This window comes from Chenopodium album, chromosome 16 (genome assembly GCF_948465745.1).
Source record: "Chenopodium album chromosome 16, dcCheAlbu1.1, whole genome shotgun sequence".
NCBI classification, from domain to species: Eukaryota; Viridiplantae; Streptophyta; class Magnoliopsida; order Caryophyllales; family Amaranthaceae; genus Chenopodium; species Chenopodium album.
In genome coordinates, this window is record NC_137849.1 from 49,101,861 (window position 1) to 49,215,314 (window position 113,454).

Consider the following 113,454-nt stretch of genomic DNA (forward strand, 5'->3'; position numbering starts at 1 on the left):
AATTTATACATTTATACCCCATATGCAAGGCAGAAAATTTGGGCATTATTTCAAACCCAAAATAATAGTAATAATTTTTTTTTAAAAAAAAAAAAAACCATAAAAATAGAGCACAAAATGCCAAGTTATATCTGAGCCTTAAATCTCCACCCTTCCTTCCTTATCATACCCACCTCCTCTGTTTTCAATCTCCCATTTACAATTTTATTTAACTCCCCTGTTTTTCTGTCCCACCAATTTTTCTCCTCTCTTTCTCCCTCCTCTTTCTCTCTCTAAAAACTCAATGCTCAACTTCATTTTCAAATTTAGTTTTTCTGCTACTTCTTAAACTCCTATCTTATCCTACTTAAAACCTTTTTACTGAAATTTTGCTCTGTTTCACTATTCCCCTGTTTTTTGGGCTTTGGGATTTGTACTTGCTGGTAAGATTTACTGATTCTTTTGAAAAGACAGATTAAAATCTGTCAGAAACACTGAATTTAACAAAATTTTGAATCACCCATTTGCTTAATTTCCTTAATTTTGGATTAAAGTTGGTAATTTTGCATTTTAGAATTGAAATTAATTAATTAATTAATTTCATTTTTTTACAAAAAAAGTTTACAATTTAATTAGAAATGGCACCCAAAAATGGAAGAGGAAAGAGCAAAGGAGAGAAGAAGAAGAAAGAAGAGAAAAGTAAAGTTTTTTTTTTTTTTTTTTTTATTTGTACACATTTTTTTTTAATATAAAGAAGTATTTGATTAATTCTGTTTAATATACTAACAATTCTGTTGTTTGTGAATATTTTTCAGTTCTTCCAGTTGTTATGGATATCACAGTGAACCTTCCCGATGAAACCAGTGTAGTCTTAAAGGTTTATAATAATACTTACTCATTTTTTCATGTTTTAATAGTGTGTGTATTTTTTTTTTTGTGTCAATGAAAAACAGAGTTTCCACTGGTTTTTATTGTTTGGGGTGTGGTTGTGGGGTGCAACAAGTTTACCACAATCTCCTTTTTCACAAATAGGGGGATATCCACACCTTGTGGTACATCCCTCTTCGACAGTCGTATTAATTTGATATAGTTTCGTGACAATTTAATTCGAATGAAAGTAATATATATACGCTTCTAGTTAAAGTCTCCTTAATTTGGATGTTATATCGGTATAGTAAATATACTATTTAACGTAGAATATACATGGTTCAGTTTTATTATTTATTTATTTATTTTATTTGTGTTGAATATGCACTTATCTTCTTGAATGGAACGTAAGATTTTATAGGCCAAGACTCAATGGTAGGTGTCATTTTCTTTATTGGTGGGTATCAAATCTTGTGGGTGCTTTGGCATTTAAAATTTTGCACAATAGTAGATGTCTGGTCTAGTCATCCATTACTTATTTGATGCATGATGTTTATACTCTTGGATGAACTTACTAAATTAAAACCGCCCCCTTATGAAAAGTGAAAATAAACAATTTATTGGCTTCTACAATTAGTGTCATGTAAGTAAACATGAAAAATATAAGATTGCATGAAATTCACTTTACAACATGCATGATTATGTAAAAAAATTGATTTATGAGTAATTATTCAATCACACTCCTGAAATTAATTAATCATATTACATAAGAAAGGGACACTAGCGCTCAGTATGCACTTAATACAAAAACTATTGTACGTAATTTGTCAAAAGTCTTAATATCTTAAGCGTGAATGGTTCTTTTGAAATTAAACATGCCGTGTAAAACCAAGCATGTTATGTGCTCCACACAAGGTATACATTTTCAACAATTTAAGAGAGTAATTATACACAATCTTTTGTTCTATTTGTATTAGCTTTGTGACTATCCAATCTTTACATGTTTATTTACAACTAATAATTTACACTAACTTAAACTCTCATTAATTTTGCAGGGAATATCCACGGATAGGATTATTGATATCCGCAAGCTTCTCTCAGTCAATACAATGACTTGCAACATCACTAATTTTACCTTATCACATGAGGTTAATATCCAATCCTTTTAGTTTTCTTTATCCAATGACTCACCTTGCTAAAAAAAAAATCCCTAAAAAAAAAAAAAACTTTAAAAGTGGGGATGACAAATTCTTTTTGCCCTTTTAACTTTATTTCTATAAAAAGTAAAATAAAATTACGTAACATTATTTGTTTTTGGTATCCTATTAAAAATGTACAGATCAGGGGCCCACGTCTAAAAGACACGGTGGACGTTGCAGCTCTTAAACCCTGCACTCTCACACTCATTGAAGGTAACTTAAACCCTCACCCACTAACCGACGTCGTTTTATCTTATCAAAACGATTAAACGTCACCGTTTCACTCAGTCTAATCTTCTTAATTTCCGTCAATTTACAGAGGCGTACGATAAGGAAAGTGCAGCAGCGCACGTTAGAAGACTACTCGACATTGTAGCATGCACAACGAGCTTCGGACCTTCTGCGAGCGCCAAAGAAGGGGCGAAAACTGAGGATGCGAAAAATACGCGTGGTGCGCAGGATAAGTCTTCGTCGTCGGCGAAGAAGTCCGGCAATAAGTCGAACTCCGGCAAACAATCGCCGACGCCGGCGACAGCATCGGCAACGGAGGATTTCGCCGGAAAATCTGCGACGAAAGATGATGTTTCGATGATGATTGATGGTGAGGGAGAGACGAATAATTCGTGCCCTAAGCTTGGTAGCTTCTACGAGTTCTTCTCTCTTGCTCATCTCTCTCCTCCTCTTCAATGTATGTATTGAATTTGATTTGATTTATTTGTTTTTTGGATGAATTGTGAAGAAAATGGTGGAATTTGATTTTATGGATGGTTTTGTGATGATTTGTAGTTATACGAAGGGCTTCAAAGCAGACTGATGATCAGGTTTTGGAGGATGATCACCTTTTTTTCATAGATGTAAGTTGATTTTTCTTATTTTGTGTTTAATTATGCTCCTTTGATTTCTTTTGAAGTGTTTGTTTGGATTTCAAAAAGGATTGGTAGTTAATTTGATTTATCCACTGTTTCTGGATGTTTAGTGATATATTTTGTGTAATCTTGGATGATAATTTTTGTTTTCATTGATGTAGCTAGTTGATTACGCGAGATGATATATAATCCGTTTGCGTTATTGCTTCTAAATGTTGCATTAATGAAATAGTGTTTTTTTTTTTTTTTTTTTTTTTTTTTTTTTTTTTTTGAAGAAATAGAATTGATTGATTTAATTAGGAAAAGAAGTGACTTGTTTGAGGAGTGGATCATACTTTATGAAATATTAGTGATTGTTGATCTGTATTGTACAATATTATGTTTTGGATTAATTGTGGTCAATAATAAGGGTGACTGTTTCTCTTTGTTTATGTCTAATGTCAAATGAGAGACGTTTTTAGTCTGTCTCATTTTTGTCCTTAATTATAAGAGATTCATATTGATTTGGGCAGGTTAAGCTGTGCAATGGCAAGGTGGTTCTTGTTGAGGCTTGTAAGCGAGGTTTCATCAGTATTGGGAAGCATCGTGTTCTCAGTCACAACCTTGTTGATCTTCTAAGACAACTAAGTAGAGCTTTTGATAGTGTGAGTTACATGCTGTACTTTTAACAGCTGAATTTAGAATGTGTTTCAAATTAGGAGTAACATAATTTGCAAAAGACACGTCTTGTTGAAATGCTTTAAGTAGATTACTCCATTTTTATAATTACTTCATAGATTTTTTGAGACAGTGAGATAAGGTTGACATTTTAAGACACTTCTTGTCAGTCTTTGTAGTGCATGTGTACGATGTTAGAGCATCCTTTAGCCTTGTCATCCACCATAGATAATGTAGAAGCCCTTTCCTCTTTGGAGCAACTTGCAATTTTTGGGACCTAAATTTGGTCGAAGAGCAAATTCGTTATAAGGCTTATGACATTTTTATATTTTCTTGCATTACAGTGGCATATTAACTATTCTGTTTTACTCGTTAAACTTTAATTATATTCTTATGGTGTTCCAACTTGTAGGCTTATGATGAGCTCATGAAAGCTTTCTCAGAGCGCAACAAGGTACTTTTCTTTATCTTCTGTTGGTGTTTGCCTCCAAGAATGAAGTTCCGTTAAAAAAAAAATAAAAAATCCTGCTGTTTTCCTGGTTGTATTCCTTTAAATTTATTTTGTTTCTCTCAACTTTTGCAGTTTGGTAATCTGCCGTATGGCTTCAGAGCCAATACATGGCTCATTCCTCCGTCTGCAACACATTCACTTTCGACATTTCCCCCTCTTCCTGTAGAGGATGAAACTTGGGGTGGCAATGGTGGTGGTTGGGGAAGAGATGGAAAAAGTGATCTAATACCTTGGGCAAATGAATTCCGTTTTGTTGCATCAATGCCTTGTAAGACTCCTGAAGAGAGGCAATTACGGGATAGAAAGGCTTTTCTTATTCATAGCTTGTTCGTAGATGTAGCAATTTTTAGGGCAATTTCTACCTTGCAACATGTAATGGAGAAAATGAGGGTGACTAACTCAACTGTAAATGACGAGATTATTCATGCTGAGAAGGTTGGCGATTTGAACATCACTGTTGTGAAGGATGTTGCTCTTGCTAGCAGTAAGCTGGACACTAAAATTGATGGGCTTCGTGCGACCGGTTTGGATCAGAGGGCGCTAACGGAGAAAAACCTGCTGAAAGGAATTACGGCAGATGAGAATACTGCTGCTCATGTAAGACATATTCACAGTTTTATGAGCTTGGATCTGTTGGCTGGCTGAGATAAGTGGCTAACTGAACTTTATGCTTTTGTTGCAGGATATCAGCAGTTTAGGCTCTGTAAATCTGAGATATGCTGGTTACATTGTCACGGTGAGGGTTGAAGTCAAAGAGGATGCAGCGGTGGATTCATTGTCACCTAGCATAGAAGCTTTTGATCAGCCAGAAGGCGGTGCAAATGCACTCAATATTAACAGGTCACCATCTCTGACTTACTCACTCGAAAAATTGAGGTCAGCTGCTGCGTGTGGGTGTTGGTGTTTGATGTGAATTCTAAGTTGCTTTATTTTTATCCAGTCTTGATTACTGTCTGGGTGGGATGGGTTGAAAAACTTGAAATTAACTCAAAAATATTCTAGCTCTCCTGTAAATGTCTCTCTGTTGCTGCTATGATAATTTACACTTTTTTGCCAATTATTCCTTGCAGTTTAAGACTGTTGCTTCATAAGGGAGCAGCTACAGACAATCACAAATGGGTAACTCAATCTGATCAGTCTGAGAGTCAAAGACTCAACACAGCTCAAGCTTTTGTGGAGAAACTATTGGATGACAGTCTTGCCAAGCTTCAGGTAGAGAACACAAAACAAGATAGTTACGTGAGATGGGAGCTAGGAGCGTGTTGGATTCAACATCTTCAGGATCAAAAAAGTTCAGAGAAAGACAAGAAACCTTCTGCTTCAAAGGCGAAGAATGAGATGAAGGTTGAGGGATTGGGAACACCCCTTAGATCTCTCAAGAACAAGAAATCAGAAGGGAATTCTCAAGTACATTCTGATAAAGCACCTTCAAATTCAAGCAGTGCTGCTTCTGTCTCCTCTACTGAAGCACAGTCCAACACCAGTCCAAGTGAGAGTGAGCTTGCTCTCAAAACTATCTTGTCAGATGCAGCTTTCAGTCGTTTAAAAGAATCAGATACAGGATTGCACCTGAAGGTAGTATTTCTAGGAACTCAGAGGAGGATACTTTATTTTATTGCTTGCTGAATACTTGCCGAATACTTGCTGATTTAATGCAAATGTTTTGGGTGCAGTCTTTGCAAGAACTAATTGACCTCTCCCAGAAATATTATGATGAAGTTGCTCTGCCTAAGCTGGTACTCTTGTTTTATCATATATGATAAATTTCTAATTTCTCTGCTCAAAATACAATTCCTGCAATTTCTTGTATAACCATTTATGATGCACAGGTAGCAGATTTTGGCTCATTAGAACTCTCACCTGTCGATGGACGAACACTAACTGATTTTATGCACACAAGAGGTCTCCGAATGAATTCGCTTGGATGTGTTGTAAGCTCTCTGATCTAATCTGCCATGGTTCTTGGATAATTTAGTAATAAAATGAACTAGGATGACCAAAAAGAATACGTTACTGTAAAATCTCATTTAAACTTTAGAAGTATGGCAATTTAATCTCAAGTCAAGAAAATGGGATAGTTGATAAGTAAATCTCTCAATGCAACTAATACAGAGTGTGGTATACATTTTTATTCTCTTTGACATTGACTATTAGCTTGGTGTAGGCAGTCAATCAGTGATGGGCGAACATTAAAAACTCCTGTAGTATCTACGATTTCTGAAATGTGTATGTCAGTGTATATACCTGTGCTAGCAATTGTGTCAGGGAAAAAAAGCAAGAATTTGCAATTTCCAGCAAGTTGCATGTCAGTGTAACCACAAATCCACAATACACCTATGTGATTGGTGTAAGTAAAAATAGCGCATAGAAGCTAAATGTTCACTGCACTAAACCAATATGATTATTTTTTTCTGAAAGTAGTAGTCAACCTCTGCATTCAGGTAAGCCTGGCTGATGCATTTTTTAAAATTTTGATCAGGTGAAGTTGTCGGAAAAGCTGTCTCATGTTCAGTCTCTCTGTATCCATGAGATGATTGTTCGAGCTTATAAGCACATCCTCCAAGCAGTGATTGCTTCTGTTGATACTGACGAAGTGGCTGTGACTGTTGCTTCAGCTTTAAATTTAATGCTGGGGGCTCCTGAAACTGTTAATTCAGAAAAATCACACAATGTCCACTCCCTGGTATGGAGATGGCTGGAAATATTCTTGATGAAGCGATATGACTGGGATGTCAATGGTTTTAATTTCAAAGATCTTAGGAAATTTGCCATTCTACGTGGACTTTGTCAAAAGGTAGGTGGTCATAATCTGAATTCAAATTTCGTTGTTTAAAGACATGGTTGTTACTGTACTTGTTTATATACCTATCAATATTAGGTCCAGGGGATTGGAAAATTATACACCAAATTTAGGAAAGGCCTTCCATGTTCTGGGAAGACTTTCTAAATGATAGTTTTTACTTAAGAAACTGAAGTGTTTATAGTTAGGAGACCAGGGGTAGCAAGTTTTGTTGGAATGGTTGGGAGATGTTGACTCAGTGCAAAAGAGAAATATGGATCTAATTCTAACGCAATTTGCCAATTTCCTCAAGAAAAGCAATTTTTTTTTGAGAAACCTTGGAATCCATGTTTGAATAGTTATTAGGATTGGGCTTGTACTGGCTGTTTTTATTGACCGAATTTATTGGTGTATTTTCTTTATTATGTTCCTTTTACTTTAAGTGTACTCAATACATTTTTGCTTATATTATGCTCCATCCCACAACAACAATAGGATCTGGTGTTTATCTATCCCGTAGGTAGGCTGGAAACCTTTCTGCCGATACAGTAGTTTCTTCGAATCCCGAAAACTGGAACAAGGTGATTTCTGGGCGAGGTTGATGCTATTCAAAACTCTTACCGTATCAAACGAAAGTTCTAACAGAAAATCTACTAAATCTAGGCATTCATGACTTCAAATTTTCTTGATATTTGCCTAGTGATCATAGTGAACTGTAAAGGTTGGATTGATCACAGAGCGGAGTAATTATATCTTTACCATTTTCAGGTGGGTCTTGAATTAGTTCCAAGGGATTATGATATGAATTCTCCCAATCCTTTCCGTAAAACAGATATCGTTAGCCTGACACCTGTCCACAAGGTGAGAATTGAGATTTTCTTTTTGTGGATTTCAAGCAGAGTAGTAAGAAAAATCCCATTGTATGCTGTCTGAGGCTGACAATTAAGTTGTTTTATGTAATTTTACCTCCTGCAGCAAGCAGCATGTTCATCTGCTGATGGCAGACAGCTTTTGGAGTCCTCAAAAACAGCTTTAGATAAAGGAAAGCTTGAAGATGCAGTTAATTATGGGACAAAGGTTTTTGACTTTCGATGAGCTACCTTTTTTTTTTTTTTTTGACAATCTTCAAATAATACTATAAAAGTAACTGTTACATGGTGCTTAAGATGCTTGCAATTTGCTGTGGGGGCTTTACAGGCTTTAGCGAAGCTGGTAGCAGTTTGTGGTCCCTATCATCGAATGACTGCAGGTGCTTACAGTCTCCTTGCTGTGGTCTTGTATCATACTGGAGATTTTAACCAGGTTAGTGTCAAATTTCAGTTCCATGACCTGACAGAAATAATATAATGCATCTCTTATACGAAGTACATGTAAGGATTAAGGGTTCAAACTAATTGCAATCCACCCACAACAACAATGAACAAGCAAGTATAACAATCAAGAACAACCATGAATAATTAAAGCAAGTAAAGGTGAGACAAAGTTACCGTGGGAAAACCCGAGAACCGGGAGAAAAAACCCACCCTTGCACTATGGAGTATTATTGATGATGAATGAAATCAAGATTACAAGCATGAATTGTGTATAATTCAAATGCTCCTCACAAACCTTCCATAAACTCTCTCTCTAAGTGTTTATATTTGTGAATAATGAAATAAGAGATCTAAAAAACAATATATATAGTCTAGGTATTAGGAGATAATCAAAGGCTAAGATTAATCAAGAGGGAGGAGAAAGTTAATCATGACCATACAAAGAAAACCGAGCCCAAAAAACAGAGCAACCCCGTGAAACCCATTGGAGCGGACGCTCCAAAGAACATGAGCGACCGCTCAAACAAACTGGAAAAAATAGAAAACGAGCCTCGAATGGAGCGGGCGCTCCTCGGATAGGAGCGGGCGCTCCGAATTCCCCTGCTGGACAGCTTCTCGTAAAACAGCCATAACTTCCTCGTTTCTTGGCCAAATTTAGCTTATGACCAGTCGTTGGAAAGCTCTTGAGATAAGCTATCACATCCAACTTGAATCATCTCAAAATCCTTTCTAGATTGAGAGATATGCTCATTTGAAGTCAGCCCTTTTCTTAAAGTGGTCAAAATCTTCACCTCATTGATTTCACCTTATGCCTCCTTGATTTATCCATCTCCACACTAATCCTAACAATCTCCCACTTGGAGATAGGATCAATCATGCATGCACCATAGAAATCCATATATACACCTTCCTCAAGAGCACTCAACACAATCATCAAAAACAAATTTTTCACCATAGCGCAACACTCCATCAATTAATGATGGAGTCCAATTGAGGTCCTACACAACCTCAATTTGTCACTAGAAACAACCTTAGTGAGCATATCCGCCGGATTCTTAGAACCGGCAATCTTCCTCAAACACATCGTGCCGTCCTTCACTAAACTCCTAGTGTAGTGATAACGCCTCTTGATGTGTTTAGTGCGATAATGAAACATAGGATTCTTAGCCAATTGAACCGCACTTTGGCTATCACTATACAACGCACAAACGTCTTGTTTCATGCCCATTTCTTCAAGGAAACCCTTCAACCATTCCATCTCTTTTCCCGCTTCCGACATAGCAACATACTCGGCTTCCGTCGTAGACATAGAGACACACTTTTGGAGCTTGCTCATCCAACTAATGGCCGTACCACCAATAGTATACACATACCCCGAAGTGCTTTTGCTTGAATCATAACATCCTCCAAAATCGGCATCGACAAAACCTTCCAAAACAACTCCATTTCTTCCAAAGCAAAGAGCCATACTTGAAGTACCCAACAAATACCTCAATAGCCACTTCACGGCTTCCCAATGTCTCTCACCCGGATTTGACATGAACCTACTCACAACTCCCACTGCGTGAGCAATATCGGGCCTAGTGCAAATCATAGCATACATCATGCTACCAACGGCCGAAGCATAAGGGACAATGGCCATTTTGTCCTTCTCTTCCCTTGTCTTTGGGCAATCCTCCTTGGTCAACTTGAGTTCACTTGAAAGAGGTGAGCTTCGAGGCTTTGCATCAATCATGTTAAATCTTTTGAGCACCTTCTTGACATACTCCTCTTGAGATAACTTCAACACACCCGTTGAGCTATCCCTAGAAATTCTCATGCCAAGTATTTGCTTGGCCTCACCCAAGTCTTTCATCTCAAATCTTCTTGACAACTTCTTTTTCAAGTCATTGACAATTTGCATACTAGTTCCCGCAATCAACATATCATCAACATACAAAAGTAAATAGATATAGCCATTGTCATACCTTTGAAAGTAGCAACAATGGTCACCTTCCGCTCTCACGAAACCATTGCCTAGCATGAAATTGTCAAACTTCTTGTACCATTGTCTCGGAGCTTGTTTCAACCCATATAGACTCCGTTTAAGCTTGCACACCAAGTTCTCTTGACCCGAAACTTGAAACCCTTCCGGTTGCTTCATGTAGATTTCCTCCTCCAAATCACCATGTAAAAACGCGGTTTTTACATCCATTTGCTCAAGAAATAAGTCCTCCGAAACCACTATAGCCAACAAGATCCTTATAGTGGTCAACTTCACAACCGGAGCAAAGATCTCGTGATAATCAATTCCCTCCTTTTGTGAAAAACCTTTCACCACAAGTCTTGCCTTGTACCGAATTGTACCATCTGGTTCTTCTTTCTTTCGAAATATCCACTTACACAAAAGTGCTCTCTTGCCCTTAGGCAACTCATCCAACACCCAAGTGTTGTTCTTCTCCAATGAAGACATCTCATCTTCCATTGCCTGCTCCCACTTCAACGAATCACCCATGCCCATTGCCTCTTGATAACATTCCGGCTCACCGGAATCCGTCAACAACAAATAATGCAAGGATGGAGAATATCGGTTTGGTGGCTTAATTGGTCTTGATGATCTCCTCACCGTTGGTGGTGTAGAAAGCTCTCCTTGAACCACAACGGGCTCACCCATAACTACTCGCTCATCCGTCTCTAAATGATCATCATCATCCGAATCACTAGAATCCGAATCCACGGGAATTTGAGCACCATGTTGAGGAGATGCTTGTTGGATTGGCACCTCAATTTCTACTTGTTCAACCTCCTTGCCACTTCTAACTTCACCATCTATCTCAACAAATTCCCACTCATCTTCTATTGATTCTTTCTCAACGGATTTCCCACCAAAGTTGTCCTTATACAAGGAGCTCTCATCAAAAGTGATGTCACAATGCCTAACAATCTTTCGATTCTTAGGATCCCACAATCTATAACCATATTTCTCACATCCATACCCGATGAAGTAACATTTGATGGCCTTTGGGTCTAGCTTGTCTCTCTTCTCGGATTGCAAATAGGCCACACAACCAAAGGTCTTCAAGTGAGTGTAGGACACCTCCTTACCACTCCACTCCTCCTCCGGTATCTTGAAATCCAAGGGAACCGAAGGTCCACGGTTTATCAAGTAAGCCGCGGTACTAACGGCATCCGCCCAAAAACATTTTGGGAGGCCCGCAAACAACCTCATACACCTTGCCCTCTCAAGTAAAGTCCTATTCATCCGCTCGGCTACCCCGTTTTGGCGAGGTTTACCGGGAATGGTCCTCTCCAAAACAATGCCATGCTCCTTACAAATATTCTTGTAAGCTTCCAACTCATACTCTCCTCCATTGTCGGACTTGATTGCCTTAATCTTCTTGCCCGAAACATTTTCAACCTCCGCCTTCCAAGTCTTGAACTTCTCATTCACTTCCGACTTGTTCTTCATGAAATATACCCATACTTTCCGTGTTGAATCATCAATGAAAGTAACAAAGTAGTGAGAACCACCAAGGGACTTGATGGGGTATGGGCCCCAAACATCCGTGTGCACAAGTTCTAGCTTTTCCTTCTTCAAGGACCGTTTGGTTTTTGTGAAAGACACCTTCTTTTGCTTGCCAAAAACACATGTCTCACAAAATTTCATGTCGATTGATTTCAACCCCGACAACTTACCCTTTGAAGCTAGCATTTTCATCCCTTTCTCACTCATGTGACCAAGCCGAGTATGCCAAAGCTTAGTCTCATCATTTGCGGTTGTAGCAATCATGCTTGTACACCCTAAGGTAGTGTACAAGGTACCGGTCTTCGTGCCCCGAGCCACCACCATAGCTCCCTTCGACACCTTCCAAGTACCCTCACCAAACATGGTTCTAAAACCGCTTGAGTCTAGTTGACCCACCGAAATCAAATTCTTCCTTAGCTTAGGTATGTACCTAACATCTTCAAGCTTCCATGAGCTCCCACTTAAAGTCTTGATCATAACATCTCCCTTCCCCACAATATCCAACGGTTCATCATCCGCAAGGTACACCTTTCCAAACTTGCCACTCTTGAAGTTTTGGAAAATCTCCTTACATGGAGAAGAATGAAATGAAGCTCCCGAATCAAGGATCCAAGACTCAATGGGACTATCAACGCTCAAGATCAATGCATCACCGATTTCATCGCTTGATGCCAAGCTAACCGATGAACTAGCATCATCGTGTTTCTTGTGGTTCGGACCACCCTTCTTCTTGGGATTAGGACAATCCCTCTTTGTATGCCCTTTCACACCACAACCCCAACACACAATGTTCACCTTCCCTTTCGACTTACTCCTCCCTCTAGACTTCGATCTTCCTCTTTGAGCACCCCTTTGTTGTCTTCCACGTCCCCTACCTTCACTAGAATATGCACCACCCGATGATTCACCCGAGTTCTTCCTTCTCAAGCTCTCACTCAAGATTAAGTCCCTCACATCATCACACTTCAACTTCGACTTCCCGGAAGAGTTGCTAATGGCGGCTACAACGGTATCCCAACTTCTAGGCAACGATGACAACAAAATCAAGGCCCTCACCTCATCATCAAACTTGATCTCAACCGAAGCTAGTTGAGAGATTATCGAATTGAATTCATTTATGTGTTCGGGGGCGGAACCACTATCATTCATCTCAATTTCAAACAAACGACGCATTAAGAACACTTTGTTCATAGCCGATGGCTTCTCATACATATTGGACAATGCTTTGATCACACCAACCGTCGTTGTCACATCTTTAACATTGTAAGCAACACTCTTTGCTAATGTCAACCTAATCACTCCAAGAGCTTGTCTATCCAATACTTTCCACTCTTCTTCCTTCATACCCGATGGTTTACTAGTAAGAGGCAAATATAGGTTCTTTTGATACAAATAGTCCTCTATTTGCATCTTCCAAAAACCAAAATCCTTCCCATCAAACTTCTCAATTCTCAACTTGCCTTCCTCCATTGCAAATCAAACACACAAAGTTCACAATAGGTTTTCAACAACAAAGAATGCAACTTGACACTCAAGATTCAAACTTTGAACACCTAAACACCCAAACTTTGTAATTCAATCACAAATTCAAGTTTAACACAAACCCTAAATCACTAAAACACCAAAGCTTCAAACCTGGCTCTGTTACCAATTGTAAGGATTAAGGGTTCAAACTAATTGCAATCCACCCACAACAACAATGAACAAGCAAGTATAACAATCAAGAACAACCATGAATAATTAAAGCAAGTAAAGGTGAGACAAAGTTACCGTGGGAAAACCCGAGAACCGGGAGAAAAAACCCACCCTTGCACTATGGAGTATTATTGATGATGAATGAAATCAAGATTACAAGCATGAATTGTGTATAATTCAAATGCTCCTCACAAACCTTCCATAAACTCTCTCTCTAAGTGTTTATATTTGTGAATAATGAAATAAGAGATCTAAAAAACAATATATATAGTCTAGGTATTAGGAGATAATCAAAGGCTAAGATTAATCAAGAGGGAGGAGAAAGTTAATCATGACCATACAAAGAAAACCGAGCCCAAAAAACAGAGCAACCCCGTGAAACCCATTGGAGCGGACGCTCCAAAGAACATGAGCGACCGCTCAAACAAACTGGAAAAAATAGAAAACGAGCCTCGAATGGAGCGGGCGCTCCTCGGATAGGAGCGGGCGCTCCGAATTCCCCTGCTGGACAGCTTCTCGTAAAACAGCCATAACTTCCTCGTTTCTTGGCCAAATTTAGCTTATGACCAGTCGTTGGAAAGCTCTTGAGATAAGCTATCACATCCAACTTGAATCATCTCAAAATCCTTTCTAGATTGAGAGATATGCTCATTTGAAGTCAGCCCTTTTCTTAAAGTGGTCAAAATCTTCACCTCATTGATTTCACCTTATGCCTCCTTGATTTATCCATCTCCACACTAATCCTAACAGTACATGTTTACCTTATCATGCTGCATCCAGCTCATGTCCATTACTTTAATGACTTATTAAGACAATTGTATTGCAGGCTACAATCTACCAGCAAAAAGCTTTGGACATCAATGAGAGGGAATTGGGTCTCGATCATCCTGACACAATGAAAAGCTATGGAGATTTAGCTGTTTTCTATTACCGCCTTCAGCATACGGAATTGGCTCTTAAGTATGTATTCTTTTAGCTAGTGTTGCTTTCGTAAAATGTTCTGATTGTCAATGCTCTTCTGATTCCTCCTTCCAGCCTACCAATTTTTTTTGCATGTCTTACCATTTCCGCATTTGCCTGCTGATTCTAAGAAGTTCATGTGATAATGATCATCTAATTCAGTGGTTATTGTGCATCTGGTTTGGCTTTTATGAGTCAATAGTTTTTTTTTTTTTTAAAAAAAAAAACTGTTTTTGTCAACATGTTGTATGTTGATTATTAGCACCCAGCTGCATACCCTGCATTAAATCTTTGAAAATCCTCTTCATACTCGATGAACATGTTAATGAAGAGAGTCAAGAGACCATATATATTTCTTGGGATTGACGTGTCACCAGTTCTTGTGTAATTGAAATAAAGGAATAAGTGCAAGATGCACTCTAAACATTGAATTTAAATGTATTCCCCAGGTATGTCAAGCGTGCATTGTATCTATTACATCTTACATGCGGTCCATCTCATCCTAACACCGCTGCCACATACATCAATGTGGCAATGATGGAGGAAGGCCTCGGAAATGTGCATGTTGCTCTTAGATACCTCCACAAGGCTCTGAAGTGTAACCAGAGGTTACTTGGACCAGATCACATTCAGGTTTTTTTCCTCTTTATCTTATTTTATATTTCATTTCTAGGTAAATTACGTTGGTATATTCTGGAATCTGGCTCCATGTTCTGATATCTTGTAATCTTTTGGACTATTGTTATTTTTTAGTATAACACATATCTCACAAGATGAGAGAGGTTGGGGGTCTTTGGTCTTAGCTTCAGTAGGTTTTGTTCTTTACATGCTCAGTCTTGCACAAATGATTCTAGCCTCTATTCGTTATTCCTTCATACCTTTGTTTTGCTTATGAGAAAATGTTCCTTCTTTAAAAATTGAAGCAGCTTCTTTTATTAAGTGCTTCTGTCATCTGTGGCAGACTAATAGACCATGATAGTTATTATTTGAGATAGCTTTGGGTCTGTTACTGTCTCATTGAAGGTGCTTTTTTGTGGAAGATTTGTTTGATTAAATCTAATCTAGGATTGATAAAGGGATAATTTTTTCCCCTCTTTTAAGTTTACTATGCTATGTTGCACAGACTTATATTTGGGTGTCGTGTCTGACACGGTAAGGCCACCATATATATGGCTGTCATATCGTGTCGAAGGATCCGACACCCGACACCGCGTACAGCAGAGTGTCGGAGGAACATAGTTACTATGCTATGATGGAGAATCTTAATAATATTACCTTAGGCATCCTTTTATCGGAACTACATAGCCAACTATTATGAGTAATTAATGTGATACGGATTATGCTATTGTCTCTTTCAAGGCTATTCTATTTTAATTTACTTGCAGATTCAGTTTCCTCCATCCATCCATCTTGCTCTTCCTTTATACTTCCAACAATTGGATTAACCAATATTTATATATTTTTTCTCATTTTCTCCAGACAGCAGCAAGTTATCATGCCATTGCTATTGCACTTTCATTAATGGAAGCATATCCTTTAAGTGTTCAGCATGAGCAGACTACCCTGCAAATTCTTCGGGCTAAGCTAGGGCCTGACGATTTACGCACACAGGTATTTTGGCTCTTTTTTTTCCTAATGAAAATGAGGCTTTGTAATGTTCACAGTTGCCATCATAAGGGCTGGAGACTCGCAAGTAAAAAATGGGCATTTAAAGTTCTTTGGGTTTTTTCTTTTCCTTCATAGTGATGCTTTTCCTAGAAGTAAAAAAAAAAAAATGGTTCATATGCACAAGACTTTGGTAGAAGCCTTCTTTGTGTGTGTGTGTGTGTGTGTGATTGTGGTTATTTTTTTAAGCATGAACTTTTCAATTTTGTCTTATTCTAGAATCATGTTTGCAATTTACTCTGCAGGATGCTGCTGCTTGGCTTGAGTATTTTGAATCCAAGGCTTTTGAACAGCAAGAGGCTGCCAGAAATGGGACAAGGAAACCTGATGCATCTATAGCAAGCAAAGGTCATCTTAGGTATATATATGAATAGATTTATGAAGCTACTCAGTACCTTGTACTGTATGTGACTTTTGTTCACTAATCTATTTGTTGATTTAAAGCGTTGCCTATACTATGTATCTCAGATTTTGTTTTTTAGTAGACCAGATGTACCGTGATAATATGTTCCAAACGTGGGTTTTCTGACGAACTGTTCATGAACATGGCTGTTAAAGCGTTAATTCAGATTTTAAGTGGGTCATTGTACTTCTGAGTGTGGGCTTTCTTGCCATATGAATGAATGCACGTGTTATGTAATATATGCTACCCTGTGACTTACACATAACCTTTGTTGCGTATTGTCAGTGTCTCAGACTTGCTTGATTACATAAATCCGAGTCCTGATTCGAAAGGGAGAAATTCAATGTCAGTCAAGAGAAAAAGCTATTTTGTGAAGGTAACTTAAGCTCTTTTTAGTCTTTTAGATATAATCCAGATTGCATTTTTTTTGATATGCAAATTAAAACAAGACTTGCCTCATAAGAATTTTGTTTGATGATCTATAACAGTCCCAGTTAGCTTTTTAGTGTTCTCTTTTTATTCTGAGACAAATGCAAAAAAGTAAAACTTCATTTCATCCATTGCAATCGGGATCTTAAACATGCAGTAGATAAGTAGATTATTCCTCTCATTTACGGTGGCACACATCTCTAGAAAGTCATTATGTTTGCTAATTAAATAATGGGAATGAGAGCAATGGTAACAGACTAGCAGGATATAGTAAATTTTTTTTTTTTTTTTTTGCATTTATTTTTCCACACGCATGGTAATTTTTTGTTGATAAATAATTAAATTTGTTTTGGGGATTTCCTTCCCATTTGAAATTTCTCACACCCAAGAAGCCATTATTGTTAACCAAAATAAGCTCATTTTTAGACTTTCTGATTTGAATTTAAGAGATGAATAGCTGCATGGAGTATAATTGCCTGTTTTCCATCTACCAAATATGAACATGTTCCTGGTTGCCATCCTTGCCAATCTGGTCTGTGCAAGGTGTCTAGACCATCTATGTGTCCTGTCATAAATCTGATTATTGGTTACGAGGGACTGGAAACATTGATTAAGAAATAAGTTTCACACCAGTGCTTGACTGTGCTTTTATATAATATTCAATTGTTTATAGGCTCTCTCTCATTTTTACTGTTTTTTTATATCTACAGGTCCAAGAGAAAGCTAACCAGGTTTCCAGCAAACCCACCCCCGAGATTTCTTCTCCAAAGGACATAGATCCCCTTGTTTCAGAGGGTGATAATGAACCTGAAAGCATTAATGGTGAAGCTGAGTCTGATGTTACTTCTGATGCAGAAAAATTGGCAGATGTTACTTTAGAGCCTGTTCAGCCTGTTGTGCCTGTGTCTGAACCTGCACAAGAGAAGCAGCATGTCTCTTCAAATAAAGTGTCACCTGAAACCAATATTGAAACCGAGGATGGGTGGCAGCCTGTCCAACGGCCAAGATCAGCTGGGGGACACGGTCGTCGTGTAAGACAGCGGCGTGCAACAATTGGCAAAGTATATGGTTATCAAAAGAAAGAAGTTGAAAGTGATCCAGCCAGACTTAATAATTCTCTCCAAAATACTAACTATTATGTGTTGAAGAAACGTGCATTGTCACCTGCTAGTTACATGGATCAGCATACTGCTAAAAATGCTTCCCAAGTCAGCAAATTTGGGAGAAGAATTGTCAAAGCTGTTACTTACAGGGTTAAGTCTGTGCCTTCCTCTGCCAAAGATGAATCTCGGGAGGTCTCTAGCAGAGAAAGTGAATCTGGACAAAGTCTTGAGAAGCCTACAATAGTTAGGCTGGGCAAATCTCCTTCCTATAAGGATGTTGCAGTTGCACCTCCAGGGACAATTTCTAAACTGCATGCTAGTGCTCCCCAAAATGATAGTCCAAATGAAGGTGAGGCTACTGTAGAGAAATGTGAAGATGCTGTAAGCAGCGATTTTAGAGAAATTGTTGCCTCTGAAAAGGCAGATGTCGAGGTAGACAAGGTTAAAGAGGTTAATGAATGTTCACTTTCAAATTCCAAGGATTCCTTACCAGGACATCAGGATATGGAAGAAAGTCGATCAGCTGGTGCCATGGTGCTTTCTACTGGTGACAAGGCTGAGAGTGATACCATTGACATCCATGAAGTGTTACCTGAGAATGAGTCTGTAAATAATGTGACGAAGAATTCAACGAGTGCTTCAAAAGATGTGAAGTTTGAGATGGACATAACTTGTGGCATTCAAACAGAACATAATGCTGTAACTCCTCCCTTGCAAGGAAAGGAGAATTTGGAGGACAAACCCATGGTTGCAAATTTAAGTGATGCACCAGATATCCCCAGCAAGAAGTTGTCTGCTTCTGCTGCACCATTTAACCCATCACCAGCTATTGCACGGTCTGCTCCCTTGCCTCTGAACATGAATCTTCCTTCTGGTCCAGGTGCTGTTCCAGCTGTAGGTCCTTGGCCTATGAACATGTCTCTCCACCCTGGACCTGCTCCCGTAATGCCAGCTGTTAATCCGTTGTGCTCCTCACCTCATCACCCATACCCATCTCCACCAACTACACCAAATATTATACAACAGGTGCCGTTCATGTATCCTCCTTACAGTCAAGCTCAGCCTGTACCACCCAACAGCTTTCCTCCAAGTGGAAATCATTTCCATCGCAATCATTATGTATGGCAATGCAACATGAATCCTGGCACCGTTTGGCCTGGTTGCCGCCCAGTTGAGTTCTCTGTAATTCCACCTGTGGCTGAACCAATATGTGAACCTGTATCAGAGCAAAAGGCTCAATCTCCAAGTTCTGAGAGCAGCCAAGGTTTGGCCCCTCTTCTGCCTGATGATATTGGTAGTGGGGAGGAGGCAAAGAAAGAAGTGGTGTTTTCCATGCCAGAGGTGGTACATGATGCAGATAAATTGGCTTGGATTGGTTTGGAGAATGAGAAGCAGAAAGAGGATCCAACTTCTTGTGTGGATATAAAGGGGACAACGCCAGTGTGTAATGAGTCTGATGACATTCCCAAGGAAAAGTCTGAAGATAGTGCTGAGGTTCCTAAATCTAATCATCGTGTGGAAGATGATGAAAGAACTTTCAGCATTTTAATTCGAGGAAAAAGAAACCGAAAGCAAACTCTAAGAGTGCCGTTAAGTTTGCTGAGAAGACCTCATTGTTCACAGTCATTCAAAATTGCATACAGCAGAGTTTTGAGAGACAGTGAAACTTCCAGGCCCTTGTCATCATGTGAAAGTAATGTAGCAACATGAGGGAATAGTTAGTTTTCGCTGCAGTTTCAAGAAAAGGGCTATGGGAAAAAATATATGTTCCAATATGCAGTGTAGCTGTATAGATGTATCAGATTACATCGAGCTTTACTGGTCCTTTCTGTGCTATCACTGCTATTGGGCTCGAAATGTCTTTTGAGAGGTTAAAAGGTTAGTTCAAAGTCTAAACTCATAATGTCATCCATTTACTTTCTTATTTTGCTGGTTCATGTAGCCGACCCCACTTATGGGTTTGGTTGAATGATTGATTTTGGAGAACCAGTTTATTGCTGATAAAGCATTGGCATTTACATACCCATTTTCAAATACAAGGAAAATCTCATCTTCGTCAAGTTCATCTGTTGTGTAACCAGTAGCTAGATATCCTTGTACTTCTTGTACATGCTGCGTATTGCTGTGCTCTGATCACTGGATTTTGTTTGACTGCAGATCTTTATTGGGAGACTTCTGTTTTGGTGTGAGGTGGCTTTTTTACCCTCAAAATGAAGAATGCTTGACAATGTGATGTATACTGAAGATAGGAATTCATAGATTTTGATTTGAAAAAAAAATTCAATTATGGTTATTGCAAGGATTTTGATAGTGATTGATACAATTTTGTTCACCTGTGTATACTGACTGCTTCAGCTTTGTATTGACAAGGTATTGACATTTTGCTCTTCTCCCAGTCAACGAACCGTTTTTTCTTCCCTTCCCCCCTTTGTGACATTATACCATGATATTAATGTTGCATTGCCTCATGAATAAAGTACAAGTATTTCTTCCTTCAGTTCATAATAGATGTTTGGTGTGCCTGTAAACACCCCTGTTTCATCTTTTGTTTTTTTTGAATTATACTATAACATATTAGTGAAAGAAGAAATAAAAAACAAAAAACTATGATATTTACACAACCACTTCCAGTGTATTTTTTTTTTCCTGTCATCCTAGTAACAAAATTCTGACAATTTAATCTTAAGAAAAAACAAAATTGTGAGCGTAGTCTAGCTAGAGGCTGATGCAAATGCTCAGGTGTGTAGCAAACGCCCCTTCAAAACTAAAATAGAAATCTTTTTGTGAAATTAACTCATTTGATAGGCAGAAATAGGTTGATCTGGCTTCTCTGAGCTTCTGAGCTTGGATAGAACCTGCAAAACAATTGCAGTAACCAAAATGATACCTAGTAGAAATCCATATCCTATCTTCCATTCAGAACCAGCACCCCCAACTTGGAACCCGAGAACAATATTTAGAGCCCCAAAGAAGAGTGTAATTACTCCAAACCATCGATGGTATGCAGCCCAAAGCCTACGTATCTTTGACTCCTTATCTGGCCTGATGAAAAATGCCAGCACCTGTGACAAGTCAAAAATAGAATAAGGCAAAAAATTTTATGGGTGATCCTACATGTTTTTTGGGATGAAAATTTAGTGTCTCACAATACATCAGTATGATGTCTGATCTAATTTTTGTTTACCTGGATAATGCTAAGTGTGAGAGCAAAATATCCAATGCCTCTGTGAGCAGCAACATCTGCATGTATTTGATTAGTAAGTGCTTGACCGACCACAACTCCCGCCAACACGATGAGAAACCCTACAATCTGAATAATAGTGTGCAGATAAAACCACAGAGGTTCTTTGTGCTTGAGAAACCTGGCAATCATAGCCCCACAAGGAAGAATAAGTCCCCAGCCAATAATCCCCAGAATCCCATGGCTTCTTTTCATCTTGTCGAGACCCCCGGCCCCACTTGTAGCAGCAGCAACACCTGATACTCAGCAAAAGATAATTGGTCTTACTTTTCGCTGTTTTCTTCTCTTCCCCAACTATATATTTGAGATTTCTATAGAACCCATGAGTAGTTGCAAAAACTATGATCATGGTTTCTTGACAGTGAGTTTTCAGTTCTTTTATTCTTTTTTATTTGTCTATCCTTTTTGCTAATCGGAATTAATTTTTATAACTACTGTATATTTGAGATGTTTAGATATATGCTATGTTAGACTGTTAGTTGGGACTTGTCATTTTACCCACCTCTATCCCCCACGTGGCTGTGTTTGATCCTTGACATTCCGACATGAGTATGTTCTTAAGGATACTTGACACTATTTGTCAAGTATGACTCAAGTGATATAATTTTTGACACTTGATAACCTCAAAAACTAAGAACAGAATATGAAAGGATTTCAGATTCTGATGCTTTCAACAGCATTGTAAATTAAGAGAACACTCACCAGTTGAGTAATCAATGTGTATGGTGGTCTTATCATCGTGCACCGTGAGTTTATGATTGAGGGGAATCCTGCTTCCATAAGCTAGCAGAGTTGGCTGCTGTTGGAGAGGAGCATTAAACTGAAGCTGGAAACCCATGTAAAGATTAGCTCCATCAAGTACCACAACAGGAGGAATGCTTGTCAGATTGAGATCCCCTTGTCCGGGGAGAACCTCATGAGGCTTTCTGCCTTTTAGGTAATACTGCTTGATCTTCGCGTGTCCACTTTTGCTGATCCACCCTACCATGGCACTGCCACCCACCATCAACCCGTCTTTCGAGAATCCAATTCCTACCCATCCTGTTGTGTATAGTGCTGATAATACTATAGTTACAGTGTGATCCTTGCTTTGGTAGTACTGCAATCAATTTTAAAGGTGCAAATTGAATGAGGCATAGATACCCGAGAAACAAAATTTCACAGGTTTAACCCACAGCACTAAGGGATTACAGGATGGTTGAATTCCCTTACAAACAAATTGACAAATAACAAATTAAAACCAGGATTAAGTCAAGTTAGGTACTATCTGATAGGAATCTTAAGATCTAACACATTTACTATGATATTGGTACGGAGCGAAAGAAGTGTAACAAGAGGTAACGGGAAATTTGCATACTTTAGGACGGAATGCATTTCTATGAATATTTTCATTACCATTATACCTGAAGGCAGTAACTTATTACCACCTACCAAATAGGCCGTAGAAAGAAACCTTAAAAAAAAATCGATTAAGGAGAAACAGAACTTACCCTCAAAACATAAGTTTCCCAAACAGGGTGACAGTTGCTATAGGAAAGATTCCCATATGGAGGAGGAAGAAAGTTTGCTAAATCAATGCTGCAAAATTGTGATCTTGCATCTTGAATGCCCACATTCGCTTGTTTAACACCGGCTTCAGGAGCAGCATTTACTAAACAAACAGTCTTTTGCTCAAATAAAATTAGACATAAAATCAACAATAAGTATGACATTATTAGGAAACTTTGAGATCTCAAATTGGTCATTTTTAATGGAAAATAACTAGCAGAAAGATTCATTTAAGTTGGAAGCAAGCACGATCATACTATGACACAGAGAATGATGAATATTGAGAAGATAAGGAAGTGAAAAGTTAGAGAGATGATCAAAGACAAGAAAGTTGGAATGTTTTAGTCTCGTGTAGTTTAAGTTACATCCCTTCTGTTATGATGTTGAAGTTGGTTGGTCGTTGCTGGTAAAATCATCATTTCCCGCCTTTTCTTGCTATTGCAACATCCTTTTTTTTTTTTTTTTTTTTTTTTTTTGGGAGCCTACCATTTGTTGGTTGCTTTCCCCCACTTTTACACTTCTTATTACTAGATGTATAACACAAGTACACAATCGTAATTATTTAAGTGAACATTTGTAGGTGCATATGGCCCGGGAGAGAGAGAGCAAGCGGGAAAACTTAGCAAAAGAGGTCTGAGAAGAGAAACCCCCGAATATTATAGCTAAAAAAATGATGTTAAGGTGAAACACGATATACTTCCCTTTATCTTATCTTTTGTATTCCGGTAGAAAAGTTGTTACCTGAAACACTACGTACAAATCGTAGAATGTTGTTACCATATACTCCGGTTATGATAACTTAACCAATTTACTATTGTAGATTTATAACTTGCTTTAGTTCCTCAAGGTTTAAAATAGCTCGTGTGCATTTAGGAATTACAAGAAACGCAATCAATCTATCACAAGACAGATGAACTTGTCTTAATTGGAGCACAACCACTACACAACTGCGCAACCTATTTTTGAGTATGTCGTAATTTATAAAGTCTTATACCCTTATTTATATGAACTTGTTTTATTTGAATCTTTGTGAACTTATTTTCTTATATCAACAAATAAGTATGATAGTTTATTAAAGCTAGAACTAAGACAAGCAGCAACTAGATCCAAAATTTTATAATGACATAACGTAAATAAACATGAGGCCCATCACATAATTAACATCGAGGAAATTAAGTTTGACATATCGACATGACACATCATCTCCATGAATGAAAAATAAAGAGCACTTTATATTAGGTTTACATTTATTGTACACATCCACATATTTAATTTGAGCAGTCTAATATCTACAAACAAGATTTGACTAGGGCTATCCACCGAAAAGAAAGTAACGTATATATACTTCTTCCGTTCACTTTTAACTGCAACAGTTTGACTTAAAAGGTGAGAACTTTTTGACTTAACTGTTGTAAATAAAAATAAACGAAGGAAGTATATTATATTCATATCATGCATCAATTCTTTATTTTGGGATATACTATAGGCAAAATTGGTATAAACCACCTTTTTTGTCCAACTTTTTTTGAAAAAGCCACCTTTTATGTTTTTTTTTTATTTTATATTTACTAAACCACCTTTTAAGTATCAAAATTCTTGATTGCACTACCCCTATTTCAAATTTTGACGAAAAATTTAACTGAGACGTCAAAGGGGCCCACAACTTGTGCCTTTCGCTCCTAAATCATGTATTTTTTCGCCCCAAAAAATATTTGACCCTTCCCTCTATATAAATGCATGACTAAATTGAGTAAAGTTATAAAAAAACCAAACCTAATTTTGCTACAAAAATTAAATTATAGTATTTGTTTATTCTCAAACCCTAAATTGAGGTAATTGAAGTGATGGTTGAGATGGATGGGAAAGTTTTGCTATGGTTGATGATTTGGAAGTGAATGGTTGAGATGCAATCTGTTAGATTTGAAATATGGGTGGTGCAATAAAAAATTTAGGTACTTAAAAGGTGGTTTAGTAAATAAAAAAAACATAAAAGGTGATTTTTTCAAAAAAGTTGGACAAAAAAGGTGGTTTATACCAATTTTACCTATACTATATTCCATTAAATTTATTTAGTGGAATAATATATAGGTATATATATACAACAAAAAAAGTCGCGGTGGTGGTGGTGGAGGAGGAGGTTGCAATGCAATGATGGGTGGTTGTTGATGGCGGAGATGGCACCGTCAATTGATAAGTACTTCCCAGCCGCGTGGAAGGCAACACACTCGGACCGTGACACTATGATTACAGTTGAGAAGGTGGACAACCTTGTGCCATCCCAGAGCCATCTTGTTTGACAAGACCTTGTGTTATAACAGCATCCTTGATTAGATTGAGAGATTCAGCAATGTCGTCGCACAATTGATGAGGATCCGGAACCGTGTATTCATCTACGGCTAGAACCACTGTCATCTTGTTACTATAACTTAGGAAGTTTATCATCACAGGCTGTAGAATATATTCATTAGTTAGTTTTTTTTTTTTTTTTTGAAACAATTCATTAGTTAGTTAACATCATATAAAAAGATGAAGATTGTTATTAGGAAGTATTTAACATGAGATATGAAGATTATTAGGAAGTATTTATAAGATTTTTTGCGATATAATCCCTCCGTCTAGTATTAATTACTTGTATTAATCATTTCAAGTAAAAAGATATGGCATTTTTTTTTTTTTTTGAACTAAACATGTTTTTGAACCTGATTAATAATTAATTTTGGACGTAAGGAGTAACATGTATAGTGCAATTAATTTAAATTTCTTAAGAAAAAAGAGTACGTATTACGTATAGGTTGCAAGTTGGAAACGTACATGTGGTTGACCGTAGGAAGTTGGAGCAAGAAAAGTTAATGGAAGTCCATAGAAGCCTATCTCCTACAAAGGTCCAGGTAGATTTGAGAAGGCGATAGTTGTGTGCGAGTTGATTCTATCAGATATTACACTTGCAACCTGCAAAATATAGTACGGAGTACAAATTATGATATTTTCAAACCCGTGGGTTAATATCTGAGATTAACATTTCAGTTTATCTCTTCTCACACCTTTATCCATTTATTTATGTGTCACTTTAATATTTCACTTTTTTTAAAAAGAAAATTAAATTTTTTTTATATATATTTATAGATTTATCAATCTCCGAGAGAAACTTGGATTTTCTCATTTTCAAGGGGGTAACATTGTTATGTGAATGATGTTTTTTTTTTTTTTTTTTTTTTTTTTGTGTGTTTAGAGAGCTACAAGGGCAGGGTGAGAATCGATCGTAGAACCTCCTAGAATCGGGAGGGAATCTTTAACCACTTGATCTATCCCTCACTCTCGTTACGTGAATGATGTGATGGTGTCGTAACCTAGAAAGAGCTTTTGTACTATGTATATGGAAATATACCTTAGAACCAAAAAATTTCATAACAACTTCAGCCATGAAAAAAGTGTAAATAGCTTCTAAGGAATGCTTCTTTTATCAACGGTGGTTTTGGCAGTTCGAATGTATTCTAAAGGATCATCATGCAATCCAAGGGCAAACGGAAGAAGCACGTAACCAACTGCATTTCCCCATTTAGCTTCTGCATCTTTCTCCATCATATCAGCCAAATCCTATCATTAATGTTTATTATTCTTACATGTTACAATCAGATTAATCAGATATATATACAATATTAACTACTACCTCCGTTAACTTTTAATTGCAATTTTGGAATATTTTATATCTCACAAATAATACCCCAAAGTTGTAACTAAAAGTTAATAGAGGTAATATACAAGTATACATATGAATTGTTTGACAGTACACTAAAAGAAACCGCGATTTTTTTGTTTACAGCTTTACCTGAATTCCTCCAGAGGTTCGAATATTGACTAGAAGAACCGATCTAAGACGAATGTTGTTGAGATATTTTTTTGTTTTCTCTCTTGTAGCTTCATGATTGTTTCCTTCACTTTCTGAAATAATAATGGGAATTAGTGCAGATATATGAAGGCTATTGTTGATTGATTGAGTACTAGATCAGATGAGTTTACGAGAAGGCAAAAAAGATTACCATATTTCCTACTAAGATAGCGAGATAAACCAGCTTGTGTGATTCCAAGTGCAACATCATTGATGGTCTGTACATTCCAATATAATATACATTTAATGTTCCGTCAAAAATAAAAAAAGAAGATAGATTTAATGTTACAAGGTTGATATAAACACATTAAATTTATATATATAATATATAAGTATTGAATTGGTTTTAATCACTAAAAATCAATCAAAATTGATCAATAAAATGATGGTTAATCAATTCAACATAATTTTTTTTTTTTTAAAAAAAAAAAAAAATAAAAATCCAGAAACTAATAAAGCTTAGTTAGGCTTACAAAATGGGCATCAATTCAATATAGTGATGTATTGTAAATTTAACATAAATACTATTATTTAAAATAAATAAATAAATAAACTTTGAACAATAATTAAAACAATTTGCATTGGTCCTTCAAAAAAAAAAAAAAAACAATTTGCATTAAATATTTATCAATTATGTATAACAAAAATTACTAGGAAATCATCATAAAATTTGAATTGTTAATCATTTAAATCAGGAAAATAAGTTTTACTATGTATAAACCAATTAATTCAATTAAAATGAATTATTGACTAGGTGAAGAGAAAAAGGTCTTATAGATAATAGAGAGAAAGTAAGAAGAAAAAAACTTACAGCACCAATTGCATTCTTGATGAATTTCATATCTTGAAGACTAAAACTCTTGTAAACAACACGCCTAGAGACATTTCCTCCATTTGGGGAACTCTTAAATGGAGAATTATCCTTCAAAAACAACGTAGTTGCTACAAACATCAATACATCCATCGAAGTGTTCCAAAACAACTTTAAGATCAACCATAAGGCCAAAATCCATCTCCAAAAACACCCTTTACGATCATCATCATCGCGCATAATCTTTGGAGCAGGAATGGTTGGCAAGGCCTCTGGATCGGAGGTCTTACGTGTGAGTGCCAACAACAAAGAGATTAAAGATGTGCCATCACCTAGTGAATGATGAATCCGAATTATTGTTGTGGCCTTGACTTCCTCTGAGAGTTTGAGATTGAGTACATGGATATCCCAAAGTGGCCTTGATTTGTCTAAGGTTGTTTTACTAAGGTTGTGTATGTAGTCTTCAACATATTTATCTGCTGACTTTATGTCTTCGGAGTTTATTTTTGGAGCTATAATGTGCTTGTCTAGGTTTATTTCTGTTCTTACCCATTTCAATTCTTCTCCTTTAGATGGATCTCCTTCCTGTATAACTTTGAACAAGCTAAAATTTTAGTAACAGTAGTTATTTATTCATTTATTCTACTGGTAGTAAATAAGATTTAATTTTAGTACGTAATATGTTTAATGTAATACTAATTAATACAATAATGACGACCAATGATACATATATTATTTAATTTTAGTACGTAATACATTTAATGTAATACTAATTAATTCAATAACGACGACCAATGATACGTATATTGGTACTCCCTCCGTTTCATAATGTTAGTCCCATATGGAATCAATCACATAAAATAAGAAAAGAAATATATTTAGAATCTAACATTAAAGTACAACAGATTTCATAATTAGTTTACCTTAATTAACTTTTTTTTTATTTTTCATTAGGAAAGCACAAGTCATAATTGCATAATTTAACGTAAAAATTTCCTTACTTAGAGTCATGTCATCAATCCACAATCAATTAATTAAAAAAAAAATCAAGTTATAAATGAAATATATTCAATACGGGTAGATCTTTTTAAAACGCCCAAAATAGTATATGGGACTAACATTATGAAACGGAGAGAGTACTTTATTATGTATATTATAGAAAAAAAAAATGAAGAACTTTAAATTTGCGTTGCTTTTAAGACTACCTCATAATTTTCATTGGAGGTGTCAAATCCATCTCACTCAATTTATTGATGCCTAACAATTAGTGTCTCAACTCTCAATATATATTGAAAAGTCATCTTAACCTAAACAAGTAGTTTGTATATAGTATTAACTTTCAATACAGAAATTAATATCAAGTCATTTTAATTAATTGTAATAATATACTCATGCCTAGGTTTTTGCTTTTGTGCTAATATATCTAGTTTCCCCTTGGAAAGAACTTGTCATCGATCTTCACCCTAATTAAGGTTTTCAATTATGATTTTAATTAAGGTATGGTCTGATCTAGTAAGACGGTATAGTATATGCTCGTCTTATTTAACTTAGATTGCATTTTTTTCCGCTAACATATACTTAATTAGTACGGAATCAATTAGTACTCATATATATATTAATACTAATATATATACAAAGGATAATATATACTCCCATAATAAAAATAAAGTCATTGTATGTAACAATATAAGTATCCTAAACACATACATGCATCGAGTGAAAATTAAAGTTTCAATCAATTCAAACACTGCAGTGAAATTGTGTTAAGTAAATAACCATACATATATATATCTCAATAAATTAAGTAATTAGGAAATTACGTAGTATTGCATGCATTAGTAATTAATTTAGTATGTAGTATAATTAACAAGGGGAAGAACATACCACAAGACTAGAAAAACGAGGGTGCTTGCAAAGGGAAGTTGGAAATTTAGCCTTCAAAAGCTGAATATCAACGGGAGTTTTGACGCCGAAAATAGCCATTACATGTATATTGAAGTCTGGCTTATGGAACGCGACTGATGCAGGACTAAGTAGCTCCATCCTCTCCCCCTCTAAACACCTTTAATCCTCCATTATTACAATCAATTTCTAAGGGTTTTAGTACCCCATTTTTGTTTATCTTTTTTGTTCTCTTCCTAATCACGTAGTCCATACCTACTAATCAAAATTAAATAAAAGATCGAAAAAAGATTTGAATTGATCAAAATACTACAATATTATGATGTATGAGAATACGAAAATCAAGTGTAGATGTGTATGTAACAGACTAACAACTTTGAGAATGTTACGATATACTACGATGCTCATAGCTACTATATTTGGGTGCTTTATATAGAGTGTTGACTAGTAACAAATGACAAGAGTAATAATAATGTAATTTTCAAGCATTTAAAAGGAAGTTGGGAAGCTAGCTATAAAATTTAATGTTTTGCAAGTTTATGTTTATCCGTTAATTTACAACCAATATGTCAATTTGTAACCAACATGTCAATTTGTAAATATGTTCATACGTTCATTTGTGATAATCTTACTATTAAACGACCTTTATTGTGTTTTCCATGTAACAACTGCAATCGCGGCGCAGCCACACGCCGCCAGCCGTAGCTAATGAGGCTAGATTTAGGCGAGAAATAAAATGTCCTGAAGAGTGACTTCTAGACATGCAATATTTGTGCATTCATTTTTTGGGGCCTTGTGAATTAATGTAGTACGTTACAACTTGATAATAACGAAAGAAAAGTCGTAGCATTGCCTCGATCAATTTAATTTGTTTCCATGTGATGATTTACTTATTAAAATCATTAAATCAAATGATATATACTTGTACTTTACTCATGTTACTGCATGCTATTACATTTACATGATATATTATCTAATTATCTATATATTTGGTGCTTACAGAAACACTATATATCACTCATAAATTCATGGGATTGAAAATAACTACGTAAATTAATTTGCACCAATAAAATAGGTGTGGATTGACATTTCACAAAGTACATCAAAGATTTGCGTAAATCATACTTCCTCTATCCCTATGTTTTATCCCCATTACAAAAATATGGGCTAAATTTTAAAATCTTTGACCATATGATACTCTTAAATCTTAATCTATAAGTGATTATATAGCTTAGTGGAATCTTGTTGAATTCGTCTCATCCTATATTTTATTACTATATCTAGTTTTTATAATTTTTACAACGTATGAAAGTTAAGATATTTTTTTTTAAGATATGTGTTGAAGACCATGAAAAGTCAAATAGGGCAAATTATTAGAATAATAGGGACGAAGGAAATGAAAAAAAAAAAAAAATATCTGAAGAGAGGTATGGAAAAAAAAGTGGAATGCTAAACGTCGTCCTCGAATATCTAACTAACGCCCGCAAAATAAACTAAAATTACAAATTTACCCTTTTTTAATCAAAAAAATTACCCCCTCAATTTACCCCCCTCTTCATACTACCCACCACTACCACCTCTTCATACTAACCACCACCACCACCACCACCTCCTCCTCCTCTTTTAACCACCAACTCCTAACCTCCGGTTTCACGATCTACACAACCGCGGTAATGACCAGTAAGGACAAAGGAAAGTCGGTCGTCGGCGGAGAAAATGTTTGTTTTTTTTTTTATTTTCTGAATTCGCGGCAAACGCCTAGATTTTTCGCACGTCCTAGGCTCAAACGCCTAGTTCGTGCGAACAACCGTGTGGTTGTATGAAAAATCTGGGCGTTTGAGGTGAAACGCCTAGTTTTTTAGAATACCTTAGGCTGAAACGCCTAGGTTTTTTCGAATAACCTAGGATGTTTCGAAAAAACTAGGCATTTCAGCCTAGGGTATTCGAAAAATCAAGGCGTTTCTTGGGTTTTGAATTTTTTTTAAAAAATTATCGCAACGTACCGATTCCGTATGGTTCGACGAGCCTTTGGCGAGCGTCTAAGGTTGTGTTTCTGGTATTTCGTCGTTATTCATAAGATCTAACGAATTTGATTTTGCAAAATTTAAAAAATTTGTTTGATTTTGAAACTCACAGTGATTGGGGTGGTTGTTCGATGAGCATTAGTGGCCGTTGACCACTAGAGAGAACGGTAAAAAAGTTTTGTGTACAACAAAATTGTAAAATTGAGGTAAAATTAATTATTTTTATAATCGTTATTATAAGGATAAATACGTAATTTTATTTTATTTTGCGGGCGTTAGTTAGATATTCGAGGGCGATATTTAACAACCCAAAAAAAATAAAAAAAAATAAAAATAAAAATAAAAAGGCCAAGTAATATAAGAAAATATTGAAAATTGTTAATTTATCATTAAGTCATTTCTAATATTAAATCATCAAGTCTATAAGGGCAATTCAATTATGAAATATATAATTGAAATGTTGTGTAAATTGAGAATTGGATCACATGCAAGCCTCCCCAAAAAAAAAAAAAAAAAAAAAAAAAGTGGAAGTTGTATGCTAGTTTAACTTCAATTTTATAAATTGATTAATAAATATGAAGTATATTTTTTTCAATATTAAAAAATTTACGTAAGTAATTTTATTTTTTAATGGAGTCTCAATTCAATGACGGTTTTTTTTTCTTGTTGAAAGGAGCTTCTTGTCAATAGTTAGATTATACAAAGTAACTAGACACTTGGCGAAAAGTTGAAAAGCCAAGTGTTACTGTCTCTTGACCTGGCTAAAAGTTTAGCTTTATATTTTAGTTTTATGATTAGTTACAATTAACTTACAAGCTTAGAGTGTACTATTATTCCAATTTGAAGTTGGCAATAGACAAATTATGTCGATAGTTATAAATGCTTCAACAGAATTCAAATCAAGTGTGCGTAACTTAATTAGTTGTAACTTGAAAGCATGACCTATTCCAACCTCCGAACCTTAATAAAGTAACTTATGTCACTGTTTGACTTGTTCATGAAATTACTTAAGAGAATGGCTAGACTTAGATGTTTTCCCACCATGCCGTCAATTCAAATAATAATGATAATTCTAGAGTTGACATGATAGACGCTGGAACAATTTATACCTCAATTTCATTAAAATATCACAACATGTTTACATAAAATTGCAAATGATTTAATTGTAATGAAATATCTACATTTACTACCTACATGCGTTAACGCATTTTAATTTTTTTTCTTCTTCTGAAAATAAGAGTTTTATCTTAACAAACACAAGAATTTGACTGTAACAAATTTATTTCCATGACTTTATCTTCGAGGGAGGGATTATTTGTTCATCCCCAGCAGATACAAAGGAGGATGATTGTGGTGGTATGTTCATTGTACGCATGTATATGGTTGTGGAAGTACGTACATAGGCTGATCGGACTAGATTTGTTCCAGTCTAGTCCGGTTTTGGACCAGTGCACAACCGCCAAGTCATTTTTAAAGAGCAAGGCTCGGCCAAAATAGTGCAATATAGTCTTCAGCCTACTACACCCTGGCCTAATTTTTATATTACAAAACTATTGAATTATTTCCGCTGACTAGTAATAATTCAAAATTTGTGATTGTTCAGATTATTTTACTAAATGTTCAAAATTTGTTATTGTTCATATTTTTTTTTACTAAATGTTCAAAAGTATAGGCGTGGTGCATTGCGATTGTTCAGATTTTTTTAACTAAATGTTCAAAATTTGCGATGTTCAGATTTTTTTACTAAATGTTCAAAATTCGCGATTGTTCATATTTTTTTACTAAATGTTCAAAAGTATAGGTGTGATGCATTGCAATTGTTCAGATTTTTTAATTAAATGTTCAAAATTTGCGATATTCAGATGTTTTTACTACATGTTCAAAATTTGCAATTGTTTGAATTTTTTTACTAAATGTTCAAAAGTATAGGCGTGGTGCACCTACTTCTAGTTGCACCATGGTGCATCTTAAAATTTGGGCCGATTTTATAAGAAGAGTATTGGGAGCTTTGGACTTCCATAGCTCATCAAGACCAATGATAGTTTTGTAACCCAATATTGCTAAAATATGTACATTAAAGCTTGGTTTATGAAATATAAATGGACTTAATGGCTCTTCTTTTTCATAATCTTCCAAATTCATTATTCCTTTATTAACTTTAATTGGCCTTTTTTTTATCAAAAAAAAAAAAAAAAAACTTTAATTGGCTTTATCATCCCTTTTTTCTTCTCCTAATCATTCCCACCCCCACCCCCCCACCCCCCCAATATTTTTTTTTCTATAAAAAAAAGTCTCTCTTTTTTGGAAGCAAAATAAGGATGAGAAAAGTGTAGAAAGTAATGGTAAGGTGCTACAAAGATTATGGCATATCTATTTTTATAGACTACAAATGAGTTGTATGTTTGTGTATCTTTCGACTTTACTTATAAGTTGTCATATTTGTAATTTTGTTAGTATTTAAAAAAGGGGGTGGGAAAGTTCATATTTAAAGCTTTGGTTTGATAGATGTTGTGCGTACTTGGAAAATGACACTAATTTATATGTTACGGTGACAAAATATAAATATTGTTAAACATTTTAAAAATAAAATATAAAAAGCAATTTTTTTTAAATAAATTGGAGGTGCGGGGAATTAAACCCCGTGCCTCTAAGCTACACCCCGACTAACGTCATCTCTTGATTTGTTTTTAATACTCAGTATATATATATTAAATCAGAGAGTGAGTAATAGATTAAGTGGTAAGAGCTTCCTCTCGATTTCAGGGGATCATGGGATTGATTCTCATCTCCGTTCTTGTGGCTCTCTAACACCAAAGTGTGTGTGTGTATATATGCCCTCGAAAGAAAGGGTTCCCTTCCTACTAGAGACGTCGCGCTACCGTATTTCCAGACCTTGCTCGTCGGATCTCCGGCGTTTGCTTGTGATTATGGCTGACGAACTAGTTTCCCGGTACTCGAAACTTAACCTGGACGATGATGGTGGTGGAGTTGTGGATTTAGGGGAAATTGTGAAAGATGAACCGCAAGAAAACCTTGAACTATTGCTAGTCGGAAAATTGCTCACTGAAAGGCCTTTCAATGTGGAGGCCTTCAAAAGAACGATGCTAAAAAATTTGGGCGCCATCCCAGAAATTGGTGATTAAGGTTTAAGGACCCAATTTGTTTGCCTTTCATTTTTTTCATTGGAGGGACAAGGAGAAGGTATACAAGGGTAGACCATGGTGCTTTGATAACATTCTTTTACTGCTGAAGGAGGTCGAGGAGGACGAGCAGCTGGAGCAAGTTGTTCTTCGTTCATCTCCGTTCTGGTTGCGTATTAAGGGGCTCCCCTTTAATTGCCGATCAGATGATCATGTCAAGGAAATAACCAGAGGCATGGGGGAATTAATGGAGTTAGAGGAGGATGTTCTGGGGCTAGATAGATACCGAAGAGTTCGATTGATGATTGATGTTACGAAACCATTGAGACGCTTTCAGAAAATCATTGACAAAAAAGGGAAAGAAGTTACCATTGAATTTGCATATGAACGACTCTCATTTTTTTGCTTTGCCTGCGGAGTTATGGGCCATTCTGAAAAGGATTGCTCTGCCATAACAGAGGAGGAGAAGAAAAAAGGATTAGGGTGGGGAACTTTGCTCAAAGCCTCACCATGGAAGGGTCGTTCAAAGGAGCTGGAAGAAATAATTAGTCACTTCTGTCCTGTAGGAAGGCTCTGTTTGTGACTAAAAAGAGTGACATCATTCACACTAATGATGGGGTGAATAATGATGAGCAGCAGCTTAGTCTCTCACATGTAAATGCTCCCGCTGTGCGAGTAACTGAGGAAGTTAGTACTGCAGTCCCGACTTCTTTAGTGGAGTCTTCTTCCGGAGATAAAAGCCTGGGAGGTTTTGGTGGGTTTGTTATTGGTAATATGCATCCGAGAGAGAAAAATAAACAGGGCAAAAAAGTGAGGAGGGAGGATAAGAAGATAGGATTGGGGAAGGGGAGTGAGGGTGCGACTCTGACAAATTTAAAAAGAAATTTGGAGGATAGCAGTATGGTGACAGATGATGGTGGTGGAGAGAACAAAAAATCAAAGTTGAACTATTTGGACTCTTCGGATTATATAATGTCGGCGAAGGTTGGTGATGACCAACCCAGCCACTCATCATGAGTCTATTATGTTGGAACCACTACTACAAAAAACCCCTATCGAGTCGCCTCTAAACCATCTTACACATCACTTCAAGGGCGACACTACAGGCACCGACACAATAGGTAACCCCTTACGTGTCGCCTATGACATGATGCGTTAGGTTGGTTTATGAGTCGCTTTTTTCATTACAGGTGATGCGTTAGGTTGGTTTATGAGTAGCCTTTTTCATTATAGGTGACGCGTTAGGTTGGTTAATGAGTCGCCTTTTTATTACAGGTGACGCGTTAGGTTGGTTTATGAGTCACCTTTTTCATTATAAGCGACGCGTTAGGTGTATTTTATGAGTCCCCTGCTTGTTATGAGGCGACGCGTAATGTATTTTTTTAAAAAGTAAAATTCTTCCTTAGCGATGCCCAAAATACAATTTTCTTTTTTTTTTCCTCATTAAATTTACACTTGCTACTATAATTACAACCTATGTAGGACTTGAACCTACATCTATGTGCAATAGCACATTGCTCTACCGTTTGAGCTAATAGGCTTTCAAAAACTTCAATGGGAATCTGCCATAAAAATATGAACAATCACCAATAAGCAAAATCAACAGAACTTTCATGTGTTCTTTCTTTTCTGTTAAAGATGATATAAAGTTAAGTATGCTTTTTGTTGTCTTATAGTGCATTTACATGTAACATTTGGAAGGGCCACTAGTGACATGGTAAGTCTGCTAGGGTATCGTCTTTTAAATGCACTATACCTTCAACTACAACAGCCCCCTAGGCTAAACCTCAAAAGTCATACTCCTATCAAAATATAACACACAAACACAATCCAATAGAGTGGAAAATTAAAGATGAATTACAGTTTTCACATCTTTTTATGAAGTGAGGTTAATGCATTAATGCTTAATACTAAAAGAGTGCATTGACTATTCCACGAATAGAATATTTAAATCTTTTATGAGAAAAGTTAGATACGTGACCAGATGATGCATTATGCACAGAGTTGAATTACCTTGCCAAATGCATGCAGATTTAGTTGCCACTGCTTTCACATCAGCCCATTTAGAAAAGCAATGACAGAGGTTCCCAAACCAGATCGCAGCAACACTTCCACTAGCAGCTAGAAGGATCCTGAGTCTCCTAGGTGTGTCATTAGCCTGTACAAGTGTACAGGTTCTGTGTGAGTAGTAACATGCTCTCCTTGTGCCATGACCAATGAACAAGCAAACTCTGTTCAAATATCTGAGATGTATCCATAGGCATAAAGTCACACATCAAAACAGTGTATATAATTCTGTTATATTTAATTCAAATAATAGAACTAACATATGCAATAAAATGAGAAGATTACAAGAAACGACATTTCAGAATCAGATTTCTTAAACCATCTATAACAAACCCTGCAGTTCTCTCCTCCACCATGTAAACTGTTAATCTTTTTCTGTTTTTAAAATTATTCCCTTAAATCATTAATTAGTATGAAATCTACAGTGTTCCCTGTCTAAGAGACCATATTTATGCGACACTGGCACACTACTACACTAGTACACTACTACTCAAACAACCTCAAAACTCTCGTGAAACATGATAATTTGAAAATTTTAAACCCTCCAAACTGAAATTTAATACAATTGTACATTTAGTGCAGTTGCCCTACCTTAAGGAATGAATATTAGCTCCCTGTAATACCCAAACATTAAGCCTTTCACCAAGAGGCCAAATCACATTTTCTTAAAATGAATAATATACTAGCTCCCTATAGGAATTCTAGCAACATAACAATAAGGGAATACGACCAAAGGAACTTAAAATGAATAATACACTACACATGACACCAAACAAATAAGCTAATATACTTCATTGCACCACTCATCGATAACCATCAACAATAAAGTGCGGCATTTCTAACCATAAAAGACGGCAGAGAAATGCTACACAACCATAAATAAACAACATCACTAGACTACTAATTAATCTCTTCAATACTATCACTTTGCCATTTCAGTATTGCAAGCTCAGTATAATCAATCAATTTCAATCACATAACACAATAAATAGTGACAAATACACGAAGACGACGAAAAATGTATACCTTATAGCTAGCCACCAAATCCATTACTCAGCTGCAAGATCTACCACGAAGTATTTACCTCAACTGCTACACAGAAAGCTAATGACCACACTAACGAGTAACGACTGCAGCTCATACTCAAGTAACCTAACTTTTCACCTAAATTAGAATAAACAATAAAAAATTGGAATAATCAGATTTGGGATCTTAACATTGAAAGTAATTAGGGCTTTCTGTATAATCAATCAATTTTGAATGGTATTACATTAAATTCGCAATTAGAAGCCAGATTAAAATCAATTCGCAATTTGCAATGGAAACCAGATGAAATCAATTCAATCAATTTGCAACTCCATCAATCCGCAATTCAATCAATTCAATCAATAATCAAATTTAACTCAATTCGCAATGTCAAACAAATTAAAAAAAAAATATATTGGACAAAAAACTAAATGATAACCCTAAAATTCGCAATTGGCAAAATGCAGTAAGAGAAAGATGGAATGGGCGGTAGGAAGGGGAAGAATGTGTAACTAACCGTAAAGGAGATATGGAGGCGCAGCGGCGGTAGATGAAGACGACGGCGACAAGTTCGATATGAAGTTCTGAAGTTGGCCTTTTTTTTTTAGGAAGAAGAATAGGAGTACGTACTGTATGTATAATGAATAAAGGAATTTGGAGTGATAGTTACTGATAGAAAGAGGAATGAGAGATGAGAAATTGATCGAAGACAAGTAGTTGTAGTCGTTGCCGGTGAGAGGCGATGTGAGGAAGGAACAAAAAGCCTGGGGGAATGAATGAGGGAGGCGAGGAGATGAAGCAAAAAAAAAAAACAAGACCAAGGGATTGAATAAATGAAGATTATTCTAGGGTGTTTGTTTTAAGCTGATTTTTAACTTGGCAAAGGTGTCGCGTGTAATAGTGCAGAACTAAAGGCGACTCGTAAAGTAATACTTTATGAGTCACACATAATGAAAGATGGGATGTGTATAGTTTACGTGTCGCCTATTATAGCGTAGGTGATGCCTATACCTTTCAATTCATTTTTAGGTATCTTTTTATCAAGCTTTATGTGTCACATGCTTTCTAGGAGGCGACTCTAAAACTTCACGCATCACGTATTAATTTGAAGCGACTCCAAAAGGGCGACTTCTTAGGGTGTTTTTGTAGTAGTGAACTGTCGGGGGATGGGCAACCCCAAGAAAGTTCGGCAACTCCGTAAGTAGGGGTGTTCAAAAATACCCGACCCGTTTGACCCGACCCGTTGACCCGCTAACCCGCAAAGTACCCGACGGGTTTTTTGGATTTATTTTCCATTTTCGCGGGTCGGGTAATGGGCCACCCTCTAACTGTAGCGGGTACCCGTTAAATACCCGAATTATTTTTTTATTTTTTTTTTCTTGGCTGCACTTTGCTCTCTTCCCTCTACTTCTTTAGGGTTACTTTACTCACTTACTGGGCTTAGTCAGTAGTCGCACCTGACCTCTCTTCTTTCTTCTCTCTTCTCTCTCCTCTCTCCTCTCTCCTCTCTCCTCTCAAATACTCATTTGATTTGTAATTAAATCCCATTTCCCCTCAATTCATTCCTCCAAATCTCCAATTCATTGTTCTATTAATTTTATGACGAAGTCGAGGATGACTTTACTCACTTACTGGGTAGATTTGATGGTTTCAGTGGTGGTTTGGGCGGACGAGGTGACGGTGGTGATGGGCGAGGAATGGGTGCGCGTGGTAAAATAATGAAGCCGAGAGGAGGTGGTCGTGGAAGAGGCGGAGGTGGTCATGGAAGAGGCGGAGGTGGCTTGGAGACATTGTAATTTTGTTGCTTGATGTAAACTTTCTAAACTCTCTGCTGTTGTAGTGCTCTCTAGACAAGTAGATAGTAGACACTTTGAAGTTTGAACTCTTAATTGTGGTTTGCATTCGATTTGCACTTTGAATCTTTTTATTTTTATTTTTATTTTTGAGGAAACACTTTGAATCTAAATTTGTTTTGAGCTATGTGAGACTGTGAGCATTTTGTACTTTAACAAGTATAAAAGAATTGCATCAGGTTTATTATTATTTTTTTAAATGATAACAACAGCTTTTCTGTAAAATAAACACATCAGGTTTTTTTTTTTTTTTTTTTTTTTTTTTTTTTTTGGTATAATTAAAAGTTTAAAACTAGTTGTGTTTTTTATATATAAAAGCAGTAGGTTTATTTTTTTTTTTTGAAAGGGAAAACAGTAGGTTTATAATGTCATATATATGAGATTTTTTTTTTTTAAAAAGCATACATATTAAAATTTCGGGTACCCGCTTTTACCGGGTCGGGTAATGGGCCGACCAAACAACTACCCGCACTTCCGGGTACCCGAAATCCCGGGTACCCGTTTATGAGCACCCCTATCCGTAAGTGGAGATTAAAACATGCCCCTGATCTTGTTTTTATTTCGGAAACAATGATAAGTAAAGAAGCGGTAGAGTTAGTCAAGGATAGGATTGGTTTCAATAATGCATTTGGTGTATCGAGTAGAGGTAAAGCGGGTGGCTTGTGTCTTTATTGGAGTACGGATGTTGTGACTTTTTCCTTGGTTTCCTATTCACAAAATCACATATGCGGAGATGTCAAGAAGAGTGAGGAATTATGGAGATTCGTGGGCATATATGGGTGGCCGGATGCTAGCAGTAAATGTCGAACTTGGTCACTTATCAAGCACTTATGTGAAGGGTCCCCTCATCCGATTCTAATTGGGGGTGATTTCAATGAAATCATCTCGTATGAAGAAAGAGAAGGAGGGTCAAATAGTGAGAGAAAAGAACTAGCAAATTTCCGTGAGACCCTTGATGTTTGTGAACTTCGAGATTTGGGTTTTGTGGGACAATGGTGGACATGGGCAAGGGGAAATTCTGCGTGTACGTGCATTAGGGAGAGGTTGGATCGATATGTGGCCTCCCCGAACTGGATGCAACTTTTCCCTCAAGCGAACGTTGAACATTTGCTTTGGATTCACTCTGACCACACACCTATTGTGCTGAGAACAAAGGAGATAGTGAAGGAAAAGAAGAAGAAGAAGTGTAGATTTCGGTTTGAAATAGCGTGGTTGCATGATGAGTCTTGTGAAGTGGAAATCCGTAGGGTGTGGGAATCGGTGTATGATCATGATATGTTGAGCAAGCTAAAAGTGATGGGGACTAGTCTCATGAAATGGAGCAAAAACAAGTTCGATGGTATTGGCAACAAAATTGAAGAGGTAGAAAAGGCTCTTAAGGAGGCTCAGCAGCTTGGTATTTCCCAAGAAAGCTGCGAGAGTATCTCGACTCTGGAAGCTGCATTGGCCGACCTTCATCGCAAGCACGAGGCCTATTGGTATTTGAGGTCGTGGGTTTTGGAAGTTCGGGATGGAGACAAAAATATATGCTACTTTCACCACAAAGCCTCGCAAAGGAAGAGTCGAAACACCATCTATGGCATTTATGATGCGAATGAGAATTGGCATGAAACTGAAAATTCTCTTAAGAAGGTGGTTTCTGAGTACTACTCATCACTCTTTACTTCTTCTGAGACCCCAAGTACGAATGTACAGAGTGTGCTTCAACATGTGAAACCCCTCATCACAAATGAACAAAATGCGGAGCTCTTGTGTCTTTATTCAAAGGAAAAGATATTTGCAGCCTTGCAACAAATGCACCCATGCAAAGCCCCGGGCCCGGATGGTATGCATGCTATTTTTTATCAGAGATTTTGGCATATTGTTGGGAATGATGTTGTGAATTTTGTTAGTGCTATTTTAAATGGTAATGCAATTCTGAATGTTGTCAATAGTACTAACATTGTGCTAATTCCGAAAATTAAAGAACCTACATTGATGTCGGAATTTAGACCTATTAGCCTCTGTAATGTATTGTATAAGCTTGTTTCCAAGGTGATTGTTATGAGGTTAAAAAACATTCTTTCGGGGGTGGTGACGGAAAATCAAAGTGCTTTTGTTCCGGGCAGACTCATTATAGATAATGCCCTCATTGCTTTAGAGTTGTTCCACACGATGAAACAGAGAAGCCGAGGTAGAAGAGGCACAATTGCATTGAAGCTTGATATGAGCAAAGCGTACGATTGTGTAGAATGGGGTTTTTTGAGGAAGTTACTTCTCACTATGGGCTTTGATGGTAGATGGGTGAACTTGATTATGGAATGTGTCACCTCTGTGAAGTATTCTTTCATTATTCATGGGAGAGTTTGTGGCTCGGTGACCCCCTTTAGGGGTCTTAGGCAAGGGGATCCTCTCTCCCCTTACCTTTTTTATTTTGGTTGCTGATGCTTTTTCTCATATGTTGAATAATAAAGTGTAGGAGAAGGAAATCCATGGTGCAAAAGCTAGTCGGAATGGTCCTTTGATCTCTTATATGTTGTTCGCCGATGACAGTTTATTATTTGATAAAGCCAACCGAAGGGAATGCGAAGTGTAGTTGATAAACTCAACCAGTATGAAGTAGCATCTGAGCAGAAAATTAATTTTGAAAAATCGGAGGTCTCTTTTAGCAAAGGTGTCAATGTCGAGCAAAAGAGTGAGTTAATGGGAATCTTAAAAATGCGTCATGTTGATAGGCATGGAAAATATCTCGGGATTCCGAAACTTGTAGGGCGATCGAAAAAGGCCACTTTTAGTGCACTTACAGATAGGGTATGGAAGAAGTTACAGGGTTGGAAGGAGAAATTATTATCCAGAGCTGGCAAAGAGGTTCTTCTCAAGGCGGTCATCCAAGCTATCCTGACGTATCTAATGGGTGTGTACAAACTTCCGGTTTCCATCACTCATGATATCAGATCGGCAATGTCGAGATTTTATTGGGGCCAAAAGGATCAAAAAAGGAAGATACATTGGAAGTCTTGGGACGTGATGTGCACTCCGAAATGTTTGGGTGGCATGGGTTTCAAGGATTTGGAAGTTTTCAATGATGCCCTTCTCGGGAAACAGGAATGGCGGCTAGTTCAATTCGAAAACTCTTTGCTTAGTAGAGTGTTGAAGGCAAAGTACTACTCTAAATGCTCTTTCTTGGATTCGTATTTGGGGTATAGAGGGAGCTACTCATGGAGAAGCATTTGGAGCACGAAAACACTAGTTAAAGAGGGCACCTTGTGGCGCATTGGAAATGGTTCGAAGGTCAACATTTGGAGAGACCCCTGGCTAGCTGATGCCGAGGGTCGTTTTGTGGCCAGTTCGAAGGTGGAAGGCTTAACACAGGTTAGTGACCTTATCAATCTGGATTCTATGGATTGAGATGTTGATCTTATTGCTGCTAACTTCAACGAACAAGATCAACGCTGCATTCTCTCTATTCCCTTAAGTGGGAGATCCCCGAATGATATCCTCACGTGGGCTTTCTCCAACAATGGAATGTATACAGTGAAGACTTCTTATATGGTGGAGAAGGGGTGCAACTTGGATGATTTTCATCGTGCCTGGGTGAGAATTTGGGGTTTGGATGCTTCTCCTAAGGTGAAGCACTGTTTATGGAGAATATGCACTCATACTCTGCCCACAAAAGGTCTTCTCAAGGCCCGTCATATAGTCGAATGTGCTGAGTGCCCTTGGTGTGGGGGAGATGATGAAACAAGCTCCCGTGTTTTATTTGACTGTGTGTGTGCTGCTGATCTTTGGGAGGAGAGTGGGTGCGCTGATTTGTTGAATGACAGAGAGGGTTCCATGTGTGATTTACTTGTTAAATGGCAAGAGACTTACAAAAGGAAGTTGCAAAGAGCAGCATACCTGCTATGGCTGCTATGGTCTGAGCGTAATAAGTGGGTTTTTGAAGGCAATGCTACCCCTAATTATGTTCTTATTGCACGTCTTGACAGGCTAGTCGAAGAGTATAACAAGGATAATACCTTAGTATACAAAAATTTCCCTGTAAGAGGGAGAAGGAGCCCGTCAAAATGGACTACCCTTCCTGCCAGCACCATTAAGTTCAATGCAGATGCGTGTTTGGCGAACGAGGGATAGGTGGGATTGGGGGTGGTGGCACGAGACCACTCTGGAAGAGTATTACTTGCGGCTTCCAAGAGGGTCAGGGCGCACTGCCCAGTAGAAATAGTTGAAGGAAAAGCTCTCCTCTTTGCTGTGCAGCTTGCCATAAGGTTTGGCTACGACAATGTCATTATCGAATCAGACTGCCAAGGCTTAATAAATCGACTCTCCACAGCTGCTCTGTACTTCTCGAATTTGGATTTGATTCTAGAAGACCTTCTATCTTTAAGTTGTAATTTTAGTTCTTTTGTTTGGTCTCATGTAAAGAGAGGTGGGAACCATGTAGCCCACCATCTTGCTAAGGTTGTCCCTTGTGGTGTCGAACAAGTGTGGGTAGAGAATTGTCCTAGGGAGATATTCCTATATGTACTCTCGGACACTTTGTCCCTTGATTAATGAATTTACTCGGCATCTTTCCTCAAAAAAAAATATATATATATATATATATATATATATACTAGTTGTTAGCCCCCCCCAACGTTTGGATATGTTGTGTGGTCGGTTTGTTTTTGGCTGCTACGTATCTAAGTTAAAGGAGTACTTGAAATTATGAAGTGATGTCGATTGTATGAATGTAGTATAGTTTAAGGTAGAGTGGTATGTGTGATGGAGTTATTAACTGAGTTTAGGATAATTTTTTTTCCTTTTAGTTCATTGTTGAGGGTACTATTTTGCTGTGATAGGTGTTAAATTGTTGAGAATTGTATTTAACAGGAAGTACCTTTGTTGGACATTGAGAAGGAGTTGTAAGTGTCATTGGTCAAAGATGTATTAAGTGATGGTTTTTGTGTATTTAATTGGAGGTTAGTGTTGAGCAATAGTAAGTATGAGTATTATTTTTTTTTTGTTGTTACTTTTTATTATAGTGTAATTGCCTTTGCTGTATATGTTTTGAGTATTTATTAGAGTTTTATGTAATGCTTGTTTATGTAGAATATGAATTATATTGTAGGTAGTAAATTGTTTTCTTGTTGAAAGCAACTAAAAGAAATGTACTGAATGTTGTAAGTAGGTTTATTTGCTGCTATGGGTGGCTTGGGTTTTGTATCTAAACTTTATAGTCTAATATTGTACTAATATCTTTTATGATATGTTATTTGTCCTGTGTAAAGTAGTGTTAATAATCAGAAGTAATACAATAAAACCTGCTAGTATAATGTTGTCTGAAGTTGTTTGAAGCATATAAGTAATAATGACAAAGTAATGAAAAAGCAAGTACCATAATAAACTTATTTTATATATCATTGTAGTCTGAAATAACGATTCAGTACAGGTTTTCAGATTTCATACTAAGGCAATATATGTCATTACTGCTATGTACATTAGATAGTTTCTAAGCTAGACTATCTTCTTACATTGTGCCCAAAATACTAATTTAGCTGCATTTAAGCTTAGCATTACATACTACCATGCATATGAGCATTGCTATATACAATATTGGTGTTTATAGGGAACAACTTTTATGGCCTATGTTCCTTTTAAACACCCAAAAGATTTATGCCTTTTAATAAGTAAAGCAATATTTATATTAGAAACTGCTGGATCATACTTACTACTGAGATCAGGTCATTAGGATATACTGCCTATGTACAATGTGGGCTTCCTTGGAGTTCATTCTTTGTCAAGAGTGCTAGTAGGTGGAACTTCTTCTCCAGTGGTTTCTTTCTTATCAGCTTGAATAGGAACATCTAGTTTTGCCTTCTTCCTAGGATCATGTTCCATAGGTGCAGCAGTTAGTTCTGAAGTAGTGTCAATGGATGCTTTGTCCTTGCTGATGCTTCGTTTACGGGAATGCTGTGCCCATGTTGGCAACATTCTCATTGAATCAGGTTGTTCAAAGCTTTCTAGTTCCTTAATTTGAAGGGGCTTGAACATCAGTTGTTGTGGTACTGGGTTGTTAGCAGTGTTGGTGTACTCTTCAACTTGAACAAGCTCAGCAAATGCGGCATCATCAATTGCATCAGGATCTTGGCTGAAACCAGGTGTTGTTTCATACTCACTAAGCAAAGGTTGCTTACCATGAGCTTTCACTTCTAGATTAAGTTCATGCTGAACTTTTTCCAGATTTTCAATTGAGGCTGCTTCTTCATTTGTGGAACGAACAGCAGATACTGTATGTGCAGTTGTTGGTTGTGCAGATTCATCTTCAACTTCAATTGCTTTCAAAATCCATATGAGCACATTGTTTGATGACAGTTCATTTGTCGGACCCACTTTAATGAAGAAAGGTTTTGTTGAAATAAGTGTTGCTATCTCTCTAAAAGCAATTAAGTTTTCCTGTATGTAATGGATTATAAAGGTATTTAAGTGCCAAAAGATTTTTAGTGAATTTATTTAGAATCTAAAATGAAAGTTAATGTAGTGAATTGAAAATAATTTATGGTAAAGGTAAATCAAATTGCAAAAGTAATTTTAGAATGTATCTAATTGATGAATTCTTACAGTGTTCTTAATGCTGCATATTTCAATTGCTGGCCTTCTGAAGAGTCTTTCTGTGTCGTTGTTGAAACAAGAGAATGCCATTGTACTAGTGTCATCTTTTGCTTCAAACTTGAAAGTTACTATGATTATGGTAGATAGCATTAGTGGATAAGCAAGTTAAAGACTACAATTAAAATGGATTAGAGGTTAGGCCTATTACCTATAAGCGGAATAACTATCTCCTTTCCTGCAAGAAGCACAAGGAAAAGGCGTGCCTATACGAAGATTAGTTCGTTTACCGCAATTGACACAACCAGCATATGCATAAACTTTGCTCAAGTCAGGTTCTGGAATAGTCACTTTGATCCAGAATGTTTCATCTTGTTCAACATTTTTGGGCTGTAAATGTGTTTAAGTATTAACCTTGGTTAGTAAGGTACAGTGATATTTGCAGCATGATATAAATGTTATATCAATATCAGTAGCTGATTATATAGTTTGAAGGAAAGTAACCTTTTTGTTCCTCAAATCTGCTATATGGATGATTATTTTCTCAGCACTTGGATATCTGATATTCAAGACACTTGCTTGCCTATCCTGCAATACTTGTGGGTATAACTTGACCCTGCATTGGAAGAAAAGAATGACTAATTATCTAGTGTGCATACAATTACTATTTAACAATGCAATGCGATAAGTGTAAAAGAACTACTACTCGCGAAGCATATCTGCTCTTGTTCCTTCTGGTTCGTGGATAATTCAAGTTGCATAGTAGTTGTCAAAGTAAATCCTGCATAATAGATTTGTATCCATAAATAAGCATATTATATGTTGTATACTTTGATTTGTAATTTAAAGTTATGATGATCAACCTCTTACAGTCAAGGCTTTTAGAGCAGTAAATCCAACAACATTGAATGTTGCAGCCCAATTATTTAGTTCATTGCAGGCATTGATGGTAAGATCATTCCATGTAGAAACTGTCACAGAACGATCTTGGCTGGTGCAAGGAGGAAGAAAAAGGTTAATGATATGATGTATCTATATATAATATAAAGAATCAAATACAATTGCAATGAAATTCATGAATAGGTGAACCTTGAGTCAGTGATGACTATTTCACGAACAGGACTTTCACGGCCCCGAGAATTGGGAATCATTTGTGCTTGTTCTTCAACAAAAAGGACTACTGCAACTACATCTAAATTATGGAGGAAGAGATTATATTAGAAAATTGTAAAAGCATTAATATATTGGAGATGAAATTATATATTGATGTTGTTTAAGATATTACCATATCTAGCATCAGGTTCGGGTGCCCTTGGAATACTTGCTAGGGGCTGATATTTAGGCAGTATAGGACCAGTTTCAATATCCAAGCGCTGCACAACAGTTTGATGTCCGATTGTCATTTGATATGGAAGTTCTTCCAAATTGATCTTGTATTGATCATCAATAGCAGAAATAGGTGCTTTAGAGATTTCATATTTTGCAGTTGTGTGGAAAACATCGTGGTAAGCTTATACTTGTTCTCCAAATAAAGCACAACGCATCTTATTTTTCTGTTAAATATGTAAATCGAAACAGATGATCATTAAAATCATAATGAATAAGTATTTTTCATCAAATACTAAAACTTGGTATGTGTTTTTTTTTCATTTATTGCTACTTATTAATTTTAATTATTGAGTTCATAATATTGTGAAATGGTGTGTAGATGATATGGTTAATTCTTCTTTACCTTTTTTTTTTCTTTTTCCTTTTTTATCTTTCGTTTTATAGATATAATTTAGAGTCCAACTTAGTAATACATGTTGTGTACATGGAATGTGTATGAACATGCAAGTATTTTTTGTGAGAAATATAGCCATAGAAATTATGCTACATATAATAATGCATCAAATCAAATATGTTTAAAATATCTAGACATATTGTGTAATAGCTAACAATTTTAAGGAAATATATCAAATAAGTTGGGGCTATCAATATTTCAATGGAATTTAAAATACAATAAACATATAAACTTGATTATAGTTGTAAGAAATTGATACCTTCTCATCTTCAAGGATCAATGTCTGATGTAGTGTCCCTGATTTTTTTGGAGAAGGTTGTGCTCTACCTTTTTCAACCATTGTAACTTTGACTCTATAATCTTTACTCTGAGGAGTTAGTTCATCCAAGTATACTGGTTCCAGCTTCATAGTGCACGAGGTTAAGGTCAACTTAGTTGGATATTTTTTGCAGAGCTACAAATAAACAATAGGTTAGATTATCAATTACTGAAGCGCCTAAGAATCTGTACATGCTTGATGATTTAGAAAGGGGAAAATATATTTGCATGTTACTAAGGTCTGATGGTGTAAGTGGTGAAGGTTTTTGAAAGGAAAAGTAAAGCTAAAAATACAGGAAATGATAAATTATCTTACAAAGTGATAGATTATTCATAAAAGTGCTAATATATATATATATATATATATATATATATATATATATATATATATATATATATATATATATATATATATATATATATATATATATATATATATATATATATATATATATATATATATATATCCAACACCTTCAAGGAGATAGTATTATATTGTTGTCATTAATTGCATTTTAATCGTTTCAAAAAAAAAATTGCATTTTAATTGTTTACTTCACATGGATAATGCAAATAGAGAAAGAATCATGTAAGGCAAAGATGTTCAAAATTGTGTAGACACTGAAGAAATATGTAGTGCATGTAGGAAGCAGGATCTGAACAACTGACAAACCAAACCTTAAAAAGAATATGGAGAGCATAGGATGAATGCAATTATGATACGTGTGTAATGGTTAGCTTAATGTGCAGCATGCAAATGAGAATAAAAACAGAAAGCAGGGAATTTAATAGCATGAGAATCTTACACTACTAGAAAAAATCCTAATACCGATGGCCAAAATCCATCGGTAAATATATAAAAAACCATCGGTATCACGTTTACCGATGGCTGCCATCGGTATTTTGGCCATCGGATAACAATTCGTCGGAAAATCTGAAAATACCGATGGAAAAGCCATCGGTAAAAATAATACCGATGGTTTTACCGATAGCCAAACTCCATCGGTGATTTTTAAAATAACGATGGCTTAAACCATCGGGTTGTTTTTACCGATGGCGGAAAACCATCAGTATATTAATATTGCCGATGGTTTTTAGCCATCGGTAATTATTTTTAAAAAATAAAAAAAAAATTAAAAACCCACCTACCCACCTTATTACTCCCTGCCCCTGCCCCAGCCCCATACCCCTACCCCCAGTCCCCCACCCCAATGGCCCAATCCCCTACTGGCTACTAGCCCCTACCCAAACGGCCAACCACCCCACACCACCTAAGTTCCAGCCACCGCAACCACCACCACCCTCATAAATTCAAGAAAAACAACCAATAATCCATGAAAATCAACCATAAAAACTAACGAAAATCAACAAAAATCAACCAAAAAAACCAATGAAAATCAACCACAATAATTCATCGAAAATCAACCACAATAATTCATCGAAAATCAACCAAAAACCAAGGAAAATCAAACACAACTCCCTCGAAAATCTACCAAATAAATCAGAAAAACCAACCACAAAAATCAGACAATCAACCACAAAACCCATGAAATTAACCACAAAACCCACGAACATCAACAACAAAACCCACGAAAAACAAAAAAAAACCAACGAATATTCAACCACAAATAACATACCTTTAGATTTTCTTTTCACTTCTCAAGGTTTAAATGGTCTAATTCGACCATCAAAACTCCAGATCTGGAGTTTTTATGGTCGAATTTGACCAAAAAAACCACATTGCCGCCGAAAAACCCACAAATAGCCCATGAACACCGTCGAACAAAGCCACAAACACCATGAGAAAGAACAAAACTTAGAGGGAGGGTAGAGAAGTGAGATGAGTGATGAGGAAAAGAAAAAAAGAAACAAGGGAATGGAAGAGTGAGAGGAGAACGAAAAGAGCAAAAGGGGGAAGGAGGAGAGAGAGAGGAGAGAGAAAAAGAGATGAGAGAGGCGTGAGAAAAAGAAGATGATAAGAAGATAGAAAAATAGAAAAGGGTTTTACTTCATTTTTTTTTAATTTTTTTTTAAAAATTACCGATGGCTTGTAACCATCGGTAAAATACCGATAGCTAAAAGCCATTGGTATTTATTTTATACCGATGGTTTTTAGCCATCGGTAAAAATTTTAAATTTTGTTTTAAAATATAATATTTTACCGATGGAAGAAAGCCATCGGAAAAAATATACCGATAGCCAGGCCATCGGTATTTCTCAAAATACCGATGGCTAAGTAAAACCATCGGTAAATTATTTTTTTACCGATGGATTTTTCTAGCCATCGGTAAATCCCATCGGTAAATGAGCGTTTTCTTGTAGTGTTAGCATGGAAAGTTGTATAGCAGACATGTATAAAGAATAATTTGACATAAATGAGGATATTAAATAACTAACAATGAAGCATATTCATGTCAAATAATTCAATTCAACGTGTAAAATATTCTATAAATAAAGAAAGAAATTAATGGTAATTGAAAGGTAGAAGACATACCTTTATCAAAGAAGATTTCTTAGCAGTTTAAGTGGTAGTTTGAAAGCAATAAGTACTTAAGTATTTATAGGCAAAAAGAAGCTATCATAGTCGGTGCTCTGTAGCAACAATTACTGTTAAGGACTGTAGCAGCCATACTTAGTATATCTAGCAAAAGTAGTGTAGTACATCTTACTAAAAATAAATAAAATAAAGTAGTGTAGTACATAAGAGGTAATTGCTTTGCTTGTTTGACTGGTATTTTGCTTTTCTCTTACATTTATAAAAATTTAATTGAAAAGTTACAGAGAGTAGGTAATCTTTTAAAATTGTGTTTATTTTTTGTGGCTGTAAAATAAATAAAGTACAAGATCTTAATTTTTAAGTAAGAAAATTAAAGTACTTATACTAAATACAAATTTTACAAGTGTTATATCTACAGTTAACTTGACCATTCTTTATGTTGCTTGTAAAATAAGATATCTACTATTGTACTTGTATAATTCAACTCTCTTATTTTTTTTTATCCTTTAACATAACATTTAGCCATCTAATTTGAAAACAATGTAGCCCAGCCCATTGGATATAGCATTTTATCATTGTGAGTTGCACGTAAATTGGGCCTAGGTCATACCCACATTGTAGCTATTAGCTGAGAAATAAATAAAATAAGAAGGAACTCATAAAATACATTTGTTATATAAATATATTCATATAAGCTACATTAACTTATCTGATTGAAACTGAAAATTTAAACTTCTAATCTGCACTAATACAAGCATGTGTTCCTATTTTACCTTATATAGCATTAATATTAGCTATTTAATCAAAAATAATAATAGCTACTTAATCAAATACTCTTAGTCTGTAGAATACTTATTAAAAGTACAATATGTTCTTACCATAGCAAGCTCCATACATTACAAGTTCAGACTGTTTTTATTTACCTTATTCATAACATTCTAACCTTCAGTTTGTGCAGAATCCAAAATCAGGAGACCCTGCAATGTAAACCAGTAATTGTCGGAATTAATGTGTAAAGCAACACGACTACACAATTTAATAAACTTGAAGATTTTGTAGTGCATGTAAGCATATGGCTTCTTTTAAATTTGTAGTACATGTTAGCATATGTTGGATGCCCTTCCTCAACCGATGTCTCTCATATGCAAGCATAAATTCTTTTTAAGATAACCAATTTGATAGAACATGGTTGGACACCAGAATATTCTGATTTTCAAATGGCACAAAGGTCAACAGAGCAAATTAGCCCATCCCATTGTACATCAATCTTCATACACCTAGCATATGTTTTATGTTCAGCAGAACAGGTGTGCTTACATAGTTTCCTTCTTAGTCTAGTCCAATAAACTTGCATATTAATGATTACAAGTAGAAGTATGTTTAATTTCATTACTTTTGGAATAATACGTATATAATATAGTCAAAAGATGTAACGTCATCAGACTAAATGTCCTAGTTCTTATGTCTAATTAAGCATCAATCAAGTGATGTACTTCAAAACTAACATATACAGACAACAAATGCCTCGTCTAACCCAAACCGTTATCAAAACTTAATCTCTAGAGCTTTAGGAAAGGACAATTGGAGTTCTGACACTATCAAAGTATGAAACTATTGGCGTGCTTAAAATCCCTCATTTAGAATAAAGAAAAGAAAAGGCTACTGCATCCTTGTTTGGTAGCCCCATAACATGGGCAGCAGATAGCACCTGAATTTTACTGCTAAATCAAGACAATCAATTATATATGACAATCAAATCAACCAACTATGACTCTTCAACTCTTGGTTAGTTACCAAATGAAGACAATCAAATCAACCAACTATGAATCTTCAACTCTTAGTTAATTCCAACTAAATATAGCATTCCAGCAATTTACAAACTACGAGATAATATGTACAGCCAAACTCCTATTAAGTTATCCAGTTCCTCACAACTCCCAAAGCTTACTTAGAGTAACCATCAATTAGTTCAAGACATGATTTTTACACATATAAATTCAACTACATTAATAACTAATTTTAAATTCATAAATTTGCAAAATTATAAATTAAGGGTAAAAAGTAAACCTGATTGCTGATGCAGTGGGTGAGGTATAAATCAAGAAAAAATTGAAGAAGAACCGCTTCAAAATATGGTGGAGAGCATAATGAAGTACCAGTTTCCATCACATATTAAATAATACCAGCTAATCGCAAAACTTCATATGACACTACATTTTTAACACCATTTTGTGGATATTGGTCTGGTGGTTTAGCAGAAAAGACCTGAACATCTTTTGCTTTCTTTGCACGAGAGAGTGCAACATACAATTGACCATGAGAGAAGCAAGAGCGAGGTAAGTATATTGACACTTGATTGAGAGTTTGTCCTCGAGACTTATTGATTGTCATTGCAAAACTCAACTTGATAGGGAACTGCTTCCGTTCAAACTGGAACGGATAATTAGTAGAACTTGAAGGCCTTAGATTAATTTTGTGAATGAACACATGCTCTCCTTTATAATGTCCAACTGCAATTACACATTCAATCACATTTGGAAAGAATCTTTTGCAAATGAGTCGAGTGCCATTACATAAGCCTGATGATGGTAAGATGTTCCTTAGCAATATCACTGGGCAATTCTCTTTCAGGACAAGTTCGTGTGGACTCATACCTCCTGGATAGAGTTTGTTCATAAACTCTGTGGGATATATACTGCATGTATCATTTAGCATAATATCAAAACTCTTGTACGTGACAATGTCACCGGGGAACTTGTCAATCATAAATGAATTGATAGAATCAACATCATCATTCATTGGAGTTAAAATTGCCCTTGTTATGAAAACATCATCTACAAAGCCACCTTGCATGATTTCGGGGAATGTCGTTTCTGTGAGATTAGCTATTAAGCTTGTGTCATCTTCGAAAGAATGTGCAACTTGAATTGGCAAATCAACGAATGAGATTTCAGTGGACTGTAATTGACCATTGCCTAAGGCAAGTAAGAAAGAGGAATATGCAGGATCATCTCGTGCTCGAATGTTATCTGTAAGTTTAAACTTTATGAATGTCTCCCATAGATGTGAAGTGACAATACTTGTGTCTACTGCCTCTTTCATTGTTTTTTGAGGAACAACTAGTAGAACTTGTCTGAAGTCACCTCCAAAGACAACTATCTTCCCACCAAAGGCAGTGGTTGTGTTACATATATCTTGTAATAAAAAATCAAGGGATTCAATATTTTGCTTTTTTTGCCATTGAAGCTTCATCCCATATAATTAATGTGGTTTCTCTTAGAAGTGCTGCTAAACTACTCTGTTTAGGAACAACACATGCTAAGGATATGTCACTGTCAAGAGGTATTTTAAACCTTGAATGAGCTGTACGACCAGAGGGAATATTTGCTGCAGCAATACCTGAGGTTGCTGTGGGCAATACAATTTTATTCATCAAGCGAATCTCTGCATACAAGGCATTATATAAGAAAGTTTTGCCTGTACCTCCAGGACCATCTATGAAAAAAGCACCTGATTTCCCTTTTGTGACAAATTCCATAATACATTTGAAAGCAGAATTTTGTGCAGAATTTAATCTGGATCGACATGTTAGGCACTCCTTTGGAATAGGCGCATCAAGAGCATCTATAATATCCTTTGTTCTTCTGAAACCATCATCAACTTGGCTATTTAAATGATCTAAGCCAAATGTAGATAATGATTTTCCCATTGCTTCAAGATGTTGTTCAAGAGACCTAACAGTCAGCTGATGGACTTTCTGCATATCGTTTGGAAATCTGTAATAAAAATCCTCAGATAAGGAAGGGAAAAATTTGTTCCATAAACCAGATGGATCACTCACTTGACAAAATATGAGCACTGTTGCAAACAAACGGCGTAAGGCTACTGGGTGTTGAACTTCAGAAGCTTCAGTCAAAGCTAAATCTGCTACATCATCTTCTTCTATCAAGCCTAGTTTAAGAGCAGCCTCTTGAAAAGTAGGACAGACATAACCATTTACAGTTCGTAAATTCTCAAAAGATGTAGGACTTCTAACGTTCAACAATAAAAGGTGCAAGAAAAAACGTTCACCTTCAGCGGGGTATACAAAAGCCAATCTTCCTACTGCATATCTGTTTGTAGCTCTGTCAGTCCATTCTTTAGCCTTTGCATCCCATTTGAAATGTTCACAGAATTCAATGTATAGATAACCAGTACCACCTTCTACTGCAGCATTCATTGCAAAGAATTTGGTTAGCTGAGTCCTTGAACGCTTAGAGTCAGAAATAACAGTGTTTAGCCTCTCATGTGGCCAAAGATGAACCGTATGCATATTGGGAAGATGAACTTGTAAAGGCAATACTGATGGAGACATCTCAAACAAATCAAAACCAAATATTCGCCAAGCAGCTTCACATGGAGAAACCCATCTTCCTGACTGATATTGTTCAATTTCATCTACAGAATCATCATCAGCAGGGCGAACATTATAAGAAATCCTGTCATGTCCCTTGTAAACATACTTGTAGAGATATTTTACTACCTTGATTGTAGAGCAAACTTCGACATTAATATGACAATCAAACAACATAGACAAATAAGGATTGTAAGGAATCACCCATTGGTTGTTTAGCTGTGCACCACGAATAGTGACATTTTCCCCCGTGTTTCTTCTTCGGTATATAGGATAACCATCCTTATTTGTACTTGTTTCAGATGCATATGGTTTAGGGAATTTATTCTTACAGCTTAGTTTTTGCCCTTCCTTCCGCATACATGGACAATGCGGATTTAATGAGCCACATGGACCATGCATCATGTGTGCTAGAACAATCTTGCGAAGAATAGGGTTAGAAGTATCTGGAATTTCAGCACATACAAATTTATCATAATCAGCAGGACACTTTAACTTGAATTCTGGTTTTAAGATTATCAAGAAATGAGCATGTGGAAGGCCTCGTTTCTGAAACTCTACGATATACACCATAGCTGCAACCGTACCAAATACCTTTTTCTCCATAATTTCTCTTTTCAATGCAAGTAATTTTATTCTGAAGATCCGTGCTACTAAATCAGGACAATCTTGTGCTGCTTCACCAGGTGCTAATTCAGACTTTATTTCTGGCCAGTTAGCGTTGCATGTCATCGTGACAAACAAATTAGGCTTACCAAATCTCTGCACCAAAGCCATGGCATTAAGATACCGTTTTTTCATATCCCGAGGACCTCCTATGAAACTTGGAGGCAGGATTACTCTTCGACCAACATTGTGTGCTTTAGTTTCTCCACTATCTAGAGAATCAAGGATTCCTTGATATAAATCAGCTCTAATGGTTGACTGGTTATTGCGCAGATAGTCGAGCCTTGTATTCTCTATCTTGACATACATGTCAACAATGTATTGTTGTAAACATCTACCGGCTCTGAGCAAGAAATTGTTAGGCCGTATTTGCAATCTATATGCATAATATTCTCTTGGAGAAATGAATTTATCAGCACGTGTATGCTTCTTCTTTGCCCCTGTAAATTATAAATGCATCTTATTAAGTAATAGAATATAATAATGCACTTGAACATAAATATAATCATGTACTTACGTATTTCTTCCTGACTCAACAAGTCTTCAACAGTGTGGACAGCACATGACATTATTGGATTAGGGTATAAACTTGCTTGTCTTCTGTCAGCATGAGATGTTTTCTTTAGCCCTTGCATCCAACCACATTCTCCACGAGAAAATAACAATGGATATTGTAATGGATCATAACACCCATAGTTGTGATAAATTCGATGAGATTCACAAGATTTACCATATACAAGTATGTGAGGGCTTAAAGTATCACTTGATGAAGCACTGTCTGGCCAAATAACAGCAACATCATCAACAGTTGGGGCATTGTACACACGTTGATCATATACTGTATTTTTATTTAATACAATATGTGTGTCTTCAGCTACATCTCTTTCTTTTAAAGAACGGAAAAATGCAGCATATGGATTCTGCTGAGAAACACTCATAAGAATATCAATTATATCTTGCCTTAATTCTAGAAAAGACCCAACCCTATTCTCAGCTTCACGTTGGCCATCATAGAAATACAGTTGCAAGTATTTAGGTGGCCCATCATCAGGTAATAAATCAGGTACAAAATGATATAGTTGGCCATGTAACTTGAACACATAAATGCCCTTGTATGTACTTGCATCAAAGTTTCCACCTATGGAACTAAATGCAAATAGATTATTATATAACCGAGCATACTTTTGAAAGTGTACAGCATCTTCTTCCAGTGATGTGAATAAGAGAATAAGTTCGGGAGGGTACTCATTTACAGCTAGTTGGATATCTCCATCACCGCAGCAGAAATGGGCGGTCTCACTTTCAAATTTTTTAGCATAGCATTTTAAACAATAATGAGGTGCACACAAAGTATGTGACTTTTTGGGTAGCGGTTGACCAATCATTGCAGCAGGTATACCTATGTACAATACAAGATATAAATGGATGTACATAAAAGCTTCTAAGATACAAAACAAGGCAGAGTAGCTGTAATTTTAAAACATACACTTTTCTTTCTGTTTAGGGGCTTTTTTGACCACCTTCTTAGCCACAGTAATACCTTTTCCACTGCAAGGTAATCAAAGACACTTAATATATAATTAATCTAATTATCATTAAATTTGATATTTATATACACATACCTCTTTGCATGTATGCTTCCATTTTTTTCAATGCATCGACTACGTTTAGTCAACTGCGTCTGAGATGTACTACCACTTTCTTGTTCACTGCATATTTACAAAGGCAATAATAACAATAAATTTTAAATTTTCTCTTCTTCTACTCTTCCTCCATCCCTCAGATGTCGAAAAGAAAGGATATTAAATGAAGTTGAAGGCTATGATTCTAATCAGTGCATAAAGTAGATGTAGTAAATTAGAAATGGACAATGCATGGCATGCAGAATTTGCATATGCAAAATAAACAACGTGCACAGTAATTTAGGTAAGTCTATAGGCAAATATTGACAAGTTTTGAATACAAGTACTTCTCTGAGTAATGATTAGCCTCTAAATTATAAGTAAATATGAGACAAAGAACTTATAACTAATAACAATAGTATACCTATATCTGAAAATTTCAGATGATTCTTCAAATGAACGTCTTCTTTTAGACACTCTTCGAATAAGCTGAGTTGAATCATGTACTGATGGACTATATGTAGAAGTTAAATTGCTGTAGTCAGTATGAAACATAGAACTAATTGTAATGTAAATACTAATCATTGTTTCAGTACCTAACAGATGATGATTTAGATGAGTGTTGTGCAGCCTGATTTAATCGTTGACAACTCTTACGAGATAACCGCGGTATTCCAGAATTACAATCTACCATACAAAAGGAATTTCCAATAAAAGGTTCACATTATTGATATCAGTATAGTCCATAAGTATAAAAAAATTTTGATATAATGAGTGCAAAACATGTAAAGAACAGAAGGAATTACCCATTATAATGTAATTCTGCAAAGTGATTACTGAAAAGGCAATTAAGCTATCTGCAGTAACCTAACAACCATAAATGATTTCAGGACTTTATCATCTACTTATATCAATGAATATAATTTCAAACAATAAACAAACACCATTAAACACCAAGGGCACAAGTACAAAACATAGTGAATAAGTACTTTTTCATATAATTAAGGAAATGATTACATGATTTCAGAGCATGCTCTGCGTACAACTTCCTAAGCAAAATAGGCTTCCCTTAGCAAAAGGTAACATTACATTAATAAGTACCCCAACCTTCCAAAAAAAGCAAAGTAAAACTAACAACCAAAGCTAAACTGGCTGTCTTCCAATACATCTAATTTCAAAAAGGAAGCTAATAAGACCTAAAGATTATTCTAAAGCCATTGAAATACAACAATGACATACTACAACAACATAAATCTAATCTAACTTAGGCTTCATAAAAAGTGTTTCTACTTCAGGAATATCAGCCTCAGCCACCAGGCCTTCAGATGTTCCAATTCTCAAGGCTGTTGGGCGATAAACATTTCCAACATTGGTTCGCTTAATTGGACAAGGAGGAGGTACTTCACTAACAAGGATCTTTGTTACATCATCTGTTGGAGTGACACACTCAGCATTAGCAGCAACGTCTAAAGGCTCAGATTGTCTAGATTGCTCTCTTAGACAATCAAGATGTTCTCTTAAAATGAAATACTTCTTTTGAACCAAAGAGCATTCTTCACTTACTTTTGCTGCAATACCATAGTTAGCATCAACTATCTCTAAATTATATTGGCAGGCAATGTAAAACACTGCTCTCTTTGCCACCTTCTGTTGAGCAATGGCTGCTGTTAGACAAGGTTCGCTGAAAATACACTCCTTCCTCATGTTAGTAGGTGGACAAGTCACCACAACCCAGGCTATGTAACCATGGCCATCAACCCAAGTATATTCAACAGCAGTTGCACAAGCACCAGTTTTCCTGACAACAACACCTAGAAATTGTGTACAGTCAAGTGAAACATCAGCATAGTCCAATGCTGAATGCGTTCCAGAGTCAACTCTCCCAGCAGGTCTACATGACCCCCTCCTCTCTTGTACTAATTCAGCACATTTGTGCTTGTAAAGCCTAGTACAGAGCTGATACATTTTAATTCTATCGTAAGTGAAATCAGCTACCCGAACTCCAAAGCTAGAAATCAGTCTATGCACAGCTTTATGAGTTGCCCTCTCACGAGATTCATCAGCTGAATCAGCCTCTCCACCGTAAAACAGAAACCCAAACCGACTATTTGGTCGATTCACTCGCACACACGCATTATGCTTCGCTACATCTATGAAGCCATAAACTGGTTTTGAAAATTTCAACCAAGCAATTATCTTTTCCAAAAGAGGCTGGAATGGAATGAAAACTTTGCGTGGTGCTACAGCCATAACCTGTAACGAGAATAACCACGTTAAGGACTATGAGTAAACGATGAATTGCCCTTTTCATCATGGCTTTTTCAAAAGCATAAACTACACAAACAAACTTATACAAAAGAAAATTAAAAACAAAATCTTAAAACCACCCCCTCCTCTAAAAAAAAAATTAAAAAAATTAACCACCAAAAAGTAGAAAACAAAATAAGCAAAAAAGAATGTTTATCAAAATTTCTATTCAAAACATTTGCTTGTATATACATAGATATACAAAATAGGTAGATGATAGGACCAGTAATTACATAATTCCAACCTTAGCATCATTCATGATAACAATCTAAGTGAATTTACCCATGGAACATAACATTAAACATACAACACAGTCTACTAAAACCAAAGGAAATGGGAATTTGTACAGGGAATAGACCAGTCATTAAATAAAAGAAACTCAAAATACTACACAAATGAAGCCTTTTAGAATTGTAAGAAGAACACATACCAAATAAGAATCACACTACAATGATAGAACAACAACTCCTACACAAATCCCTGCCATGTAAAGAAGAAATAATAATCAGCTACTTATTAATCAGGATTGCAACAACAGCACAATCTAACAGTATTTTTTGTTGAATGTATGGATTTTGTGTTATATTCAAGTGATTTGTACTTCCAGATTTGTCCAATTCGGATAATGCACTGGTCAAGATAATAAAAGTAGAGATTTTAAGTAAGCGATGTTTAATGTCTGAATTTGCAATCGTTGTCCAAGAAATCAAAGCATATGACATAGAACCAGCTTCTAGTTCGGTGCAAAAGTACAAGCACTTACAAATAGAACACTGTCTGAATTTAAATCCTGATCTACCAGCAACCACAATAGAAACATGCACAAGCTCATCCAACACCAGACATCTATATATATATAAAGAGTAAATTCCCAACCCTAGCTAACAACACCGCCTTAATTTTATTTTATTTTTTTTAAAAAAAAATAAATAAATAAAAATAATTAAGTCAAAGTAATCGTACAAAAGTGCTACTACCTAAGTCACCTACTCTGATAATAGGCAACACTAAAACAAAGCAAGAAAATATGGAATTTGTCAAAAAAAAAAAAAAAATTGGAATTTGCAACTTGGGACCACCGACAACAAACACAATGCTAGCTAAATTAACAAGACTAACAATGAAATATTGTTATTAATCTATAATTAAACCAAAACATGAACTATACCCAAATAAAAAATACAACAATGAAATCCATGTCCACAAACCTCGTAACTTACGCGGCTGCCTGAGCCTCCTCCACCATTCCTCTAGCAATTTCTGGCGACCATTGAGCAGTACCACCGCCATGGCAACGACTTCCATTCTTCTGAAGACACCTCCCTACCTAACCCAGACAATTGGTTGTGCAAAAAAAATAGTTGCGTAATAATAAATTTTTTTAAATTCATTCATCAGAAAAAGCAGCTAGCACTGACCAAAGATGCAACGTGGCCCATAGAAGCAGCTGGCAACACACAATCCACACATACTACTCGTATATTACTATCTCATTCACAAGAAAAGGGAAAAAAAAGGGCAAATTGGGTAATATATTATTGTTGGGGGCAGTAGAGTAATAACACCAAGAATCACTGTTCATAAGCACGGTAGAGAGCAAGTTGATGGAAGTTTTAATGTTTATATATATAAATAATAATATAATATATATATATATAATAATATAATATATATATATATATGTATATATATATACACACCCACACACACACACAATTACGTGAACAGTTACTGATCAAACCTTATTAGTGATACTTTGGGGATGGGGATTTCTTTACCCTTCAACCCCCCCTCCCCCCAAAGTGTCTTGTCTGTTAACCTAGCTGAGAAGGGCTTTTAATTCTTAATTATTATGTATCTCGATATTTAAAAAAATGGGTAAGACCTTTCCACAATAGGAAATTTTGTCCCCAATAATATCAAGTTTACCTCATTTGCTGAATATAATCTCATTGGTAATCAATCTTGTAGAGGTATTGAGTAGCCGGTAACTATGAGAAGTTCTGAATTTACTATGTCCCGATTACCGGCTACTCATAGTACAGACAATTCATATTAAATCTTTAGAAATTGGATGTTTTGAATTAATCACATTTTCTAAATGCAATCATCCTCCCTCTCATTAAAATTTTACCAAGAGCAAAAGTAAGCAAATGATGATTATAAAGACGTACGTAGCCACGTACTACGTGGAGGTATAGGGATAGGATGCTTGAAATTGTGATAAACGTACGTTATTGATTTGAAACCCACCCATAACAATTAATGAACTAACCCCACTCAATTTTTATCAAAACAAATTTGATCAGCACTAAGTTATAAAATAAGAACTCTTAAATTCGTGTTTTCAATATGCAACGAACAATAGTACATCCATAGCAATGAATACTAATTGGTTGCTGGTGTACTGGTGATTGATTGAATGGGGTTGTACTTGGTAAGAATTAGGGAGGATCGCGTGTTTGATTCCCTACAACAACAATTGAGAAGGAACTGAAACTTAGCCACCTAAAACTTAACCCCGAATCCAGATTAACCCAATTGAAATCCACTATCACAATTTTTCTTTAATGTTGGATAATTTACAAGTGGATAGATAAAGCAATCTGAGAAAGTTGTTATAGAAGCAAAATAAATAAATTGATTATTCTTAAACACAAGAAAGAAATTAAACAAGTAATTAAATTTAAATTTAATTAGGGAGGTTCAGCCCTAACAGATATATAGGATGATTGTGGTGGTACATTCGTTGTACGCACGTATATGGTTGTGGAAGTACATAGGCTTATCGCGGCTGATGGTGTATGACTAAATTCTGCATTTAGTTATCCAGGTTGGTTTGCACCGCGGTTGTATTAAGGTCATCGCTCTGTAGTTGCACAGCCATTTTGTGGTGCAGAGTTTTTGACTAGGCCTTTTGCTATAACAGCATCCTTCACTAATTTGAGGGAGTCAACAATATCATCACACAATTGATGAGGATCAGGTATTGCATCTTCATCAACAGCAAGAACTAATGTCATCTTGTTGATGTAACTTTGGAAGTTAATCATCACTTCCTGTAAAAATATAAATATCACCAATGTTATAAACTTATAATGGGTCTAATTTACAAATAAATACATGATCAATTCTTTACACAATTGTACTATATAAGCTAGAGTTTATCAGAACCAGCCCATCTTGAATCATTAATATAGGTCAGGTCCAATGGACCAAATTTATTCGTCTAGTCCGGTTTTGGACCAGTGCACTATAGTCTTCAGCCTGCTACACCCTGGCCCAATTTTTAAGACTTGGGCCAACATTAAGTTGTAACTTGGCTAGGTATGACCCATGATTAGCTTTAGTACAAAAATCAGAAAACATACATCTTTGCATATTTATTAGCATGCCATGGTTTAGTAATTTATTAACAAAGAGAATTTATAGGTTGTACAAATTGAGGTGTGCAACTTACATTTGGTTGCCCATATGAAGATGGGGCAAGAAAAGCCAAAGGATGGCCATAAAAGCCAATTTCCTCCGTAGGTCCAACTAAATTCGAGAAGGCGATTGTTGTATGAGAGTTGATTTTATCAGACAAGGCACTTGCAAATTTTGCACCAAACAACTTCTTAACTATTTCAGCAATGAAATATGTGTAAAAGACCTCTAGTGAATTCTTCTTTCTGTCTACTGTCACCTTGGCTTCTCGGATGTAATCTAAAGGATCATCGCGCAATCCAATGGTGAACGGAAGAAGCACGTAGCCAATTGAATTACCCCATTTTGCCTCTGTATCTTTCTCCATCATATCAGCTAATGCCTACAATTTTACATGACATACAAAAATTGACTCATTTATGGTATGTATTATTTTTACACAAAATGTTTGAATTGTAATGTGAAGAATGCCTCACTTGTATTCCTCCACTTGGTCGAATGTTGATAAGAAGAACAGATCTAAGACGAATATGATCATTTCCATTCGTTCCTGAACACAAAGCATGAAGATTGAAACATTGATCAAGCTAGCACATTAAATGTTCATGCTTGCTAGTATTGTCTAAATCGTTCCAATCCGACCCAAAGCCAAATTTGTGCAGCCTATATACGTCTAAAGTCTAAAATTGTGGCCTAGCTAGCTCAAATACAATTTTAAGACCATTTTGCATATAGCCCGTTAAGTAAGTTTAATCCAACTTAGCTTGAACTCTTGAACCATAGTTTTCGGGACTTACATTGGATGAATATGTAACCCTTTTTGGGCATAACATGACCCAACACATGACCAACTAGGCAAATATAGCAATTAATATGCTTTAGCTACAACTTTCTAGCTTTAAAAAATTGTTGTAAAAGCAAAAGGCTTACCATATTTTCTGTTAAGATAACGAGATAAACCAGCTTGTGTGATTCCTAGTGCAACATCATTGACAGTCTGTATATTTCAATGCAACAAAATTCATGTATATTAGTTGAATCTAATGAATCAAATTTGACAAAAAACGCGATTAATAAAAGATCAAATACGAAATACATGAACTTACTCCACCAATTGCGTTCTTCACGAATTTCATATCATCAAGGCTAAACGTCTTGTAAACAAAACGCCTAGAGGTATTCACTACACTTCCTCTAGAACTACTCTTAAGAGGAGATTTGTCCTTCAAAAAAATCGAAGTTGCTACAAACATCAACACATCAATCAAGGTGTTCCAAGACAACACTAACATCCACCACAAGGCCAAAATCCATCTCCAAATGAACAACTTTGGATGTTTGTTATCATCAACATACGTTTTTTGAGCAGGAATGGTAGGCAAGGCCGTTGGATCAGAGGTCTTACGCGTTAAGGCTAACATCAAAGAGATGAGGGAAGTTCCATCGCCAAGTGAATGATGAATACGGAATATTCCAATGCCCTTGACATCTTCGGAGAGCTTAAGATGAAGGATATGGATTTCCCAAAGTGGCCTAGACTTGTCTAATGTTGTTTTGCTAAGGTTGTAAACGTAGTCTTCAAGATATTTTTCAGGTGATTCTATGTTTTCAAGGTCTATTTTTGGCACTATAAAGTGCTTGTCTAAGTCCACTTCTGTTCTCACCCATTTCAACTCTTCTCCTCTACATAAATCTCCTACCTGTAGGAAATTAAAGCAAATTAAGGATAAGATTAATTCATTGATTATCAATTCAAGATATAACAATCAATAATGTAATAAATGGTTTTTTTATTATATATTTGAGATTCATTATCAATTCAAAACAGGATTATCAATATACTTGGTATGTGCTAAATGGTTGATTTGCTTTGTTAAGACAACACTTTTCATATTATATGTTGCTTGACTAACATTATCTATCATGTTGCTTGACTAAGGGCATGTTCACGTTTACTGAGCTGAACTTATTGGAGTTGAATTGAATTGAACTGAACTGAATAGAGATGAAATGAATATTTTATTAGAGAAGGATATTAGGAATTGAACTAAATTGATTGAAGCTGAACTGAAGTGAATTGAAATTAAACTAAAGTGAATAGGCCCTAACATCTATCATGTTGCTTGACTAACATTTATCAAAAAAAAAACATCTATCATGTGGTAAAATGACTAGCATCTATTAACACAATTGGTCAAATACATAGCATAATTAATCCTTCGGTGGATATTGGGGTTTACAACATCTATCATGTGATAAAATGAAGAAAAAGTAAACTTGGTTTATCTATTTATTTGACATTGGCAAAGAAAAGTTATTCAAGTAAACAAAACATCACTAAATACTACTTTATCATTAAAGCTACTTATTTCATGAGTCATTATTCTTGTGATACCGTACAAACTTATTCCTACTTCCAAATATTGGATTATTATTAAAAGGGGTTTTTTGGAGATACAACTTTTTATTTGTTTTTAAATCAAAAAAATCTCCCCCACTCAATCTAGTATCTAAATGATCTATTTAGAGAAAATATATATATATATATATATATATATATATATATATATATATATATATATATATATATATATATATATATATATATATATATATATATATATATATATATATATATATATATATATATATATATATATATATATATATATATATAATAACAAATAAAGAAAGAAACCCCTAAATCGGTACAATTATATTGCTCACATTTATGTAACCTTATATGTCACTTTATGGTTGGGTTGTTTACATTTATTTCACCCTATATTGGCTAAATGTCATTATTTGATTAATTTGCTCACATAAGCAACCACCCTTTGGTTAAATTTGTCATTTTATGCATGCATGATTATGTTGTCTTTTTTTTTTCTTTTTTTTCAACTAAGGATACTTATAAAGCATGGTTATATATAGTATATTATGTATGCATGTTTATGTTTATATTATTGTTAATGCACATTAAACAGATTCACATATAGTGATTGTATATAATTTGTTACTAATATGCATGCAACAAAAAAATATATATTACGTGATTGAAGATATAATTGGTCAAACATATATGTTAAAGACTGCACAAAATAGAAGTATATATTAAAAGGAATACATTAAAAAGAAAAAGCACATGTAAAAGGGAAGAAGTAAATAATTACCACAATGCTAGAGAAACGAGGATGCTTGAGAAGAGTACTGGGAGTTTTGGACTTACAAAGCTCAACATCAATGGTAGTTTTGCAACCCATCATTGCTAAAATATGTATATTAAAGTTTGGTTTATGAAATATGACCGATGATGGACTCAATGGCTCTTCTTTTTCATAATCTTCCAAATTAATTATACCTTTATTAACCTTAATTGGTTTTATCACCCCTTTTTTCCTCCTAAGAGCACCCTCCATAATCCTTTTTTTTTTTTTTTAATTATTAATCTCTCTTCTTTGGAAGCAAAACAAGGATAAGAAGAAAAGTGTAGAAAGTAATGGTAAGGTGCAACAAAGATTATGGCCTATTTTTATAGACTACAAATAAGTTGTGTGTTTGTCTGTATCTTGTGACTTACTAAAGTAAAAGTTGTCATATTTGTAATATTGTTAGCATTTATAAAAGGGGGGGTTGGGAAAGTTTATATTTAAAGCTTTGGCTTGATAGAAGTTGTATAATTGGAAAATGACACTAATTTATATGTTATGTTGACAAGTGTGTAGAGGAATATAAATATTGATAAAAATATAAAAAGAAATAAAAAACGAACAAAATTAAAAATTTTGGAGGTGCGGGGAATCGAACCCCGTACCTCTCGCATGCGAAGCGAGCGCTCTACCATATGAGCTACACCCCCAATCTTATTGATTATTGCTTTGTTTTAAAGTAATATTAATAAATTACTGTCATTTTCAATTCTATGAGCTACTCGTATTACATTTCTGTACATCCGCCGTATGATGGTTCAGTCATCCACTAGAGCATTTAAATTTTAATAATATCAATTTTCCAAAAAAAAAAAAGTTTTATTAACGTACTTTCCTCGAATCCTCAATCCTCCAAATTAACAAGTACATAACAAAGTTAATGTTTGTAGCAAACTTTTTCTAAGAGTTATTTTTTTCAATGATTAGGTATTTTCGATAAGTTCGTTATTAAATTTGAAAAACGATGGAAAATGATCGAAACAATTTTGAGTGGTCAGGGACATTATGATGTGATTGAGGTCTAATTCATTTTTTGATTTATTAAGAATTTTGATAAGATACGTTTATAGTCGTTGTACATAATTTAATTTAGATTTAGAATTTTGATAGAGAAATCCTCATAGTCGAAACAATTAATTATAGGAAATCTTTAGAAATTGGAATTTAGATAGAGAATAGTTGTTGTACATATATTTAATTTAGGCCCTGTTCTCATCAAATTATTTTCAGTTCAGTTCACTTCACTTCAGTTCAGCTCTAATAAGATAAGTTCAGTTCAGTTCAGCTCTAATAAGTTTAGTTCAGTTCAGTTCAGTTCAGCTCAGCTCCAATAAGTTCAGTTCAGTTCAGTTCAGCCAATGAGAACAGGCCCTTAGATTTGGATTATTTTGCAGTCCACGTATGCTCCGATTTTGCAATCGTTACCGGAGAAGGTTATGGTCTCTCATGATGTGAAGTCTAGTGTAGCGATGTCCTCTACCTTTACTTCACTACAGGTATCCTGTGATGAGGATCGGCAGACGGTGCCCAACAGAGTCTTAGTCGGTTCCCATTTTACAGCAGTCATTAGGTTCTCCAGTGGCGCAAAACAGTTCGGAGTGCATGACTGTCCTTTCTAATGTTGATAGTCCTATGGAAGGGATAAATTCACAAGAGTTGTGTTTCCAGTTTTCAGTTTGCCACTTTGCATTCCAGTGCCAAGCCTTCAAGTCAATCGTTTCGCCGTCACAGGTCTATTGTTCATCCTCGGTTTAGGAAAATGAGTTGTGTGGAGGACCGACCTAGATCAACTGCGGATTGCTAGGTGGTTCGTGTGGGTACAAAGCGTATTCGTGGGCCCAGTGTGAACTTCAAATACTGCAACTTGGCTCGAATAAAGTTTGCTCGCAAGTGTCTCTTTGGTGTTTTTGTGTAGTGTTTGTTGGTTGTCTTTGTTAAAGTTTTTCTTTATTAGTATTCTTTGTCAAAATAAATAAATAAATAAATAAATTAGATTTGGAAATTTGATAGAGAAACTCTCAGAGTCCAAACAATAAATCACAGGAAATCTTTAGAAATTGGAATTTTTAGATAGGGATCTCCTCATAGTACAGAAAATTCATATCAAATCTTTAGAAATTGTTAATTTGTAGATCAAGAAATCCTCATTAAACAGGGAATATAATTGGCTTGAAGACTGAATGAATCTACCCACATTATGATGTGGTTGAGGTTTATACACGCGTAACTATATGACATTATGTTAGATATAGTGACCCTAATTTTTATATAGTAACTTTTATAATTCATATTCAGTAGTATATAAAACATTTCATTTTAAAAAAAATAACCTCTTATAAACATAGTAATCTTTTATTTATTTTTTAATTAATAAAACAATCATAATTTCTCTAATATTAGTGGTCCGCAATTAAACACATTTTCTAAAAGCAATCCTACTCTATTTTCATCTTAATCTACTCGTAACTTAATGATATAGAACTAGTTTGTGGCCTGAGCGATGCCCCAGATTTCGTTTAAGTACAAATTAAAAAAATTATCTTAAGTTTGTATAATTTTTGTAAAGGAATGTTAATTAAGTAATAAAATAAAATGACATTGTTGTAGAATAAAAACAACAAATACAATAGATTAAAAGGAAATTTTATTTACGGTGAATCAATGTGAAATGGTTTTCCACTTAATAGGACAATAATGGTATTAAAAGATCGAAATTCCAAGGGGTGTAAGGTTTTAATGTGGTCCAAATAATTATATACATCGACATGTCATTATCCATGTGGCGCCATGTCATAAATCTCATGATGACTTAAGAGTGACACATGTCGTCAACATGTTGTCCCTTTGAGTTTTAATAATATTATAGATTTGTTAAAACCATCTTAATATTTAAGTTTCCGAATATCAACTTTTTTATAAGTCAGGATGGATTAGAAAAAACTGAGAGTATTTGTAATTAATCGGTGAACGCAAGCCCAATCCGAAAAATTCTACCACCTAATGAAATATTTACAGAACCTCAATACTACCTCCGTTACATATTATTTGCAACAATAAGACATTTTCCCTCTCTACTTTATATTTAATCGTTACAAATAATTTATAACGGAGGTAGTATTTGGCAAATGTGGTAGTCAAACCACAATAAATAAATCAATAACTTGTACAGCGGATAGATTGAGACGCTTGAATATTGTAGTTGTGTGACATCCCGACCTGTGTTATGTAGCAATTCGTATCATTATCTATCATCCCTTCCCTAACTTTTATCCCAACATTTTACACCTGTATATATATACAGAATTAAACTTTAAAAGCGACTATTTTTTTTTGTAATAAAACTTTAAAAGCGACTTAATTTATATTAATGACACATTTAAATCAAATGGGGCACACACAATATCTAGAAAAGGGGTTGGGGGTCGGATGGGGGTCAGTTAAGGTTTGACGTCGACAAAAAAGAGGCACCTCACTGCATAGAATTCTGTAGAAGTTCAAGCATCAAGGATGAATAAGACATTACAACCATCAGAGCATATACACATGCTAGTAGAAATAAAATTGGGTGTGACTCGTCGTCCCCTACAATGGCCTCAATCATGGATGAGAAAACCATGCTGTATATTTCTATATGAATCAAAGAATCACATTTTTGCTACAACTAGCAATTCGGGATGCACAAAGAAAACGATTCTGCTCAGATGTCTCCCTTACTTGGACCAGGCAATAGCATCAATCTCTGACTGCGCAGTCCTATACAACTCCAACCTCTTTCCTAAGTTGGTACGCCTCTGCATAATTGCTGGATCCTCATCCAACATCTTACCCAATACTTTTGCCTGCAGAGAGAAAGCAACATGAGGATGCTTAGATTGCCAAGAGAAAAATGCATTTCAAGGGTTTAATTTAGTGGGGAAGGGAGGGGAGGAAGGACTACAAGATAGGAAGAGATGTCAATTGGGGCTAGAACACCAACCTCTTTCCCACCCAACTCCGTAAAGAAAACATCAAGCAAGCTGCGCTTTGCATCACGTACTTGACAATAAACAATTGATTTAGGAATGGAATTTCTCAATGTAGCACAAACCAAGTTGACATATGACAAGACAGTTGATCCTGTAGGAAAAGCAGAAATGAAAGATTAGTATCGTCAGTATGTTAGGAAGCTACCAATGTAACATTGTTAAGAATCTAAATCTTAGCTAACTGAGACCAGTACCCTTGTTGCAAGACTCAGTAAAAAAAAAGAATGGCTTTCCACAAATCAACATCTTCACAGATGAATTGCATGCATCGTTAGAAACAAAGACAGTGTAATGTTGCTTACCAATCCGACGGAGATATGAATCATTGTACCGGTCAAAAATTGAATGTGTTGGGTTGCCACCCTTCTCAACATCTTGAGGAAGCTTCCGGAAAAAATCGACAGTGAGGTAACCACACTCCATATCAACAAGCTGTAAGGTCGCTCTCTTGCTTTCATCTCGCATCCTCTCTAATGACTCGGAAGCAGCATTTGCAACTTCTACTCGTAGGGAGGGGTATTGTCTTAGTTCCTAAAGTTCAAAAAGAGCGTTCGTTATACATTGCCTTCAGTCACAGCCCTTTTTTCTATAATAAATAGAGAATAGGACTAATCCAGATAGATAACACATGTTTTTATTAAAAATTTAAAAATAAAATCGAGGACAGATAAGACCTTGAATGCTCAGTACACATAGAACATATTCTACATTATGTCATTCCCTTATGGAGCTTCATAACCATATGCAACTAAAAATGTAACAGCTTACCGCAGTTTCACTGATAGCCTTGTGAACAAGCTCCTTCAATATTCCATGAACCTGGAGAGACAAAATGCATTCTGTCAACAATAAACATGGGAAGACAGAAACGATTAATTTGTACCCCAAAGAGAAGCAAAAACAACTTTTAGTTTATACCTCCTCCCCCCTCTCCCCGAAGGAGAGTAATTGTTATGATTAACCAGTTTATTTCACTTCTGGTCACATATTGAAAACACTAAACACAACAATTTTAAAAAAAGGCTTAAAGACTGTACCATAACAGAAAGTGAATAAAACTCCCTCCACTCAACTGTCATAGACTAAAATTGAGTTTCTTGCATCTCTGTTATATGTTTCAATTGCTATTTCAATTATTACACCAAGAACAACAGATGAATTACATAAAAAATAAGATAAAAAAAATAAAATAAAAAACCCCAAACTCCTATATCTAAATTACATAAACGCGTACTAACTTCTAAAAAAAATCCAGCTGCATGAAAAACTGGTGTTTTCAAGAAGACCCCGGTCAACCTAAAGAATTCTATCAATATATAATATTAAGAACATACCGCATCAACTGCAGCCTCAGCAGGACCTCTAATTGAACCCAAACAAGATTCAATCAGTCGCCGATAACCTTGTTCGGGAGCAATAAGATGAGGTTGATACCCATCAGCTTCTGTGATTAATTTCCTCACATTCTCCATGGAAAGTTGCTTGTCAAATTGCAACCTTTTCAAAGCAGCAGGAAGCTGATTATCAAACACACCATAGATTCTGTCACCACCTGGGCGTCTGCAAAACCACAGCAAATGCAGCTTAAAGACATTGATGGAGAAAAGGAGAAGAAAATGAATGACAAGCCAAACTGAAATCTATCTATCTAATGAGATGCCAAACATTCAATTGAAAGAGTTAACGGTAACATACACCCCATCAAGATGTTCTTTAAATATCTGGTCAAATCCTCGACATATTTCCATGATCATGTATAACTTGCCCTGCAAGAGCACAAGATAGTAGAAATAATGATCAATAAACTACTTTGACCCCTTATTTATTATGCATAAACAAACTCAAAACTCAGGTAAGGATTAGAATACAGTAAACTAGTCCTAGAAAGCCGGAAACAGAGAGATTTGGACATACAGGTGCTCCATATCTATATTAAAAAAAAAAAAAAAAAAATAAGGGCTTGTTTGGCATTGTTTTTTGTTTTCAGTTTTCTGTTTTTTTGAAAACAAAAAACCAAAAACGGAAAACAAGAAAAATGTGTTTCCACTTTTCTGTTGTCAGTTTTCAAATTTATCATGATTTTAATAAGTTTGTCTAATTTTTGTTTTATTATATGATATATATCATATGAGTTTGAAATCCAAAAAACCAAAAAACAGAAAACCACAGCGATGCCAAACGAACCCTAAAAGTTTCTTTTCAGCATTAGAGGAAAGTCTATTGTTTAGATGAAGTCAACATGCTACACAAGTCCCCTTGTCATGAATGCACCAATAAATGTTATGAGCATTCCTACTAATAGTAAAAAGGTAGTGCAGCAAGCAAAGAGAATCTAGAGACCCATCTTCCAGTCACACTCTACAGTGACTTTTGGTGTGTGTGTGTGCATGTAGGTGGGGTGAATATGATAACATTCTTTTCATCGCATTAAGTTTGAACACTAAAGAAACATAATATAATAAATAAGAATGCATTTATCTGTCTTAGTACGACGTATGCATGATATCGTGACACTTTATTTATCCAAATCTTTGACAATATCGAACATAAATTTTCATCACGTTGATTGGAGTACATAAAAGAAAGCCAAAGAATATGAGGCTTTAAAATACTTACTCCAGCATCAGTAGCAACAGGCTTCCCAAGACGGCTCAACTCTGATTCTAGTTCAACAATAGTTTTGTTGATAAGAGACTGAAGGCCAGGAATACGGGATTTGATGACAGTTTCTAAATGCTGGAAGATTTGAAAATTTTCAGATTAGGTACAACAGTGGATAATAATGAATATTAAAAGGTAACATCCATGAAATATCAACATACCTTGGACATCATCTTAGCTAAGAACTCTGAACCCATTCTATGAGCAAGATGCTTATACTCTGGGCTACTGGACCAGAATTCTCGCTCTTTACGTCGAGCAACAATCATATCGACATTTTTATTGATATCAGCCTGTGATCGATTTACAACACCCACCCATGGATACTGCAACTTGTATGATTTGCCTTCCAAAATCTAGAAAATCAAGGATATTGAGTAAGGAATAAAAATGCAGGCTTCAAGTCTCCAATTGTTTGTCTTCCTAAAAGAAGTATTATTAGTTTAGTGCCTTTATTAAACTCTATTCCAAAATAAGAACCATTAAATAGAACTTTACAACTAAACAGTCAGCCTAATATAGAAAGTACTTACATCAACCGCATCAGTTCCTTTGTCCATAAGATCAACCTTCGTCAAAACTCCAAAAGTCCTCTCTCCTAACATATGAGAACACATTATCAACAAGATAAAATGTATCTTAGTATACCATTTTTGTAGATGAAGATGTTCAGCTCAAAAAAATTACCCAAAATGTCAACTGCTGCCCACACAACTTGTGAAACTTGCAGTTGCAGACTTCTAGTAACCACTACCACCAACCCTCAAGTAAAAAAACAAAAAACTTTTACCCAAGGACCAATACTAAGACATTATTTCCTGGACAGGAACAATAATTTCCTCACTACCCAAAACTTCTCAACAAAACCCTATATACAACAGTGGCTTCAAAATCCGTATATGGAAATCAGGCAAGCAAGAGCTAACAATATGCTTCACAATCTATTATGAAACCACATCAAGATGGACAAAGAGCAGAAATATCTTACCTTTAGGATCCACTTCACGAGAAATTTTAATTGCGTCAGAAGTAGCAAGATCTTGATTAGCAGGAGAAATTGCCAAAATAATACAATTGGGCTGCAACAAAGACAATGTATCAGATATTTTGATAAACTCGCAATAAATAGGAAATGAAGAAACACCCAGTGGATTTTTTTTTTTTTTTGGGGGGGGGGGGGGGGGGAGTGGGGTTGAGGGGGAGGCAACTTATAAACACATTAATCAACAGATTGTTCAGCTTCTTTTTATATACCTTCTCAATAAAGGAGCGAACCATATTTTCAATATCTTGAACAATGCTTTCAGGTTGGCCATCTGAATCAATGAAACAACAAAAATATATACAAAGCTCATCCTCATATAATTAGCAACAAGATAATAAATAAGGATAAGTGCTTCAATGAGGACAACTCACCAATAGCCACTTTGGTAAGTCCGGGAAGATCAATCAGCGTAAGATTAACAACTGCCATAAGCCAAATTGTAATTAGTACAAACTGCCTTCAACAGGAAGTTCAAATAGGTAATTATTATAAATTATAACACAAATTAATCAACAATATGCAACAAGACGAGAAATGAAGCCCTCGGATATTCAGCACAATAATTAATTTAAAGCCAAAAACAAAAGAGAACAGTAACACAAATTAATTGGCAACTACTAAGGCGAAGATAGCATTTAGCAAAACTGGACCAAGACTTAGCCTGTCTGTGAACCAGGACGTCCAAAAATTAAAACTAGTGACTAGTTCGGCCGTTGATTATCCTCATTCCTTATTTCACAGTCAATTACATTGTACATGATTGCTCAGATCAGTCCTAAAAAAACCCAAAATCAAAGAGAACATTTAGGTTCATTAATACCCAAACCTTTTTAGAAAAAGGAGAAACAGAAAATTGGTGCTCTCAAGTTTCAAGGATTCAACCAAGCCACCTAAAAAGTTTCGTTATAATGGTTGTGTTTACTGCATGAGCTTCTTAACTTATACGTACAACTAAGCAAAGTAGTAGAATAACAAATTTTTCCTACATTTACGTTATGAAATTGCTCCATGATTTAAAATACATTCCTACTAGTGTTATTATTACCTTCATCTCAAAGAAATAAAAATAAAATAAAGGGCAATTCTATCTTCATATGCTTAAAAAACCTGCTTCCCAATTATCTCAAATTATTAGAGGATACCTTGCAGAGTATAACCAATGTGGCTTCGTCACTAATTTTGATTGTGGTCATCGTTTAAGGTAATTTCTTTTGATAAACTAGCAGATTAATATAAAGTCAACTTTTAATGGGCATACCATAAAGAGTATACATGCAAACTAAACGATAAACATAAAATAAGGTTCTTCATGCAAACAAAAAATTGTCAACAGCATTTTTAAAAAATAAAATAAAAAATCTTCTGGCACACGATTGACCTTACACGTGTAATTACTCCTTTATATGTGAAGGAAAAGGCCATTCAAGCGGCAAAAAAAAAAAGAGAGAGAGAGAGAGAGATGTCTTACCATTGGGGGAGTATATACTTAGATGAATAGGAACACTAGAGATTGCTTTACTACGCCCAGTCTCTCTATCAGTCTCATCCGCTATCTCCTTCCGCACAGCAGCTGAAGAGGCAATATCCAAGGTTTACATTGAAACTTTAAATAGAAAAGATAACATGAACAAAAAAAAAAAGAAACAAATCAGTGACCGTCTATGAAAATATAACATACCAAAATCCGTGATTCGTTTCCTTGGAAGGTGCATAAATTCTGCCCATTCTCTATTTTCTTCAACCCTGTGTAACTGTAGAACAAGAGGACGCCTAGTAACAATACCTGCATAAAATATTAGCATTAATTACAACCAAACAAATTAAAATATGAAATAATTAAGGAAAAATTAATTACAAAAAAACCAAAGTATCCAGAAAAAGATCTATACCAGATCCACGAGGCAAAAAGTCCTTGCCAACAATGCTTTCCAAAACTGACGACTTCCCCGAACTCTACAAATCATCAAAACATCCCAGGGGTAAGAACATACTGTACGATATGAAGAAGAGCAAGACAGTATGCTAAATTTCAACCTATGTGCATCATTCTCCGTCCATCACACTAAATTCTGTTAGAGATGATCAATACTTCATCATCACTCTAAAAGCTACCTATTCTTGAAATCAACAATAAAAACATACAATCTAAGCATATAATTCTCATACTATCCAGATTTCTCTTCCATTAATATCAAGCCCTATATCGAGCATCATCACCAACCAGATTGATACACACAAAGCACAGCCAAGAGAATCACTAAGTGATTATCAAGAAGAAAACAGCTCTTAAGACATAAACTTTACCAATAAGCTAAACTTCTGAAGCATCCAAAATAGAATACTCCCAGCATTTGTCTCATGATCACCATTCTCTTCGTTTTGGTCTGTCAACAGTTTAATTACCCTAATCTACGTATTTAAATCGAAAAACGCAATCACCGACTCCGCTTTAGTAGGAAACCACAATGATTCATGAAATACAAACTATTCTAATTGCTTTTCTTTCAAAAAAAAAAAAAAAAAAAACACTTCTTATACTTGGGGAATTTCATCAATATAAGGTACACAGAGCAAATTTCTGTAAAAATATTGAACCGCCAAGTGTCGGTGATGGATAAGCATCAATGCCATAGCTTAAAACACTAAATCTATAAAAATGGCATCAAACCAAATCACAAATCAATTTAAAAAGCTAACATCCTAGCATAATTCGAACACAGTGAGCTACTCCAAACTACAAATCGAAATTAAAAAAAGGGGAAAAAAATCCATCTCTAACAATCAAAGATTCAAAAAAAGATAACCCTAATTACGAAAACCAAATTAAAATGAAAGCAAATAAAAAGTGGGATCTGAGAAGAATCGAAGATCTGAGCAATACCTGACCTCCGACGACAGCGATGGCGGGAAGAGAATCCCAAAGAGTAGGAAGAGCGCTTTCATCACCATGATCGCCGAGAGCAGTACAAGCTCTCTGAATCTTGTTAACAAGAGAAATCAAGTTCTCCATTACTGTAAATCAAAGCACCGATTAAGATCGATGTGAGATTGAATTTTAGGGTAGGGTTTTTCGAAAATTGAGAGATCTGGGGATTTTTGAATTTGAATGAGAAAATGGGGAGAAAAGAAGAAATGAAGGAAGACGCTGAGAAAGATTATAAGAGAAGAGAGATAATAAAAATGAAAAATAGGAAAAATAAAAGGTGATTTAAAAAATGTTGCAAACAAAGTAAGATTGCGTTGGTTTGGCTGTTATTTTTCATTTTTGGTTTGTTTTTATAAATTTTATTTGTTGTTTTAATGGACCCACTTTTTAGTGTAAGAATGTTGGAACGGCTATATTTTGTGTGTTTCGGAACGTTTATACAGTAAGAAGGTTTGGATCATTTGAATGTGAATTGGTGTTCATGGGCCCATAAATTTGAATCTTGGCAGTTGGCACAACCTTCAATGTCAAATTAGCTATAGGCCGAGCAATGACCCGAGTTATTAAGTTTAATATAAAATTAAAAGGCTTTTAAGGTAATTAAATATACTACGTAGGTAAAAAATAATTTAACAAGTGATAATCTTATAAAAGTAAAGTATAATTGGTAATATAATGGGAAAATTTTGTTAGTGTGTAGACGTGAATTTTGTTTTCTTTGAGAAAAAAATTGTATTATAGGTTAGTATGATAAATTAAACAATAAATATACGCTATTTGTTGAGTTTTCCCTTGAGATAAAAGTGTATTATAGGATAGTATGATAAGTCCTTGTAAAAAAATAAAAAAAAAATTAAACAACATGCTTCATGCTTCTTTACTTTTCAAATATAGGATTACCCAATATAGGTTCGAATCTTTGTTTACAATTGAATTCTCATTTATTCCTACAACATTATCCTAATATTCTCATTGCTTTTCTACACAACTCAACTACCTAAAATTTGCCAAAAGCAAATGCAATTAGATAACACAATTTGTTACTCAAATAAGCTAATAGAAACTTCTATTTCGCAATAAGTAAGGCCAAAAAATTAAAATAAGACCATTACACCCACAAATATCTTGATATGGTTGAGGGACCAATTATTAAGTATGTATTGAGTACTTTTTTTTTTTATTTTTTTTTATTAATATGTATACATAAAACATTGGGACAATGATATGCCACATTTAAGGTGATATATGACAATTATATACGAAGCAAGTATCAAGATCCGAGTTTTTATTTAAAGCGTATTATGAATTGATTTTGACACAATTGATTCCATAATCCTCATTTCATTATTTAACTTATACAAACTCCAAAGAGTCAATTCTATCATTGAAACCTTTTTGCGTTCGCTTGTTTGATGACACTTGATTGAATCGGGTTGAACTTATTACGGGGCATGTTACTATTTTTTATAGCATTAGCCACATGTTACCATATTTGATATCATCATCGTCTTACTAACATGCTATTTTATTGAATTACCAATCAAATTGAAAGTAAGCTACTTGAGATAGACAAATTTCAAACTATTCTCGTACTCTAATTAATTTAGATTTCATTCATGTAGATAAAATTATTTCGACTGAATGCTTACAACATGTATTATAAATTTAAACATATGTTTAGTTAAAACTCGTGAGTTGGATAAGTGAAGCCCACCATTCGCCTTGGGCCAGTTTCAGCAAGGCAACAATTTTGCCAACTTACTTACAACTATTACAATTTACAAGGCCTTCTCTTTCAAAAATGTATTGAAAAATTGGCCTTTCCACATGTTTCCAAAAGACTCCAATTCAATCTAAGATTTGAGAAACGTGAAAAGTTTTTGGTGTAATCTAGCATATTCCTATAATCTTTATGGTGCAAAAAATGATCCCATGTTACACAAAACATGAGTACAAAAGTCCTAATAATTGCCCTTTTTATGGCTCAAGTTTCTCAAATCCTAAGCTTTTACAAACAAACAAATACCTTTAATTTCAGCTACCAATTACCTCAATTCTTCTCCTCACACCTGTTCTGTTTTTTTCCTCCCTCTCAATACCTCTCGTTTTCAGTTCTTTCTCGATGAACTCTGAAACTAAGTGAAACCCAGAAAATAGGATAAAAGATTGAAGCTTCTTTATTTGCAGTTTTTTCTCATGAAATCTACTGCGATAAAACCCTCTTTACCTTCATCTTTTAATCAAAAGCTTTTTAATCCCAAAAACAACCCATATCAAAGAGCAATTTCATTGTTTTCCTCATCAATATTCAGGGCAAAACCCCAAAAGAGAACAGTTTGTATATCATGTAAACTTCCAATTAATGACCCTCCTCATAATAGCTTCAATCATTCAACACCCTTAAACCCCTTTTCATTATTAGTTCCAATATTACAAAGTATAAAGAATTTCACAGCAAAAATAAACTGGGTTTCATACTTAAAAGACCCAGCAATTGATGAAATTACTAGGTTTAACAACAAAAAGACACAATTTTTGCACAATGGAGGAGTTGGGATGGCTCTATTAACCGTGCAATCGACTGCTAAGGACAGATTTAGCCCCTTTGTTGCGACACTAGCCGCGAATCCAACGTTTGTTAGTGGATTATTGGCATGGTTTTTGGCGCAATCTACTAAGGTATTGCTGAATTTTTATGTGGAAAGAAGATGGAATATGAGGATGTTTTGTGCTTCAGGTGGAATGCCGTCTTCTCACTCTGCTTTGTGTACTGCTATGACTACTTCTGTTGCGCTTTGTCATGGTGTTGCTGATGCTTTGTTTCCAGTTTGTTTGGGGTTTAGTCTTATTGTTATGTATGATGCTACTGGAGTTAGGAGACATGCTGGTATGCAAGCTCAGGTAATATGTTAAAAGTTAAAACCATTATCCATATTTGGTTTGTTCTACTTGTACCACTAGTAGTAGTTTCGTAGTTAATATGTTCCGGGGCTATTTAGGGCCTGTTCTGATTGACTGAATTGAATTGCACTTATTGAAGATGAACTGAACTGAAGTTATTAAAGTTGAACTGAAAATAATCTGAAGAGAACAAACCCTTATTTATTATACACGTGGATGTACCTGGAAATAAATAGGTATGTAACATTGTTGCACTATGTTATCAAATTTACATCCTATGACACAATGGTTTGCTATGGTTCTAGTCATAGACTCGTAGTTAATATGATAAATCTATCATATACTTATGTGTACCTATAAATGAATACTCGTAGGTGAGTTCACAATCAAATGCACATCAACACTGTAGAGCTGTTCACTAATTCCTGGCTGTTCTGTCTTCTGTGTATGACTGTTAGTTATACCTCGTTCTTGAATTAGTTGTCAAATTGCTCTAATCTCCCATAATTTCATGATAGGAATATGACATATCCTGAGTATCATTGATTTTTCATAATTAAGGAATATGACCTTGCTCTACCAAACTTGCATTTATTTCCTTTCTCATCGTACTCGTATTGTTATTGAATGTACAAGTAGTAATTACAAAGTATTTTTAAGCAGTGTACAGGACCACCGGTGTGCATATATTTTAGTTCTCACTCAAACTTGTTTTTCTTCTTATTATTATTTGACAACATACAAAATTTTGTTAGCTATCTTTGCTAGTTTGCTTTGAATTGTTTTCGTCATCCCATACTCCAGTTTAAATTCTCCGTATTTGCAATGACATACACTACCAGTTCCTTTATACACAAAACGATTGCATTATTAACGTCGTAACAAGTTGCACTTCTGTGCTCAATTGAGGCTAGCTAACAAATTAAGAAAATTTCAGTTGCCTCAACGGCGATTTGAGGCCAACTACTTGGAGTAATGTAAGGCCAAATGCTTTAGTTTAAAGTGATGAATTGGTTGTTTATGATGCATCTAGTTAACCTTTATGGTGTGCATGACAAACCCTACTGAAAGTAATAGATTAACTGAAAGGTGGGTATAAGCTTAAAAGATGTACTTTGTATTTAATATGCATGTGATTTGCTCTTTCTCAAGTCTTCAATTCGAACTGCAGTTTTAGTTTCTAATGATACATATCCTCTGTCAAAATTCTTGACCTATTTTGATACTCCGTAGTTTTTATTTTTAACCTATGCGGAATTGCTAATATATTGGTTCTATATGGGATTCATTCAACTAGGTTCTGAACAAGATCATTGAGGATTTATTCCAAGGGCATCCCATCAGCGAAAGGAAGCTCAAAGAGCTTCTTGGCCATACTCCATCACAGGTCTTTGCTGGAGCTCTTCTAGGTATTGTAGTGGCTTGTTTTTGTTGCCAGGGTTGTTTGGTTCCGATATGATAAACTTAAGTTGCTTCTGAATGAAATCTTCTTCGGTATAAATGTCTTGGTTTGCTAATGCTAAATAAGTCTTGGCAATTGGCATACAATTAATCACTTCAAGGTGATATCATAATAAGTACTGAAGAAGCTATGGATTCATTAGTTGCTAAGTTGCTTCCTTGAACATTTGTATCAGTATGCATTTTTTGTAAAAGTAGATCATCTCAATATAATTGTTGAGATGATGCTGCTGGTGTAATTTGATTGGTATTGTAATTTGAATAATAATGATTAAATGTATGAGAGCTGCAATTTTTGTTGCTAGTTTTCACAAAATTATCTAATCCAATCCTAATGCCAACGCTTGTGAGTTCCACCAGCCAATCAGCTATTTTACTCCAATCCATTTATTTTCTGGGCCAAACAGCTTGAAACCAACTGAGGCCATTACATTGTTGCTTGGTTTAATTTTTTTTTTTTTTTTTAAATTTCTTTTTGCTATTTAGAGTCGTAGGTAAGCTGGTTTTCTTATGTTTTTGAGTTTCAATAAAGCTACGTGTTCTAAGTATATTTTGGGTTTATTATCGTATTAAGTCTCACGCATGAGATTAATATTCTCAATATAGTCTGGATCTCCTCGAATTCGAATATATATATATATACAAGTATATATATTTGAAAAGAGACTACATATTCTAAATATGTACTCCCCATATTTTTTTAGGTAAGATAAACTGTCATATCGAATTGATGTCTCACATGTCAACTCGACCAAATTTACGAGCTCGACACTTTAATGTTTACCTAAGGGTCTGTTCATATTTACTGAGATGTGCTGAACTGAATTGAACAGAATTGATTGGAGCTGAAATGAACTGAATTGAATAGAGATGAGAGAAGATAATTAGGAGATAAACTGAACTGAAGTGAATGAAATTAAATTAAAGTGAACAGGCCCTAAGTTGTTTGTGTGTATAAGCGGGTGGGCACGCATGTGGATATATGAAAAATGGATAACAGGGGTAATAACACAACCTTAACAGGTCATGCATCTGTCAAGTAGTCAAGTGTTTTCTTGCAATAAACGCTCTCGACTTCTCATAAATTGCCCTTCATACAAATCAAGATTTCCAAGTGACAACTAAAAAGTCAACCTTTTCAGCTGCCAACATTTTTTTTTTTCCGACGGTCTCTATCAAAGTTCGTGTGAATAATCATATATGGCGCAATTTTATCGTCTCTTTCACTCCTTTTTATTTTCTCTACATTTTATACTTAAACTTCGCATTTAAAATTGAGCAGCTGTTTAATTTTTGTGTTCATAATTTTTCTTTTGAGTTTTGGATTTTATTCATAAGATCGTTGTTGTTTAAATTAAAAATCAAAAATGGGTTGTGGGAATTCAAAAGACGAAATGAAATTGTCTTCGTCTGATAATTTCTCTCTCCTTGCGGCAGATACTGTTTGTGAGTTTTCGATCTTTTTTCTCTTTCAATTTTTTGATTTGTAATTTTTGTTATGCTTTTTTTTAGGGGGGATTTTTGTTTATGGTTTTAATTGAATGTTTTATGAAAATATAAGATATGTCAAATGAATGTGTATGAGATTTGATTTTTTTTTTTTTTTTTTGAATGCTTGAACTTTGTTACCATAATTTCTTAATTTGGGATTGATTGGCATGATTGCATAGCTAGAATTTGTTTCTATGGTTTGGATGATACAATATAATGGGATGGCTAGTCCTCACTAGCCAAGTTTTCCAATCGTGCAACCGGTTGTACAATGTGCACGGTACAATCACAGGTTATTACTCGTATTTGAATGCTCAAATGAACCATGAAATAGCATTGGTTTGTACATTACAAATGGAACTTTTTATACTTACCATAATCAATGAAACAATAATTTTTTTTCTTAACTTCATTATATTCTAGTATGTTTAAACAAACGACCATGAAGGTGTGCGAGTGTGACTGAACAGAATATGATCTTATTACTCCATATTTTTTGAAAGGTTTTTCTTTTTCTTTCACAAAAGTAATGTTACATACTTCTTTTTCTTTTCTTTTTAAAAAAAAAAAATAAAGAAGGTATGCCCAAAATTACCTAAATATTCTAGGGAAAATAAATATTTATAATTTGATGATTTATTGATTGTTTTGTGTTGCAGTTACTGAGGATGAAGTGGATCTTTTATATGACTTATTCAATAAACTCAGCAACTCTGTTGTCAAAGATGGTTTTATTCAAAAGGTATATAATATTCTTGATGTATAAGTGATACTTAATCTGTTTTATATGGTAGCAAATTAACAGTTGTTATGCATTTTTTTGTTGTTATATTTAAGTTATTGTTGTTTCTTTATTCTGATACAATTATCAATTATGATAATCAGGAGGAATTTCAACTTGCATTATTCAAGAATAGTATGAAGAGAAGCCTTTTTCTTGACAGAGTATGTGTTTCCTTTTAGTTGTGTTCACTTGTTCATTTTTCCTTCAGTTTGCATAATAATGAAGTATTTTTTGCCTTACAAGATAAGTTGAGCGGTATTTATTAAGTATGAAGTATTACTTTAGGATTCAGAAAACTGGACAACCTTGTAGTAGCTATTTGAACTGTGGGAATATCAGTGTGTGATCTGATTCATTCACTGATTGCTAGGTGTCACGTGTCGTTTTGGCAGTGACTGATATATATGGTGGATTTATTACTATCTAGGACAAATTACTGATTCACTACTGTTTTTGTTATATGCACTTCCCAGGCCAGTTGTACTGACTGAAAATGTATCGCGGCCTTTTGCCCCAGCCTTACTAACTTGGTTGCATACTTGCAGATGTTTGATCTCTTTGATGTCAACCACAATGGCTGCATTGAGTTTGGAGAGCTTGTTCGATCACTGAGTGTCTTTCACCCTAGAACTCCTGACAAAGATAAAATGAAGTGTAAGCGATACCTTGACTTATATTTAAGTCCGAAGTTCCTAGATAGCTCAATAACTTGTTTTGCCAATTATTTCCTGCTAACTTATAGCTTTCTGGCAGATGCATTTCGGTTGTATGACCTACGAGGAACTGGCTATATTGAACGTGAAGAAGTAAGCGTATAATTCACTTCTATATATATCCAAATAATAAATACCATACTATCCTTGCATCAGATGTGCATTGCCTTACCCTGGCCTTGTGGTATCTGAGGGGTGGTATCCATTTCGCTTAGCACAAAGAATTAAAGTCATAACACCGTTAATCTTCCAGCTCGCATGAAAAGATTTCATATGCTCCCTTTTCAAAAATTTAGAAGGGATTAAAATCTGCCCTAATCCAAGGTGAAAGGCCATGTTCAATAAACCTGATGACTCAAAGCTACAATATGATTACATGTATTCACATTATTAGCTGCAGAACACTGTGAAATCATCAAAACAATTATGTGGCCTGTGAAAAATGAGGAAACGACTTATCAGAATGTCAACACGAACAAGAAACGGAATATGGTCTAGTCAGATGTATAGTTCAGGTTATTTTAACTTGTTTGAATTATAAATTAAAATTTCATGAGAAAGGGTCTGTAAGTTATATTGTTCAACTGTTCATTCATATATATAGCAATCTAAAGTAATGGTTGAGTATATATTTAGGTTTGAGTGAAGCTAATGTTGTTTATTAAGGTTTGTTCAAAGTTAACTGTTTTGTTTTGGGAGTAGTAATTTAATGCCCTTGATGCAGTGATTTTGCTTCGGAGATGATTTACAATAGAGCAAAAGTGCATAGTAGTAATTTTTGACTTTCATTTGTGCAGTTGAAAGAAATGGTGGTGGCTCTTTTGCAGGAATCAGACTTGCATCTCTCAAGTGATATCGTTGAAGCCATTGTTGACACGGTATGGACTTAAAAATTGGAATTGCTTGTTATTTTTCAATCTATGAATATTGATTGAGTTGGGCAAATATGGCTGCTTTCTTTGTTACCAGACATTCAAAGATACAGATTTAAAAGGTGACGGGAAAATTGACATGGAAGAGTGGGAAGAATATGTAGCGAAAAATCCCAAACTGCTAACTAACATGACTCTTCCCTATCTAATGTGAGGATTTGATTTGACTTGCTCTTTGAATTTCAATATCTTTTTTAGTATCTGTATTTTGTCAGTATTTCTGCACATTTGCACTTTTAAACTATTCTTTGTGCTTTCAGGGATGTTAATCTTGCTTTTCCGAGCTTTGTGGTGAACAAAGAAGCTGAATGCTTAGAGAGAAAGGGACCGGAGGAATAGACACAGGTTCTTTCTTTTGACATGAACAAAGAAGCTGTGTGTTTACTGTTTAGTTGAAGCTCAAAGGGGATAGAATCTCTGCATAAATGCAGGGGTTAGATGTACTGGTAAGATAGCTGTCATGACTGTATGAGCAATGTTGTTGATCCATTTGCGCACTGGACTGATGGCCAGATGGGTAGCAGTCTAGCAGATGATGTGCATATTGCACGGATGCGTTATATGCTATGAGGTGTGAAAATATACTCCATAACATGAACATACTGCTTCAATGTAAATGGAAGTTTTGTATCGTAACATTCACAAAATTTCATAAGCAATCTTGCAGTAATTAAGTTATCTGAGTACTCGTATTTTTCAAATCTTGACAGCACAAATACTAGTACATGATCGCAAATTTAGTCTGTCAGTCATCATTTGGTCTTATTGTACTTCTGTAGTTGTGGTTATTCCGTTATTTGTATCTCATACTGCACATCCTGAAATAAATTAATGAGTTTTGAGGCCCTGATCATTGAATGCTTCGAATCTTGAGCAAGGCGATTTCACTGCTGTACAACCTAATATGCTGTTACCATACCTTTTAAAGCTAAAATACATCGTTTTTCATTTCTGCAGCTAGCTAGTGTTATAGACAAAGTAAACTTGGATATACATACATAGATACGCTCCACCCGACTGTGACGTACACGTTCATCGCCTCGTGTACTGCAGGCTGTACGATATATATATAAGATATACCCAATTATGTGGTAGCGAAAACTTTGCCTAAGGCAACTTGTTAGAAGGGAGTTCTGTCATTAGTTGAGTACCTAAAATTGACGTTGAAAGCTGCTAGGAATTAGCTCAGGTCAGAAAGATTAGGGAGAGTTTAAGAAGATGATTAAGCAGAATATAAGCTAAGTAACGGATATTTGTATTGAAGATCAATGTAATCTAACAATACAATTACTCTTCATTCGAGAGGAAGAGTAGCTCTCCACAACTAAGCCAAGCTTAACAATATTTTCAGCCTGATCATTAACCCTCCTAATGAGTCCTATTTATAGAAAAAGTCTCATAACTAACTCTAACTTATTCCCCAAGACACTACTAATAGGCTATGACTAATGTGCCCCTCCCTCAAAAATTGATTCCTTGCAAAAGCTTGAAATGTTTATTAACAAAGGCATAGTCAATGAAATGAAATTTGACATTTGGACTGATGAACCAAGTTGGATCTCTTCATTTCTTGAGATTTAATCTGACTTAGATATTTTTTGTCCATTTCTTTGGTGTGCTACAAGTCTTCAACAAACGACACAACGTGCAATTAACCCATAATCTACGGTGAAGAACATTTCTTAATTATTTTTTAGGTAAAGATGATATTTTCTCTTTTGATTATTGTTCAACTACACTACAATTGTACTGCCTTTTATTTGACTATAGATTTTCTATTTTTCTTGGCTTTGATACATTGTTCAGCTTTCACATGAAGATACTTAGTACTTGTATGTGAAACTTGGTATACAAATTTAATTCAACCCTATTATACGCGGTTTGGAGTAATAGACGAACTAATTAAAGAGTTACTCCGTACATAAATATTGTAGATATCCATTTTCAACTAGCAATAAACTATAAAGAGAATCGGCCCAATTCAAAAGAATTCAATACCAAACATGACTCAACTCAAATGAATCGGACACAACTTAAGCCAAACAATCAATTAGCCACTTGTGTTAAAGTTAAAACCTAACGTCCTTTTGCTCACTAATTATCTTAATCAAGTACATGTACTACACAAAAGTATAATATCCTTTTCTTAAAAAATCCAAATTAATTACTTTGAAGTTAAATAATTAAAAAATAATCCGTATTAAAAGACGGTTGAATTAATTACAGAAAATCTCTCCTTTCCAGCATTTCTTATGGCCCAAGACAAAAATAAATGCAAATCCCCTTTATTTTTTCTTTTTAATAAAATAAAAATATAAAAAATGCGAAACAACCCAAAGAAAAAAAACTCACCGTTGCCAATAAAATGCCGTGGCTCCACAAGCTTTAACCAATCAGAGCTTCCCATTAACGTGTCATCCCATAATTTTCCCAAAAACAACCACTCATAAAATAATTAAAAATATTTAATTTTATTATTTTTTATTATAATAAAAAAAGTGTCAACGTTACGAATATTAGTTAGCTACGACTACGCGTATATATCATCCTTCTCATCACTGACGTATCCTTCCTACCCGTTGCATTTTCCCCATTTTCTATTTTCTTCTTTTTCGCAATTTCTTCGATTAATTCCTCTTTTTCATCGAAACTTCGTCGATTAATTGCGATTCCTTCCTCTTTCATTGATTGATTGATTGATCTTCCTGCTATTCAAATTTTCAATTTCTGATTTTGTTACTCCTTTTTTGGGATTCTGATTTCCCGATTTAGGGTTCTTAAAAGAACCTAATTTGCATTGATTTCTGCTGTACTGATGCTGGTTCTTTGATACGTTTGGGGGTTTTTGTAAGTCTGATTCTCTCCGTTTCTTTTTTTTTTTTTTTTTTCGTATCTATGTTCTTATAACACTGTAGATACAGAAAATTTGTTGGGGTTATGAATCTTTAGTGTTTAATTATTTTCGATTAGTTTTCTGTATATATATATAGTTTAGATTCTTGAAATTCGATTGAATTTCATAACTAGGAAGGAAAAATGTCGTCGGCTGGGATTGCAGTTAGTAGAATTAGGGCGGATGATCCTGTGATTTCGCCGCGATTTTTCCACAATGCTTTTGATTTGAATTTGGATGAATCTATAATGGTTTTCTTGAGTGTTTCTGGGAATATGATACCTTTGCGTGTGTTCGAATCGGATTCGATTGAGTCTGTGAAAATGAAGATTCAAAGCTTCAAAGGGTTTGTTGCCAAATCCCAGAAATTGGTTTGTGGAGGGAGGGAATTATCTCGGAGTAATTCGTTAGTTCGCGACTATGGAGTTGCTAATGGCAATGTTCTTCACTTAGTGCTTAGGCTTTCTGACCTTCAGACTGTTAAGGTTAAGACAGAATCCGGGAAGGAGTGGACTTTCGATGTCGGGCGATACCGGGATGTTGGGTATGTTAAGAAGCAGATAGCTAAGAGGGCGAAAGGATTAGTTGAAGAGGATGATCAGGAGATTGTTTATGAAGGAGAGCCACTTAAGGATCAGCAATTAGTTGATGACATTTGCAAGCAAAATGATGCTGTAATTCATTTGCTTGTAAGGAAGTCTGCTAAGATTAGGGCGAAGCGTGTTGCCAAGAACATTGATGAGCTTTCTGTGGAAGCAACAGGGTTGGGTAAGAGGCGAGCATACGAGGTTAAGCCGGTTGATTCTGTATTGGCATCGAGTTACCTCCGTGAAAAAGACTTTGTTTTCGAGCCAGTGGTTGTCAATCCAAAAGCTGAAATACCATCCGCAATAGTGGATGTTATGGAGATGACTTATGAGGGATTATATAGTGGGAATACTCCAATCAGGTCAGCTGAAGGTTCTGGAGGGGTTTATCTTATGCAGGATTCAACTGGATTAGAGTATGTATCTGTGTTCAAGCCTGTTGATGAGGAGCCTAAGGCGAGGAACAACCCTCATGGTATACCTGGGACCCTTGATGGTGAAGGGCTGAAAAGGGGTACTCAAGTCGGGAAAGGGGCGTTTAGGGAGGTAGCAGCTTACCTCTTGGATCATCCATTGAATGGGAGACGCGATTTCTCAGGAGAAGCAATGGGATTTGCTGGGGTTCCTCCTACAGGTTTGGTGAAATGCTTGCATAGTGGATTCCATAACCCTGATGGCTTAACTCCTAAGATGGGATCGTTACAGAAATTCGTTAAGAACGATGGAAGCTGTGAGGATATTGGTCCTGGTTCTTTTCCTGTGGGAGAGGTGCACAAAATTTCCGTGCTTGACATTAGGCTGGCTAATGCAGACAGACATGCTGGGAATATATTGTATAGCAAGGACAAGGAGACTGGTCAGACTGTCCTGATTCCCATCGATCACGGATACTGCTTGCCGGATTATGTAAGTGCCATCGCATTCTTCCTGTTAACACTTTATTTAGTACTATGTTTTAAATATGTGTTAGCTTCATTGCTTACTGTCATGAATGGTGCTTGATAGGGAATTCAAATGGTTTTAGGTCATTAGACTACATTTTTTTGATTGCCTGCACTTATACACTATAAGTTATAGTCGTGTTGGAGCTTATCATCATCTTCTAGGCATTCATTTTGTCTGAAGTGTTAAGTAGAGTTTTATTTATAGAAAGCAAATTTGATTGACTGTGAGTTCTGGCTTTGTGTTTTCTCTTGGTTGCTTGGATGATTGCTGTCCAGCAATGGCAGATATAAAGCCTCCTTGATTTGAAGCTGATAATCGTGTTTAGTTTAAGGATATTGGTGCCTTGCCAATGTGGCCAAAATTTGATCTGCTTGAAAGATGCATTAGCTGGAGCTCTGAATTTGGTCATAATTGCTTGAGTTTAGCAGATGATTTATCATATCATTTGGTTTCAACTTTTGAACAGACGTTTTGAATTGAAACAGGCTGGTTGTCTCATGTATGAACTCTGCTTTATGTATTATAGTTAGGGGTTTCTTCAGATTATTTGCTTGTTATCTGAGTTAATTGTGTTATTAGGATCCCTGTCATTTGCAGCATATCTTCTGTAGGATAAAATCATATCTAATACCAAATTTATCTCGGACTATTACAGTTTGAAGACTGCACATTTGAATGGCTCTACTGGCCACAAGCTAAGCAACCATTCTCTGCTGAGACTGTCGAGTACATTAGGTCTTTGGATGCCGAGGAAGACATTGCTCTCCTCAAGTATTATGGATGGGATCTACCTGTTGACAGTGCCCGCACTCTTTGCATCTCTACCATGCTGTTGAAGAAAGGGGTGGAGCTTGGGTTAACTCCATATGAAATTGGTAGCATCATGTGCCGGGTGAACATTAACAAGGAATCGGTGCTTGAGGAAATTGTCCAAGAAGCACTGGATTCAGCACTCCCCTGCACAAGTGAAGCAGGTTTCCTCGAAACTGTGTCCGACATAATGGATCGTCGTCTTGACGAGATTTCGGGGTAGTTGATAGTGGTACATACATGTGCATAATGTTAGGTACATAAAAAGTATGCACAGATTTAATAATAGGGGTTGATAGATAGCTTTTTCTTTTCTAGGCTACCCTCAGTTGAAGTACATTCTTTAATTCTCATCGAGTCAGTTCCGATTTCGCCGAAGCTTGGCAACCCTCTCAGCTAGTTTTGATGAAGGTTTTCATGCTAGGGGGTAATCTTTATCCTGTTCAGTGTTTCTCACACCATTTCTATCAGATTGTATTTCATCTCATACTGCTAGTTGCATTTAGATTAATCTAACAAGATTTGTGTATGAGTTTGTCTTTGAGTGTGTGGCTTGTGTGTACTCTCAGGTGGGAGTACTGCGTACTCGTTGGCAAAAATCTTGTCGCGATTTCCAGACATCAATTATTGTGTACTAGCTAGATGAATGAAGGCTAGTCTTGTTTTTGCAGTATAAGATGGGCCCATATTTTGACATAGTTGTTCGGGTTTTGAAGTCATATGTACAATACTCTGAATGAATTCAGAAGAGGATTAATCAGTATTAATCACTATTGATATAAAATAAGAGTTACAGTGAATTTAGTCTTAAAAATCCTTAAAATGCTCTGATTTGTGCCATACTTTTGGGTTACTCAAAGGCTTGTCTCTCTCCCTAACAATGCAAGGGACGTATCAGATATTTAGATGTAATAAGATATTTATGCTCGTAATTGCTGGTTTTTGTGAATCACGTATTGTCTGTTTGTCACAACTGATATGATCTAGTCTCAAACTGAGATGGATAAGTTTGTTGGGAGGCAGTTATGTACATATCTCTATCACTTCTCTATGCTTCGTCTCTCCCAAATTTTACCCCCCCTCCCCCTCCAAGCTTGTGTTAGTTTGGCAGTAATTGGTTAGGGGTCGGGCCTGTGAATTCAGTTAGACCCCCTTTGACTAGGAGCAATATGGTTAATCATGGAAAACTTAAAACGATGAACATGACAGGACTAGATATTGATTGGATTTATTTTAGAATAACTCGAAATTTGGACTTATACTTGAACATGAATGGACTTGACTCAAACCAAGCTAGAACAAGGCATTATTGCAACCTTTATTTGAACAAGTGACAATTCTCACAATTCACAAACGATCAAAGTGACTAACCCACTAGGCCACTATTGAGGTTCAAATTAAAATCAACCTACTATTCCAAAATAAAAAAAGTTTTCCTAAACAAAAATAGTAAAGGGAAAAGTAACATGGACATGTTTTCTAATTTCCATCAAGCAAATAGCAAGATGACACGTGTACACCATATTCATCATCCTCATCATTCACCATGTGGGCTCCATTTCTGACTCTAGCTACCTTGTTGTTAGCACTTAGCAAAAAACAAAGACACTAGTTTTAGCTAAAGAAATCAAATCACAAACTTCAACTTCAATTTCCTCCCTCTTTCTCCCCACTTTTCTCTCCTACTCTCACTCCCCCCCCCCCCCCCCCCCCACCAAATGTGCCCCCCACCATCTCACCCACGGCAACTTCCACAACAACCACGCCAACCTCCACCACCTCTGCCACGCCTACCACCACAACAACCACGCCAGCCACCACAAAAACCACCATCACCACGCCAACCTCCACAACAATCACCTTCGCCACGACAACCGCCACAACAATCACCACGGCAACTACCCCAACAGCAACCGAAGCCCCCAGCTGACCTACGCCAACCACCACCACCACAATACCAACCACCACCTCAGCAGCCACCACCATATCAACCGCCGCCGCAACAGCCACCACAATACCCACAACCGCCACCACAACAACCACCATCATACCAAGAACCACCACCACCGTACCCTTACCCCTACCACCATCATCCAAGGCCCAAAAAATCGAGCTCAACCTTAGCATCCTGCTTTTTAGCAACTTCTTTCTTGATCCTTCTTACAATCGCAGCTGTAATAACTTGCTTCATTCTCTTCCGCCCACAAAACCCACAAATCTCAGTTCACACCATGAAATTCCCATCTTTTACTCTCGTCAATGGCACTGCCAACTTCACCTTCTTCCAATACGTGGCGGTTCGGAACCCGAACCGCTACTCCTTCTCTCACTATGACAGCTCTCTGCAGCTTTTCTCCTCCTCTGCAGGACCCCTTGGATTCATGTACATCCCTGCAGGAAGTATAGCTGCTGGCAGAACTCAGTTCATGTCTGCTACATTTGATGTCAAGTCTTTCCAGCTCCCGGCCAATGTCGGAAACGCAGGAGCCGGGCCTGTTCCTGGTTCCGGGCCGATAATGGAGCTGGAGACGAGGATGAAGTTGGTGGGAAGTGTCAAAGTGTTGAAGGTGTTTGCACATCATGTTGAAAAAGGAGCTAGGTGCAGGGTTTCAATTCAGGTTTCAGATGGGTCTGTTCTTGGCTATAATTGCTGATCGATCCCAATTCCATTCCAATCTTTCTCCTTATTTTCGGCTTTTTTTCGAATTCAAGATTAGTAACAAGTGTAAAAAAGAAGGAATTTTGTGTGTTGTAATTGTAGGATGATGATTCAGTTTTTGTCTAGGAGATCAGCAAAATTATGTACTGTAGAATTTTTTTTTTTTTTCTCTGTTGGGGAACTAAGTTCTGCAATGAATGTGTTGTAATGTAAAATATGAAATTTTTAATGAGTTTATGTAGTTAATATGCAACAAGATTTGATCGGAATTTCCAAACTCGTATAATTGACAATGATTGCAAATTTGCAAGTTTATCTATACAAATAAGAAAAGAATATCCTCACATCATACAAGGGCAATACTTGAGCTGATTAATTTGGTGGGCAATCTGCATCCAAGCTGTTGTTTGAGACATTATGTTGTCTCCTGGTTGGCAGACTTCAATCTGATGCTTCTCGCTCTCATGATAGGCACCTGGTCGTTTACAGGTCAAACCGAGTAGTCGTAGTGAGACTGGTCTTGTATTTTTGCACCTGATGATTCTTTAGAACAACGGATGATGGTGTTATTCTGGAGGACTTTTACTTTACAAATAATGATGTATCTTCGATTCTCCATATTTAATTCAGAATGCTGACCCTGAGAATTTAAAAAGAAGAAAAAGAAAAAGGAAAAGGAAAGAGAGGTAAGTAAAGCCGAAAAGGAAATGCAATTGTGACAGTAGTAGTACTGGAAGGAACTGAATATTCAAGCTGATGATACCTGATTTAGAAATAATTAGCTGATGTCATTTAATACAAACTTTTGAAAGACTAGTGTTCATTTTTTGCTGGGTCTCTTCCGAGCTCGCTTCTTTCTTTTTCTGGATCATCAAGTCATTCAGTTAAATGAAATTGCAGCATGTAATTAGACTATTAAAGGAAATTTCGGGAATTTTCATAGTTGATCATCATACGAGCTGATAAAAGGAAATGTGAATGTTACCTCTTGGTGGGTGGACTAACTCCTAAGACACCCTTCATCAGCGAGCTTATGTCAACAGAGCGTTCTCGCATGATCTTATCATGGTACATTTTGCTTCCAATCTCAACAATCAATTCCTCGACCTCTTCAAGATGTTGATCCACATTGAGCTTTATTTCCCCTTTCCTAATTACAGTGACACCAAAGCCATTTCCTTTGGCTTGCCGAAAAACATCCTGTGAAGGTAGCAAAATTGACTACCAGTATTAAAATAAAGCTAATATAACAAGTGTGATTATACCCCACCCCCCTAAACACACACACACACACACACACAAACAGGTCAAACACACTATCAAAATGCTTATCCCTTGAATCCTAAGTCCCCAATGCACACAAATATACGACCTTAAGAGAGGTTGAAAAACATAAAAGCACCTGCAAAAGGGGTAAAGAAGACTCGAGGAAGAGATAAAAAAACACCAAGACAATTACCTTGGGAGGTTGTGGAACAATGAATGCTTTTCCCTTGCCAAGCATCTCCAAATGAGCTTGAATTATATAACAAAAATTCTTGCAATCACTAGGGTCTTCAAAGGCAATTACATGACGCGGCTTTGGTTCGAGCTCAAGATCCACACCCATTTCTAACGAGTAAAACCCAACCCTTTGGTCTTCACCTTCATAAGTGTACATTTCAATGCACTGCAAGCAGCAAAATAATTGATTTCTCAGTGGGGGTAAGCATACAGACTGTACGATTCCAGAGCACTTCTTAAAACATCAGCAAACAACAAATGCAATAAAACAAAGAATCACAAATATCACCATAGACAATAGCAAGGAATGGTTTAGATCCCAAAATTAAAGGGTGTGTAACGACTCCTTGAGAAACCAATTTTCTGATAAAGGAAAAGCAGGAGTAATTTTACAGGGAAAAAAAAAGAGGATTAAAGCTGTATACCAGCAAATGAGGAAGATCTAACCACCACAAATAATCTTCTTCCTTCTCTTCAGCATATTCACGATACTTGCTTACTACAGCTTGTGGTCCAAACATTTCCATTTCTCTCCTTAGTTTGCTTAATTTTTTCTCTATGATCTCCTTGCCTTTCTGAGGAATTTTATCCATCAAATCAGCTGCATCTTGAATTTCTTCCTTAGTAATCCACCTATCCAAATCCTTCCCTAAATCCTTCATGACAGATTTTACTTCTGGATCAGTTTCTGCATTATAGGATTCCACAAATCCACGAGACCATTTCTTTGTGTGCTTCCAATACTCTTTCCCAGACTTTTTGCCAGGTTTAACTGAGCCATCACTTGCCTCAATTACAGTCTTTGAAACTTTAGCACCTTTTTCTCTTGGTAATGACTTCGAGGGAGAAGCTTTCTGGGAAGCCTCAACAATGCGTTTAGATTCATTTTCCGTTTGAAGAGATGATGTCACCTGCTGTTGACTTCTGGTATTATTTAGAAAGTCAGAAATTGTATCCAGTGGTGGACCTTTCCATTTAGGTATAACCTTTTCCGGAGGATCATATAAGCTGATACCATCTGCAAAAAATTGTGAGAATGTGAGCTTGCATCCAAATTCAGAAACAAACTACCCAATATTGCAATTTAGATAACACGGCTAGTCAAAATGTGATTATTTGACCTAATTTCTAAGTGAAAATAAACCCAAGCTAGAATCATATCATTGAGTTAATAGACTACTGATAATAGTTACTACGTACTAGAATAGAAATAGTATTAATAAAGCTGTGGAAGTGGCTCCATGATAAATTGATAGCTAGGTTGAAAAATATATTACCTGCTCCATAGTCAATATTTTCAATATTTGAATGTAGCCAATCATGCAGAGCTGCTAACTTCTGATTCTCCTTTTCAACTTTACTTTCTAGGCCTGCATAAAACGCAATTTTATCTTCAGGATCCATAGAATGGAAGGGATCCCGTCCAGCCAACTCATTTTCTCGAACTTTGAAAACAATCTCTTTCAGTTTATCATCCTGCATCCACTCTAGTTCTGAGTCATCTGTTATAGACCCAAGTGTCATTAGGTCCAATTTTGTATCATCCTGGTTATTTTTCTCTCTAGCAACATTGTAATTTTCCCTGAATCCACTGCCTATTTTCTTCACAATGGGCTCAACTTCATGAAAATTCTTCTCTAACCAGTTCTCTTTATCAGCAAACAAAGCTTCCCCCCTGTCATCTACTGATTCTAAACCACTTCCGGAACCTGGTAACGTTTCAGCAGTCTCATGATTCTTCCTGTAATCATTTTCATTGTTTATCCCACCTGGTTGAACTTCTTCTTTCACAGAACCAGAACTAGAACCATTTAGATCATTTCCAACACCAGCAGGGACAATTATCTCACTCGGTTTAGAAGTATTCCGAGTGAGATAATTCTCATTAGACAAATTCACCTTTTCCTGCAGATTGGCATCATGAAGAACACTTGCTGCATCTGTAAATTTACTACCATTATGAGATGCATTTTGGCCAGAAGCAGGGTCTGAAATTTTACTTAAACCAGTAGGCTTAGGCGCTACACCTGTTTCTACTTTTTCCAAACTTTGTTCAGTTAAAAGGGGCTTATTTGCTTCCTGACTATCATCACAAATATCATTTTCACCAGGCATAAGGTCTAATCTTCCACATGAATCACTAATAGTGTCAGTACATGAGATTTTAACACTTGGTGGATCAGAAGCTTTGTTCTGATTCAATATACTTTCTGTCTCTAGCTTTACTCCATCAATAACAGTTGCAAAAACTTCATTTCCTTTTGCAGTGTCATACATAACTTTTGGAGCTGGGATGGGATCCAATTTCTTGTCTGCATCAAAAGACTTCAATGCCTCGCCATCCTCTTCCAGCCTCTTGCTGAAACTATTGTCCATTCCCTCGTCTTTAGAAGCAGCTGTAGTAGGAATAACACTAACTTCAGATCTTTTATCATTTTTCTGCAAGAGATATTCCCTAGCTTCTTTTACCGAGCGTATGATTTTTGGCTTCCTTCTCACAGGTATTTTTTTTGGTGGGTGAAGTTGGCTCCTAGAAATGAAAGACTGACTCCCTTCAGTTACGTTTGATAAATCAGAAATATCATGGCTCTGAGAAGGACTACTAATATGGCTTTTTGTGTAACCTATAATCCTTCCGTTTGAATTATTATGAGGCTCCACATCCTCAATACCCTCGTAAACATCTTCACTGGTGGATTTGGAATCATCGCTCTGCATCTTTTGGATGCCTAATATTCCCATCCCTGGAATGCCATTGATCATACTTATTTCGGCAGAATTTTTACTAAAAAGGTTATTCATGTCACCACCAGCGTGTTCTTCAAGAGTGTCTTCACCTACAGATGGCAGTACATTCGAAGCTTGTATCTCTGCTTCATCAGTCCAAATTGAATCCTCAGGCACTTCAACAGTGTCTTTCTCCACCAAGTGCTCCTCATTTGGTAATTGTTCATCCAATTCACTCCCTTCGCTTGCAAAACCTTCTCCTCTCTCAATCTCCCGTGCATGTCTTGCCATCATCTGTATCTCCTGAATCCTAAAATCCACATCAACAGAAGCCGTCTTTGGAGCACCGGTAACATCAAGGGCAACCAGACCGTTAGTTAACCCTTTTGCCTCCCTAATTCTATTCAACACCTCATCCTTGTCAAGACGAGGCCTTTCAGTGACCGCAGTAGGGGTGTCAGCTGGCCCTTCCAAGACTTCAACACTACCCTTCACATTCTCTTTCTCCATTCTCGACTTCATCTTTCTCCTCAACATTTCCTTCTCAAAACTCGAAATTTCCTCCTCCTTTCCTCCCAAAGTAAACAACCTTTTGATCATCCAAACAAAGACAAAACCACAAACCACAGCAATCCCAATCCTTGAAACCTTTGTTATCGACTTTGGTTGGACAATTACACTCCTAATTCTACTAACAAAACCTGATTCTTCACCAGAAACTACAAATTTAGCAACAGAACTATTCCTTGGGATTACATTCTTCCCACCCTCTACTTCTTTAGCTAAAAGTTTAGCATGTGAAATCTTTAATTTCACTTCATCAAAATCTTCTAACTCACTTTCCTTCCTAAAATACAATGGTTCTACTCCACTCCTCTTCAAAATCTCATCCTCATCAACCAAAACTCGCTCAACTTTACCATTACAATCTTGAAAAACAGTGAAAATTGGACTAGACCCAATTCCCCAAAACTCAATATCTTTCTTATACTGATCAACCCAACCCTCCAATTTATTCCACAAAACAGATTCCCCAAATTCCCTAGAATTCCCCGAATTACTAATTTCAGAATCAATTGTTCTTTCCAATCTATCACTACTTAATTTTAAATCAGAAACTTGACTATCAACTAAATTATGAGCTGGGTGAACAATTTTTTGAGGGTTTTGACGCACCTGAGAGTTGCCACCATCATCACCAGTGAGCTTCTTCCTCAGAGAGTTCCTGCGCTTCGTGGGTCTACCAAAACGAGCAGAAATGTGAGAATTTTTGGTGTTTTGGAGTGGTAAATTAGTCGAAAATGGTGAGTTTGGGAAAGATTTGATATGGGTTTTGCGAAATTTATAAGGGGTTTTCTTGGTGAGAGTCCTGAATGAAGATGAAGGAGAGAGAAGTGAGATTGAGGAAGAAAATTGGGGTTTGGATAGAAATGAGGAAGTAAGAATCTCCATTGAAAGAGAAGCTGAAGATTACATGGATAGACAGAGAAAGAGAGATAGTTGAAGAGAGGAATTTGGCTTAAACCCTGGCTTAAGTCCTACTGTAGAATGTTAAATTGAGTCGCAAATTGCTATGGATGCCCCACATTGGTCGTAGGGAGGGTTAATGTTGGGTTTTAGATAAATTGCTATGGATGCCCCACATTGGTCTTAGGGAGGGTTAATGTTGGGTTTTAGATAAGACAATGCGTTGCCCTCTCCTCGAGCTAGCTTTGGGGGATGGCTCTCTTGTTGTCCAATATAATGAAGGTGATGTCGGAATTGCAGTGTTCGCCCGGGGCTAGGGGTTCCTGCCTAGCGCAAAGCCTATGGTTGAAGAGGTGACGCTGGCATTGCAGTGTTCACCCGGGGCTAGGCAGCCTAGCGCATAGCCTATTACAATAAGAGGAGTTGAACATTGGACGTGAAGTTCTCAACCTTAATTCTTTAAATTCAGCAGTGCTATATTCAATAATTTATTAATCGACAATTTGTGTTTAATTTTAGAGTATACAAGAATTTTAGTGCTATATTGTATCAGAAAGAGTAGTAATAGCTTGGCTGAAAAGACAGCGTAATCATGGACATCCAAATAAAACAAGCTATAAGAATTTCATTTATGCAAAGCAAGAAGTTAGTTGGCGAGTCAGGCACAATCTTGGAAGCAGGAAGCTCTTGACAACATGATCCAACAAGTCACAAAGTGCAAGACAGACACAGTAAAATTATTAGCCATTTTCAATGGCAAAAGTGAATTGGTTAAAACAATCTTGCAAATCGGCTACATCTAGCATGCACTCATTCCACATCAGTAATTGTACAGCACATCTATATACTTGGTTAACCATATTACAATCCTGAAGAGAAGAGTAGATAGAAGGGGTCAGCAGGCAAGAGAGAAACCAACTATTAGCTACACAGATTGGGAATGCAGGCTCCACCATCAGGGTTCGGCTGCTCCTTCCATATGCGCCCAGTGACCCGCAACTTCAGTTCCTTGCGGTCTCCTCCAGAGAAGAAAAGTGCCATGTTTCTTTGTATTATAAGACCATCGTGGCTGTCCCTAACTTTTCTGTGGCTGTCTCTAACACTTCTAGGGGTTCCCTCCCATGTGAGTTTGCGGCCATAGCCCCCAACTTCAAGACTGTAGCTATAATTTCTAGCTTCCATCTCATCCCCCATGAACCGAAGAAAAGCCATATAAACAGGAGCCATGCCAAGTTGAAATGCTTCGAAATGGAGGCAGAAATACTGACCAAAACAGTGAAACACCTAGGAAGGGAAGAGGGAAATATGTTATTTACATTGTAGTCCAAGCAATACCTAATAAAAAGCTTATATGCATTTAAGGTGTGCCCTAAGTTCTCAACCTGGCTTCAAGAAATCAAACCAAAAGCAAACTCCACCATTAATATTTAGTGGGATGAGAGAGAGGGGTAGGAGGGAGAAGGTCATGGTGTTATGTTGATTATTGATAATGGAGATGCTGATGCATACATGAATATATACATGCTGACGGTGGCTAAATTAACTTACAGTTAGCATCCATGTAGCATTTTCCACCTCGCGTGGATTAGACTTCACATAACGATGATTGAATGTACATCCAGAATGCATGTCGACCTTGTGATCATCCCTCAAATGAGCCACCAGATAAGGTATATCCCCAGTAACAGAGCACTCTGATCCAGCATACGGACAATTGTATGGCCTGAAGTTACATATAGTTTCATGTTTAACTTTGCTGTAGTAGGGAAATATCTCCGGGCAACCAAGTGAAAAATATTTGCAAGGAAGCTCAAGCGATTCAGCAACTTTTTCCAATGCTAGACATCTTATATCCCCAAGTTCTTGTCGACAGGTTGGGCATCGATTTTGTACACGTGTTTTACAGGTGGAACAAAGCGTATGCCCATTTCGGCACTGTAGAAATCATAATGTTAAAATTTTCATAATCAATATCCTCACATGATAAAAATTCAGAAGAAAAACAATTATAACAAAGGCAAACACAGCAAACCTCCCTAACAATGTTAGAAAAAGAAGCAATGGGATAATTATTACAGTAATACAGTGTTTCTCAAACAGCTATATCACCAGGGAGGGGGCGGGGGCAATCACATATGGACTATGGAGAATAGCAAGCGAATAAAATGGATGTCATTTATTCCCTTGTGACAGGGTGGTGTCGAGGAAAAATGGACAAAGAACCCCATGAGATTAAGAGTATAATGCCAATTTCTAACACGACAAACCTACAACCACAGATCTCAAGTGTCCCAACTTCCCAGTTCCAACTCTACTTGATGAATTAGGACCACAATTAAGGCCAATTGAGATTGATAAACCTATAGAAAAGCCTAGGGCATGTATGATTAAACAATCGACAGTTTCATCCAGATGCCCATATTTTGACCAACTTGGTGACATATTACACACATCCATACTCCAGAACTGCACAATTGCAAGAACTAATACCAATGAAGGTGAGCCTATAGTAGCAGCTCATTTTGTCTTTCAGGAAACCTTTAGAGTACTAGTAAAGCGCTAGTGCTCCTATATGAGTGCATCTTGATGGACTTGATCAATTAAATCATTTCATTGTCGACTCCTATACCATAATTTGTGGATTTGTTCCGGGTATTCCTTTCAGTTTGCAGCATGGGTGTCTATGTACTCAACCATTTTCACTAAACGCCAGTGGATCTAAAACCTTCTGCAGATAAACAAACTCCAGAACTTCACAAGTAACATTCAGGTCCTTCTATACCAACTCGTCTCCATCCTACAGCCTACCCTCTCCAGGACATACTAGGCATCATGTAGTCTTTATAGGAAGCTACCACCTCAAAGAAATCATCTTGGACAAGAGGAACTAGTCAAGCAAGTAGCAACTATACACAACAAGACTTTTCTCTATTCTTACCACCTTTTTTCTTCATACAGTAGCACCACAAATTCTTCAAATGTCCCAAGATTAACTTCCCAAAATGCCACTTAAAAGCCAATAATCCAAAGTCTAAAAGTCTAGATCATGCTAATTTTTGCCATATTTTACACTGCACCAGGCACCAAAAACAGAAAGCAGTAATATAAGAAATATAATGATACAACTATATATCTAACTGTTCCAAGGATCTAGAGAGCAGCTTAACTCTAGGCTACAACCAGTCATTGCCAGAGGTAGAATTTTTCAGGAAAATAAGTACTTGTTTATAATAAGGCTAAATTCAATTCTTCAGATATTTAGGTTCAAAATTCAAGTAAAATAACATTAAAGGGTACCGACATTTTAGCAATTTCCTTAAACTTCATAATCCAACAAAAAATGTTATTAATTCCAATAATTAGATCCTCCAGAGTACACAGACTAGCCAAAACCCTACAAATCAATACATAAAAATTTAGGGCAAATTCAACACCCCAACAAAATTCACACAGTTCTACCAAACAACCGAAAAACCCCACAAAATCAAACAAACCCAGATAGGAAAACTCATGAAAAAAATGGACAAAAATTCCCTAAAATTAATTAATCAAGGAGAAAGAATAAAAGTAAAACCTGGTGGATTGGAGGGTACATAGAATTGGTACAAACAGGACATTCAAGAAGCTCATGAACACTGGTAGCAGGGTGAATGTTGGGATTAAGTACACCATTGTTGATGATATGAGGAGCTTTTGAAGATGAAAATTGGTGATGAGGTTGATGATGATGATGATGATGTTGCTGTATTATTTCATCTTCATCCATATCAATGGAAGATACACACTCTATGCTATCAATATCCATATTTAATTTTCAGAAAACACCACCAAATTTTTCCCAGATCACAACAACCCCACTTGAAAAAAAATCTGAAAAATCAGAAAATTGAATTTCTGGGTTTGAATGTAATTGGGTTTGTGATGAAACACTCACTCTCTCACCCTCCCTCCTAAGCTCCAATGGTAGTCAGGGGAGTAGTTCAAAGTTAGGGAAAGAAAGAGAAAGAGAAAGAGAGAGAGAGAAAAAAGGGAATCCCAAAATCCCTCATTTTGCTAAAACAACCATCCTTCCTTCCTTCCATATCCCCAGGTGCTTTTTCTTTATGGGCTTCTTTGGCCCATTTCTGTGCCTTCTTTCGATTTTTTTACTCCATACTATTTATCTTTTCAAAAATTGTTTCTACCATCATTTGACTTTTACGCTATTCACCTATTAATCTTTGATTTAACTTTCTTTTATCACAAAATAAATAAATTTTATTACAGTATATAATATATCGTTAGATTTTCATAATCTAATTTTGTTACGATTTTTAAGAATAGACAATTAAAGATATTAATGGTCAAAATTATATCTTGACAAATATACCGATCAAATTGATGCATTTTAAAAAAAAAAAACAGAGGTACAATATGCCTAATATTTATTAAAAATATATGCTACATATTGTGTACAACAAATGTTTTATTTCTTTTGTAAGTTGTCATTTCTCTCTATTTTTTACCTCACCGTATTCTACATACATCTATATCTTTCTCGCTATTAAACGTTCATAAACAAATTTTGCCTAAAAATCCGTGTCAAAACCCTTTGTTGCACATAATACGGTATACGGAGTATGAAACAAAGGTAATATTTTGAAAATGTCATGTTTTAGTTAGTGCTTGTTAACTATTGCAAAATGAAGGAAATTAAAAAATTATTAGATTCCCACATAATGTAGGAATTAACTTACCCACCTCCTCTTTTATAATTCAAAAAACCTAGAAATAATAATTTCCCAAAAACAAACCAAACAAGCTAAAGGTTTTTTTTTTTTAATTTTTTTTAGGAAAACCAAAGCTATTTCATAGGAATTAGACGAGGGAACTAATTTCCCATACATTGTAAATTATCATGGGAAGTTAATTCCCATTGCAACCAAAGAAGAACTTAGAGCATGTTCTCTTCATATTATTTTCAGTTCAATTTAGTTCTAATAAGTTCAGTTCAGTTTTTAATTTCCTTTTCTCATAAAATATTTAGTTCAGTTCAGTTCAGCTCAATTCAATCAATCAGAACAGGCCCTTAGTATTCAGCGTGTATTGTGGACTTGTAATAATGCAAGATATATATTCATTGCAAAAGAAAAACGAAATTGGATTTTTCAAAAGATTTTTTTTTTTTAAAAAGTTATAAGAAAAATTAGTGGTATAGATACTAAATAGTTATTTTATTATGATAAATGGACTACATAAAAATAAAAAATAAAAAATAAATTGAATATTGAGATTTTAGATGGTGGTGGTGAAAAATAAAAATAAAATTGGCTCATAAATTACCATATTAGATGAATAAAATATGGGTATTAATATTATTGTATAATTTTAAAGTATCAATAACTTTTAATTAGTGTTGATTATTGTCTTACTGATTAGTAGTTGAAGTTTTACATAGTAAAACCGTAAGAGTTACCAAATAACGTGTAGCCTAAAATTCATTATATCAGACATTGTATTACTGTATTTAGTTTAAACTTATGTTAACTAACATAGTGTGTAAGATATTTATTTTATTTAATAATTAATCAAAAGCTTTTAACTTTAAAATGTCAATGAAACAAAAGCGTTCATTTCGAATATCGTCACAATATAAATAAACAAGAACATGAATGTGCGTGTGAATTAGGGACTTGGTCTTGAGCAGACAAATGATGCCCAAATATTTAATTAAACACGTGAAAGAAGACAAATTGTTTAGCCGACATAAAAATAATAATCATGCCCATAATACTATACTAGAGTCTATAAAACCCAACACTTGAGAGTTAAGAGAAAGTAGTGGGTAATTTAATTAAACTTTCATAAATTATACACTCCCATTGAAGTAGATAGATGATTAGGTATGTCGTTGGTGCAAAATTAGATCTCTCACTATTATTGACTTATTGCGTAAATTTTCTCAAATTTGATTTGGTTACATCAATTATTGAGTGCCTAATTAATGACATTTTTCCCTAAAGGTGGAGGGTTGGTAATGTTTCCATTTCATATATTTGATTTTCATACTTGTTGTCACACAATAATGTTTGTTTCCATTTGGTGATGCTTAGATTTTGATCATTGTTTGCTCCTATGGTCCTACCCTGTATTGGATCATGCTTTAATAATAACGGAAGCACTTAACCTCTCAATTCAGTCATAATGTGATACACTAAACATTAATAGTTTGTAATTCTATTTACCAATATTCATGTGACTCGTTATAACTTGAAATTAAGATAGGTACCCGTATGTCATATTACAAAAGGTGTTCAATAACAACACTTGGCATAAAGTGATGACTTGAGTTGGAGGTCACTTGAAGAAGTCTAGCATTAATAAACTACTCAAAATGATACAAGAATGTATCAGCTTTCACCAAGCTCAATCAATATTTTACCCAAGAATGCTTTTATTATACTTTTATGTCTATTCCATACTTTGTAGTTAGTAAATGCTTGTTTATTTGGGCCTAATAAGCCGCCTAACTTAAGAGATAAAAGGAAATCTTTGATGAATCTTTAAGGTACTTTAATCAAGCATTGTAATTAGTGGGTCTGCACTTTATAATGCTTTGTAAAATCTTTGATGAATCTTTCACAATTCGTTTTCTCCATAATGACAAATCATAATAGCAGTAAGTGACCATACAATTCTCAAGGAAGAATAGGTTGTCATACACACTCAATAGAATAATACTTTATTCAATCTTAAGGTAAGATCATTAGTCTCAATTATACAATGAATATTTGATTTTTTATATTATATCCTTTCGTATATTATACAAGTAATATACAACTAATACAAATATTCTAAAGTATAAAAGGTTGTGCACTTTGAGCTATCCAACAACTAGGTACAAAAGTGTATACTACTTGAATTACAACTAATAACATAACAACCTTTTTTCTTTTTTTTGGTTGATAACAACTTGGAAGAAGGCTTCCCCTCTTCTTTTGATCATCATCACAGTAATTGGACTATTGGAGTACAATCAATAGTTGATTTCAAATATAACAAGGAATTGAAAACTGCTAAGCCAAAATGCTGCTGTTATGTAACTCAAAAAACTGTCTTTTCTGTCACTTCAATTGCAATAAGATTGTACATTCTATTAACATGTCGCGATGTGTAAATGTAAATGAGAAAATTGTGAAATGGAATTGTAGATAAGAGGACTCATAATTACAAAGCTACTAACACTATCCAGATTACTACTTGAGAACTGACTGTTAATGGTCTGATCTTCTCGGCTGATTGAATAACAAACAAACGTGATAATCCAGAGGTACATTGTTACACCCGGTATCTATAATGTTCATGCAGAAGTGCCATCGTTTTATTAAAATAAAAGAAATTTATTGCTACCACTGATTTGGGAATGATTCTCGGTACCTGGTGTCCTCGCCTTTAGTTAGCTGCTTGACAGTTTCATCTTTTGCCCGGGAACTCAAAAGCTTCTGTGCTAATCTATCTTTTGCTGTCACTTTCTTCCGCAACATAGATGCAAGAGTCGGCCCTTTATTTTTCTTGGTAGATCTCTCTCCCGTGTTTGCAGGTACAACTTCCCCAAAAGCTGCAGAAGTCGAGGTTGAAGCAATTGCAGCCTCCCGAAGAACTGCATCATTGTGTTCCCGAACCTTTGCAAGTTTAGCTTTCTTGATTGCTCGTTTATCCCTTTCTTTTCTCTTTACTTCCTCTTCATCCTTCTCTCTAACATTTTTAACAGCAATTTTAGCTAGCTGCACTGAAGAAATGCCCAGTCCATCAATATTCAACTCTTCGGTGGAAGAATTCTGCCTTGCTGATGTACCTTCATTACCTAAGGAGATGACAGATTTCTCTGCATCATCCTCAGGGTAAATTGGATTTCCTTTATCATCACGCGGTATAACTGGTCCATGAAATGGACATACTCTCAAATCTTTCCTCTGGCAAAGCTTTCCATTGCGCAAAGGAGCACGACATGGTTGAACTTCAGCTTGCTCTTCTTTGTAAAGGCTTGCATGAACATTTAGTTCTGCAATTTTTTCTGATGGTATAGCAGCATCACAATCTACTCTGCCCCAATGACCATCAATCTCTAATCCCCTCTGATTCGCCAACACATCCCTCTTCTCACCCCAATTATCCAAGGAGGATCCCCAGTTAACAACGGGAGCTTCAGCTAAAAGCTTACCCCGCAAAGGATTCGAATCACCAGCACTCACTCTACGTTTCACAACATCCTTCTTCTTTGCCCCACTTTTGCTGCATTCAGGTCTTTCAGAAGCATCAGTAGCCAATACTTTACGATCAACTGGTACCACATTTAAATCTTTACTTCCCTCCACAGTTTCAATTTTACACTCCTCCCAAATGTCATCATCTTCCTCACTCTCCCTGATCTTAGGAAGGGCACAACCAGATTCCTCACATTTCTTCTTCACTGCAGTAATTCGATTCCGAACATCAATGAACTCTTTCAATGCAGAATCCCTAAACCTAACATCATCAACTTCAACCCGAATAAGAACAGAAATCCATTCCTGAACCGAAGCTAAATGCTTATTCACCAACAACTTATACAACTCCCTCAATGCATCAAAAACTACTTTATTATCACTATTCTCATGAACCTTCTCCGCTTCCTTCAATGCCTCAAGCCGAAGTTGCATCAACTCAGGGTTACGCATCCCCTCAAACTCCTCCTCCTCCTCCTCATCATCCAACGGTTCCAATGCTGCATTCTCATCATTAGCCCTAGCAATCTCTAAACACTCTCCAATCTCATCAATCGTCAATTTTATCTCTTCCTTCAACGAAGGAAACCTCTCTCTCAACGTCTCGAGCTTGTTCTTCAAAATCAACTGCGTTCTCACCTCCCTCTCCCTCCTCTCTCGCTCAACCCGAGCAGCATTCGCTTGTAAATTAGGAAATTGATACCTAAGTGTGTTCTTCAAATAATCATATCCTAACCTAAGCTGCCTATAATAAACTCCAAAGGACGAATTCCACTTTTCTAAAAACTCAATGGCCTTAGCTCGTAAAACCGATGCAACAGAAGATGGAGCTGGAAGAGGTTGATTTCTTCGAAATCCAACCGATAAACTTAACAATTGATCCAAATTCTCAGTAATTAGGGTTCTAAAAAGCTTCGAACGCATAAACAACTCATCAATTATCAATAACGTAAGATACCTAATCTGCAATTTCAGAAAATTTACAAACCCTAAGTTCAAACATTCAACAATTATAATCAAAATTATTGCAATTAGTCATGGATTTAAACCGCGAAAAAAGAAAAAACCTGAGAATGCTGTCGTTTCATGAGATAAATTAGGGTTTTATAGGCGAGTTTGAGCTCAAAATCGGAGTATCGAACAACCGTTTTAATGGCTTTAAGAAGACGAGGATCAACGCCAGGTTCAGTAGAATTGGTTGCTTTCTCAATCAACGCCACAACTTTTCCAGTTTCTCTCTCCTCTTGTTCGTGATCTTCCGCCATTTTTTGATCTCGGGAATTTTTTTTCCCGGAATTATATATTTTTTGACGAGTACAATTTTATTTTATTTTTATTTTTTTGAAGTTTAATCTGTTTATACTTTGAACATTGAAGATGCTTTAGCGATCATATCTTCATGGGCTAAAATGCATTGACAATTTATCAGTTGGGTTGTGGTCCATGGGCCATTGGGCCTATATAGCCTTATAGGCCTAGTGCCTAAAAAATTACTCGTTGAATCCGAAAATTTTAAGAGAAAAATCAAACATTAAGACACTCTCCTCACAAGTGAATTTCTAGAGTGTCAAACTATAGTAACAAGAATGAGATTGATGCGGATTTTAGTCCGATTTTGTGTAGAATGTAACCACGATTGTGGTTTAATGACTTTGTGAATTATAGTGATGAAAAAGATGGTTATTATGGATGAAAGTAAATGGACAGTACTCTAATTCTCACAAGAATAGAGAGTCTCTCTCTAGTCGCAACTAGAAGATGATCACGAGTCGCAACAAGTTATGTTTTTTATTAACAATCAAACGAGCAACGCTCAAAAAGGATTAATTCTCAAAATAAAACTCTGAATTTATAGCTAATTATGTGGCCTATTTATAGGCTTTACAAGGAAAACATAAAATAGATAGAATCCTAGGAAAACTAATTCTACTCTAACTTGAATTCCTAGTAACCTACATTCAACTAACTACATTAAAAAAAACTAATTAAGGAATCCTAAAATGCTTAAAACAAGAAAAACCCTTTCAAGTGAAAGGTAAAAACTTGTAAGCAAAAATCTATCTAAAGAAACATTAAAAACTATCAAGAAAGGAAATCTTGGATGCTCCCGCATCAGAGATATAAATATTCAATGTCGAATTTCACAAGGATCAATAAAAGAACCTAAAGTTACTACATGTCTCACATTGGCTATGTAAAATGTTGTATTTCATGTCTTGTTTGATTTATGGTATGATCAAATTTACCAGTCGGAGAAGCCAAAGAGTAGTGTGCTAATGATGCCACCTTCAATGATAAGTTTTTCTAACGTTGCTCTCTATCGAAAGTGCTATGAAACCCTAGTTTTCGCAATGTGAAGCTCTATAACTACGCACTATGTAGGCACCAAATTTTCCTTGCATTGGTTAACAATTTTTTACCCAAACGTGAATATTTCTTTTTTTAACAAACCAAACGTGAATATTAGGCCCTGTTCTCTTCACCTTAAAAAAAATATTATTAAGTAAAAATAATTTCAGTTCAGTAAAAATAAGTTCAGTTCGGTAAAATTAATTTCAATTCAGTAAAAATAATTTTAGTTCAGTAAAAATAATTTCAGTTCAGTAAAATTCAGTTTTCTTAAAAAAGAATTATAATAGAAAATCAGTAAATATAATTTCAGTTCAACAAAAATAATTTCAGTTCAGTAAAATTAATTTAAGTTTAGTAAAAAATAATTTAAATTCAGCAAATATAATTTTGTTTCAATAAAAATAATTTCAATTCAGCAAAAATAAGGTGAAGAAAACGGGGCCTTATTCTGGTCATTCTAGTTCTATCTTAATTTAATTTTAATTTAAATTTGTATCTCAATGATTCATTTATACAGTAAAATTAATCCTTCTTGGCTCTTGCCTACCTTTACATGAACCTTTTATCTAATCTAAATTAACTTTTGATAAAGTAGTCCATAACTTGAAAGCTGCTTTGGTATTGTGTATTGTACATTATTAACTTTTGCTAGGAGTAAATATTAAGCAATAAACATACTTGGATAGCTATCATTTCATTAACCTTTATTATATGTAGAAAATGAATAAATAAAAAGACACCTTTTTTATTATTGAAAAGGCCAAAGGGTTTAGAGTTTAGACCGTTAGATTTATAATTCGTATATCTCAATTTTTAGAGGAAAGATTGTATAGTAGTGAGAGATAGAAAGAGCCTTTGAGTGTGAACAATCCATAAAAGTATTTGATTTGGGGAGTACATTGTTTCACCCTTGATAATTTGGTCATTCCATCATCAAATAAAACAGTAAAAGACCAAAAAAAAAAAAAAAAAAAGTAAAGGGAAGATTGGAATTTTTTTTATTGATAGATTCAAATTACATTCAACTAAGTTAAGGACTCGTTTGGTTGCAATGGGAATTAACTTCCGATGGTAATTTACAATTCATAGGAAATTATTTCCTTCTTCAAATTCCTAGGAAATTGCTTTACTTTGTTTGTTGGCATTAGGGAAATTAAAATTCCTAGGAAATTTGAATGACCTTGGGGGAGGTGGGTAAGTAAATACATTATGTGGGAAATTGAAATTCCTAGGAATTTCTATTTCCTTCATTTTGCACTTTTTTGATTAACTAAACAACACATCAATAATGCATTTTCTAAGAATTTTAAGTGCTTACATAAAGTTATTATAACCAAATAAGGCCTAAATAAGCCTAGCGGGAAACAAGCAACAAAAACTTGCTCATTCCCAACATAACAATACAATGAGTACACCGGGGTTACATTTTCGACCTTTTTAACATGAGAAGTAGAGTTGAAACTCAAACAAATAATTAAACCATCATCAACTTAAACAGCTAAACATTCTGTTTAAGACTACTGTTACGATTCATAGTTCATCAAAGCTTTTTCGAATGTTTTTCACGTTAACAATGAACAATACTACATTCACAATTGTGATACTCTGATAGTGTGAAAGGCTATTAATTAAGTTGATTAGCGTTTTTTCCGCACCCACAAATTGACTTATTCCGACCAAAAAGAGTGACCAATTTTTTCACATGAACAAAATGCCCTCACTTGTGGTGGGGCCAATAACATTTATGTATACTTTTTTTTGTAGGACACAAATTCCCCTTCTCATGTGAAGCATTTTAGATTGTGGCACACTAACCCAACACAAGATATCTTTTTAATTTTCCACTATTTTTACTTGCCCCCTTTTTCCAATTACAACCACCTTTTTTTTTTTTTTTTTTTTTTCTTCCTAACATCTTTTTTTGCTTAAACAAATAAATTAAGAAAGTAAATTATAAAAAAAAAAAAAAAAAACCCCCTCAAATCAAGTACAAGCATTAGGGAGGAATCCGACCCGCCTACTAGCAACATCAAAAGAAACCCGAATACCCTGTTGTTGGATATTTCCAATAATCGACAACCCGCTCATTGTTCCCGCAAAAGCAAAGCAAAACCGACCCGACGTATCAACCGGTATCAAATAGTTGTTAGCGGGTAATGAAATATCCGCCCCATTGAAGTGCATTACTACCGTGGGCACCCGAACTTCGGTTTTACCCGACAAGTCGAAACACGTATCGAACAAAGAGAACCCGGAGGCGGTCTTAAGGGACGATGCCCCGACTCGGAAGGCATCCCTTAACGCAATGTAAGCGGGTCGGGTTAACCGGGTAACGGACGTACCCGAGTCCAAGATAATGCCACCATTACCCGTACGGTCAATCTTGAAAAGCTCACCCGTGATACCAGGAACACGGGTCCCACCCACGCTAAACCCGAGTAAATCCACGTAGTAAAAAGTGTCTAGTTTCGGGTTAGATATTAATGGGGTAAAAACAGCGTTTCGAGAAACCGCTGATGCACCGAAAACAACTGATGACGGTTTGCTAGAAGCGGATCGGTCCACCAAACAGTAGGAGAATTTGTTTCCGAACCGGTTACCGGTTTGAGAAGGAAAAGATAATTTTCCACGGCCTAAACCGAGTAAACCGGCAGCACCAACAAAAAGACCTTCATTATCATGACCACAACCAAGCGCAACGTTTGGAACCTTAGTTCTTCGAAACGTCATCGTTTCACTAGCGAACTCTCCCATGGTAAACGACCCATCACCGTATGACACCTGGTACGCGCATCTGTTGCCACGTATAGCACATCCGGGTTGGTCCAATTGTTGGCAGATCTTGGACCGGCAAGGAATGGTCCGGAATGAACCGGATTGGACCGGGTTGAAGACCTGGTCGGTTTGATCGTAGCATCTCTTACAAGGTGAACACTGGAGCCAAACGATGTCGCTTCCAGTGTCTAGAACCATGTACATGTACCTCGGGGGTGAGCCCACGCCAAGTCGGGTGAAGTACTCACCGCTCCCTTGGGCTAACCCCGAGGTTACGGAACTGCTGAAGCCGCTCCCACCAGCGGCTCCAGCAGGAGCGCGAGGGTGGCTCGCATTCCTCCCGTGGTGGGAACCAGCGCGGTGTCTATGCGACCCGCGCTTGGAGGAATGCGAGACACCCTGAGCCCGGGCTAGGATAGACTCCACCCGGGCCTCATCGCGCTTGAGCTTTACAGAAAAAAGCTCATCCTGGCTCAAATGCGGCTCTAGAGCGTCCAGGTGCTCTAGCTGCAGCGCCACGGTGCTATCTAAAGAACCCGAAAGCTCGAATGATGTATCTACGGAACCGAAAAGCTCCCCGTTTACTTGTAATTGGGCTGTTAGGTCCCATTCCGTGTTCGGAAGAAGGGAAGAGGGTTTAGGGAGAGGTTTGAGGAGAAGATTTTGAAGTTCAAGAGAAGAGGAGAGAGAAAGAGAGAGGAAAATAACAAGAGAGAAAAGAAGAAAAGAGGTGGGTTTTCTTTCTTCCATGTTTTTGGAAGAAAGGTGGTGAAGTGAGGGTGCAGAGATTCACATGGAGATGAAGAGTGAGCTTATAAATAAATGTGAAGCCATAACAACAAAAATAAATAAAAAAAGAAAAGGTTTTGGAGGTATTATTATGATTTATGAACTTGTTAATCGGTGCAAGTTTGTAGTACGTATCATATGTATGTTGGGTTTTGTTGTTGTAAGTGGTAACCCGTGTTTTTGTTTCCTTTTGTCTTAATTTGGGTGCATATAAAATTGGATATGGATAGGTGAATTCTTATAAATTAGGTGGAGTTACAACTCATACAAGATGTTGTCTCAAACTACATGTGATTATTTTGTTTTAGTCAATGCTTATTTAGATAGTTTAAATCTATCTATTCTTAATTAGATAATCTAAATCTAACTATTTTTTAACGATATTTAGTTTTGTCTATCTATATTTGATAATAAAGATCATGTTTTCCTTCTCATTGCTAAATTGAGAGATAAGCACTCTGTAATTTTGAAGAGTATTGACCATAATTGATACAATTAGTATGGACTTTTGCTTACTTTCTTTTCATAATTAGTGCTCTTTAATCGAACTG

At 35.8% G+C, this 113,454-nt stretch overlaps 16 protein-coding genes, 1 non-coding gene and 2 pseudogenes across 22 annotated transcripts; 7 read left to right on the forward strand and 12 right to left on the reverse strand.

Annotated features, from left to right (window-relative positions):
* Window positions 1-201: 201 nt before the first annotated feature.
* On the forward strand, window positions 202-20,331 carry LOC145586864 (protein REDUCED CHLOROPLAST COVERAGE 1-like). Of its 3 annotated transcripts, none has more exons than XM_081643822.1 (25): window positions 202-422; window positions 600-678; window positions 795-856; window positions 1,902-1,994; window positions 2,186-2,258; window positions 2,365-2,733; window positions 2,832-2,899; window positions 3,424-3,555; window positions 3,981-4,022; window positions 4,152-4,676; window positions 4,762-4,919; window positions 5,150-5,654; window positions 5,753-5,815; window positions 5,909-6,010; window positions 6,559-6,873; window positions 7,627-7,719; window positions 7,834-7,935; window positions 8,056-8,160; window positions 14,198-14,331; window positions 14,781-14,964; window positions 15,811-15,942; window positions 16,242-16,354; window positions 16,685-16,775; window positions 17,539-19,809; window positions 20,089-20,331. In XM_081643822.1, exons 2-24 carry the CDS (start codon window positions 618-620, stop codon window positions 19,639-19,641), a joined length of 5,625 nt encoding a protein of 1,874 aa, XP_081499948.1. In that variant the 5' UTR covers window positions 202-422; window positions 600-617; the 3' UTR covers window positions 19,642-19,809; window positions 20,089-20,331. The 3 variants fall into 3 exon arrangements, with proteins under 3 accessions (XP_081499948.1, XP_081499950.1, XP_081499949.1); XM_081643824.1 differs by having other exon boundaries at window positions 616-678; XM_081643823.1 differs by having other exon boundaries at window positions 202-678.
* A 121-nt stretch (window positions 20,332-20,452) lies between these two features.
* On the reverse strand, window positions 20,453-23,755 carry LOC145586866 (cytochrome b561 and DOMON domain-containing protein At3g61750-like). The gene is made up of 4 exons (XM_081643825.1): window positions 22,663-23,755; window positions 21,875-22,271; window positions 21,116-21,408; window positions 20,453-20,993 (listed from the first exon to the last, which is right to left on the reverse strand). Exons 1-4 carry the CDS (start codon window positions 22,948-22,950, stop codon window positions 20,721-20,723), a joined length of 1,251 nt encoding a protein of 416 aa, XP_081499951.1. The 5' UTR covers window positions 22,951-23,755; the 3' UTR covers window positions 20,453-20,720.
* A 173-nt stretch (window positions 23,756-23,928) lies between these two features.
* Window positions 23,929-29,702, reverse strand: LOC145586867 (wax ester synthase/diacylglycerol acyltransferase 11-like; annotated as a pseudogene). Its single transcript, XR_014101032.1, has 7 exons — window positions 29,302-29,702; window positions 27,418-28,002; window positions 26,758-26,824; window positions 26,547-26,659; window positions 26,106-26,314; window positions 25,532-25,669; window positions 23,929-25,168 (listed from the first exon to the last, which is right to left on the reverse strand). The product of XR_014101032.1 is annotated as a wax ester synthase/diacylglycerol acyltransferase 11-like (transcript).
* Window positions 29,703-41,991: 12,289 nt separating this feature from the next.
* LOC145584490 (putative mitochondrial protein AtMg00310 pseudogene) lies at window positions 41,992-42,816 on the forward strand (annotated as a pseudogene).
* A 141-nt stretch (window positions 42,817-42,957) lies between these two features.
* LOC145584491 (uncharacterized) lies at window positions 42,958-43,539 on the forward strand. Its single transcript, XM_081641323.1, has one exon. It carries the CDS (start codon window positions 42,958-42,960, stop codon window positions 43,537-43,539), a length of 582 nt encoding a protein of 193 aa, XP_081497449.1.
* A 7,997-nt stretch (window positions 43,540-51,536) lies between these two features.
* Window positions 51,537-53,693, reverse strand: LOC145584492 (uncharacterized). The gene is made up of 2 exons (XM_081641324.1): window positions 52,775-53,693; window positions 51,537-51,568 (listed from the first exon to the last, which is right to left on the reverse strand). Exons 1-2 carry the CDS (start codon window positions 53,691-53,693, stop codon window positions 51,537-51,539), a joined length of 951 nt encoding a protein of 316 aa, XP_081497450.1.
* A 115-nt stretch (window positions 53,694-53,808) lies between these two features.
* Window positions 53,809-58,124, reverse strand: LOC145584494 (uncharacterized). Its single transcript, XM_081641325.1, has 7 exons — window positions 58,079-58,124; window positions 57,869-57,959; window positions 57,697-57,786; window positions 57,273-57,359; window positions 57,137-57,198; window positions 56,168-57,049; window positions 53,809-56,090 (listed from the first exon to the last, which is right to left on the reverse strand). Exons 1-7 carry the CDS (start codon window positions 58,080-58,082, stop codon window positions 53,809-53,811), a joined length of 3,498 nt encoding a protein of 1,165 aa, XP_081497451.1. The 5' UTR covers window positions 58,083-58,124.
* A 123-nt stretch (window positions 58,125-58,247) lies between these two features.
* LOC145585787 (uncharacterized) lies at window positions 58,248-60,961 on the reverse strand. 3 transcript variants are annotated; one of them, XM_081642499.1, is made up of 3 exons: window positions 60,788-60,961; window positions 60,010-60,059; window positions 58,248-59,525 (listed from the first exon to the last, which is right to left on the reverse strand). In XM_081642499.1, the coding sequence occupies exon 3, from the start codon at window positions 59,520-59,522 to the stop codon at window positions 58,527-58,529; it is 996 nt and encodes a 331-aa protein (XP_081498625.1). In that variant the 5' UTR covers window positions 59,523-59,525; window positions 60,010-60,059; window positions 60,788-60,961; the 3' UTR covers window positions 58,248-58,526. The 3 variants fall into 3 exon arrangements, with proteins under 3 accessions (XP_081498625.1, XP_081498627.1, XP_081498626.1); XM_081642501.1 differs by having other exon boundaries at window positions 60,800-60,953; XM_081642500.1 differs by lacking the exon at window positions 60,010-60,059.
* A 1,161-nt stretch (window positions 60,962-62,122) lies between these two features.
* LOC145585789 (wax ester synthase/diacylglycerol acyltransferase 11-like) lies at window positions 62,123-66,489 on the reverse strand. The gene is made up of 6 exons (XM_081642502.1): window positions 66,179-66,489; window positions 64,112-64,705; window positions 63,936-64,002; window positions 63,482-63,555; window positions 63,040-63,387; window positions 62,123-62,638 (listed from the first exon to the last, which is right to left on the reverse strand). Exons 1-6 carry the CDS (start codon window positions 66,422-66,424, stop codon window positions 62,441-62,443), a joined length of 1,527 nt encoding a protein of 508 aa, XP_081498628.1. The 5' UTR covers window positions 66,425-66,489; the 3' UTR covers window positions 62,123-62,440.
* A 302-nt stretch (window positions 66,490-66,791) lies between these two features.
* On the reverse strand, window positions 66,792-66,864 carry TRNAA-CGC (transfer RNA alanine (anticodon CGC)). Its single transcript has one exon. It is a non-coding gene; the product is annotated as a tRNA-Ala (tRNA).
* A 2,800-nt stretch (window positions 66,865-69,664) lies between these two features.
* On the reverse strand, window positions 69,665-77,173 carry LOC145586868 (dynamin-related protein 5A-like). Its single transcript, XM_081643826.1, has 16 exons — window positions 76,827-77,173; window positions 75,835-75,898; window positions 75,624-75,728; window positions 75,414-75,515; window positions 74,317-74,367; window positions 74,155-74,216; window positions 73,889-73,979; window positions 73,434-73,498; window positions 73,062-73,256; window positions 72,856-72,975; window positions 71,935-72,005; window positions 71,574-71,799; window positions 71,008-71,058; window positions 70,542-70,770; window positions 70,191-70,330; window positions 69,665-70,053 (listed from the first exon to the last, which is right to left on the reverse strand). The coding sequence occupies exons 1-16, from the start codon at window positions 76,953-76,955 to the stop codon at window positions 69,925-69,927; spliced, it is 1,830 nt and encodes a 609-aa protein (XP_081499952.1). The 5' UTR covers window positions 76,956-77,173; the 3' UTR covers window positions 69,665-69,924.
* A 1,641-nt stretch (window positions 77,174-78,814) lies between these two features.
* On the forward strand, window positions 78,815-81,583 carry LOC145585790 (uncharacterized). Its single transcript, XM_081642503.1, has 2 exons — window positions 78,815-79,772; window positions 81,070-81,583. The coding sequence occupies exons 1-2, from the start codon at window positions 79,068-79,070 to the stop codon at window positions 81,229-81,231; spliced, it is 867 nt and encodes a 288-aa protein (XP_081498629.1). The 5' UTR covers window positions 78,815-79,067; the 3' UTR covers window positions 81,232-81,583.
* Window positions 81,584-82,493: 910 nt separating this feature from the next.
* LOC145585791 (calcineurin B-like protein 4) lies at window positions 82,494-85,999 on the forward strand. Its single transcript, XM_081642504.1, has 8 exons — window positions 82,494-82,679; window positions 83,384-83,466; window positions 83,610-83,669; window positions 84,054-84,162; window positions 84,262-84,314; window positions 85,019-85,099; window positions 85,191-85,303; window positions 85,414-85,999. Exons 1-8 carry the CDS (start codon window positions 82,601-82,603, stop codon window positions 85,490-85,492), a joined length of 657 nt encoding a protein of 218 aa, XP_081498630.1. The 5' UTR covers window positions 82,494-82,600; the 3' UTR covers window positions 85,493-85,999.
* Window positions 86,000-87,696: 1,697 nt separating this feature from the next.
* Window positions 87,697-90,932, forward strand: LOC145586869 (phosphatidylinositol 4-kinase gamma 4-like). Its single transcript, XM_081643828.1, has 2 exons — window positions 87,697-89,539; window positions 90,234-90,932. Exons 1-2 carry the CDS (start codon window positions 88,190-88,192, stop codon window positions 90,609-90,611), a joined length of 1,728 nt encoding a protein of 575 aa, XP_081499954.1. The 5' UTR covers window positions 87,697-88,189; the 3' UTR covers window positions 90,612-90,932.
* Window positions 90,933-92,619: 1,687 nt separating this feature from the next.
* Window positions 92,620-93,042, forward strand: LOC145584495 (uncharacterized). Its single transcript, XM_081641326.1, has one exon. The coding sequence runs from the start codon at window positions 92,620-92,622 to the stop codon at window positions 93,040-93,042; it is 423 nt and encodes a 140-aa protein (XP_081497452.1).
* Window positions 93,043-93,305: 263 nt separating this feature from the next.
* LOC145586870 (uncharacterized) lies at window positions 93,306-98,782 on the reverse strand. Its single transcript, XM_081643829.1, has 6 exons — window positions 95,828-98,782; window positions 94,976-95,568; window positions 94,507-94,716; window positions 94,033-94,247; window positions 93,811-93,910; window positions 93,306-93,687 (listed from the first exon to the last, which is right to left on the reverse strand). The coding sequence occupies exons 1-5, from the start codon at window positions 98,727-98,729 to the stop codon at window positions 93,868-93,870; spliced, it is 3,963 nt and encodes a 1,320-aa protein (XP_081499955.1). The 5' UTR covers window positions 98,730-98,782; the 3' UTR covers window positions 93,306-93,687; window positions 93,811-93,867.
* Window positions 98,783-99,452: 670 nt separating this feature from the next.
* Window positions 99,453-102,763, reverse strand: LOC145585792 (E3 ubiquitin-protein ligase SINAT5-like). The gene is made up of 3 exons (XM_081642505.1): window positions 102,319-102,763; window positions 100,293-100,679; window positions 99,453-100,028 (listed from the first exon to the last, which is right to left on the reverse strand). Exons 1-3 carry the CDS (start codon window positions 102,547-102,549, stop codon window positions 99,666-99,668), a joined length of 981 nt encoding a protein of 326 aa, XP_081498631.1. The 5' UTR covers window positions 102,550-102,763; the 3' UTR covers window positions 99,453-99,665.
* A 3,003-nt stretch (window positions 102,764-105,766) lies between these two features.
* LOC145585793 (UV-stimulated scaffold protein A homolog) lies at window positions 105,767-108,317 on the reverse strand. Its single transcript, XM_081642506.1, has 2 exons — window positions 108,055-108,317; window positions 105,767-107,950 (listed from the first exon to the last, which is right to left on the reverse strand). Exons 1-2 carry the CDS (start codon window positions 108,250-108,252, stop codon window positions 106,130-106,132), a joined length of 2,019 nt encoding a protein of 672 aa, XP_081498632.1. The 5' UTR covers window positions 108,253-108,317; the 3' UTR covers window positions 105,767-106,129.
* Window positions 108,318-110,649: 2,332 nt separating this feature from the next.
* LOC145585794 (aspartyl protease family protein 2-like) lies at window positions 110,650-113,014 on the reverse strand. Its single transcript, XM_081642507.1, has one exon. It carries the CDS (start codon window positions 112,862-112,864, stop codon window positions 111,323-111,325), a length of 1,542 nt encoding a protein of 513 aa, XP_081498633.1. The 5' UTR covers window positions 112,865-113,014; the 3' UTR covers window positions 110,650-111,322.
* Between the last annotated feature and the right edge of the window lie 440 nt (window positions 113,015-113,454).

Bases quoted from the DNA above. Each gene is read 5' to 3' on its own strand.
- LOC145585789 (XM_081642502.1), bottom strand. From the start codon at position 66,424: ATGGAGGGTGCTCTTAGGAGGAAAAAAGGGGTGATAAAACCAATTAAG. The intron at 63,556-63,935 runs GTAAGCCTTTTG...CTTTGTGTTCAG, and splicing joins TTATCTTAACAGAAAATATG to GAACGAATGGAAATGATCAT. The intron at 62,639-63,039 runs GTAAGTTGCACA...ATATTTTTACAG, and splicing joins CTTCATATGGGCAACCAAAT to GAAGTGATGATTAACTTCCA.
- LOC145584492 (XM_081641324.1), bottom strand. From the start codon at position 53,693: ATGAAAGAGGCAGTAGACACAAGTATTGTCACTTCACATCTATGGGAG. The intron at 51,569-52,774 runs GTATTATTTAAT...TTTACATTGCAG, and splicing joins TGAAGTTTTGCGATTAGCTG to GGTCTCCTGATTTTGGATTC.
- LOC145586866 (XM_081643825.1), bottom strand. From the start codon at position 22,950: ATGAATCTTTCTGCTAGTTATTTTCCATTAAAAATGACCAATTTGAGA. The intron at 22,272-22,662 runs GTAAGTTCTGTT...AATTGATTGCAG, and splicing joins GGGAAACTTATGTTTTGAGG to TACTACCAAAGCAAGGATCA. The intron at 21,409-21,874 runs GTGAGTGTTCTC...GCTGAGTATCAG, and splicing joins ACACATTGATTACTCAACTG to GTGTTGCTGCTGCTACAAGT.
- LOC145584495 (XM_081641326.1), top strand. From the start codon at position 92,620: ATGAAATTCCCATCTTTTACTCTCGTCAATGGCACTGCCAACTTCACC.
- LOC145586864 (XM_081643823.1), top strand. From the start codon at position 618: ATGGCACCCAAAAATGGAAGAGGAAAGAGCAAAGGAGAGAAGAAGAAG. The intron at 2,900-3,423 runs GTAAGTTGATTT...TGATTTGGGCAG, and splicing joins ATCACCTTTTTTTCATAGAT to GTTAAGCTGTGCAATGGCAA. The intron at 14,332-14,780 runs GTATGTATTCTT...TGTATTCCCCAG, and splicing joins CATACGGAATTGGCTCTTAA to GTATGTCAAGCGTGCATTGT.
- LOC145585793 (XM_081642506.1), bottom strand. From the start codon at position 108,252: ATGGCGGAAGATCACGAACAAGAGGAGAGAGAAACTGGAAAAGTTGTG. The intron at 107,951-108,054 runs GTTTTTTCTTTT...CTGAAATTGCAG, and splicing joins TGAAACGACAGCATTCTCAG to ATTAGGTATCTTACGTTATT.
- LOC145585791 (XM_081642504.1), top strand. From the start codon at position 82,601: ATGGGTTGTGGGAATTCAAAAGACGAAATGAAATTGTCTTCGTCTGAT. The intron at 83,670-84,053 runs GTATGTGTTTCC...GCATACTTGCAG, and splicing joins GAAGCCTTTTTCTTGACAGA to ATGTTTGATCTCTTTGATGT. The intron at 84,315-85,018 runs GTAAGCGTATAA...TCATTTGTGCAG, and splicing joins GCTATATTGAACGTGAAGAA to TTGAAAGAAATGGTGGTGGC.
- LOC145584494 (XM_081641325.1), bottom strand. The intron at 57,199-57,272 runs GTATGTGTATAT...ATTACCTTGCAG, and splicing joins GGAAGCATACATGCAAAGAG to TGGAAAAGGTATTACTGTGG. The intron at 57,050-57,136 runs GTATGTTTTAAA...TATTGTACATAG, and splicing joins CCCTAAACAGAAAGAAAAGT to GTATACCTGCTGCAATGATT.
- LOC145584491 (XM_081641323.1), top strand. From the start codon at position 42,958: ATGGTGGAGAAGGGGTGCAACTTGGATGATTTTCATCGTGCCTGGGTG.
- LOC145585790 (XM_081642503.1), top strand. From the start codon at position 79,068: ATGAAATCTACTGCGATAAAACCCTCTTTACCTTCATCTTTTAATCAA. The intron at 79,773-81,069 runs GTAATATGTTAA...TCATTCAACTAG, and splicing joins ATGCTGGTATGCAAGCTCAG to GTTCTGAACAAGATCATTGA.
- LOC145585794 (XM_081642507.1), bottom strand. From the start codon at position 112,864: ATGGAAGAAAGAAAACCCACCTCTTTTCTTCTTTTCTCTCTTGTTATT.
- LOC145586869 (XM_081643828.1), top strand. From the start codon at position 88,190: ATGTCGTCGGCTGGGATTGCAGTTAGTAGAATTAGGGCGGATGATCCT. The intron at 89,540-90,233 runs GTAAGTGCCATC...GGACTATTACAG, and splicing joins GATACTGCTTGCCGGATTAT to TTTGAAGACTGCACATTTGA.
- LOC145585787 (XM_081642500.1), bottom strand. From the start codon at position 59,522: ATGGCTGTAGCACCACGCAAAGTTTTCATTCCATTCCAGCCTCTTTTG.
- LOC145586868 (XM_081643826.1), bottom strand. From the start codon at position 76,955: ATGGAGAACTTGATTTCTCTTGTTAACAAGATTCAGAGAGCTTGTACT. The intron at 72,006-72,855 runs GTAAGTATTTTA...GTGCTCTTGCAG, and splicing joins CTGTTGCTACTGATGCTGGA to GGCAAGTTATACATGATCAT. The intron at 70,054-70,190 runs GTTGGTGTTCTA...TTCTCTCTGCAG, and splicing joins CGGAGTTGGGTGGGAAAGAG to GCAAAAGTATTGGGTAAGAT.
- LOC145585792 (XM_081642505.1), bottom strand. From the start codon at position 102,549: ATGGATATTGATAGCATAGAGTGTGTATCTTCCATTGATATGGATGAA. The intron at 100,680-102,318 runs GTTTTACTTTTA...TGATTTCTACAG, and splicing joins TGTACCCTCCAATCCACCAG to TGCCGAAATGGGCATACGCT. The intron at 100,029-100,292 runs GTAAGTTAATTT...TTCCCTTCCTAG, and splicing joins ATGCTACATGGATGCTAACT to GTGTTTCACTGTTTTGGTCA.
- LOC145586870 (XM_081643829.1), bottom strand. From the start codon at position 98,729: ATGGAGATTCTTACTTCCTCATTTCTATCCAAACCCCAATTTTCTTCC. The intron at 94,248-94,506 runs GTAATTGTCTTG...CTACCTTCACAG, and splicing joins TTGTTCCACAACCTCCCAAG to GATGTTTTTCGGCAAGCCAA. The intron at 93,911-94,032 runs GTAACATTCACA...TTGATGATCCAG, and splicing joins GTTAGTCCACCCACCAAGAG to AAAAAGAAAGAAGCGAGCTC.